Here is a 144179-nt window from a genome sequence, read left to right as displayed (position 1 = left end):
TATAGACAATTCTTTTCAAAGTTTTATGGATCCCATACCCACCGACGAGCAATAAGGCCGAGCCGAATAAGCGTGCCAATGCCAACTTGTCTGCTCATTGACTTGATCAACATGTACTGGCTTTTCAAGAAATTGAAATTGACCGTTGTATGCTACAAACGTGCCTCAGCAACATCGACAACGTAATCACGGTCGTCATCGTCTTCCCATTGTCATCAACAGAACTGCCCAAGCATTTTAGTGAACATCATACATTGTGGACGCCTACATACGATGATACATGTGGGGGCCGTAGGTGCTACGCTCGTCTCCATCCCCGTGTTAATAACTGTCTCAAGGAGGAGTATGGACACACCAACAATTTGTGCCCTAAGAAGAAATTGAAGTACATTATAAGCTGAAGACTATTAAAATAATACAATACAAACCTTAAATAAATTTGTTTGAGTTATGTCACTCTTTAAAGAAAAGACATGACATGACAGGACTTTATTTATTTTCTTTTAGAAACAACCCCACCTTATAGAGCAAATGAATATAATAGTTCTGTTGCGTTCAAGTCCAACTTTCGCAGATTGATCACTTGTTGATTGATATGAAAAAAGACTTCAGCACAAAATCAACATTGTTATCCTGGCGCTGGGGTATAGCAATGGCCTTTACTTCTGTCACTTGCCAACCATTTGTCGCAAGTAGTTTTATGGACATCGATTTCTCCATGTAAAATAAAGCCCACTTTCTTGGAATGTGACATTAGAGCAGTAACTTCAGCGGAATTCTAGGCACAAAATATTTAAATAAAAATTTAGAAAGTATTAATTTAAAACCCCACTTACCTTTGCTGACGTGACGTGTATATGAGAATCATGTTTTTTACATAAATATCATTTCAGCTATTGCCTTTCATTATTGCTTACCAGATTTATTTGTTTTGTTATAATTAATGAAACAATAGAGTATGTCTGTTTTAATAAGTAAAAAACGGATTTTCGTGAATTTTTTACTTAAAAGAACGTAGTACCACCCTTAAATGGAATGTCCTACTGAAGGAAATCAGAAAGTATTTTTCCTACAAAATCTATTATCTAAAAAAAGTAATCACGAAAAAATGTCGCCAAAAACAAACATAGTACCAGCCATAAGGAATTATGTGAAAGGCTACATGAAATCGTGTGTCGAATGCTGTTTTAGCCAAGAACAGAGGAAGAAGGAATGCTAGCTTTATGGGTTGGATATCCTACGGGTGCCGCTTGAAGTGATTCATATGGATCAAAAATCGCCGTGGATATGAGCATATGCTGGTGACTGTCGATGCAATGATTCTTTACTCTGCGACTACTCCCTTTCGATCAACGAAGACGAAGCCAGTGCTGTACGCGCTTAACCAGCTGACACTAAACGTTGGTTTGTCAAGACGAACAGCGACTGATCGAGGAACAGTTTCTACATCGTCGTTGTTTGCCGATTATTGTAAAGCGAACGATATTCAACACATCAAGGTTGTAGTACGGACACCCTGAGCCAACCCATTCGGTTGGCCGAACGGGGGAACCAAGCTATTTTGTCTTTCCTGAGAACTTCAACGAGAATTCCAGGGACTGGGACAACGAACTCTGACGTGTCTAATAGAAGATCAATACGTCGGTCAATGCTACGATTAAGTATTCACCTATTGATCTTATTTTTGATTTTTAACAACTAGACGTCAGTGCTAACAAACTTTTGTCTGCAGTTGCTGATAACACTAATGAGAAGGAGATGACGAATCCAAGTGAACGCCAAGAGGATGTCATGAATAACATCCTAAGCTGCCATGACGATTCACTGAATAAGATTAAGCCAAGCGATTAGCCGACATACATTTTTTGTTTCATTTTAGGCATTACTTGGCATTGTGAATGTCAACTTGTTCTCTTTTTACATTATTCTTTGTTTTCGTTTTTTCCTATTTAATGACATTTTCAATCAGGGACCTAGCCACTTTATGTGCAAGTGACCTAATCTTCTAAAAGATCGATTTAATGGAAAAAGTTGCATATTTATTCCAAAATCCATTTGTAATATTAAATTTTTCATACTTATCACTCGAGGCGTAAAACTTTTATAGTTGCTATTTTTGAAATTACATGTGACAAGTCTGATCGTCTAATTGCAGCTTTAGAAGCGAGAGAGGTGTGGAATGCCAGATTTGACGCGAAATTTAAACTAGCTTTCCAGTACAAAAGCGATCTAGCTTTGATTGAGAGTGCAATGCCGAGCACTGGGTAATCTAGGAAACTTGATGCAAAGTACAGAGTCCCAGCAGTTCACTGTGAGCAGCAGTAGCAGGATGAAGCCTTGGTGTGCCTTGTTTCCAGAAGCTGACGTATACTAAGAAGAAGGTCATCAGGAGGACATTCCGAAGAGCCCTTGTAACTCGAGAATGAGTTATCGTCAGGTTTGCCGAGTTGTCATCCTTTTTCTTGGATGACGGCTACCCTTATGAATTAAAAATGACACCAACTCCGGACAGTTGTCAAATATGATGGCACTTTCAAAGACTCCTTTAACACTTTCAAAGACAGCAACTGCTTCTTTCCGTGACCGACCCATAATATCGATGTCGGTGAGAAGCATATGTTCTCTTGTGAGTAGTGTACCATGTCTATTAACAACGGCATCTCGCATAATCTTCTCCAGCAGCATATTGAAGAGATCACACGATAGGCTGTCTCCCTTTCTGAAATCTCGTTTGGTATTAGATGGTTCGGAATGATTATTTCCTATTATTAAGTCTCTGTTAAACCCCGGTTACACTGCCCTTTAAATCCGTATTTAATGGCTCGATCATCTGTTTTTATAAAATCATCTGACGAGAGCCTCAAATCCGGATTTAATGAGCAGTGTAAACGGGGTTTTATACTTTATTGTACGTGTATTATCTGATACAAATGAAACTAACATATGAAAATCACTTTTCAAAATAGCACTTGTAATTTTTTAGTTTAGAACGTGCTATTTTCCTTTTGACAAAAACATAAAGAAATCAATTGTTTTTGTTGTCCGACGAATGAAAGCATCCCCAAATTAAATTGTTTTCACAAATTTATGATTTAACCACCTTTCTCACAACTTTAACAATTTTTGTGAATAAAAAATAAGATTTGCTCACGTTTTTAGGTTTTCTCATATGAAAATAACATACAGGTGTGATAGCAAAAGTAATGAGTCGAATGTGAATCGACAATTTTGACAAACAATTCAAATTACACGTGGATACAAAAAGTGGCCTGTCATAAGACATACATATACCGTGTAATAACGGCTTTACTGGGGAACGTGTATCAGCAAGTGTCATCCTGCAGAGTCTTATTAATTTCGAGAATACCAAACTCAGACATGGCTTGAAATACCTTGAACGTATAGGCCTGTCGAAAGCGGCTTTGTAGTCAACAAAGAGATGGTAGGTGTTGATTTGTCCCTCTCGGGTCTTTTCCAGGATTTGGCGCGGTGTGAATATTTGATCTAGGGTGGATTTACCAGGTCTAAAGTCGCATTGATAGGGCCCAATAATCTCATTGATTTTAAGGAAGGTACTTTATCAATTTTTCATAAGTGAAAATGAAAGTTTTTCGCGGGTTTTCTTTGAAACACTACAAAAATCTCAATGATAACATAATACTTTTTTAAAATGTTTTTCAAAAGTAATGAGGGAATGTCCTACTGAATGAAATCAGCTGGGACCGAATTACCGCATACGTGATCGAGTACGCTTTTGTATCGAATGAGATTTCGTCACATATCTAATGGATGTATTACCGCACTCGAAAGCTGTCGTATCGAACTTTTTCAAATGGCTACCGATTATTTTTTGCATCAGAGTTAATTTAAACATATGTAGTCTGCAAGACAAATTTACCCAGGTAGTGTACAACAAACATCTGAGTACAATTTTTTCTCGCTGAGTACACTATATGTCAACGAGTTTTTATAACGTTTAGTTGTTTGTGTGCTTTATAGTTAAGAACCACAGCACACCCAAGCAAAGAAAAACGGCGCCAACTAGTAACATACTCAAAATCAGAGTTGCAGTAATCACTGATTTTGACAGTAAGTGCACTCGATTTTTCGTTGTTGGCCAACTGATCCTACCTGTTAAATTTGTCTTGATAGTTTGTAACAAAACAACACTAAAGAAAATTAACGCCGGGTATATGTTAATTTTCATTTATGTATTTGTAAAAATATGAATTTATTGAAATTTTTGGACACAAATGTGAATTTACAAATAAAAAATGCATGTTTACATAGCTATTGTTGTGCTTGTCTGATTCTGAAAAGGACAATAACTTTGTGCGTGTTCGCAGAGAAATAATAGATAAAAGCGATCCAATGTCATTGCCGAAAAAAAGCGTACAAAAAATAATCTAAATAAAACATATTATTAATACCAAATGCTTGTTATTTAGATTTACCGGGTAGCTGACAAACGGCCACATTTTTTTGATGTGAAAATATTTTTTATTGATTCAAAGTACGAAAGTATGTGGAAATATTTTTGATTCCTTTCACTTTTGCGCGATATGACCACATGTTCCATTATCTTTTGTTCTGAGTCGTCAAAGAGCATGAATGTGTTATGCCAGTATCTTGGCCTATTCCTATACAATGTATTCCTTCAGCGCATCCATAGGGCATATATTTTGTAGTCCATACCTTGCTCTCAAAAGTGGCCAAAATAAAAAAGTCCGTGGAATTAGCATTTGGCAAATTGGACAGCCACTCTGTGGACCCAATGAATTTTTGACATTCTTGGTTTACACGTGCTAATGCACGGTGCCGAGTCTTGTTGTGACGGTGCCGAATCTTGTTGGTACGACCATGGTCTGCGACCGAAATATTTACTTATCCACGGCTCCAAAACAGCGACCAACATTATTTAACGATAATAAATTGCACTACTTTGATTGATTTCGGCTATAATTCAAAGGGCTCATGTCTACCGCGGTACGACCAAAGCTACAATTGGCCGTTTCTTACATTTCTCCCAGATTTGGTATGATTTGTCCTTTAGATGTTGCCTTCCTTTGGCTACAATTTGGAATTTTTTTGCCAAATTCGGGTGGCCATGAATTGAGTCATTTCAACCTTTTGTAGCCCATTTATTTTGCATAATTTATTTGTAAATACGAAAAAGTGTATTTATTTATTTCATAGTATAATTACACGCAAAAATTTACATTTTAACTTTTATTATTTTTTATTATTATTTAATTATTTATATCAAGTAACAATTCTAGTCAATTGATCCAGAGCTCACGAGTACATTTCGATTTGCTCTCGTTAACGAATGCCATAATCTCGAATGCCGATTGTGCTTTTTACAGCTTATTCTCGATTATGCTCTCGTTAACGAATGCCATTAAAAAAAATTTGCTAAAAGCGAATACAGTACAAACCATGACATAATTACCAAGTAGTGTACCGTAAACAGCTACAATTTACAATTTTTTCTCCTAAGTACACTATCTGCCAACGAGTTTTGGTTGTGTGTGTGTATTATGGTTAAGAACCATAACACATAAAAAACGAAAAATGGCGCAAACTAGTAACATACCCAAAATCAGAGTTGCACTAAAGCTGAGTAACATCGGCAAAACGCTGGAGAAAAATTGGTAAAAAAAATAATACTTTGTTTAAAGAGGGGAAAATTGCAAAAAGAAATGTTAGTGGCAACGCTTGACATCATGATTGCCATCATTTTTGTTCTTTTGGTTTCAATGGTTGGTTTTTAGATAAAAAACATCTTTTGACAAAACATAAATGTCAAATTCCGCGGAACAATTAAAGATTTCCGCGACTATTCCGAAAGCTGAATAGAATACCAACCCTAATCACTGATTTTGACAGATATTGCACTCAATTTTTTTTTTGTTGGGCAAATGCCACTGCCTTTAAATGAATATATCTTGGCTTCTCGTGACAGGTATTAGCACCACACAGATCGGACCACAAAGCGCCAGCCTTTGTGGTGTTCACAGCTATTCCATGCCGGGATAGCCGTGTGTAAACGGCAATCGATAGACACGAATTATAGAAAAAATCATATGATTTTGAGCCCTGACTGATGTTTATGTGTGCATGTGACGTATACACCCTTATTTTTCACCAAACTATTACAATGACCACGCCATATGATGTGCCATGTAAAGATCCCATTAGTGCAAAATTGACATGAATAGTTATCGATATCATTGGATTACAGGTAGTAATCAGCGGTTAATTGTGATTTGTATTTTATTGTACTGAAATAAAACACAGCAAATATAACTTGGTGTAAATTGTACCGATTTAAGTATCTAAATCTTTATCAAAAGTTACAAAATAAAGAGTAAATTTTTTTTACAGAAAATTCGACCCCAAATTTTGCTCCGAATCCCCATGTAGTCCCTATTTTCGAAAATAAATTCACGATAATGGCAACACTGTTGCATGTCATAAATAAAAGTTGGTCACTGGTGGACGGAGTTGTTGTGGTTTTGTGTAGTGAGATTTTCAGTGTTTTGATAGTTGTAAATTTTGTTTTAAACGATACTGTGGCGGTTTCTAATTGAAAATTAATAAACATTGGTTTATATTTTTTGTGGTATGTTTTTGCAAAGAAAATATAATTCGAAAAATTTAGTTACCGAAACATTTTGGTTGACGAATCTTCAATATAAAACAAGGTGTGGTTTTTATAAGACGGGCTTAAGAGCAGGTGATGGGTCAGAAACGAAGTTGTTGGAAAAGCCTTTCACAGAAATAAAAATATTTATTTTCATAATGACTATTGATTACTACTAATTTAATTGAAATCATTCAAATCTATGCGATACTTGTTGTGACTATGAACCACACCTAAAGCAAGCAATTAAAAAATAATACAATGGGATTTTAATTAAATGTAAATATGTTCGAAACCATCTGAGCTTCGTGCTTGTGTGGTAGTGAATATGAAAGATACGTAATTAGAATTCTCTTTTAAAAGTATAGATAGAGATAGTTGAAGAGTATTTGAATGAATAAACGTAAGCATGTTTCATATTCCATTACATATCTCCCATTTTAATCATTATAAACTATTCGATTTTATATTATATTAAGTACTTCACGGTATATCACATACCAACTAAACTGATGGCACTAGAAAATAAATTAAACAAATGTAAAAAAAAATTAGATAATTTAATTGCATAAAAAATATCGTGCCAAGTGTAAAACACGAATGAAATACGGGATTCGTGAGCGAAACCCAATCACGATATCGGGAGTCAATCCCATGGCAGCCGATTGCACGTACCGGATTGACCCGACGAAGTCCTTCATAGGCAGCGGCTGCCGCCTCAGTGTACAACACGCTGCTACAACAACAACAACATGATATCGTGCGTGGTCGTGGTTAAATAGAGGCTCCGTTATCTTAAATCAGTGATGGGCACACAATCGCTATTGAAAAGACCAAATTGTGTTTGTGTGAGTATCACCAGACATCGACTAAATGAATAGCTTCGAAAATGAGTCAGCCGAACGAAGCAACACGAAGTTGTCTACACTGTACGTGTGCCCTCGCGCATAAGCCTAAGCCAATGATCGGATTGTTGTGTGCTCTAAATATGTACATGTCAGGAATTCCGTGCTATTCACAACATTCTTAATTTTAATTTAGTCTGTAAATCTAAAGTACTACACAAAATGCTCGTTTTTATACCCTCCACCATAGGATGGGGGTATACAAATTTCTTTTTGTAACTCCTCGAAATATTCGTCTAAGACCCCATAAAGTGTATATATTCTTGATCGTCATGACATTTTAAGTAGATCTAGCCATGTCCGTTCGTCTGTCTGTCGAAAGCACGCCAACTTTCGAAGGAGTAAAGCTAGCTGCTTGAAATTTTGCACAAATACTTCTTATTAGTGTAGGTCGGTTGGGTTTGTAAATGGGTCATATTGTTTCATGTTTTGATATAGCTGCCTTGTATCTTGACTTCTTGAGCCACAAAAAGGCGCAATTCTAATCCGATATGGTTGAAATTTTGCATGTGGTGTTTTGTTATGGTTTCCAACAACTGTGATAAGTATGGTTGAAATCGGTTCCAAACCTGATAAAGCTGTCATATAAACCGACCTGGGATCTTGACTTCTTGAGCCTCTTAAGTGCTCAATTATTATCTGATTTGACTGCACGGCGTATGTCGTTATGAGTTCCACCAACTGTGCTAAGTATTGTTCAAATCGGTCCATAACCTGATATAGCCGCCATATAAACATCTTTGTTGTATTTGATTTGTTCAATGTACAAATGAACAAGTCTGATTAGAATCAAGCTACATAAAATGCCTTTCACTTCAATAAATTAACACAGATTTAGAAAACAAAAAAAAACTATAATTTTCAACTTTTTTGCCTTTTAGGGCAAAGATCATAAAATTTCACTTTTTTTTCATTCATTCATTTTTATTAACCAAACATCGCTCAACCGGGCTTTACATTGATAGACTGAAAATTTTTAATGTTTTTATAATACAAAAATCAATATTAAAATCTAATATAATACTATCACGAAAATAAATAACTAACAAATTTATTGAATGTAAAAAAAATTTTTAAAAACAAAAATAGTAACATAGTATAACGCACAATCATCCGTTCAAACACCAAGAAAAAGCAGCAAATGTGAGATATCATCGGTGATGAAAACGAATTCAATTGAGTTGCCCAAAAGATCATCCAAGTAATTGTTTCGCAAAGTATTCGTCGTCTCGTACGGTCAACGACGACCGTAAACAAACTGTAGTATGCTATGAAAACACTTTTGAAGCCTAAGCAGATCAGTCCTATTGGATCCGGAATATAACTCAGTACCATACACTATATGAGGCATCAGCAACAAATGAGCCAGCATATATTTTCACATAACATTCAAATTGTAGAGCTTTTTAACTATAAAGTTTAGTTTGGAGCAGATATATGCAATCACAAAGCCCAACGAGGTGACAACATTGTCTTGAACAATAATATTTCGATATTGATGACGAGCTATTGAATACCACGCATTTTATTTTACCAATGTTAATTGCTAAGTTATTTGACCGTGTCCATTGACAAACTCGCCCAATATCTTAATCAAGGTTCGAGATGCAACTTTCTAACGTACCAGAGTCAGCTGTACCTAACAACTGAAAATCATCGGCATATATTGCTAAGTCTGCATGTTGTACACAAGAACGAACATCATTAACATAGAGCATAAACAAAACAGGTCCCAAGACAGAAACTTGGGGTACACCAGTAGAAATAGAATTATCTTTAGAAACACGATCATGGCAGACTACATACTGCGAGCGATTTGACAAAAATGACATAAGAAGTCTACAAGAGGTATGTGACAAATTGAAATTGTTAAAGAGTTTTAAAAAAAGAATGTCATGGTCAATAGAATCGAAAGCTTTGCTGAGGTCAAGTGCGGCAAGAATACAGGGATTGCCTTTATCAACAGCACGTCTGATCTCATCAGTAAGTTTGACCATAAGAGATGTGGTACTGTGGTGTTTTCTAAAACCCTATTGACAAGGGTCAATCAATGAAAAAAGATTAAGATGATCCATAAGTTGGTCCCTTATTATTATTTCAAATGTCTTCGATAATGCTGGTAGAATGGAGATTGGACGATAATCAGAACAACTTTGACCGGTTGTCTTTTTTCCATAGGGGAGTAACTCTAGCTAATTTCCATGCAACAGGAAAGACTTTCGTCATTAGGATAGTATTAAAAAATGTAGTATATGCTGTAGAATAAAAGGTAAGATTACCTTAATAAATCGAATAGGTATATCATCGGTTCCCAAAGCATTCGACTTAATTCAAAATATTACGCATTGTAATTCGTCCGGAAATATATTTCTAAAGTTAAGGGTGTTGTTACGGCTTTCAGAGTAAGTATTTTTAATTTGGCTAAAATCAGGTACGTAGTTAGAAGTAGAAGAAGTAAAATAATTATTCAACAAACTAGGATCTATATCACAGTTGCTATCACATATAACTGAAAAAAGACTACCGGTAGAACGTATTTTAGACCACAATTCACCCGAATCCAGCAAAAATACGTCATACGAGCGTTTAACCCTTCTTATAGTATTACGAGCCATAGCCTTGTATCTCTTATACCGCAAATCATTACTGGCAGAGGGTTCTTCAATAGAAGCGCGGTATGCCAAATGCCTGTTAAGGATAGCTAGCCGCAAATCATTATTATTGTACCATTCTGCCATATCTATTTTTTTCGTTTTCTCAGGAACATGCCTGTTAAACCAAAGATAGAGTTTTTCATTTAAAACTGGAAGATGTAAGTTCGTATCATTAGTACAGTAAATTGACGAAAAGTCAGTAAGCAACAATATCGTTTACCAAACTTTCTATATTGACAGAGCCGTAATCACGAAAAGATTTGAAAAAAGTATTAATGCTGGTAGGCAGCCGATATAGCAAAATCATGAATGCATGTTTAGAATTAAGTGCAGGAAAGTTGAACTGGCTGCTCTGAATCACGGAGTCGGTGCAACTAACAAGAGTGTAATCAATAAGAGATAGAGGGTTTCGAACTAAGTCGTAGTGCGTAGGAATGTTGTTGTGGAGAACGGATATTCTCACCGATGCAATTAGCCGCCATCCATAGATTATTAATGAGGCTAAAATAACGTTTAACATATTAAAAAAATCATATCAAAAATAGCTGACTAAAAATTAATTTCAGTAAATTAAGACCAAAATCTAGATAATACTTGTCGAATTATTGGACTCTTGTTCAATAACCTCCCTCCCTACCTTATCTACATAATTATATGAAAAGAGTTTTGTAACAATCACGCAACAAAATACAAGTTTAAAAAAGTTTACCTGGTATACTACCCACCCAACCAAAACTTAAAAGTTAATTAATAATTTGTTTACATGACAGCATGAGGAGTGCCAAATCTCGGTGTAGAGGAAATAGCAATAGTTTGCGCAATGTTTCTACGGCTCAACCGTCGCCTTGTTAAATTTTCATCTCCACTTTCTCCAGCCAGAGAGGAAATTTGCTTTAAATTGCAAAACGACTTAGAGCCGTTTTTATGAGTAATATTAGCAGCAGGGATAGATACAATAAGACGAAAGCTTTTAATTTTTTCTTCTGTAGGTCCCGACAGATATTTTTGGCCTTAATTACAGCTGGGGGAAGATGTTCATTCAAATACAACCGGGACTCGATATCAGTTGGGAGTATTTGATTCAAATTTAATTTTTTTAGCAAAATATTTCTTCATCACTTCATCCCTTTTGATGGCAGAACAGAATTTGATTAGCAGTGTTTTCTTGTTCTTCCCCAGCCAAAAATAACTACTCAGGTCTTCAATTCTCAAGTTGACGCCAACCGCTTTTGAAATGTTTTGAGCCATGGCGATTGGTTCATCATTAGGAGGAAGACAATATACAAGAATATCATTACCGCACTGTTGATGTCTTATTTTATAGTTTTCCCGTTCAATGGCATCCAGACGAGCATTCACAGTTTTTTGATGTTCCATGGTAGATGCTTTTTCCTTGTCAAGAGAATCTTCAATGGAGGCGAGACTAGCATCAATTTCGTTCTTAATTGATGACATGCTGGCATCGATTTGCACTTTGATGTTTTGCGTTTCAATCAAATTGTCTAATTTTTTAGTTAACTTATCAAGAGCTTTCCAAATTTGCTCTTCATCAGGAACGAAGCTGAAAGCGGTGCAATGTTAGCATCTCCATTTAATAGTTTTATTTTTGGCCAAAAGATTAAAAGCCGCTGTAGTTACCTGCGAACATTTATCTTTATGAAACTAATTGTGTTGCATATGTAACATAAAACACCGCCGGTTGATTTTGTAACATTTTCATTGCACGATGGGCAAACAGTTGTTGTTGCAGGTGCCATGTTTACAAATTGCACGAACGAAAGCGTATAAACAGAAAAGGAAAACACACCAAACAGCAAAACCTCGCAGGAGCCAAATTATAAATCAAATATTACAGTTGATACGTGCGAAAGTATAAAAACTCGATTATTTACGTAAAGCAGATACCAATTTGGTCCGAATCAATTATAATTGTGTTTAAGAAAACTTATAGTTATATTAAAATGAGACGCGTTTCGTCTTTGGTTAGAAGACTTTTCAACCATATTAGGTGTAATGGCTTCAAGGGCTGTGGCTTCGTATGTTATATTTGAGTATTATTTATTGCGAAAACGCCTCTATGATACAAATACCACATTAACCACGCTCGACAACTCTGTCTATTGGCTGTACTTTTCCCAATGCATGTGTTTTCGTGTAATAACAGAATTTTTCCTGCGACAATTACACGACTTCCATGCTACACGTGATTCTGTGCGTCTGTTGGAAATTGTATTGATGGTTTCGAACCCTAGACAACGGCACCGGCTCTCGCTGTTGCTCCGTGTAATGACAGAAACGAGAGAGTACGAACATTCAAGTTTGATTACTAATGAAGTGATTCGAACTGAATGTGCGGTTCGAGCAAATACAAAAGCAATCACTCTCCATTCATCAACCAAAACAAGAGCATCAACATAAATCGAGTGTTCTTGAAAATTTTGATAATCGCTTCATTATCAAACAGGTTGTAAATTTTCGTTTGTGCCAACTAATTAAACAAAAATTTGTCTTTTCATTGTTGTTGTAGCCACATTTTCATGTGGAGGTGGCGATCCTGATCAAGCTCCTGTGTGAGCAAGCTCGTTCGGGTCCAAAGGACCGATCGTCGCGGGAACAACGTGGCCATTGGTTATTTAAAGGCGCCAATAACCCGCCTTGTCATATCGAGCATAATAGGACCTCAGTTTTTGTGCAAGAGCCGGTGCCACCCGGCCTCTCACTGAGACTCTCCGTTCGATACCGCTGATTATTCACGACTGCCGTTGCAGCTACTACATATGGAGCATTCCACTATCCGCAACCTGTGGACGCCCGGTAGCTCGCAGCTAAACTTATCGTGACAGCAATGAACACCACACAAATTGGACCTTAATGTTCCAGTCTGAGTGGTGCTTACAGCTTTCCCGTGTCGTATCTTTTCATTGAGAGAGGTATGTATTAACTTGAAAAAAAATATTTTTGTGAACTGTGCTTATGTTAGAGGTAAAAATAGATGTAAAAGTAGATTATACCAAAACTGCAAAAAAGAAAAAAACAAATTATGAATTCCATAGACAGAAAATTAATATGTTGTCTTGTGATTATTTTGCGGTATGAATCATCGGCGACCAGCTGCAACTTTACAAGATATTGCATTTTTTTGGGAATAATGTCGGTGCTTAGACGAGAAGTTTATATAATATGGTGCAAGCCAAATTGAGCGGGGGCACTATAATATTGTTTGTATTATACGCCAAATTTTCTTTAATTTGAGTACCATCATTGGACCGTACTTCTTCAAAGATGATGCGAATCGTAACGTTATCTGTGAATGGTGAGCGCTATCTTGAGACGATATTCAATTTCTTTTTTCCCAAAATGCAAGAGGTTGTCTTGCATGACATGTGGTTTCAACGAGATGGTGCCACATACCACGCAGCACGCGTAATAATGGACTTATTGAGAGGGGAACATTTTATTTCACGTTCGGGACCGGTCAATTGGCCGCTTAGATCGTGCGATTTAACGCCTTTAGACTATTTTTTGTAGGGCTATGTTAAAGCTCATGTCCATACTGACAAGCCCGCTTCAATTGACGTATTGGAAGACAACATTAAAGCATTTATTCGTGACATACCGGCCGAAATATTGGAAGTCTTATCCCAAAATCGGACTAACCGGATGGACCATTTGAGGCACAGTTACGGCCAACATTTGCATGAAATAATCTTCAAACATTAAATTATATGGACCGCACTATCGATTCAAATTAAGATTTCATGTATTTTTCTGAATTTTGTGTGTGTGTGTGTGCGTTTTTTTTTTTTTTTTTTTGAAAAAAACAATTCCGAAAACGAAAGTGCCCCGTGATTCATCTGATTACTGACCTATAGCTATTCTTCCGGTTTTGTCCAAGGTAATGGAACACTTGATGAAGAATGATATCCTCGAATCTAGGAAGGTTAGGATATCTGATAATCAGTATGCCTTTCGACAGGGATATAATACGACTTCGTTGCTTTTAGAGATGATGGATTCTATTAGAGAGACACTTAATGGGAATGGCTTGTGTACGCCTATATCTCTTGACATATCGAAAGTGTCTGCTAGGCTATTTAAGTGGAAGAACTCTATTTGGCTTTTAATGGCACCTACTCATCATTGCTTTCGCTACATGCGGGCGTGGCTCAGGGCTCGGCTCTTGGGCCATTATTGTTCATTCATTTTATATATTGATGACCTCCGCCGTTGTATCGATTTCAGGTCGTGTGAACAACTCCTTTATGCTGATAATGTTTTTCTACTATTTTCCTCCAACCGCAGTTCGATTTTGTTGTTAGAAAATATCATAAACAGCACATTGAACGTTGGAAACATGATAATACTTTGACGGTTAACACATCCAAGTCTGAGACAATCATGTTTGGGTTCCGGGTCAGCACAGCCTAAATCTGAATATAAATATCGCCATTGCAAACAGTAGCATAACCTTTGTTGATAGGACGAAATGCTTAGGTCTTCTTAATAATTCCAAATTTACATTAAGATCACATATTGACGCGGTTTCTTGTAGAGTATGGAGTTCATTAAGAAGGATTTATTCAGCTGGAATTTTTATACCTCTTTCCGTTAGGCGTACTATAGCACATAGTGTTCTAATGTCGCAGGTTTTGTAATTTTGTATTTTCAGCTACAATTGAGGAAAATGTTACCACAATTAGCCGAATAGTGAAGAATATAGTGCGTTTTGTTAATAACGCTCGTCGTCGTGATCATGTTTCGGAGTATGTGAGGGACTTCCTTGGATGCTCTTTTCCCGACTCTGTATAGATAAGTTTATTGCGTGTCTTCTATAAAACTATCAAGACTGGCACACCTACTACCCTAGTTAGAAGATTTGTTTTCAGTAGATCGACGCGGAAACCATAAATATTGATTCCAAGAATCCGAAATATGATCTACACGAGATCGTTTCTTGTAAGGATTGCTAGGTGTTGAAATATTTTGCCTTTAGCATTGCGTATATTTTCGCTCATATTGAAAATGTATGTGCATTATGGTTGGGGAACCAAGAAAACATTTTTTTTTTTGCTAGATATGTTTGAATTTACATTCATCTTTATAATTATTGATGATGATATTTAAATTAAGATAAATTGATATTTTTATGCGTATATTAGTTACAAAATAGTATAGTATCTTGGCCGTGATGCTTTTGTACTATTGGTTAAATAAATAACCAAAAAATTGCATATAGCTCTTCTAAAAATCACCCTTTATTTTCCCCGTAAACTGCACTTCAACCTTTTTCCCAATATGCATATTCGAATATATAATAATAGGAGTGTGCTTATTTAAAAAACAAAATGTAATTTTTTACATAAATTAATTTTTTATCAAAAATATTTGCGTAAGATTAATTATTTATCTATTTTCCAATTTGTTAAACAATAATTTTTCAACGACTTTGGCACATCTTTGATGCAGGGAGTGTCAACAAGTTCGTTGCATCTCTTTGCAGGGTCATCCTGCGATAATTTAAAACGGATTTTGTGCCAGGCATTACGCACTGAATTCTATTATTTCCATTATTTCTGTGTTGTGATAACAACTTTCCGTCTTCATCCAACAATTTGATGCTTCTAGAGTGGTCTGGTGGACAGATAAATAGGTCAATTGTGTCGTGTTGTTGTTGTTGAAGCCACATTTTTATGTGGGTGTGTCGATCCGCGTCAAGCTACTGCAGGCGAGCAAGCTCCTTCCGGTCCAAAGCAACGATCGCCGCGGCAACATGTTGTCCATTGGTTAAAAGGCGTCATTAACTCGCCTTGTCAGGCATTCAGTATTTGTGCAAAAGCCGGTGCCGCCCGACCTCTCACTGAGACTCCGCTCGATACCGCTGATTGTCCACGACTGCCGTTGCAGCTACTCCATATAGAGCATTACACTGTGGGCGCACCTGGTAGCTCGCAGCTAAGCTTCTCACGATAGCAATGAACACCACAAAAATCGGAGCTCAATGTTCCGGCCTGTGTGGTGCTCACAGCTATCCCGTGCCGGGAATTGGACACGTTCTACTTGTTGGCGTTTTCCCTTGCCAAAAGGATTTAAGGTGGTTGAATCTACCGGGTCGTTCTTGGGCAGAATACATTAGTTTTTAGTATAGAGGTCTGCTTCTCCTTCATCGTCATAAATGCTGTGGTGGTCAGCATTAGACGCCGCTTTATATTAAATCCTACTTTTATGGAGTTAGAACTTGAAGATCTAATCGACATTTCAGGGCGGCGGCCGCTTTTCTTGGTGGTGGGGGCGGCTGCTACTCCTGAGGAGTAAATGCTGCCAAATGTGGCGCCACGTATTTTCGAAAAATTCCCCACGAATATTCCATTAAGTAAGAGGTAAAAAACTTCTTGCATATCATTGAGTGCCACCCGATTCTATTTTAAGCTAAATGATAAGGGACCACCCTTTAGTATCCGACTTCGGACGGAGTGCCACTTAGCCACAACCCTTTTACACATATTTTGAAATCTATGTATATTCATATACCAATTCTAGAATGCTCGTATTTTGTCAATAAAACTGAAAAACTTATGCAAATCTTCTATGGTGGGTACATGACATATTTATACCGGGAGAACCTAACAAAATTTCTACTTGATTTTAATGAAAAAGTGAAAAATAATTTCCGTAAGTAAGAGCTGGTACCATTTTTTTTTTTATAAAATAATTAAATTCAAAATTTTTTATCCTAGCTTCTATCCTATTTATCGTCTCATTCACCCTTTTATTTCAATTCAGAATAGCTACTTTTTTCCTTGGGAGATATTTTCCTTTTTCGAAGTTTGTTTAGAATAAAGGCAAAGGGAGTAGGGAATAAACTCCCAGGGAATTGTTATTCAGAATAGGACTGTGTGAGTTTTTTCCCCTGTACCTTATACCTAATTCTAAACAAACTTCGAAAACGTGTATAATTCCCAGGGAAAAAGTTTTTTTTTTTTTTTCTAAAATCTTAAAACGCAGAACCAGTCGTCAGACTAGCAATTGAGGAAGAAACTCATAAATCAGATAAATGTGGTTTTTCCGATTCAGGCAGTGACATTGTCAATGAAATAGACATCGCCGTCGAATCGATAGATGAGGACAGCTAAATCGGGCGAAAGTCCAGGATGCTAAAAGGGATAGAACAGTCATTCCAGGCACTATTACGGAAGCTGGGAAGAGAATCAGATCTCCGGAAGATCATAACATTGCTAAGACGCTGAAGAAGAAAAAGAGCTCCCCGCTTTCGCGTACTCTGGCAAGATCCACCCCTCTCGGATACTCCAGACAGTGTCCTGCCGAGGGATACAAAGTCGGAACAGGAACAAAGGACTTCCTAAGTATAAAAAAATCGTATACTACTTCATAAAATAATAAACGAAAGAAGTCCAGAATATCTCTACCAAAAGCTACAGTTTGGAAGAACAAACCGAAGAATATTAATAGTCCAGCCTCGATATCGCCTATTAATATCAGAATGACAATTTTTTGTAAATGCAATTCTTTTGTGGAAGTCTCTGCCCCCAACAATACAATTCCTAGGTAATGCAAACAACTTTAAACATTCCTTAACTAAATATTTCCAAAGAATAATAAATCAAATCAATCAAAAGCCTTGAGGACTTTCAAACCATTTAAGTCACCCGGACCTAATGGAATATTTCCGGCGTTACTACAGAAAGAGACAGACTATCTGACGCCTCATCTGGCCAATATTTTCACAGCGTGCCCAGGACTTGCATATACATAGAAAACCTGGCAGGAGGCAAGGGTGGTGTTTATACCCAAGCCCGGCAATATTAATATTCTTCTTGGTCAATGCCAACCGCCAATATATTCCGCCGAGGCAAAACGCAGCGTAAAGATGTCCCCTCTGTACTCGCAGCTCATCATTTGTATGGATGGACCCTCTACAGAGTTCCACACATATTCGAAAATCCGATCGTTAACCAGATACTCCACTTGGGACCGATGATCTGGTGGAATCTACCGGATGCACTGCCGATATTGATGACTGCATAAGTCAGGTCATCTCTGTTGTGCTTTCTTGCCACTCTGCGTAAGATGCGGCTCCTTGCCATTCTCAGCGGCCATCTTCCCCTTCCGTGTTTGCTGTGGCCTCAGTTTGGAAGTCACAGTCATCTAAGAGGACTCAGGGGCCGTGCGCGATTCCTTCGTTCCTGTTCCGACTTTGTTTACCTCCGCAGGACACTGTCTGGAGTCTCCATTGCGGGATGTCTGGCTTGATTTTCCCAGAATACTTGAAAGCGGGGAGCTCTTTTTCTTCTTCAGCTTTTTAGCAGTGTTATGCTCTTCTGGAGACCTGATTCTTTTTCCAGCTTTCGTAGAAGTGCTTGGAATGTCAGTTCCGCCCGATTGCGCTGCCGGTACATACTCCTCTGTCTCCTACGTCGTGCACCGGATCGCTTTCTTCTGCCGTCATCCCGATGCCCTCATGTCTCGATTCGGCTGCGATGACTGTTTCATTGACATCGTCGCTGTCTGAATCCGAGTCAAAAATACCACCTTTACTTAAAGGCTGGGGACGAACTGACGTCTGAAAGTCTGACGCTTTAAGCATTACTCTCGATTACAGGTGCCAAGGCACCCACACCTATAGGAGGGGAGGACAACACGCTACGGTCTGACGCCACCATCGGAGATGTTGAGTCTTTGGAGTCCATTTCTAGCCTTCTCCAAAAGGCTTTAAAATTTTTTCGTAATAGGTAGTACCTATTCCAAGATACGGATATATTTTTTTATCTTTGAGGAGCGAAAAAAAACACGTCCGCTCCACTCAACGGCTACAATAATATTGATTGTAGCAAAATCATTGAGAACAGAAGTGGCCCCAAGATAGAACCTTGAGGGACACCTCTGTTGAATGCTAAGAGCGCGGAGCTGGCACTACCAACAACAAATGATTGCATTCTATTTCGAAGATAGTTTGATATTAGCGTAGTAGCAGTGTTGGAAAAATTAAAAAGTGCTTTAGTTTGTGGCCAAGTATATCGTGGTCAACGCAATCAAAGGTTTTGGAATGGTATATTAGTACCAGAAAGGGGGTTCATTGTCAATTTATGATTTGCTCTAAATCCTTACTTTTTCCGATGACATTCCATTCCATTTCGAAGGATACTGGCTTGTGGTAAGTATATTGTTGAAAATATATATCAAGTAAACCAGGCAAAACCAACAGCATTAGAGTTTACAGACACGAAACTTTCCTGTGTTGTTACGCAAAAGAATTCAAAACTTGAAAATTATGGATAAAGTGGTTCTGAGAGTGGACAGCAAGGTCTAAGAGGGTACTGGATTAAATATTTGCGGATGTACTGACGAAAGATTGACTTAGGTTATCCGGGTTCACATCTGTACAACAACGTGTAGATTTGCGAATACCGAATTCTCGTATGGTATTCCACTTCTTTTTAGTATTAACAGCACTTTTAAACTTGGAAGGCGACATGACCCTGAAGCATTTCCGAGCGTTCGTGACTAAAAAATACTGACACACGGGTATGGATCAGCATAGAGCCGGCCAGGACGGCCTGTATTTTCTACAATAAAAACAATTCGTCCCAACAAATGTTTTTTTATTTCTTCAAATGTCTTCAATTTTGGTTTTAAATTTGAAGTTACAGTATGCCATTAAGATTTTATTTATTTGAAATGTATACGACAATTCAGTGGGCCGATACACCACTAAAATTCCACAATTTTTTATCAGCTGGGCTATTGACACTTCCTTTTTCTTTATTATACAATTGATTTGCTTTGACAAGTTTAAGTATGTTTACATTGACCACTCAATCCGGATTTATGGCCTTTTCGTTATTTTAGTGCTCAATCCTGTTTCTTTTGCAGGTTTTACCATACAAATATAAATCCCTTTTGTGCAGGATTTATTTTTAAATCCCAAATAAACCAGATATCATTGATGAATAATCGATAAAAGTACCAAAATATGCAACTGTTTTCAAGAATTGTGTAAGGATGTGTGTGATATGCACATTCATGTCACTTAAGTACCCAAAAACGCAGTGTAAACTGACAGGGTTTGTTTTTGGATTTAGTTAAATCTAGATAATAAAAATTTCAATGTAACATGCTATTAGTGGATCAGAATTGTACCCAATTTTTTGTTGTTGGGCATCTGACCCTGTATATGATTCTACAATGTTTATCGCCATACATTTATTTTATTTTGAATTTGTTTGAATTTTTGAACTAAAAAAAAATTAATGATAACAAAACCAAAATATTTCATAAGTTTTTCCTTCTTAAATATAAACATATATTTGAAACTTATTGATCATTGCTAACTTATTTCATTTCAGTTAAATAAATTATGGATTTGTGAATAGTCGTCCTAAATGTAAATACATAAACATTTCGTCTGCAAGAGAAAAAATACACAATGACTCAAACTACAAAACATTGTAGCATTGCAATTGCTATCATCTTAATTTTGTTTATCATATTATCGCGGGCCCAATTATCATCAGATCCACAAACTTATCAACCTCGTTATAATCCTCAGTACACAAATGCTCAACAGAGCTCCTCACTATCCGGAACGACACAATATGATAATCCTCTGTTGAATTCATTACAAGATCAAAATCAGATAGGTGGTAATTCCAACTCTCCCAATTCGCAAGGCAGCTTTAACAATTATTATGATTCAAATCTTAACAGACAATTGAATTCAAATACTATTTCTGGCTCGTCAAACTATGACCCATTCAATCGTAATACTGGCCACTCTTCCAGTGGAAACAATTATGTTGACTCATATAGTGATGAGCAGAACTTTTGCCCAGAACACTGGATATCCTTCCGGCAAACTTGCTATCGTTTTATACGTTCACCAAAACGAAATTGGATGGAAGCGAAAAAGATATGCAAAGCCTACAACTCCGAATTGATAAACGTCGACAACATCGATAAACATGCATTTGTCTTGAAGCAATTAATAATGCAGAACCAGCGCCAGAGCCGTTTTTGGACTTCTGCTCGACAAACCGGTCCGAACAGCTGGGTAAATGACGACAATTCACCATTCTTAATGATAGACGATGCCTTTTCTTTCGATGAAGACCAGGCTATTGAAAATGAAGACTTGCATGATAATCGATTCTTGGTCCAACGCAATTATAACAGCGAGTTCAATCACAATCCTAATCAATATTATAACACAATCGGTGGATCGTCAAATATAAATCAAAATAACTTAAGAGGATTTGGCGGTAAGAAGGAACATTTATTGCGCTTGGAAATAGTTTAACTCTATAAAATTTCCGATTATATTTCATAGGTTCGTCCCAATTCGGAGATAATGGATTTGTGCGTGATCGCCTTGTTTATGCTTACTCAAAATTGAAAGATCGGTGGATGTTTATGCCCGCTTTTGATATTGAATTGAATTTATTTATTTGTGAATCGAAAATACTGCACAGTCCTGAAAACATCAATTTAAAATCGGACGAAAAGCGACCATACACTTACGGCATAGATGTCGGTGACATTGAGAAAATTCCACGTGGACCGTATTTTGTGAAACAGCCCAACGATACAACATTTGATACGAGCAAAAGTCGATTAATTAATGATGTAACGTTAAGTTGTTTGGCTAGAGGTTATCCTACTCCAAGTTATAGTTGGTATCGTGAAGTATATGTAAATGATACATTGGAATATAAACGAATTGATCCGCTTAAAGATGACCGTTTTACGGTGTCGGGTGGTAACTTGATAATCTATGATCCGAAACAAGCGCTTGATCAAGGTGCTTACCATTGTGTTGCAGAAAACAAATTTGGTCGTGTAAGATCGGAAAGTGCTCATTTAAATTTTGGTTTTATAATGGAATTTAATTTGAAACGTTCAGCAGAAACTGGTGAAATGAATTGGGGAAAATCAATTTTCTGTGACCCCCCACAACATTATCCTGAAGTAAAATATTACTGGTCCAGAGATAAATTTCCAAACTTTGTGGATGAAGATCATAGAGTATTTGTCTCAAATGATGGAGCATTATACTTTTCATCAATTGAAATAGTTGACAGAGCTAATTATTCATGTACGGTTCAAACCCTAGTTTCAGATACCGGACGTAATGGACCATTTTTTCCCTTGCGCGTGAAGCCGAATAGCAACTATCAAGCTCTTATATTTGCTAATTCATTTCCAAAGGTAAGGTGTCTATTGAATACAAAAATTGCAAAGTTTTTAGTTTTTCTGTTATTAGGTTTTTCCTGAAGCTCCGATCGCTGGGGACGAAATACGTCTAGAATGTATGGCTTTTGGTTACCCTATACCTTCTTATAACTGGACAAGACGTGGACAACCTTTGCAACGAAATGCGTACACAACAAATTACAATCGTGTTCTAATCATTCAAAATGCAACAACAAACGATAATGGAGAATATGCGTGCACGATAACCAATCCAAGGAAGTCTTTGGAAAAATCCATTTTTATAAACATTCAAATGAAACCGCAATTTACCATTCCACTCAAGGACAAAGTAAAGGACTATAACAGCGATGTAACATTCATATGCGAATCTTTTGCAATACCTGATGTAAACTACACCTGGTATAAAAATGCGGAACTACTAGATCCAGAAAAGGTTGACAAAGACCGTTATATAATTCAGGATAATATCTTGACAATAAGATACGTTGATCCTGATCGCGACGATGGAATGTATCAGTGTGGAGCCGCAAACCAACTCAAAACTGCTTACTCATCCGCTCAATTACGAGTATTAACAATGAAACCGTCGTTCAAAAAAAAGCCACTGGAATCAGAGATATACGCTGTGTATAATGGCAATACAACTATAGAATGTGATCCAGAGGCTGCGCCACGCCCTAAGATACAATGGAAAAAAGATGGTCAAGTAATTGGTGCCGGTGGACATCGTCGTATACTTCCTAGTGGGACATTGATCATTTCTCCAACATCAAGAGATGATGAAGGCATTTATATTTGTGTAGCTTCCAACAAAGCTGGATCTGACGAATCAAGGGCACGTCTTATTGTGCTACGTAAGTTCTTAGCGAACATTGTTTTTCTTATATTGAATTCAACGGTACATCTAATCTTTGTTCCTTTTCAGAGGAGTTGCGATTTATTCAAACGCCACCACCACGCATTACAACACAGGTACATGACTTGATATACATTCAATGTGAAGCTGGTTATGATGAACTTCTAGACGTGGCTTATGTTTGGAAACACAACGGAGACATCTTGCGCAATAACCACGATGGTACCGAACGAATCGTAAGTATTTTTTGCCCTATTATCCACACACTTTTGACTTGTGCACATTTTATTTTGTAGACTATTGATTACAATCGACTGACTGTGCACAATGTAACAATGTTAGATGGAGGAGAATATGAATGTGTCGTAAAATCATCCGTCAATGAAATATCTGCCAAAACAAATGTTGTTATAGAAGGAGCTCCTGGTGCTCCTGGCGGAGTACAAGTCATTGATATTGGAAAGACAAAAGCACTTATTGAGTGGGTAGATGGGGCTAATAATGGTCGGCAAATTCGATATTATAACATTTTGGGTCGCACGAATTGGAATCGTACTTGGGTAAACGTTTCAACACATGTACAAGCACGCGAAGTTGATCGCTACACAGGGAGACAACAAGCTGAAGTTACAAATTTGACACCATGGTCTTCGTATGAATTTAGTGTAGCCGCCGTAAACGATTTAGGAATTGGAACACCCTCAGCGCCTTCACCAATATACAGCACACATGAAGATAAGCCTTATATAGCCCCACGAAACGTCGGAGGAGGTGGAGGTAAGATTGGCGATCTTACAATCAAGTGGGATCCCTTGCTGCATGAAGAACAACACAGCCATGGCATACATTACAAAGTTTTCTGGCGATTGAAAGGAAAATATGAATGGGCCTCCGAAATAATAAACAGACTTGATCACATTGGAATGGCGGTTGTAAATATACCTTTGAATAATTATTATACTGAATATGAAGTTAAAGTACAGGCTATTAATAATATTGGCAAAGGTCCGGAAAGTGAACCTGTTACAATATATTCGGCTGAGGATATGCCACAAGTTGCACCGCAGAAACCTGTAGCAATTGCTTTCAATTCGACAGCATTTAATGTTACATGGCAGCCAATTGATATGACCAGGGAGAATATAAGAGGAAAACTGATTGGTCACAGGATAAAATATTGGAAAACAACACACCAAGAAGAAGACTCCGTGTATTACTTATCACGTACAATAAGAAACTGGGCTTTAATTGTAGGATTACAACCCGATACCTATTACTTTGTTAAGGTGATGGCCTATAATGCTGCCGGAGAAGGCCCTGAAAGTGAGCGTTTCGAAGAACGCACTTACAGAAAGGCACCACAAAAACCTCCATCATCAGTACATGTGTACGGAATCAACCCTTCAACGGTTCGAGTTGTATGGCGCTACGTCTCTCCAGAACAAGACGAAGAGCCTATTGAAGGCTACAAGGTCCGCGTATGGGAAAGCGATCAGAACATGATCACTGCAAATGACACCATTGTACCAGTAGGCCAAAAGTTAGAATCATATATACGCAATCTAACGCCAGGAAAAAGCTATAACATGAGAGTGTTAGCTTACAGTAATGGTGGTGATGGACGTATGTCCAGTCCGACGCTGCGATTTCAAATGGGTAAGTGTGCCACATGTTTATTAACTATTATTAGTGTCTTCTTTTAGTATCTGCTGTTTTTTCTTTTGTACAATTGCGAGACTATGTTTTTATTACGGAACTCCCTAAATTTAACGAATGAGTCTTAAAGATGGAAAATAATTGCCATGGCATAATTGCCAATCCCATGACAGCCGGTTGTACGCACTGGATTGACTCGATGGAATCCTTTAACGACAAGGGCTGCCGCCTCAGCTTACGTGTTTGTCCTTTCTTCGTCATGGGAGAGGCGCATCCCGGAGTGCCTTTTCGGCGATCTTCTGGTCCGTGCCGGGTTTGAAAAGAACCGCGGACCCTGGTTCTGTTCGGTTTGCCAGAACCGCCTCCATCATCGGTCGGTGGCGGTGAGGTGTATCCGGTACATGGAGTATGTATATTTCCGATCTTGCTCTGGCCTTACATCACTACGGGAGTATAGTCACACTGAATATGGCGCAAGGTGCTGTGCGAACATAGACATCAGTGGGTCACAAGCGTATGCGTCGTCGCTTTCTGCGTCCCTGTCGTCGGACTACTAGCGCCTGGCGATATAAGTGGGCTACTATCTGGCCATAATCGTCTGTTTCTAGGGGACTTTAATGCGCATCACATTTCATGGCATTGTCCCCTATATAACGACCAGACTAAGAGTTGCGCTAGGTTGTTCAACCATAAATTTATTGTGCATCCCGAAAGTGAGAGGTCAGGCCCCGATGGAATCTCTAAACTGATACTGAAAATCTGGATTTACCTGGAGTTGAGTAACTTACTACTGTCTTCAACCTGTCTTTGACCACTCTTGTAGTTCCCGATGTCTGGAAAATGGACAGAGTGATCCCTCTATCTCCCTTTTCTCACCAGTAGCAAAGACTCCTCCCGAGGCTTGTAGGAGAATTTCCATTCGCCGAGCATCGACATGGATTCCGAAGATTGCATGCCATCACCGCACACATTTGCCATGGTTTCAATTAGCCCAGGCCATGTTATAGGACGGACCTCGTGGCACTGGACCTATCGAAAGCAATCGACATGGTCAGCCATGTCAAACTATTTGAAGACATGTCGGGAATTATCTGTGTGGTCGTCAGTTATTTGTGGAATTTAGGGATAAAAAGTCGAAGCCCCGTAGAGTAAAACTGGGAGTTCCCCAAGGCGGGGTGATATCTCCGGCACTGTGTAACCTCTACCTATCCTCCATTCCACCCCATACAGACGGCATAGAGATCGTATCATATGCGGACGACTTGGCATCAGGCCCCCCACCCATTGTTGATATCTGTGATAGGTTGAACGTCTACCTCAATGAACATGCCTCATATTTCGCTGCAAGAAATCTGAAGATATCTGCCACCAAATCTTCAGCCACATTGTTCACTTCAAATACACGTGAGGTGAATGCCGAGCTTACTGTGATGGTCGATGAAGAAATGATTCCGACCATCAAGTGTCCCAAAATACTTGGTGTCACATTTGATAGCTCTTACACATTCTCCTCACATGCCACATCAATTTGCGATAAAGTCAAAAGTAGAAAGAATGTCCTCAAGCCGCTTACCGGCAGCACTTGGGGTGCAGACAAAGAAACCTTGTTGACCACGTACAAAGCAATTGGCAGCGCCAGTTTTTTCTCGTCAGTTTTGTGACACGCAGTGGAATGGTATTCAGATCTGTCAGAATGCCGCCCTCCAGATGCGAAGGGCTGTCTCCTCAGTTCTTATGTGGATCACCTTCATCAGGAAACAAAGATCGTACGAGTGCGAAAACATAACTACATGCTGTCTAAGCTACACCTTTTGGGCTGTTGTCGCAGAGACCAAACAAATCATCATTTTGCGGATAGGTATCCACCGCCCAGAAGCCTTAAGGTAGATTAACATGATATAGAGTGTGAGGTTCGGCGCTCAAAGAGAGAACCTCTGTATCAAGTGTCGTATCAAGCGGGTCTAGACAACATTCATGCAGACACGGTAGCAGATGCGGTAAATAGCTACAGGGTGAATGTAGTCCTTGGAGAACGACCGCCTCCAGTTGCACCTGAAGAGGTTGACCTCCCACGGCAAACTAGAGTAGTAGTTTGTTGGAAAATTATGTAGAACGTCTTGTGCAAAGTTTTGAAAAGATCAAACCAAAATTATGGCTACTAGAGCCTAAAAATGTCATATCGGATGAAACACATAAATGGGATGATTAAAACTGAACCGATTTTGATAAAATTATGCACATATGTTAGTATATAAAAAGAACGTCTTGTGCAAAATGTTGTAAAGATCGAACTAAAATTATGGCTGCTAGAGCCTAAAAATGTCATACCGGATCAAACATATATTTGGGATCTACATGTAAAACTGAGCCGATTTTGATGAAATTATGCACACATGTTGGAATATTAAGTACAACGTTAACATATATACAGGCGCTATATCTAAATCTAAAACCGATTTTGATAAAATTATGCACATATGTAAGAACATTAAAAAGAAAGTTAAACTTTTGTAAAAATCGGAATATAATTATAGCTCTAGAGCATTAAAAGGCCGTATCGGATGAAATATTTATATGGGAGCTATATCTAAATCTGGACCGATTTTGTCAAATCAATAGCGTTTGTCCTTGAACCAAAAAAGTGACATGCAAAATTTTACGATAATCGGACAACAAATGCGACCTGTACCTTGATTACAAAAATATCAAAAAAAAAAAAAAACAGGAAAAAAATTTTTAAGTCGAGAGGCGCGGATTAGGATTTTATTTTTGATACATGGTTCCTTCGCAGAAACTTCTTAGAATTGTATGTAGTTTACGTTTTTGCTATACGATTTCTCACATTTTTTTCATCCATACAAATCAACCCGGCCTTATATCCATTCTTGGTCGTTGTTGTGGTTGCCACATTTTCATGTGGAGGTGGCGATGCTCATCAAGCTCCTGTGGGAGCAAGCTCGTTCCGGTCCAAAGAACCGATCGCCGCGGGAACAAGGTGGCCATTGGTTATTTAAAGGTGTCAATAACTATTGTAATACTTGCTACAATCAATTACAATATTTACTCAATCCAATGGCAGCCGGTTGTACGCAACGGATTGACCCGATGGAATCCTCATCGGGAACGGCTGCCACCTTAGTGTACGTGTTCGTCTTTTTTCGTCATGGGAGAGGCACATCCCGGAGAGCCTTCTCCGCACGCTTCTGGTCCGTGCCGGGATTGAAAAGAACCCCGGACCCTGGTTCTGTGCGGTTTGCCAGAACCGCCTTCATCATCGGTCGGTGTCGGTGAGGCGTAACCGGTGCATGGAGTGGGTACATTTCCGATCTTGCTCTGGCCTTACTTCACTACGGGAGTATAGTCATAGTCATTTACGCAACGGCAGCATCCAAGCCCTAATATTGCCAGGCCAGTGCCAGGAAGTGTATCGTTCTTGCAGTTAAACTGCAACGGACTTCGTGGCAAGATCGATGAGATCGTGGACTTTATGAGTCGAGAGAGCATATTGGTCGCAGCGATCCAGGAGACAAAGCTGACCAACACCTGCAGCTTGCACAGTTGTCACGGTTACAATGTGCTACATAAGGATCGCTCAAGGAATGGAGGGATTGGCCTTCGTAACACACCATTCCGTTCAGTATAGACCTATCTTGCCTGACCCCTGACCCCGCTAGTGACCCCTACATGGAATGCATGGGGATAGCAGTCAGGTCTGGTACTGCCGAGATAGAGCTATACAACGTGTATATACCGCCGGTTGGTAGCTGTGTCTCGATTAATGGCCAGGCTTACAACCCCGACATAAGTGGGTTGTTATCTGGCCATAATCATCTGGTTCTAGGGGACTTTAATACGCATCACACGTCATGGCATTCTCCCCTAGGTAACGACTAGCGTGGCATAGCTTTGGCAGAGTAGATTGAAAGCTCCACGTTTTGTACGGTGAGTGAGGATGCCCCCACTAGGATTACGAGGAGGTGCAGCAGCTCGACCTCATAACCTCTGAGCGCCGGACGTTTATCAATTATAAGAAGGCCGATTGGACTGGCTTCAGAGAGTATACCTATCGCCGCTTCAGTGAACTGCCACCACCCTCTGATGTGCTTGTGGCCGAGAGGAAATTCCGAGACATCATTAACGCAGCAGCCGTTCGCTTTATACCAGCCGGTCGAATACCCCAAGTGCGGCCCAATTCCCCGGCGCAAGCAGTGATACTCGCAGACGAGCGTGATGGGATTCGTGCTATGGAACCCGCTTACCCCAGAATCAGCGAGCTGAATCTGGAAATAAACAGGGTAGTCAACGAACATAAGCGGAATTTGTGGCTAGAACACTTGGAGCAATGTAACTTAGGCACCGGTGTGGGTAAACTGTGGGCTACTGTTAGGTCACTCTAGAACCCCGGTAGACGGGATGACAGGACCTCAGTCACTTTTGGCGAAATAACAGTGACTGATCGAAAGAGATGCGCCAGGTAGTTCAACCGTCAATTTATTGTGCATCCCGAGATAGACAGGGCAAGGAGGAGAGCCATTCGCCGTATTCGTGGTCTCCGAGCCGATGAACAGCCATCACAATTTAGCGTGAGCGAAGTTACGAATGTCATCCGTGGCGCCAAATCTTCTAAGGCGTTGGGTCCCGACGGAATCTCTACATTGAAGTTGAAGAATCTGGATTCACCTGGAGTTGAATAGCTTACCACTGTTCTCAACCTGTCATTGAACACTCTTATAGGTCCCGATGTCTGGAAAATGGGCAGAGTGATCCCGCTACTGAAGCCTGGAAAAGACCCGAGTTTGGTGGAGTCGTACAGACCGATCTCCCTTCTCTCACCAGTGGCAAAGACGCTTGAGGCATTACTCTTCCCGTGCCTCATAGGAGTATTTCCATTCGCCGAGCATTGACATGGATTCCGAAAATTGCATACCACAACAGGTGTTTGCATGCCATCACCGCACACATTTGCCGTGGCTTCAATTAGCCCAGGCCATGTGATAGGACGGTCCTCGTGGCATTGGACCCATCGAAGGCATTCGACACGGTCAGCCATGCCAAATTATTTGAGGACACGTCCCTCCAGCCAGGCCTGAAACGATGGGTCGCGAATTATCTATGTGGTCGCCAGCCATTTGTGGAATTTAGGGATAAGAAGTCGAAACACTGTAGAGAGAAACAGGGAGTTCCCCAAGATGGGGTGATATCTCCAGCACTGTTCAACCTCTAACTATCCTCCTCCGAACTGCGACGGGCTGTCGCCTCAGTTCTCATGTGGACCACCTCCATCAGGAGACAAAGATCCTACCAGTGCGAAGACATAACTTCATGCTGCCCAAGCAATACCTTTTGGGCTGTTATCGCAGAAACCATCCAAATCATCATTTTGTGGATATATATCCACCGCCCAAAACCCTTAAGGTAGATCTACACGATCTAGAGCGTGAGGTTCAGCGCTACAAGAGAGAACCTCTAGATCAAGCGGCATATCAAGCTGGTCTAAACAACATTTATGCAGACATGGTAGAAGATGCACATTTTCAATTTTTTTAGAATTTGGTAAGACATCTAAAAAAGGCTGGGGATACAATGGACGATTCTGATATCTTGGCCCAACTGCCACAAAAAAATTCAATAAGAAAAGAAGTTCAAAGGAAAATGTTTTAAGTGCTTTAAATTTGGACATTTGGCTGAAGACTGTCGCAGTTCAGATGCTTGTTCAGCAAAAACTAAACCTGTGTAATCGTGGTAAACACAAAGGTTAGAGAAAGCCCAAAAAATGGAGAATTAGTTTTCAAATTAGACTCAGGAGCGAGTGATCACATGGTCAAATAAATCGTATTTTACATCGATGAAGTTATTACCGAACTATGTGGAAATCAATGTTGCCAAAGACAGCTAATCATTGCGTACAAATCAAGTTGGGGATATAAGAGCTACTACTAATAAAGGTATTGAAGTTTGCATGAGGCAATTTGATGTCAGTGTCTAAGCTCGTAGAATCAAGATTAGCTGTGAAATTTAAAGGAAATGTAGCTTCAATTGTAAAGCGCGATGAATTACTTGCTACTGCCGTTCTTCAAGGTAATTTGTATGAGCTAAAACTAAAAAAAGAATTTTTCGGCTTTGACTACTATTAAAATTTAAACTGTATTGTGGCACAAACGTTTGGTACATATTGGAAATCTAGGGTCTAGAAAATCGGAAACAATTGGGTTTGGTTAATGGCAATGTCCAACCTAAAAATCAAAGTTTCTGTGATGTTTGTGCGGAAACGAAGCAAACACGGGATTCATTTAGCGGCAATAGACCGCGAGCAACAAGAATATTTCAAAGAATACATTCAGATGTGTGTGGACCGATCTCTCCTGGATGCAAGTACTTTGTATCATTCATAGGTGATTATACCCACTTATTGTCACTTACTGTATTAAAACGAAGTCTCAAGTTTTTGAAAAAATTCAGAGAGTATGAAGCAATGGTAACTGCAATGTTTAATGGATCGAAGATATTTAATCTTACTATTGACCAAGGAAGCGAGTATCTATCAAATGAACAAAAGCATTGGTGCTATTGGAAAGGTATTCAAGTGAAAACAACGTTCGCTTATACGCCTCAACAAAACAGAGTTTCTGAACGATTTAATAGGACAGTGTCCGACAAAGTACGATCAATGTTAACAGAATCAAGTGCCCGGAAGTTTCTGTGGAATGAGGAGGCTTTGTCTGCTGTGTATATAATAAATCGATGTCCAACAAATGCAACCACCAGTAGTAATGTCACAAAACAAAATCTCGATAAAAATAGAATTTTGGACTTCATGGCTTCCGTCTATCATTGTTTGTCTTTTCTGATATTAAACGTTCTTTAACCAATTCATACCCAGTTTTCCATCATCCAAGTTCTGCAATGCTGTTACAAGCGGATCATACTTCTCAGGAAGTGTCAGAAATATTTGGGCCAAGATATCAGAATTGTCCATTTTAACCCCAGCCATTTTTAGCTGCCTTACTAAATTCTCAAAAATTTGAAAATCTGATACAAAACTATCGCATTCATTCATACGCTTCTTGGCCAATTTCTTTCTCAAAAGTAACTGATTTACTACAGGTTTCTTCGCAAACGTATTTTGTAAACTGCTCCACATGTCCTTTGCAATTTCTTTTTCCCTTATATAAATAGGAATGCACAAAACTTACAATTCTTTCCTTTGCCTTTTTGTCCTTTTTCATAAATTTCCTTCTGGCAGATGCATCAATTGGTGGGTCGCCGGTTAGAACTTCCACTAAAGTCAATGAGTCTAGATGTATTTTCACCCGGAACTGCCAGTCGTCGAATCCCTTTTCTTTAAATTGAGGAATTCCGTGGAATACGCCCATAACCTAATGTAATTGAGACCACACGAATTTATTTGTAGAAAATTATTGGACTTGAGCAGTTGTGTTATTCAATATAAGGGTTTTTTATACCCTCCACCATAAGATGGGGGGTATACTAATTTCGTCATTCTGTTTATAACTACTCGAAATATTCGTCTGAGACCCCATAAAGTATATATATTCTTGATCGTCGTAACATTTTATGTCGATGTAGCCATGTCCGTCCGTCTGTCCGTCTGACTGTCGAAAGCACGCTAACTTCCGAAGGAGTAAAGCTAGCCGCTTGAAATTTTGCACAAATACTTCTTATTAGTGTAGGTCGGTTGGTATTGTAAATGGGCCATATCGGTCCATGTTTTGATATAGCTGCCATATAAACCGATCTTGGGTCTTGACTTCTTGAACCTCTAGAGTGCGCAATTCTTATCCGATCAGAATGAAATTTTGCACGACGTGTTTTGTTATGATATCCAACAACTGTGCCAAGTATGGTTCAAATCGGTCCATAACCTGATAGAGCTGCCATATAAACCGATCTTGGGTCTTGAATTCTTGAGCCTCTATAGTGCGCAATTCTTATCCGATTGAAATGAAATTTTGCACGACGTGTTTTGTTATTATATCCAACAACTGCGCCAAGTATGGTTCAAATCGGTCCATAACCTGATATAGCTGCCATATAATCCGATCTTGGGTCTTGACTTCTTGAGCCTCTAGAGGGCGCAATTCTTATCCGAATGGAATGGAATTTCGCACGACGTGTTTTGTTATGATACCCAACAACTGTGCCAAGTATGGTTTAAATCGGTCCATAACCTGATATAGCTGCCATATAAACCGATCGTGGGTCTTGACTTCTTGAGCCTCTAGAGGGCACAATTCTTATCCGATTTGAATGAATTTTTGCACCAAGTATTTCGTTATGATATCCAACACCTGTGCCAAGTATGGTTGAAATCGGTCCATAACCTGATATAGCTGCCATATAAACCGATCTTGGGTCTTGACTTCTTAAGCCTCTAGAGTGCGCAATTCTTATCCGATTGAAATGAAATTTTGCACGACGTGTTTTGTTATAATATCCAACAACTGTGTCAAATAAGGTTCAAATCGGTTCATAACCTGATATAGCTGCCATATAAACCGATCTGGGATCTTGACTTCTTGACCCCTAGAAGTCTCAATTATTATCCGATATGCCTGAAATTTTGTACGACGGATCCTCTCATGACCATCAACAAACGTGTTTATTATGGTCTGAATCGGTCTATAGCCCGATACAGATCCCATGTAAATCGTTCTCTCTATTTTATTTCGTGAGCCCCAATGGGCGCAATTCTTATACGAATTGGCTGAAATTTTACACAGGTCTCCAACATATAATTTAATTGTGGTCCGAACCGGACCATATCTTGATATCGTTTTAATAGCAGAGCAACTCTTTTCTTATATCTTTTTTTGCCTAAGAAGAGATGCCGGGAAAAGAACTCGACAAATGCGATCCATGGTGGAGGGTATATAAGATTCGGCCCGGCCGAACTTAGCACGCTTTTACTTTATTTTGCCTAAGAAGAGATGCCGGGAAAAGAACTCGACAAATGCGATCCATGGTGGAGGGTATATAAGATTCGGCCCGGCCGAACTTAGCACGCTTTTACTTGTTTTGAACTGACAAGTTGATCAAATAATAAAAACTATCTACAAAGAAAACGTTTGCTTCGAAGAGTAAATATTGTAATTGATTGTAGCATGTGTTACAAATATATGTGCAGCGATGGCGTGCAAAGCAGTCGCGGTACTATGCTATTAACGGAATTCATGATGATCATGACGTTCAAATTGCATTGATGAACAGGGGCACACTTCTCACATATTATGGAGTGATGTTTTATTCAAATTTAAGCTCAATGAGCTTAATGGCGTTCCGCAGTGCGACCCTCTTTGGGGAGAAATTTTTACATGGAATAGTACCACCGCTGAAAAATTTTTCTGGTGTTTTCACCAGGTTTTGAGCCCAGGCGTTGATGCTCAGTTCATAAGTTCGAGGGTGTTAATTGCTTCTAGGAAAACACTCTCCAGTAAAAATTTTAAACTTCTCAAAAACAAAATACTAACGCTCTCTCCTGTTGGCAAATAGTCTACGTACCTGAAAACATTTGGAGCCATCGGGAAATTGAGAAAATAGAAAAACATTCAATAAACATTAAAAGTCTTAAGCCTGAACAACTGTCAAAACACATAAAAAAATGGTGACAAAGAAAATGCGAACATATTCCGTAAGTGGCACTGAGTTTTATGTGCAAAATAGTAGCGACATTTCCTTGTCAGTACTTGGCGTTATTCACTAAACTTAATGAAGCCTTAAAATAAGTTTATTTGACAGTTCTGTAAAGGAAGTATGTCAAATAAACCTATTTGAAATCTACATTTTTGTGAATACCGGTGTAATTGTTAGATTGGTTTGGATTGTGATAAGGACAAACAAATAATGCAAAATTGAAAAGAAATCATCGTCAGCAGTGCCGAATATGACAAAGTTAGTAGTAATTTACGGGATCTTCATGAAGGCAGTTTCGGTAAATTGGTAAAGAAAACACTGAAAGTGACTTAAATTAGTAAACATTCAAATTATGCACCACCGGCTCTATACAAGGGTTGCCTTTTATATTTTGGGATTGGACAACCCTTGTGTTGCAATCAGCAAACTGACAGCTCTATCGTGAAGCTTAACTTAATTAAGGTTACACGTACTCAGAACGTTTTGACATGCGAGCGCTATTTGTGCTGTTTACAGTAACTCAAAAGATTCATCTCGCCCAAAAAATGGAATTAAATCGTGAACATCTTCGTGCGATTTTTACTATTTTCGACGTGGATTAACTCAACAACAGTGCATCGATGAACTTAATTAAATTTTTGGCGATGAAGGTGAATTCAACCGAGGTCGTAGTTCACTCAGTTGGGTCCCACAAAATCACTTAGGTCCCACACAATTTGTCAATCGATCAAAGAAAAGGCTCGTGTCGATTGGTCGAAAGAAATGCTCCAAAAATACGAAATAACTGCATTTTCGAGCACTCAAAACTTGGCACCGAATGGCTTCTTTTTATTCCCGTGCTTAAAAAATAAAATAAAAAAGGTCAACGTTTTTCGGCACGTAAAGAAGCGGATAAAGCGTTCAGAATGCATGTTTTGGAGATACCTCAATCAAGAGTGGCAAAAGTGCTTCTACATTTGGTTCAAACGCATGCAAAATGTATAGATATTAATGGGTAATATTTTGAAAAACAATAAAGCGATTTTCGATGGTTAATATTTGTTTTTTGTGTTTTCTAATCCCGAAATATAAAAGGCAACCCTCTTATAGTAAAAATATTGCTGATCATCTTAAAAATCAAAGACAAATTAGCGATGTCCGTATGCCAGTCTTCTGCAATCACTCGACAATCTTAAATTATGAAGCTATCGAGCTGAAACTTGGTTTAGATTAGTTTTTGGCCGTAGGCAGTTTATGTTCGAAGTTGGGCTCTATGTGTTAGATATATATCTACATTTATATAGTCTCATATAGAGCGATCTCCCGATGTACAGTCATAAAAGAAACATATTTCAACCAATGTTGCTGAAATTTAAAATCATGACTATACGTTTTGAAATCGGATCATAGTTGCCATAGAGACCGATCTTCCGAATGAGCTCCTTAAAATAATAAAATTATTAACCCGAGTTCGCTGAAATTTGGATATAACTGCCTTCTGAGTACAGAATTTGACCGCCATTTATTTTTGTAAAGTTCAAATAAATACGTCTTTAGTTTTTTAGTTTCAAAGAAATAAGGTGTCATCTCATATTAGTTTCTAACGTCATTGAATTGATGATTTGAATGCTCGTTTTAAAAGCAGGCGTAACGAAAATTCCGATAGTGGATTTTCGCTATTCGACAACCGGATTTATACCGGAATAAATGTGAATATTTCCAAACACATTCTGCAAAATACTGCAGTGTGGCTTGCAGTATTTTGCAGACTAAAGAACTAAAATGAAAAACACAAAAATACAGACAAATATTTGTGTTTCATGGCAAAATTATTAATTATGTATTTTCTGATAAATACATATTTTTAATAACATGGTAAGATAGTAATTTTTAAAGTTTATACACGAAATTTTAATGCACAATAATTCTCCACAATACTAGATCTTTTTTTTAATTTTTAATAAAAATTGTTATTTAAATCATTCGATAATACTCAATGTAATACAAACAAATTCATTTCAACAATCTTTATTTATTGTATAATTCCATATTTTTAGGCAAAACGACACGAAACCACGCCAGCCGACGTTACAATTTCAACATAAATACTTTACTTATCGTCACTGTTTTAACATTCTTATCTGCCTCATTATATAACTACTGCTGACAATGTCACTATTCTGTCACGAAAACGCACATTCCAACTGGCAGCATCAAGTTAAAAAAGAAACATTCCGTCCAAAACTTAAAGTATTTAAAAATAAGCCTACTCCGTCTACTCGAATAATTCCGTATGGAAATTTTTTTATATATGCAATAATTTTCATAAAATAGCATACATACAACACTCTTAAAGTGCCCTTATTAAGTAAATAAGTAATTGACATATTTTATAGGCATACCATATACATATGTATGATAAAAAAAACAAACAGTATCGATTTTTATAAATTATAGTTTTGTTAAGGAGTCGAATTTTAAAGCATTTGAAAATTATAATTAGAACATATTTTGTGAGTTATTATTCTTAACAATTTTTCTCAAGTTTTTGTCTATTTTACAAAATTTTAATAAATTTGTTTTGACCTTAAACTATGAGCGCTTTTCTTAACAACAGTTTCCAGGGGCGCAGCTATGTCCGAATCAATGTTAAAAATAAAGTAAGAAATATTACTTTTCCATTCAAGTTCGTCTACGAAATTTTTAAATTTTTGAGCCCGCCAACTAATTTGCCATCGTAGGATAAAAATCTGAGCTACACCTGCAGCCTGCACAGTTATCATGGATACAATGGATCGCACACGCAGGTAAGTTAGGGGGTTTGCTTTCGTAATACACCTCTCTTGTTGTGTAGACCCATCACTTTTGCAATAGAGGTAAGTCCGTCGAACTTAGAATGTAGGTGGTACAGTAAACCTAGATTTACGTCATGATTGGTTTCGAAAAATTGCGACGTAATTCAAAATTCAAATAACTCATATGTTAAAAACAAGTTTTTCATAGCTTTCGTGGTTTCAGACTTCTCTTATATATAAAAATCAATTTGTGTTTGTTTGTCAGTTTGTTTGTTTGTATGTTTGTGTGTTCCTTATAGACTCATAAACGGCTGAACCGATTTTCTTGAAATTTTCACAGATGGTGCATAATGATCCCGTGGTGAAAATAGGGTACTACATTTTTTGATATCTTCGGATGGGGTACCTAGGGGGGCCGCCCCACCCTTAAACCTACCAAACATATATTAAGACCAATCACGACAATATGGGACTTAAATGAAAGGTATTTAGGATAAGAAAACGTATCTGATATCCATTTGTCGGAACAAGTGCTAGGGGGACCACCCCAACCCCCAAAACACCCCTAAATCGGACATATTTAACGACCATGGCAATATGGGACTCAAATTAAAGGTATTTGCAAGTAGAATACGAATCTGATATCCAAATGTGGGACCACGTTTCTGGGGGTCCACGCCTTATCCAAAACACCCGCCAAACAGGACTTACTTACTGACCACGGGAATATGGGGCTAAAATAAAAGGCATTTGAGTGTAAAATTAGAATCTGATATCCAAACATGAGACCAAGTGTTTAGGGGGCCGCCTCTCCCCAAAAACCTTCCCCAAAGGGGACACTTTTACGACCATAGCCACATGGGGAACAAATGAAAGGTATTTGGGAAAATTGTCTATGGGGCCATCCCACCCCCACAACACCACCCAACACCTAAAACACCCCTAAATCGGACATATACCGATCATGGCAATATGGGACTCAAATGAAAGGTATTTGGGAGTAGAATACGAATCTGATATCCAAATGTGGGACCACGTTTCTGGGGGTCCACCCCTTCCCCAAAACACACCCCAAACAGGACTTATTTACTGACCATGGGAATATGGGGCTTAATTAAAAGGTATTTGAGTGTAGAATTAGAATCTGATATCCAAATATGGGACCAAGTCTTTGGGTGGCCGCCTCTCCCCAAAAATATCCCCCCAGGGGACAAAATTACGACCATAGCCATATGGGGCTCAAATGAAAGGTCTTTGGGAGTAAAGCACGAATCTGATATCAATATTTGGGAAAAGTGTCTATGGGGCCACCCCACCCCCACAACATCACCCAAATAGTAAGTATTTGCTGACTTTTGCAATATGAGGCTCAAATAAGAGGGTTTTTGGAGTGGAACACGAATCCGATGTATATTTTCAAGGCCAACTCACAGAGTGGGCGTCCATCACACAAAACACCCTCCAAGCCGGTCATGTTTGCCGACTATGGAAATATGGGGCTCAAATTAAAGGTATTTGGGAGTAGACCACGTATCTGATATCAACATTAGGGACCAACTGTCTAGGGGACGTCCCACCACCATAACAACCCCCAAATAAGACGTATTTGCTCACCAAGACAATTTGGGTCGTATAGAGAGTGGAACTAAATATTGTAGCTTTTAGGGCCAAACCCCAAACCGGACATATTTGCTGACTTTTGCAATAAGGAGTTTAAATGAGATTTGAAAACGAATTTTATATCCAAGTTTGAGGCCAATGGCAATATGAGGTTCAAATAAATGATATATAGATATATGAGAATAGAGTGCGTTGCTGATATATTTTCCGGGCTTAGTGTTTGGGCGACCACCCCAATCCCAAAAAAACCCTAAATCGGGCATATTTACCGACCATGACAATGTGGAGTTTAAATGAAAGGTTTTGGGGGTAGAGCAAGAATTGATACCTATTTTCGGAACCAATTTTCTGGGGGTCTACCCCTTTCCCAAAATACCCCACAAACAGCAATTTTTCAGTGACATTCGCCATATGGGGCTCAAATAAAGGTATTTGGGAGTAGAATACGAATTTGATATCCAAATGTGGGACCATGTATTTAAGGCATCACCCCTTTTCCAAAACACCCCCAAAGGGAAAAAATTTTTCGGCCATGCCAATATGTGACTTAAATGAAAGGTAAATATTTGAGATTAGAAAACGAATTTGATAACCTATTTTGGGGCCATGTGTTTGGGGGACGCATCATCCTGTAAACTCCTCTTAAGCCAATGGCAATATGGGGTTTAAATATGGTATTTGAAATGGTATTTGAGAGAAGAGCACGATGCTTATATTTTTTCAGGACCATGTATCTGGGAGCACATTTTACATCCAAATTTAAATTCTTAGATCATATGGGATTCAGATAAAGGCACTTATGTTGTTAAACTGTTAGTTAAGCGATATACTATTTTCGTAGCATGGTATTTCACTAAAAAATCTTTAATTGTCGAAAATAAATATTCCAAGGAAACTTTTGTTCCATATAAAGTAAAAGAAGGCGCAGCGGAGCGGGCCCGGTTCAGCTAGTATACATATAAAGAAGCTCTTTGGAGTGAAATATCCATCCACATTAGCTCTTATTATCTGAATGTTATGAAGTCAATAAAATCAATATTTTAATATCAAAAGCATTCTACTTCACCACGGTCAAGGCGGCGAAAATGTTCCAACTTTGATTTCCACACTTGTTGAAAAGATTTATCGCAAAAGAAATTAAAAAACAGCCACCTCGCCCAAAATTGAGAGCACATCCAACGGTTTTTGATTTAAAACTACTGAGACAACATACTCGTAAATCGAATGACGATGTAGTGAAGTTTTTGGGAACAATTTTTTTTATGACGTCTATCGAAACAACGATAACCGAGGCGACGTAAATCGAGGTATTACTATAGCAGACTTGGTTTTCATTTCGCTCCTCAAAGAAAAATATGTTATCTCGGAATAGGTACTGCCTAATACCCAAAAAATCTTGACACTTATAGTCGTAAAGCTACAAGCGCACAACCAATCGTCAGATTAACGAATGAGGAAGCGGGTTGCGCAGTTCGTCCCTAGCCTTTAAGTAAAGGTGGTGTTTCAGGTTTTGACAGCGACAACGTCAATGAAACAGTCATCGCAGCCGAATGGAGAGATGAGGACAGTGGGATGAAGGCAGTAGTGAGTGACGGCTAAGCTAACAAGACGATTAATGTGTTTTACATTTGAATTTTCATCATTAGAACACTGTTGCTTATATATGGAATATCAAATAGAACATCTTTTTAAAAGCAGCACACAAAAATAAAAAAAATTTACTCAGCTGTTCGCATGACCTCACATTAATGTACATCTTGAGTAAACACGTAACAATGCAAATAAAACACTAATTTTAAATAACCCACACAACAACTTAACATTCACAGAACTACATAAATCTTAAGTTAATGCCTTTTCAATATTCATTATATATTTTAAATCAATATAAATTTGATTTTTTTTGTCAATATGTTGTTTTCTCTTCACCTTTGCACTTAACTCACGTCTGAAACCAAATAATTACATCTTCTCTCTTTTGATGTTATTTTTAATTTTTTTTATTAAATAGTAACGTTAGAATGAAATAATAACATGCATACCTCTTAAGAGTTGATGTATACCAAGACATATTAAATATGTCTTGATGTATACATATTTAGTACCAAACATTACTTTAATTTTTTAAATGCCCTATGGCAATGACCACTGTTGGTTGGTGGGAAGTCAAAACAGACTGGACTAATAAGGTTTGATGTGAACTCTCATCACATTTCGTTGAGTAGTTCCAACATTAATAAGCGGGGCCAAGCCCTGTCAGAGTTTTTGAATACTAACGACCTAATAACACTTAATATTGGTAATATTGGTATGGAGCACTCCTTCGCTGGCCACTGGATCGTTCTTTCGGTGGTTTGGCAAGGTTTTCACATTTGAATTTTATAACCTCCACCATCGGATGGGGGTATACTAACTTCGTCATTCTGTTTGTAAATCCACGAAATATTCGTCTAAAACCACATAAAGTATATATATTCTTGATCGTCATAACATTTTAAGTCGATCTAGGCATTTCCGTCCGTCCGTCACCAAGCAACTTTCGAATGAATAAATCTGGCCGCTTGAAATTTTGCACAAATACTTCTTATTAGTGTAGGTCGGTTAAGATTGTAAATGGGGCATATCGGCTTATATTTTGATATAGCTGCCATATAAAGCGACCTGGGGTGTTGACTTCTTGAGCCTCTAGAAGGCGGAATACCTATCCGATTTGGTTGAAATTTTGTATGACGATTTTTGATATGACAACTGTGCTAAGTATAGGTCAAATCTGTCCATAACCTGATATAGCTGCCCTATAAACCGATCTTGTGCCAATAGTGGGCGTAATTCTTATCCGATTTAGCTACAATTGTTTATGACATATTTTGTTTCAACTTCCAACAACTGTGCCAAGTATGGTTCAAATCGTTCCATAACATGATATAGCTGCCATATAAACCGAACTGGGATTGTGAATTCTTCAGCCTCTAGAGGACGCAATTAATATCCGATTTGCCCGAAATTTTGTATAACGGCTCCTGAATCGGTCTACAGCCTGATACAGCTCTCATATAAACAGCCCCCTAAAGGGCGCAATTCTTATTCAAATTGGCTGAAATTTTACACAATGACCTCTACTATGGTCTCCAATATTTGATTCAATAATGGTCCGAATCGGATCATAATTTGATATAGCTCCAATAGCATAGCAATTCTTTTCTTTTATCCTTTGTTTGCCTAAAAAGAGATACCGAGACAAAAACTTGACAAATGCGATCCATAGTGGAGGGTATATAATATTCGGCCCGGCCTAACTTAGCTAGCGTTTACTTGTTTTGGGTTTCTTTGGTCAAAATGTTGCAATTTACAGATAAAATTTAATATGGCACCAATAATTTATCAGCTGGTTGCGTGGATGTGTACACACAAATGTGAGTGTATGTTGCTGTAATTTCAACCAAAACCCACCCTTTCAAAACTAATAAATAATGAAACAAAAACTATTTAAACAGAAATGCAGCTTTTATTTGCAAAAATAATTAGATTTTGTAGTTTTTTCATTGGTATAAGTTAAATAAGCACAACTTTCCAAAAACCCCTGCCAGCAAATTCCACTTGTATCAAAATAATGTTGTTGAAATTGCATTTGTTAAAGTTCCACACACAGTATGATATAAATAAAAATAACATATGCCAATCACTTTTCAAATAGCACTGTTATTTTTAGATTAGAGCGGTGCTCTATTACTTTTAACAAAAACATAAAGAAATCTACTGTTTTTGTTGTAAGTTGAATGAAAGCAACCCAAATTAAATTGTTTTCACAACTTCCAAAAATTTTTAGCCATAAAAAATTGGCTTCTGCTCACATTTTTAGGCTATATCATAGGTTAGATTAGGTTTAAGTGGCAGTCTGCCACTAGACTCACTTAGACGTTTTCGTGCATTGTGAAGAAGCAAGTCTGGTCCTGAAAACTTAACTTTTATGTTGCTACAGATTCCAGTATCCCTGAAATGGGTAGGGTAGTTTCCAGCCTCGCAAGCTCGTTCGCTTTACAATTCCCTAGGATATCTCTGTGACCCGGCACCCAGAATAGGTGAATTTTGAACTGTTCAGTCATCTCGATGAGAGATCTGCGACAGTCGAGGGCGGTTTTTGTGTTCAGAAATACGTTCTCAAGGGATTTATTGGCTGCATGACTGTCTGAGAAGATATTGATGCCAATCGTCGAAATGACATTATAGCTTTGCCATTCCACCACTTCGTTAATTGCAAGGATCTCCGCTTGATACACACTGCAGTGATCGGGTAACCTTTTCGATATGACCATTCTACAATAGATCCTGGTCGTTTAGTTTGGAACCATCCGTATACAAGTCTATGTAACTTCTGTTACTAGGGATATCGTGGAATGGGTTCTATCAGGAATAGTGGTACGGTACTTTTTATCAAAAAGCGGCTCAGGTAGGGTGTAATCCACACTACCTAAGCCAGAGAAACCAGTCCATCAGACACAGCTTGTAATTCAACCGGTGATATATCATCAGGGACTGGCGACTTAAAGCAGTCGAAACTTCTTATCGCCCAAAGGATTTTCGGCTTAGACACAATTTCCTAATAGCCTCCGACGAATGCATACTAGTGACAACTTCTTCTGGCACCACGTTGCCCGTTGGAGAATTTCCCCAGAAATGTGTATCAACGAGTAGTTCTTGTGTTTCCTCACTAGACATTGTCCATATAATCTCTGACTTCTGAATATACCATAGAATCTTCCTTAGCCTAGAGGCCTCAGATGTAGCCTGCAGAATTCTACCCAGGATTTGTTTTGAGTCTTTCTCAGCTCGCCCTTATATTTTTATAGCTCAGCCTTTTAGATGTCCCTATCGTGTTGTGCTCTTGTGGCTTTTGCTCTGTTGAAGACTTTTCTGCAGTCCTTCCTAAGACCAACCAGCTCTGGGGTCCTCCATGGCGTTCGCTGTTTGCCCCTTGGCTTGGCACTGGGACATGCTGACACAAGCGAGTCATTCAGGGCCTTCGTGATCCGCTTGACCACTATGTCTATATCCTCTGTAGTTTTCACTTCCTTTTCTGGTCTAGAAGGGAGAGACGTGCAGAATTTGCCGAGGGGCCACTACTGCAGTATTTTTTCCAAGGCTGGATCTAATATAGCGATGATCAGAGAAGTTGTGGTCATCGAACACTTCCCAATCGTATATTCTTCCACGGGGCCATAGTCAGGATTCAGAACTTCCACCACTGTTGTGTTAGCCTCGTCTTCTGATTCCACCAGGAGTTCATCCTTACAAGATTCGTTAGAACTTGTCATGATGAGCTTCCAAACACATCCAGGACAGTTGAGAAAGCTGTGGAACCAATCTTTCTCAGGACACTGGACACTTGTGGTGTGGTTGATTTCTCCTTAGATGCTTCACTAACTGCTGCTGTCGAAGTGCTTTTTGAGTTCCGTACGCTCACCTTGAGCCCAGTCCAACTTTCTGACCCACCCATACAGGGCTTGTCGGGTCCCGTTTCGATGCCATCCCCTCCTATCTCGATTGTGGCAGGGGAATTTTCAGTCTCCTGCAATCCGCCAGACTCAGGCAAGTGTTCATCAACAACTGCTGAGTCGTTTTCTGATTCCCCAACCCCACCGCTTCTATAGACCTTCAGTTTCAACTTGTTAAATCCGTAGGATACAATCTCTTCAGACTGGATGAGGTCTGATATATTTTCCGGGCTTAGTGTTTGGGCGACCACCCCAATCCCAAAAAAACCCTAAATCGGGCATATTTACCGACCATGACAATGTGGAGTTTAAATGAAAGGTTTTGGGGGTAGAGCAAGAATTGATACCTATTTTCGGAACCAATTTTCTGGGGGTCTACCCCTTTCCCAAAATACCCCACAAACAGCAATTTTTCAGTGACATTCGCCATATGGGGCTCAAATAAAGGTATTTGGGAGTAGAATACGAATTTGATATCCAAATGTGGGACCATGTATTTAAGGCATCACCCCTTTTCCAAAACACCCCCAAAGGGAAAAAATTTTTCGGCCATGCCAATATGTGACTTAAATGAAAGGTAAATATTTGAGATTAGAAAACGAATTTGATAACCTATTTTGGGGCCATGTGTTTGGGGGACGCATCATCCTGTAAACTCCTCTTAAGCCAATGGCAATATGGGGTTTAAATATGGTATTTGAAATGGTATTTGAGAGAAGAGCACGATGCTTATATTTTTTCAGGACCATGTATCTGGGAGCACATTTTACATCCAAATTTAAATTCTTAGATCATATGGGATTCAGATAAAGGCACTTATGTTGTTAAACTGTTAGTTAAGCGATATACTATTTTCGTAGCATGGTATTTCACTAAAAAATCTTTAATTGTCGAAAATAAATATTCCAAGGAAACTTTTGTTCCATATAAAGTAAAAGAAGGCGCAGCGGAGCGGGCCCGGTTCAGCTAGTATACATATAAAGAAGCTCTTTGGAGTGAAATATCCATCCACATTAGCTCTTATTATCTGAATGTTATGAAGTCAATAAAATCAATATTTTAATATCAAAAGCATTCTACTTCACCACGGTCAAGGCGGCGAAAATGTTCCAACTTTGATTTCCACACTTGTTGAAAAGATTTATCGCAAAAGAAATTAAAAAACAGCCACCTCGCCCAAAATTGAGAGCACATCCAACGGTTTTTGATTTAAAACTACTGAGACAACATACTCGTAAATCGAATGACGATGTAGTGAAGTTTTTGGGAACAATTTTTTTTATGACGTCTATCGAAACAACGATAACCGAGGCGACGTAAATCGAGGTATTACTATAGCAGACTTGGTTTTCATTTCGCTCCTCAAAGAAAAATATGTTATCTCGGAATAGGTACTGCCTAATACCCAAAAAATCTTGACACTTATAGTCGTAAAGCTACAAGCGCACAACCAATCGTCAGATTAACGAATGAGGAAGCGGGTTGCGCAGTTCGTCCCTAGCCTTTAAGTAAAGGTGGTGTTTCAGGTTTTGACAGCGACAACGTCAATGAAACAGTCATCGCAGCCGAATGGAGAGATGAGGACAGTGGGATGAAGGCAGTAGTGAGTGACGGCTAAGCTAACAAGACGATTAATGTGTTTTACATTTGAATTTTCATCATTAGAACACTGTTGCTTATATATGGAATATCAAATAGAACATCTTTTTAAAAGCAGCACACAAAAATAAAAAAAATTTACTCAGCTGTTCGCATGACCTCACATTAATGTACATCTTGAGTAAACACGTAACAATGCAAATAAAACACTAATTTTAAATAACCCACACAACAACTTAACATTCACAGAACTACATAAATCTTAAGTTAATGCCTTTTCAATATTCATTATATATTTTAAATCAATATAAATTTGATTTTTTTTGTCAATATGTTGTTTTCTCTTCACCTTTGCACTTAACTCACGTCTGAAACCAAATAATTACATCTTCTCTCTTTTGATGTTATTTTTAATTTTTTTTATTAAATAGTAACGTTAGAATGAAATAATAACATGCATACCTCTTAAGAGTTGATGTATACCAAGACATATTAAATATGTCTTGATGTATACATATTTAGTACCAAACATTACTTTAATTTTTTAAATGCCCTATGGCAATGACCACTGTTGGTTGGTGGGAAGTCAAAACAGACTGGACTAATAAGGTTTGATGTGAACTCTCATCACATTTCGTTGAGTAGTTCCAACATTAATAAGCGGGGCCAAGCCCTGTCAGAGTTTTTGAATACTAACGACCTAATAACACTTAATATTGGTAATATTGGTATGGAGCACTCCTTCGCTGGCCACTGGATCGTTCTTTCGGTGGTTTGGCAAGGTTTTCACATTTGAATTTTATAACCTCCACCATCGGATGGGGGTATACTAACTTCGTCATTCTGTTTGTAAATCCACGAAATATTCGTCTAAAACCACATAAAGTATATATATTCTTGATCGTCATAACATTTTAAGTCGATCTAGGCATTTCCGTCCGTCCGTCACCAAGCAACTTTCGAATGAATAAATCTGGCCGCTTGAAATTTTGCACAAATACTTCTTATTAGTGTAGGTCGGTTAAGATTGTAAATGGGGCATATCGGCTTATATTTTGATATAGCTGCCATATAAAGCGACCTGGGGTGTTGACTTCTTGAGCCTCTAGAAGGCGGAATACCTATCCGATTTGGTTGAAATTTTGTATGACGATTTTTGATATGACAACTGTGCTAAGTATAGGTCAAATCTGTCCATAACCTGATATAGCTGCCCTATAAACCGATCTTGTGCCAATAGTGGGCGTAATTCTTATCCGATTTAGCTACAATTGTTTATGACATATTTTGTTTCAACTTCCAACAACTGTGCCAAGTATGGTTCAAATCGTTCCATAACATGATATAGCTGCCATATAAACCGAACTGGGATTGTGAATTCTTCAGCCTCTAGAGGACGCAATTAATATCCGATTTGCCCGAAATTTTGTATAACGGCTCCTGAATCGGTCTACAGCCTGATACAGCTCTCATATAAACAGCCCCCTAAAGGGCGCAATTCTTATTCAAATTGGCTGAAATTTTACACAATGACCTCTACTATGGTCTCCAATATTTGATTCAATAATGGTCCGAATCGGATCATAATTTGATATAGCTCCAATAGCATAGCAATTCTTTTCTTTTATCCTTTGTTTGCCTAAAAAGAGATACCGAGACAAAAACTTGACAAATGCGATCCATAGTGGAGGGTATATAATATTCGGCCCGGCCTAACTTAGCTAGCGTTTACTTGTTTTGGGTTTCTTTGGTCAAAATGTTGCAATTTACAGATAAAATTTAATATGGCACCAATAATTTATCAGCTGGTTGCGTGGATGTGTACACACAAATGTGAGTGTATGTTGCTGTAATTTCAACCAAAACCCACCCTTTCAAAACTAATAAATAATGAAACAAAAACTATTTAAACAGAAATGCAGCTTTTATTTGCAAAAATAATTAGATTTTGTAGTTTTTTCATTGGTATAAGTTAAATAAGCACAACTTTCCAAAAACCCCTGCCAGCAAATTCCACTTGTATCAAAATAATGTTGTTGAAATTGCATTTGTTAAAGTTCCACACACAGTATGATATAAATAAAAATAACATATGCCAATCACTTTTCAAATAGCACTGTTATTTTTAGATTAGAGCGGTGCTCTATTACTTTTAACAAAAACATAAAGAAATCTACTGTTTTTGTTGTAAGTTGAATGAAAGCAACCCAAATTAAATTGTTTTCACAACTTCCAAAAATTTTTAGCCATAAAAAATTGGCTTCTGCTCACATTTTTAGGCTATATCATAGGTTAGATTAGGTTTAAGTGGCAGTCTGCCACTAGACTCACTTAGACGTTTTCGTGCATTGTGAAGAAGCAAGTCTGGTCCTGAAAACTTAACTTTTATGTTGCTACAGATTCCAGTATCCCTGAAATGGGTAGGGTAGTTTCCAGCCTCGCAAGCTCGTTCGCTTTACAATTCCCTAGGATATCTCTGTGACCCGGCACCCAGAATAGGTGAATTTTGAACTGTTCAGTCATCTCGATGAGAGATCTGCGACAGTCGAGGGCGGTTTTTGTGTTCAGAAATACGTTCTCAAGGGATTTATTGGCTGCATGACTGTCTGAGAAGATATTGATGCCAATCGTCGAAATGACATTATAGCTTTGCCATTCCACCACTTCGTTAATTGCAAGGATCTCCGCTTGATACACACTGCAGTGATCGGGTAACCTTTTCGATATGACCATTCTACAATAGATCCTGGTCGTTTAGTTTGGAACCATCCGTATACAAGTCTATGTAACTTCTGTTACTAGGGATATCGTGGAATGGGTTCTATCAGGAATAGTGGTACGGTACTTTTTATCAAAAAGCGGCTCAGGTAGGGTGTAATCCACACTACCTAAGCCAGAGAAACCAGTCCATCAGACACAGCTTGTAATTCAACCGGTGATATATCATCAGGGACTGGCGACTTAAAGCAGTCGAAACTTCTTATCGCCCAAAGGATTTTCGGCTTAGACACAATTTCCTAATAGCCTCCGACGAATGCATACTAGTGACAACTTCTTCTGGCACCACGTTGCCCGTTGGAGAATTTCCCCAGAAATGTGTATCAACGAGTAGTTCTTGTGTTTCCTCACTAGACATTGTCCATATAATCTCTGACTTCTGAATATACCATAGAATCTTCCTTAGCCTAGAGGCCTCAGATGTAGCCTGCAGAATTCTACCCAGGATTTGTTTTGAGTCTTTCTCAGCTCGCCCTTATATTTTTATAGCTCAGCCTTTTAGATGTCCCTATCGTGTTGTGCTCTTGTGGCTTTTGCTCTGTTGAAGACTTTTCTGCAGTCCTTCCTAAGACCAACCAGCTCTGGGGTCCTCCATGGCGTTCGCTGTTTGCCCCTTGGCTTGGCACTGGGACATGCTGACACAAGCGAGTCATTCAGGGCCTTCGTGATCCGCTTGACCACTATGTCTATATCCTCTGTAGTTTTCACTTCCTTTTCTGGTCTAGAAGGGAGAGACGTGCAGAATTTGCCGAGGGGCCACTACTGCAGTATTTTTTCCAAGGCTGGATCTAATATAGCGATGATCAGAGAAGTTGTGGTCATCGAACACTTCCCAATCGTATATTCTTCCACGGGGCCATAGTCAGGATTCAGAACTTCCACCACTGTTGTGTTAGCCTCGTCTTCTGATTCCATCAGGAGTTCATCCTTACAAGATTCGTTAGAACTTGTCATGATGAGCTTCCAAACACATCCAGGACAGTTGAGAAAGCTGTGGAACCAATCTTTCTCAGGACACTGGACACTTGTGGTGTGGTTGATTTCTCCTTAGATGCTTCACTAACTGCTGCTGTCGAAGTGCTTTTTGAGTTCCGTACGCTCACCTTGAGCCCAGTCCAACTTTCTGACCCACCCATACAGGGCTTGTCGGGTCCCGTTTCGATGCCATCCCCTCCTATCTCGATTGTGGCAGGGGAATTTTCAGTCTCCTGCAATCCGCCAGACTCAGGCAAGTGTTCATCAACAACTGCTGAGTCGTTTTCTGATTCCCCAACCCCACCGCTTCTATAGACCTTCAGTTTCAACTTGTTAAATCCGTAGGATACAATCTCTTCAGACTGGATGAGGTCTGCGAGACAGTCGGAGTTTAGTATGAATACTGCTATACCCGGTCACCATCAGCCAATCTTCTAGTCAGTGGTTGAAAGATTGGGATTACATTTCCTTAGCCTTACAAGTATCGCTTCAGGATCTGAGAGAATCCTTGGTATCCTAGCATGCGCCGTTGATCAAGAAGGAATATCTTCCTTCTTGACTAAATCTAGTGCTGCATCTGGCCAGATCTCACCAATCTTTTTAGCGCACAACGATACATTTCAATTGAGCGTTGATCGCCGAAAGCAATTACTGCCATTACCAAACTGACCCTAGCAACATTAGCAAAGGTTCTTGGACCCATCTTATTGTTGTTCCCCCTAGTTCTTTTAGGGATGCCCTCCAGGTGACCGCAGCCTTGGCTGACTGCGGTGCAGTTGCCGAATCTAGACTTGTAGTCAGCCTTGGCTAACTGCGGTGCAGTTTCCGAATCTAGACTTGTAGTCTTTGGGGTGCCCTGTGCAACGAATTCCCGTGCCCAATTTAGGGAGTCTCTCTCTCTATTAGTGAGAATCTTAGGATCATTCGCACCAAGCCTCTCAATAAACCTGAGAGCGATGCGTCTTCTATTATTCCAACCTCTTAAAGAGCGTGTTGGTTTGCCGGGGAAGGCCGGTTGCCTAGGCAAATTATAGGCATGCGAAGAAAGAATAGGCATGCGAAATGGGTATGTGGGGTCCATTCTAAGATCTAGATCTAGAAACAGACGAAGATTATCAACCACCTAATGGATACCTCTATCGCAGCTATCCTTGAGTGACTTTAATTCTTCTTCCAAAAATAACGAGTTACAGGAAAATTCTTGCGGAGTGAAATAACAAAACATCCGCTTGACTCAACGGTTTAAACAAGTTGTTTACTATCTGCTCATAATTTTCACTTTTTGTGTTTCAAAAAAAAATTTTGCACACTAAAACAAAACCATTCCATGCCTTTTTTTCTTCAAGTTTCATATGTTGTATGAATTTGTCTTATTTTACCAATTTCCGTATTTGGGGACCAATAAAGATACCTGTTGATTTAAACTTAAATTGCTTTTTATAAATTTCTTATATAATATATATTTTACATCCTTATAATTTTCCACTCGTAGTTCGTGGAAAACCCTGCTGAAGGTATTTGAATATTGCAAATGCAAATTTTGCCCATGAACATTCCACTAAGGAACAGGGGCAAACTTCTCACAAATCAATGAGTGCAGTCCGATTCAAGTTTAAGCTCAGTGATAAGGGGCCTCCTTTTTATAGCCGAGTTCGAACGGCGAGCCGCAGTGCGACACCTCTTTGGAGAGAAGTTTTACATGGCATAGTACCTCACAAATGTCGCCAGCATTAGGAGGGGAAAACCAACGGTGAATTTTTTTTCCGATGGTCTCGGCAGAATTCGAACCCAGGCGTTCAGCGTCATAGGCGGACATGCTAACCTCTGCGCTACGGTGGCCTCCCTTTGAATATTACTCCATTTTTATCACGAATTGCTTTATTAAGCCCAATTTTATGTGCAACGGAGGTAAAATGATGTCTTTTGAATTGACTAACGGGATATTTTTGCCATTTTTTTACCAATTACAGTTGTTGAACGCATTTTCCAGTCTCATTGTCCCATTCACTAAAATAGCAAGAATACTTTGTGTTGCCACCTTGCAAGCCATTCAAAACTTTTAGTACTTTCAAATCTGCCACATTGAACCACTTATGTGTATTGCATCCTATTGCATTTAGTATTAGAGTCATACTGTCATATGATTTTTAGATTTTTGTATCGTAAGCCAATGGCACCGAAGGAAGTGATTCATCATTATGCAAAAGCACTGCCTTCGGCCCTGGAAATAGAAGATATAAATATATAAATAAAATAATCGCCAATCTTCTGGAACATGCCTATATCCAAGTTGTTCAAACAATGCGTTCACATCGTTGCAGTAGGCCAAATTACTATTTACAGTGCATTCGTTGAAAAGTGATCCAAACAAACTAGTTTCCTCGTTCCTGCGAAGTTTACATTTTTACATTTTCTTGCCTTTTGTCTTTTTTACAATTCTAAATCCTGAACGAGATCGTGATATTCCTCTTGGGATATAATGCTTCAGAAGCGGCATATTCTGATTCGGAAATTATAACATTGCTTGGAGATGGTTCAAAGACTGTTAAATCTGGTGATACTCGGTTAATGACTTTTGGAACTTTCGTTTTCCTTTCAAGATACAGTCTTTATTATACCATAAACATTTGCATATTTACTATGTAGCCTTATTTTGAATTGGTAATATCTTGTTTCAGTTAAACAGAAAAAAAATTAATTTTTCTAGAAACGGCAATTCACAAGAACCGCGTGAACATTTTTTCCAGGATCTTACCGTTGAATAAAAAGACGAACAGCAAACCGATGGTATATCATTTTCCATATACTAAGAGACGATTAAAGTATTCTTCATAATATGCTTTTTTACCGGCACAAATGTTTATTGTCCTTTATCCACATACAATCCACATATACAACTAAAGCTGTTTCTTTTACTACACATTTTTATGTACTTTGATAATATTTTTCGATCTTTGGTAAATTTTAATAATAAGACTTTCTATCACTTAATTTTTTACATCAAAATCACTGTGATATTTATTGTTCACTTACAGAAATTATAATGTATCAGTTTCGCAACCCGAGTTTGGTTCCGTTATATCGTTTATCTGTTTAACTCATACCATCATTTAAAACAAACAGATAAAAGGCTTAAAATAACAGTGCTGTTACACTGAAAGGTTGGTATCTTGTTAGCCTCTACGTATTTAACCCATTCACATTTACCTATTTGACCCATAAAACCCAAGCCATAAAAAATTGTCTAATTCTTTTATATGGATCATCCTGTTTTTTTTACTAAGTGAAACACTTTTTTGAACCATTCCTTTTACTGTACTCAAGCATTTCCAATGGTCATTAATGGGTTAGTTCGAATTTTTAGGCCAAAGCATGTTTGTTGTTGGTGGGTGTTCAAAAAATGTGTATGCTTTCCCATGGATAAGTCATTTATTCTAAGAAATTTCTAAATAAAGAAAAAGTTAAAACACAAAAAATGCATAAGTCATCTATTATTTAACCGATTTTATTGTTACTACCCATATTGAAAAGCTTATTTAATTTCCTTTTGACAGTACTAAATATATGTATTGTTTTGTGTTTTAGTGCGTTTTTAATATTTCAACCACTGTAATTTAGCGATTCTTTGGCCGAATTAAATATAAAATATAACTTATTTAAAAGATATTGCCGTGAACGTCAAATGAAGGTAAGATTCATAGAAATCCGTTGTGAATCAAAAAAGTTATGCCCTTTTTAAAACGAAAATCTACGAAAACGCGTTTTCTCTACATTTAGCGTCCTAAAATCACCTAACGAAGTGATACAGAAAAATTAAAGGTATTTTCGTTTTCCATGGGCTCCAACAAAAAAGAATTGGTATACTAGAAGCCCTGCATATTTTTGATTTTAAGTTTTGTATCACAGTGTAATAAGGAAGATTCTGGTAGCGACGAGGATTTGAATTTTTTCGACTCCAGTGATACAGAGATGTCAGAAATGGAAAGTATTCTAAAACTTATAGATGATTTGCAGAGTGAAGTCATTTCTCTTCGACAAGAACGGCAGAGTTCAAGCGATGTGCAACGAGCTGGAATGCATCTGGTACATATACCAAAGTTTAATAAGCATAATCCAGAGTTGTGGTTGGCCCAAATAGAAAGCTTATTCGCTTTGTATGACGTCACACAAAGAGCCCACAAGTTTATTATTGTTTGTCATATCGAGGATGACATACTCTTGTCTATGGAAGACCTTATAACGGATCCTCCGGCTGTGAATAGGTATACTGTTTTAAAAAAGCGTATTATTTCGAGATTTGCTGTATCTCCAAGAATCCAAGTTACGGTGTTTGCTTTAAGGCCGAGAAACAGCTGGTTTGAAACCATCAGAGATTTAGCACCTGGCAGTGGTAATGAGGCCATTATTCGCACGTTATTTTTGGGTCAAAAGCTAGACTCGATTCGACCGCTATTGACAGTAAGGGATGAAGAAGATTTAGATAAACTTTCAAAATTGACAGACAAGATGTTGGAGATTCAAGTGAGAATCTCAGTATTGCAAACATAATTGCACTCGATACAACATTACAACGGGTGGCGTGGTGTCTGTGGTACCACCATCTTTACTTACAGCAACGCTTAAGCAATCCACCATGAAGCTTCTTGCAGCCAATGGACACTAAATTCAAATCTATGGTCATTGTGTTTTCAAATTAGATCTAGGTCTTCGACGTGAATTCAAGTGGTTGTTTATTATTGCAGACATCAATATTGGGAGCCGCCTTTTTAATTGATTACAATTCGATGATTGATCTAAAAAGACGATGTCTATTTGATAATAGGACGAAATTAAGCAGCCGTGGTGAAATTCAGATGCCTGGTATTTTTAGCATTTCAATTCTTTCTATATAAACAGGACACTTTAAAAAGTTGATTGATCATTGACATAGCTAATACGACATTGACTCGAAAGCCAGCTATGAGCCCATTGTCGTCTCCAACATCGAGACAACTGGTCAGGCCGTTGTATGTCGCCAACGCCGAAATTCTGGTGAGAAACTTGCAGCAGCAAAGACAGAAATTGAATTTTTATTAGATAATGGAATATGTCGTCCATCAAGAAGCCCATAGGCCAGCCCAATTCACATGGTGTCGAAGAAAACTGGTGTTTGGAGCGCATGTGTTGATCACCGGAAGCTGAATTCCCAGACAGCGCCTGACCGATATCCCATAGCCAACTACACTTGATCTCGTTAGAGCGTATTACCAAATCCCAGTGGCAAATGAGGACATTCAGATTACTGCGGTTTGTACACCTTCTGGTCTGGTTGAATTTCGCAAACCAAATGGCATATATACCATTTGGTTTGCGAAATGCCACCCAGATATTTCCAAGATTTATGGATTTGGTTTTAAGGGATCTTGACTATGTTTATTGCTACATAGACGATATTATTGTCATGTCATCATCAATTGAGAAGCATGAGACTCATTTGCGGGAGGTATTTCAACGTTTACATCATGGACTAACAATAAATGTAAGAAAATGTTGTTTTGGGCAATCTGAAGTTCAGTTTCTTGGATATATCATTAACGGCGATGGCTCGAAACCTCCGACCGACCGAGTAACCGCAATCGAAAACTATGGTAAGCCCGAAACTATTTGTTAACTTCGTAGATTTCTTGGTGAAATACATTTTTATCGTCGATGCGTACTTCATTCGATTACACTTCAGTTTATTGTGACATCTCGACTGGAAATGTTCGTATGTACGTTCCTGAGTCTTTACGTCAGCAAACTTTCAACTCCATTCACAATCTTTCCCACCCCGGTGGACGTGCTAGTCTTCAACAGATTCGTGAAAGGTACATTTGGCCTGGAATGAAGAAGAAAGTTTTGAATTGGTATCGCCTCTGTTGATCATATCCGCCTAGACATTGTTGTGATGCCACTGGTTCAAGGTTACAGATATTGCCTCACGATGACGGATCGTTTTCGGGTTGGCCAGAAGCCGTGACTTTGAAAGACATTTCAGCACAAGCCATGGCAACAGTATTTTGGTCAAATCTGGATTATGCAAAGCACTTGTTAATTTAACTGGATCTAAACGAACGAGGACAACAGCCCATCATCCCCAAATAAACGAGATGATAGAAATATGCCACAGCTCTTAAAGCTGCATTTTTATGTCACAGTAAAACGTCTTCGGCTTTTAAAGACGATCTATAGGCTCCGCCAGCTGACCTTCTATATGGCGTACATGTCTTAAGGATTGTACTCATTTTTGTACAGATGGTGTTACAGAACCTTTTGAACCACCTTATACTGGATCATTCGAAATAGTTCAAAGAATTTCAGATCGAATATATACCATCATGAAAGGGGCAAGAATGTTAACATAACCTGAAACCAATAATTCTGAACAACCGGTGAAAGAACATCAAGAACCACAGACAAAACAAGATGCAATTTCGAGATCTGAGACTATTCCATCATCGTCTCACAACATGACATCGTCTTCACCATCAAGCACACAACCCTATCCATCTCGCTAAAGTTTCGTTCCAAGCACTTCCAGACTTGATCACTAGAGAGAGGGTGGATGTATGAACCCCGAACTTGCTGACTTTTGAGAGTAAACGAGATGGCAACACTTCTGCTGCCAAGCAAAGGCGAAAGCAACGACTAGTTGCTCGTGAGTTGTTCAGCCTTAAGCTGTAGACTTTTGTAAAAGTTAATCGAATTAATTTTATATTATCTAAAGAAAGATTTAAATAGTTGTTGAGTAAAACTTGAATCCTTTATTGGCAACAACAACTATACATTGTTAAGTAAATTAATTGTTTTTTAATTGGAAGTAAAACGTCTATAGTAAAAACGTAACAATATTTTTTTTAGAAGTATATTTATTTGTATTTATATACAAATACTTTCTTCTTAATGCATCCACAAATACTAAATATTTTTCCACCCCGAGTAAGTACATGTGAGCAAGATCACAAACACTTAATTACTATTAGAAGTTTGGCGGTCGCGTTTATTTACGTAAGAAACATTATTTTTGGGCATTGTGAAATACAAATTTTCCTAAATCAATATTTCAATATTTTTCGCTTTTTCACAGCGAAAATCGAATATAGTATCAACCTTTTGGGGAAATTTCCCCAAAGAAGGGATTTTTTCGTGATCGGGGAAATTTTTTCTCTTTTGGAGTACGAGGATTTTGATGGGGGAAAAAGTAAAAATTGGGGATTTTCTAGCGGAAATTTCTTCAGTATAGCTTTAAATGGAATATCTTCTTTTGGATAAGGTGTGATTTAATAGAAAGCATATTCATCTACACTGGTGTTTACTGCAGAAACGTACCTTCCCAATTTTAGTCTGTTACTGTGTTCGCTTTTCGCAACGAAAATCTATATTTTTTGTTGATTTCATTCAATAGGACATTTTCTTATTATGGTGTGTTATCAATAGTATTGTGTTATCAATGAGATTTTTGCAGTGTTTAAAAAAGTAATCGCAAAAATAAAATGTTTTTTCAACAGTGAAACACGAACATAGTACCAGCCCATGGTACAATTAAGGGGAAGTGTCATTAGCACAACAACAATAATCCACCTCCAACGGAACTACCTTGAGTGGCAAATTCTAAATTGAAATGTCAAAGTGGTTTTAGAAATAAATGTTGTTTTACAACTTATATTCTTTAAATGTGTTTTATATTTGTATTTTCATCATTATTATACTCTTTTGTTGCTTATATGTATATAAACAACACACGAATACAACAACAACAAGTGAGAAGCACTACATTGATGAACCTGTAAGCTTAGAGTACGAGAGTTAGAACTGTCAAAAGTAAAACAAGTAAAAAGGCATTAAGTTCGGCCGAACCAAACTTTGGATACCCACCACCTCGGGTATATATGTAAACCCCCTTCCGTCACAATCCGGTGAATATTGGATAACTTGTGCACCCAAAATCGGCACGGATATTGAGTGGTCTAATAAATAGTGATTGTTAAATTTTTTAGAACAAAATATTGGTCTTTTTGGCAGCTATATCCAAATATAAACAGGTCTGAACCATAAAGGACACGGATATCGAAAAGCCTAACATTAGTCACTGCGTCAAATTTCAACGAAATCGGATAATAAATGTGCTTTTTATAGGGTCAAGACTTTAAATCGAGAGTTTTTTCTATATGGCACTCTCAACCATATCTGGACCGATGTGGGTCAAATTAAACAAGTATATAACAATCATCTGCACTACTATATACGTAGTTATATCCTAATAGGGGCTGGTCGTTATCATATTTTATTCAGGTCCAGAAAACATTTTCAGACAATTAATGTTTTTTATGGGATTAAGACCCTAAATCGGATAAAAAATAAAGCTTTTATGGGCTTCAGACCCTTTATCGACAGATCGGTCTATACGACAGCTGTATCGTAATATAGTCTGATCTGAACCATATCAAGGTCGGATATCGAAAGGCTTAAACAAATTCACTGTTTCAAATTTCAGCGAAATCGGGTAATAAATAAAGTTTTATGGGCTTCAGACCCTTTATCGGGAGATAGGTCTATATGGCAGCTATATCTTAATATAGCCAGATCTGAACCATATTTGGGTCGAATGTTGGGAAGCCTAAAACTATTCACTGTTTCAAATTTCAGTGAAATTGGTTTAAACATAAAGCTTTTATGGGCTTCAGACCCTTTATCGGAAGATCGGTCTATATGACAGCTATATCCAAATATATTTAGGTCAGACGTCGGGAGGCATAAGAAAATTCACTGGCAGCTATATCTAAATATAGCCCGATCTGAACCATATTTTTATCGGATGTTGGAAGGCCTAAAACTACTCACTTTTCAAATTTCATCGAAATCGTACAAAAAATTAAGCTTTTATGGGCTTTAGACCCTTTATCGGGAGATCGGTGTATATGGCAGCTATATCCAAATTTAGTCCGATCTAAACCACATTTAGGTCGGATGTCGGCAGTCTTAAAATTACTCACTGTTTCAAATTTCAACGAAGTCGGATAAAAAATAAAACATATATGGGCATTAGACCCTTTATCGGGAGTTCGGTCTAAATATCAGCTATATCCAAATATGGTCCGATTTACACCGTTCAAGAACTTAACCAGCATGCATCAAAAAGGCGTATATGTGCCAAATTTCAGCTCAATATCTCAATTTTTGAATGGTGTAGAGTGATTACAACAGAGAGACGGATAGACGGACAGACACACGGACATCGTTAAATCCCGTTAGAATTTTACGACGATCCGAAATATATATACTTTGTAGGGTCGGAAATTGATATTTCGTTGTGTTGCAAACGGAATGACTAAATGAATATACCCCCTATCCCACGGTGGTGGGGGATAAAAAAACAATTACGAGTTACTTTTTGACCATTCTAAAGCGATCCGCCCAGAATATAATATACGCGCCCCAAAGAATGCTATAGATTTTAATACATTGAATATATGGTTGCCCAAAAAGTAATTGCGGATTTTTTTAAAGAAAGTAAATGCATTTTTAATAATACTTAGAATGAACTTTAATCAAATATATAATTGCCATTTTGTTCGATAACATTTTGCCATCTTCCTGGCAAATTTAGTATTCCACGCTCATAGAACTTCTGGCCTTTATCTGCAAAAAACTGAACCAAGTGCGATTTTATAGCCTCACCATTGCCGAAAGTTTTACCATTTAAGGAGTTCTGCAAAGATCGAAATAAATGGTAGTCTGATGGTGCAAGGTCAGGGATATATGGTGGATACATCAAAAGTTCCCAGCCAAGCTCACTCAGTTTTTGGCGAGTGACCAAAGATGTGTGCGGTCTAGCGTTGTCCTGGTGGAATATGACACCTTTACGATTGACCAATTCTGGTCGCTTCTCCTTGATGGCTGTATTCAATTTGTCCAATTGTTGACAGTAAACATCCGAATTATTCGTTTGGTTCCTTGGAAGCAGCTCAAAATATACCACACCCTTCCAATCCCACCAAACAGGCAGCATAACCTTCTTTTGGTGGATATCAGCCTTTGAAGTGGTTTGAGCTGGTTCACCATGCTTGGACCATGATCGTTTTCGACTAACGTTGTTGTAAACAATCTATTTTTCATCTTCAGTTATGATTCGTTTTAAAAACGGATCGAATTCATTGCGTTTAAGGTGCATATCACAAGCGTTGATTCGGTTTGTTAAATGAATTTCTTTCAATACATGTGGTACCCAAATATCAAGCTTTTTCACCAGTCCAAGACTTTTTATGTGATAATGAACGGTTGATTTTGGTATATTTAACTTCTCTCCTATCTCACGCTCAGTTACATGATGATCCAATTCGATTAATGTTTTGATTTGGTCATCATCAACTTCATTTGGCCAACCTGAACGTGGCTCATCTTCAAGTTAAAAATCTCCAGAACGGAATTTGCGAAACCAATTTTGACACTGTCTTCCTTTTAAGGCTTTATCACCATACACATCTAGTAACTTTTTAGCAACCTGCTCCGCGTTTTTTTCCTTTACGGAAATAATAAAGTAAAATATGACGAAAATGCTCCTTTGTGGGTTCCATATTAAAATTGACGCCAAACAAACAAATGTAAACAAAATTTCGCGCACTTTTTTTCTAGAGCAAGCTAAAAGTAACAGCTGATAACTTACAGAAGAAAGAATGCAATTACAGAGTCACAAGCCGTTGAAAAAATTTGTCAAAGCCGACTATATGAAAAATCCGCAATTACTTTTTGGGCAACCATAGCATATATTATAAACCATACTCCCAATGAGTCACCCTGCATACATCGTATTTTCTGGTATTTAAAATATTTTGTTTGTCACTCAGGAAAATCTCTTATTTGTTAATGGCATTGTGGTAGTCAATGAATCTAGAGCACCCCAACGTGACAAGGAGGGTTTTATACAACGTGTTTACGGGAATCAGTCTAAAAGTCCTAGACTGTCGGAATCATCTTTCCGTTTAGTTCAAATGTTAGTTCGATCAGAGACTTTCAGAGCTAAGGACCAACTTGAATCATGTTCATAAACGGGCCACAAATCTTGAGAAATTCGCGGATGAGTTTCCACTGGCAAAAGCTGAAATAGAGGATCTTCGAATTCAACTTTTAATGCAAGAAAATGAAAGAAAGTGCCGCTTTATCAACATATCGAAACCCCAAATAAAATCAATTCATCGGCTGCATAACCGTAACAACACGAAAAAATTTAATTCGCCAGATGGTGTTATAATCACTAAATTTTCGTTCCTGGCCACAAGAAGCAAAATAATAACAAACTGTTTAACTCAATTGAATTCGGCACTAATTCGCAATTTTATATCAACGACAACCTGTTATTATTCGTCTAAAAAGAGTGGACATGTAATTTCTGCTTACACTTTTTATGGAGTCGTCTATGTCAAAACGAATAATAGCAATGAGTCAATGTGTATTTTTCATCCAAAGATCATTGATGAACTAGCATTTGAACATGCATTTAGTCTTTTTATAAATTATAAACCCACTTATTCACATATTAATATTGCGAATATTCATACATAATTTTTCTAAATACTTAAAAATAGTTTGTCCAGTTCTGACAGGAACTTTCTTTCACAACCGCGTGCTGCAATATTTATTTTTTTGTTTGTTTTTGAGTGACACAAATTAGTAGCGATCACAGATATCCCAAAGACGTAATGAGAATTTAGTCCGAATTATAGCCCAGCTAAGAAATGGCCTTAAGGTTTGTCATATAAATTCTCAAAGTATTGTGAATAAACTCGATGTATTTAGATATATATTCGAGAACTCAGATATAGACATAATATGCTTTTAAGAGACTTGGCTACACTCAGCTACATCCGATAGCCTTATAGAACTGTCCGGATATACAATATTCAAATCTGACCGTGGACGTAGTGGAGGGGGATTTCCGATCTATACGAAAGTAGGGCTGAAAGCCACATTTCAATGCAAACCTAATCCCGAAGATCAGTTTGAACACATTTTCGTTGAAGTTTTCTCTAATTTATTTAATGAATACCTACGCACCAAGATTAAATTTTATAGTTATAGTGAAGGCTTATAAGAACAGTTATGTGTCCTTATTAAGAAATAATAAAACAATTTTTAAAGGAATAAACATTTTCAAATATCATTATAGAAAATAATTAAAATAAAATTTAGAATTTTGTGAAATAGTTAAAACAATCTTTAAAATATGTTAGAAAATCGGCCGGGCCGAATCTAATATACCCTCCACCATGATCGCATCTGTCGAGTTCTTTGCGCTGTATCTGTTTTTAGGCAAACAAAGTATAATGAATAAGGACGGAGGAGCAGCTACTCAATTTATAGTCCGATTCGGGGCTCAAGAAGCCAAAACGGGAGATCGGATTATATGGGAGCTGTATTAAGCTTTAAATCGATTCGAAGGCCATGGGAGGAGCCGTTGTACAAAATTTGTGCCAAATCGGATGAGAATTGCGCTCTCTAGAGGCTCAAGAAGTTAAGACCCAAGATCGGTTTATATGGCAGCTATATCAGGTTATGAATCGATTAGGACCATACTTTGCACAGTTGTAGGATATCATAACAAAATACGCCGTTCAAAATTTCATTCCAATAGGATAAGAATTGCGCACTCTAGAGGCTCAAGAAGTCAAGACCCAAGATCGGTTTATATGGCAGCTATATCAAAACATGGACCGATATGGCCCATTTACAATACCAACCGACCTACACTAATAAGAAGTATTTGTGCAAAATTTCAGGCGGCTAGCTTTACTCCTTCGGAAGTTAGCGTGCTTTCGACAGACAGACGGACGGACGGACAGACGGACGGACATGGCTAGATCGACATAAAATGTCGCGACGATCAAGAATATATATACTTTATGGGGTCTCAGACGAATATTTCGAGTAGTTACAAACAGAATGACGAAATTAGTATACCCCCCATCTTATGGTGGTGGATATAAAAAGTTCGCACCCATAGATCCTATGGTGGAGGGTATAAAAAAATACAATTTTAAAACAGCTAATTTCGAAGAAAAATGGAAAGTTTTTTTTTTAATGACGCGTTGCTGATGTTTTGGATATTGTGAGGAAGAGTGTTCCAAAGACGTATGGTACTCGTATAAAACTGCCATTCAGATACTAAGCTCTTTTTTCTAAAAGGGAGAAGTTTCCTACACCTTCTAGATCGGACAAATATTAATTTGTCATAGAGGTATTTAGGAGTTTGCTTAAAAATGATTTTATGTAAGAATAGTAGTGATCTTGTTCTAAGTAGATTATCAAAGCTACAGCCATAAAAGGAAGCATAATAGACATAATAATAGACATACCTAATAATGCTATTGAATACTACATTTAATTTTCGTTGACTTAGTGATTCGCAGTTTGAACAAGTAAAAGCGTGCTAAGTTCGGCCGGGCCGAATCTTATATACCCTCCACCATGGTCGCATTTGTCAAGTTCTTTTCCCGACATCTCTTCTTAGGCAAAAAAAGGATATAAGAAAAGATTTACTCTGTTGTTAGAGCGGTTAGCACCACAATTAAATTATATGTTGGAGACCTGTGTAAAATGTCAGCCAATTCGAATAAGAATTGCGCCCTTTGGGGGCTCAAGAAGTAAAATAGAGAGATCGATTTATATGGGAGCTTTATCGGGCTATAGACCGATTCAGACCATAATAAACACGTTTGTTAATGGTCATGAGAGGATCCATCGTACAAAATTTCAAGCAAATCGGATAATAATTGCGACCTCTAGGGGTCAAGAAGTCAAGATCCCAGATCGGTTTATATGGCAGATATATCAGGTTATGAACCGATTTGAACCTTCTTTGACACAGTTGTTGAAAGAAAGAATAAAATACTTCATGAAAATTTTCAACCAAATCGTATAGGAATTGCGCCCTCGGTGCGGTTAGCACCACAATTAAATTATATGTTGGAGACCTGTGTAAAATGTCAGCCAATTCGAATAAGAATTGCGCCCTTTGGGGGCTCAAGAAGTAAAATAGAGAGATCGATTTATATGGGAGCTGTATCGGGCTATAGACCAATTCAGATCATAATAAACACGTATGTTGATGGTCATGAGAGGATCCGTAGTACAAAATTTCAGGCAAATCGGATAATAATTGCGACCTCTAGAGGCTCAAGAAGTCAAGATTCCAGATCGGTTTATATGGCAGATATATCAGGTTATGAACCGATTTGAACCTTCTTTGACACAGTTGTTGAAAGTAAGAATAAAATACTTCATGAACATTTTCAACCAAATCGGATAGGAATTGCGCCCTCTAAAAGCTCAAGAAGCGATCTGTTTATATGACAGCTATATCAGGTTATGAACCGATTTGAACCACACTTGGCACAGTTGTTGGATATCATAACAAAACACTTCGTGCAGAAATGCATTCAAAGCGGATAAGAATTGCGCACTCTAGAGGCTCAAGAAGTCAAGACCAAAGATTGGTTTATATGGCAGCTATATCGAAACATGGACCGATATGGCCCATTTACAACACCAATCGACCTAATAAGAAGTATTTGTGCAAAATTTCAAGCGGCTAGCTTTACTCCTTCGGAAGTTAGCTTGCTTTCGACAGACAGACGGACGGACGGACATGGCTAGATCGACATAAAATGTCGCGACGATTAAGAATATATACTTTATGGGGTCTCAGACGAATATTTCGAGTAGTTACAAACAGAATGACGAAATTAGTATACCCCCCATCTTATGGTGGTGGATATAAAAAGTTCGCACCCATAGATCCGCCTAGGAATTAGATATGTCTTTGCTATCAGAATTCGTATTTCGATTGGTGTATAAGAGTGTGTTATTCACAGTGCACGCGGAGTTGCATATGTCTGCCCGGCAATAGCATTTATATGATTTGACCAAGTTAAAGAACTGTTAAAAATCACACTTAAATTCTTAGCACTAGACACAATATAAATTTTCAGTTGATTTATAGTGATATCCAGGTCTCGGAAACTAGATCCTTTATTTTTGTGAATAACAATCACTTTCGATTTCTGGGGGTTCAGAAATAAACCATTTGCTGTAGCCCACTTATAAACATGGAACAGGTCCTCGTTGAGTTTTGCAACGCATTCACTAATATTAACAGAGCCGCTAAGGAATAACTGAAGTTCATCAGCATACATAAGGATTTTCGCAACGGACCAATTATTGAGCCTTGTGGAACTCCCTAACGCAATAGAATTGGCTCTGATATTGAATCACCTACATACATACACTGAGTGTTGCCGATTACTAAAATATGATTGAACCAATTTGATAGAAGTATCGCTAAAATTGAAAAATCTTCTGAGCTTCATATATAAGTTATGATGATCAATCTAGTCGAAAGCCTTTGAATATCTAGTAGGATGAGAAAAGTAATATTGCCATCATCAATTTCGCTTCTAATAATAATTCAACTAATGCACTAACGGAGGCCACCGTAGCGCAGAATTAGCATGTCCCTCTAATTATTCGATTTAGGGATTGGGATTATCTTTGATCTTTTCCAAATAGTCTAATATGCACTGGCTATTAGAATTGAATTAAAGAGTAAAATAAGGTAAAAGGTAAGGAACTAATATTCTAATGAATCTTGAGTCAATGTTATCAAGACCAATAGCATTTGACTTGACTGATCTAAGACAATGTAAAACTTCGTTGTGCAAAACACATCTAAACTCAAAACTGCAATCAACATTTGTGCATTCCGAAATTCGAATAAAATGCTAATTCTTTGTATCTGTCGACCTAATAAAACAATTCAATTAAATTAGGTCTATAGCGCTATTGATGCTATATGTAAATGAAATTAATTGATGAAATTAACTCATTTCAACAACAAATCAACACTCGAAGTCCAGAGAGATTCGAGAACACAAACTCTTAAAGGGTGGTTCTTTTAGGTGAACCAATTTCTGAAGTCCGTTTTTTTTCACTTATTGAAACAGAGACGCCGCATTGGAAACTTTAGTGATTTTGACAATTAAAACCGATTTTTTCGTAAAAATGCACCTGACAGCATTGATAAATATCAAATAAACATACGTTTCATTAATTATTATAAAATAAATGAATCTGCTGACCAATAATGAAAGGAAATAGCTGAAATTGTTTGTATTTAAAAAACATGATTCTCATATAAGATCTGATGGTTTTCATATTAAGATGCCTGTTGCTCTAGTTCAATATTCTCAGCAAAGCTTTGCTATTGCCACAAAAACCGTAGCTGACGTCGAGCAAATGACCCAGAAATCCGAAGTCTGGAGAGATTATGGTACACAGCAAAGGTAAGTGGGGTTTTAAATTAATATTTTTTTAAATTTTTTTATTGTAACATTTTATGCATTGGAGTCCGCTGAAGTTGCTGCTCTATTGCTACAGGGCAAGAAAATGGGTTTTATTGTGTATGGAGAAATCGGTGCCGATAACACTACTGGCGACAAAAGTTTAACAAAAACCTCGCTCAGAGAGAATACCAAGTGATTGAAACAAAGGGCACTACCACGCCCCACGACAAAAATATTGGTTTTCCTCTGAAGTCTTCTTTCATATCAACGACAGGTGATTAATTTACGAAAATTGGACTTTAATGCACTAAAACTATTATATTCATTTGCTCTAAAAGTGAGTTTGTATGTAAAGAAACATAAATAATGCTCATGCACTTCAAGAGTGACATAACTAAAAAAAATTGTGTTATCTGTGTTAACATTGATACAACTGCGTTTGTAGAATCGGAAGTATAACAATAAAATACTTTAGTAAAACGATTGTTTGGTCGAACCGCCCTTTGCTTGTTTCCACTCCCATCTTCTGCGGGGCGAACGATCTTTAACTCGATTTAATATGTAGCTAAATGCGACATGAAATAAAGTTATTTGTAAATAAAAATGATTAATTACAGCACATATGTACTTTATCAACCAAAAATTATTAAAAATCGGCCAAAATTATAAACCGAAGTGTGTCGCCATCTTGTATTCTACACAACTATTTTTCGGTGGCGACATATATGTCTTGGCTGCAACCGAAAAGAGGTGCATACCCAGCTTTAAAAGGAGATAATGATCTCTTTACCATAGAAGAGTTCTTCGAAATATTCACTTCGGAATTGAATGACCTACAGCAAACTTGGAAAAAAATCCAGCAGATCCAAGTGGTAGTGTCAATGAAATTTCAAATTACGCTCATCTAAGACAATTTGAATATCATTTGGAGAGAGAAGGGGTACACGTTGCTTCAATTAATGAAACTTACTCAAACGTGAGTCAGAAAGTATATTTACAAAATTACTTTGTATACAGAAACGATAGAGAAGGATCCCGAGGGGGAGGTGTTGCTCTTATAATAAGAAAAAATATCCAACATAGACTCTTGCAAATTGCATGAACATTCCACTAAGAAACAGAGGCAAACTTCTCACATATCAATGAGTGCAGTCCGATTCAAGTTTAAGCTCAATGATAAGGGCCTCCTTTTTAGACTCTTAAATGTTATAAATACTCAAATTATCGAAAATTTTTCAGTAGCAGTTATTTTAAATAATCGAAAAGCCAATATTCGCCAAAATATGGAAGAGATTTCAAAATTACATTCTGAAGCTAACTTCATGGGATAAAGATTTTTATATTTTGGGCGATTTCGATGCCAACACATTGCCAGCTGTATAATTCAAATAATACAGCTGGCAACGCATTATTAAATTAGTAGCAGAATAACGACTTTTTTATTCACCATACCACTAATCCTACATATTCTACAACGTAATCATCTGTGATTGGTATTTTGTTAAGTAATTCTGCACTCGATATGTCCCTAAAAGTTTTAGAACACGATGTGCCTTCCGACCATCGCCCGTTGATTGCTTTTTAAATCGCACTTCCTCCAAAACAATAGACTTAACACACGTTGACTTCAGAAGAACAAACTGGAATGTTTACCGAAACTTTATTGAAAGTCGAATTCTAGGTATACCCTCCAAGATTCCATCGACAAAGACAACTTTATTGAAATCACTCTAGACGCACATAAAATCTCTACCCCAAAGATTAGTTCAATTAACAATTATGTTCTTTTGTTCTATAAAAACAAGGCGGCACTTGGGTCGCAAAATCAAGAGAACAACAAAATTTTCCGTGAGGAAATTACAAAAGTAAAGCAAGAAACTCCTTAATATTATAATAGATAATAAAATTTCTTTTTGAAAGAAACAAAAAATAGTATTTTTTTGTCCAATTTGCAACCGGGAGACAATGGCTTTTGGAAACTAAGCAGAAGTGTAAGAGGTAAAACTAATAAAAAGATTCCATATTTACAACTGGATGACAATAAAATTATGGCAGATGACGAGAAAGCAGAATTGTTGGCAAATACGTTTTAAAAGCCCATAATCTAACGTGTAGCAACAAACACTCGGTTGATAAAACAGTAAATAGCAAAGTAAAATGCAAATTTTGCCCATGAACATTCCACTAAGGAACAGGGGCAAACTTCTCACATATCAATGAGTGCAGTCCGATTCAAGTTTTTAAGCTCAATGATAAGGGGCCTCCTTTTTTTATAGTCGAGTCCGAGCGGCGAGCCGCAATGCGACACCTCTTTGGAGAGAAGTTTTACATGGCAAAGTACCTCACAAATGTCGCCAGCATTAGGAGGGGAAAACCACCGGTGAAATTTTTTTCTGATGGTCTCGCCAGGATTCGAACCCATGCGTTCAGCGTCATAGGCGAACATGCTAACCTCTGTGCTACGGTGGCCTCCAATAGCAAAGTAAATCGACTTAAAGGCTAAAGAAACAACCCTAACGAAGCTTTACTTACCTCAATTACGGAGTTAATGTTAATTACAAAACACATAAAAACGTCGCATAAAAAAGCTGCCAACAAAAGCCTTGGAATATTTAGTTATTCTATTTAACAGTTGTTTTTACCTCAGCTGTTTTTCAAAACACGCTGCGGAAATTATTGCAATATTTAAGCCAAATAAATCAAAATTTGACCCAAACAGCTACAGGCCAATAAGTTTCCTCAGCAATATTGGTAAAGTGTTTGAAAAAATTATACACTGGAGACGAAATAATTTTTAGAAAATAATTTAATTTCTTATTAACAGTTTGGCTTTAAAAAGGGACATTGCTGCATACATCAAGTCACCCGCGTCAAAAACACTATTTTGCGAAATAAGAGAAATATGCGATATACTGGTCTAATATTATTAGATGTAGAAAAAGCCTTTGACACAATCTGGCACGATGGGCTAATCTACAAGATGTTGCAATGCAATGTACCAAAATATCTTTGTAAATTGATACAGAGTTTCCTAATAGAAAATATTTAATAAACGGATCCCATGCCTCGCCAAAATTAACAACTGCAGGTCTGCCTCAAGGATCGGTTCTGTCTCCATTATTATATTACTTTTATATGTCCGATTTCTCACATGATCGGCATGTTGACTCGGCATTTTATGCTAATGATACCGTCCTGATTACTTCAAGTAAGCATACCTCGGCCCTGCTTGCGAAAATGGAGAAAAGCTTAGCTATTTACAACAAATATTTTTATAAATGGAAAATTAAAATTAACCCGACTAAAACCCAAGCGATAATTTTCCCATTTAATAAGTCACCTTAAAGAAAGTCAAACCGAAACCTTATATATGGCAACGAAGAAATACCAATAGTTAACAATGTCAAATATCTTGGTGTTTTTCTGGATAAAAAATAAAACTTTGGTAAACATATAGATGAAACAGCTAAGAAAAGCTCACGAACTGTGGCCGTTAATAAACTTTCGTTCTTCACTCAAAAAACTCCTTTTAAAATCAGTATTGAGACCAACTTTTATATTTGCATGCCCTGTATGGTACAAGGCTGCTAACACACACATTAAAAAACTTCAAATTATTTAAAATGTCTTAAAATTATTAACAACCTGTGATGGCAATATTCTTCCAACCGTCTTCACTTCAGAAGGAAATACAAGACTTCATAAAAAGGCTTAGCCAAAATTATTTAAATGTTAACGCACGATCCGCTTATCCGCTAATAAGGGATTGTACAGAACTTACATTATAATAAATATAAATAAATAATCACTAAATTGAAAACTTATGTAGAAATCGCTTACATATCTGTTCTTCAAACTTGTTACGTCTCATTCATCCAAAAAATCGTAGATTTGTATCAAGGCTGCATTGGTACCCAGAAAAAATAAAATTCGGTTTCAATCACGAAATTAATTGATTGAATTAGGTTAGGTTAAACCGTTCCATACCACTCCCCTAGGTTGGTTCATGTCTGGTATTGTGTCCTCTAAGTGCTTGTATCTGTGAGACGCGAAAGCCGGGCAATGACTGAGGAAATGCTCCAACGTCTCATCATCTTCCCACATGCTCTACACATGCTATCACTTGTAGCACTGAGCTCTTAGTCATATGTGTCTCGTTATGATACCATAGCTATACTGTCCTCCTTCTTACTTTCTTTCAGTAAAAGACTCGTCTTCTCATGATCTGGATCCACCCATAGGATTTTTGCCGTCCTACCAACCGTTTCGCTGTTCCACAATGTTGCATGCGCATTTGTCGCCCACTCCCTTAACTCGGACTGCGTCGACCCGAAAGGCTTCGGGTTAATCAAGTTTATTGACGGCAGTCCTCTGGCTTTCATCCTCAGAGAAGGCGTTAATCTCCTTCTTACACTGCAAGACAGTTCGTGACCTTACCGTCGTGGTTGTTATTGCCCTTACAGCCATTTTACCGTCCGTAAAGATGCTCACCTGGACGTCTTCGCGTTAACACCAAACCACCACGCATTCCGTGATCGCCTGGATCTCTGCAGGACTGTATTATAGTCAGGCAGTCTAAAACCTCCAGGCCCACTCTGATCTCTAGCTTTGATCCATCCGTGTAACACGATCTTCCAGTTGGTAATACTAGGGCTCCGTCAGTCCAAGACTGTGCGGCTGGCAGCAGTGCCTCGCACTCGAGCTCAAGTATCGTCTCAGGTATTCGATCTGATACCTCATCCCTTCCTTCCAGGTTTTCTATCGTCGCCTCGATTATACCGCGAAGGTATGAGCTGCTCCCAATGCCTTAAGTCTCATAGCCGCAGTGGCTGCCTCACATTTAATCTGCATGTCAATGGTTCGGATATCTAGAATAGTCTCCAGTGCCCTAGTGGGCGTTGTCCTCATCGCTCCGCCTATGTCAAGACAACATGTTCTCTGAACCTGTTATATGTTCTTAATGTATAATTTTCTCCATAGCAGTCCATCAAACTACTGAAGCGCAAGTAAGTATTGGTCTAATCACGCTCCTGTAGAGCCAGTGGACTATCGTAGGATTCAAGCCCCATTTCATGCCTACTGCCCGTTTGCATAGTGCCCATATCTACGTACGTTCCTGACACTTCCAATTCAGTTTCCTGTCCAAGATCTCAACTAAGTATTTGACCTTGTCAGCTATCGAAATCTTTTATTGAGAAAACGTTGTGGGTGAAATTGGCCCACCTTCGTCTTCCTCGTGAACAGGCATATTTCAGTCTTTTCTGGGTTAACATTGATACCTCTGGGTCTAGCCCAGTCATATGGCATATGCAAGACCCTTTCGGCCCTTCTGCATAGCTCGTTCGGATCCTTACCCCTAAGAAGTATTATAACATCGTCTACATAGCAGTTCAAATCAGTCAGTATCCGTAATAGGTTAGTTAGGATTGGTTGGGTTGGGTCTGCCATCAGACTCACTTAGACCTTTTCGTCCATTGTGATACCACAGGAACAGAAGGAGGAAGATGCCTTCTAGTTCCTACAGTTGAACCATCCAGATCACTTTAAAAAGCCCAATAACTTGCGAATGTTCACATCCGCTAAATCAGACAGGTTCTCAAAAATGAGAACCTAAAGTGGAACTCCTTCTGACTGCTAATGCGGGACACACACACAGAAGGTGTTCTATAGTCTCTTTTTCTTCGATGTCATCACAGCTTCTGCAAAAGTCGTTGCTGATAGCCTTCAGTGTGTTAGCATGTTTACCGACTAGACAGTGACGGACACAATGACTGAGACGTCTGTTCTAGCCAATGACAGTAAAGCGATAGACATCTTCAAGTCTAGATTAGGCGACATAGTTTTGGAATGCTCACAGCCCCTCTCTTTGTGACCATCTATCATTCGTTGTCCTTCGGAACTGGTCCTGAAAACTTAGCATACATTTCGCTAGAGGCATACCTACAGATTCCAGTATCCCTGGAATGTGTAGGGTAGTTCCTAGTCTCACAAGCTTTTCCGTTTTACAATTTCCTGGCCATTTTTGTGGCCCGGCACCCAGAGCAGGTGAATTTTGAACTGTTCAACCATCTCGTTTATAGGGCAAGGGTTGCCTTTCATGCCCTTTTCAAAATGTTGGATTTTAAGTTCAATTTCCTGTCCAGCAAAACACTCAGGTATTTTTCACTTTTTGTAAATGGAACATTTTTTCCTCCCAAGCAGGCAACATGTATCTCCTGCTGAAAAGAACTACTACTGTCTTGCACGAATTTATACCCAGACCACTTTCGGTAGCCCACTTCGCTATTGAATGTAGAGCTTCCTGAAATATTTCTCTTAGAGTGCTGGGAAACTTTCTCCTAACCGCAATTGCCACGTCATCAGCATACGCGACCACTTAGAGGAGACAGTACGCCTCCTTGAGGAGTTCTTCTGCAGGCCCATCTTTTTAGATAGGCGATCTCCAGGAATCTTTGCCCTAAGATTTGTTTCTATCAACCTCTTAAGAGTCTTCAGCATAAAGGATGGCAGACTAATAGGACGAAAATCTTTCGCTTTCGTGTGGGAGGGATTTCCTGCTTTCGGAATGAAAATGACCTTCGTGTCCCTCCATCCCACAGGTATATATGATATTCTGATACAAGCAGAGTATATCTCCCTTAGCCAGGTAACCAGTTTATCAGACACAGCTTGTAATTCAACCGGTTATACACCATCAGAGCCTGGCGAGTTAAAGGAGTCGAAACTCGTCATCCAAAGGATTTTCGGCTCAGACGTTGGAGAATTTCCCGGGAAATGTGTATGAATGAGTAGTTCTAGTGTTTCCTCACTAGATATTGTCCATATATTCTCTTCCTTAGCCTATAGGCCTCAGATGTATCCTCCACGGAGCTGCAGAATTCTACTCAGGATTTGTTCTGAGCTTTTCTCAGCTCGCACTTATATTTTCATAGGTCAGCCTTATAGATGTCCCAATCGTGTTGTCCTCTTGTAGCTTTTGTTCTGTTGAAGAGTTTTCTGTAGTCCTCCCTTTGACCATCCAGCTCTGGGGTCCACCATGGCGGTCGCTGTTTGCCCCTTGGCTTGGCACTAGGACATGCTGACACAAGCGAGACATTCAGGACTTTCGTGATCCGCTTGACCAGTATGTCTATATCCTCCGGAGTTTCCACTTCCTTTTCTGGTCCGTAATAGGTTATTTATGGTGGTCACCCAAAGGAGTGGCAATAAAATGTTCCCTGTTGAGTGCCCTGTGCCACTTTCTCCCTAATATTTATGCCATGGGACCCGCAATTTTTCATCGGTTCCTTAGCATATGGTTTATCCAGTCTCTAATGACCCGGTCCACCCTGTACTGGTCTAAGGATTGGATCAATGTGTCGGTCTTCACATTGATAAACGTTCTTCAAACTTGTTATTTCTCGTTCATTCAAAAATCGTTGTCGTTTTGTATCAAGGCTGCATTGGTACACCGAAATAATAAAAATCGGTTTCAATCACCAAATTAGTTGATCGAATTAATTTTTTAATTGAAACTGCTTTAATCACGATTGATCCAATTAAAAAAATTATTGAAATTTTTAATTATTTTTTTAATTAAAAAGGATTGAAATTGAATTAATTTGGTCAATTTAAAAATGAATTGAAAACATTAGTGCAAATGTTGTATTCAAATTTTTGAGAAAAGCGTGTTATATGGGACGCACCCTTAATTTCGATGCAACTTGCTACATACAGTCAGTCATAAAAATAGAATTCTTTCTATTTTGTTAAGTCACATGTATGTATAATTAAATTTCAGATATTACTCTTATTTGCGCCCTAATATATACGAAAAAGAAAAAAATTGGAGAAAAAAGCTAGAAAATTTAATCAAAAAAGTTTAAATTTAATCCAAATATGTCAAGGTGTAGAAATTTCTTTGAAATTAAAAAAATTAACTTCTATTATTTTTGTTAGTGACCGCTTTCGTCTTCCTCGTAAACAGGCATATATCAGTCTTCTTTGGGTTAATATAAGGTCCCCTGGGTCTAGCCCAGTCATATGCCATATGCAAGACCCTTTCGGGGCGCTTCTGCATAGTTCGTTCGGATCCTTACCCCTAAAAAGTATTATAACATCGTCTGCATAGCAGTGCAAATCAGTCAGTAACCGTAATATGTTAGTTAGGATTGGTTGGGTTAAGTGGCAGTCTGCCATCAGACTCACTTAGACCTTTTCGTCCATTGTGATACCACAGGAAAAGAAGAAGGAAGATGCCTTCTAGTTCCTAACGTTGAACCATCCAGATCACTTTAAAAAGCCCAATAAATGTTGATACACCACAGCTTGTAAGGACCCCCATTAGTAGTAAGAGCGCTAGCTCCACATGTAGGAGTGGTTCCCTGAACACATCAATTTACCTCATATTGGTGAATACAACCTACTTTATCTTTCGGGTTTTAACGTCAAGGCCATTCGCCAATCTTGGCAGCACACTATATGGACTCTGAACGTCCACACACCAAGATTAAATCGTCATCCTCGTAGCCAACAAACTTCACAATATTTCTATTTGAGCCCTTTGCTAGGCTTATTATCCTGCCCATCGAAATAGTATGAACACAATTCAGAAGGAATCCTCATGTGCACCACCATGCATTTGACATTTGTGATGTGTGGTCCCTGGTTATAATCGAGACACACGACTGTGGAGTAGAAACAATTTCAATTGAGATTGAGCTAGAACTATCCTGGTCTGCAAATGATAGCTATTTTCTCGCTACTATAACCTAGTGAAAATTATTTAAAACCGCAATCTTGGTAATTTTGTGGGTAAAGCCTCCGAAACTAATGGGAATTTTGAACATTTTATAGCTTGTTTTTTCTTGCTTGACACTCACATATTAATAAACTTCTTTCTTCTTGCTCTGACTGGTTGGGGAGAAGTTTTTACTTGGCATAGCACCTGACAAATGTTCCCAGCATTAGGAGGGGATAACCACAGCTGAAAAAAATTTGATGATGGTCACACCAGGATTCGAACCCAGGCGTTCAGCGTCATAGGCGGACATGCTAACCTCTGCGCTAAAAAAAGTAATAATTTTGTCATACAGCCGAGATCAGGAAGACAAGGACGCTCCACTCTGGTCACAGTGTCCCAAATTCCAGGCGTTCAGCGTCATAGGCGGACATGCTAACCTCTGCGCTAAAAAAAGTAATAATTTTGTCATACAGCCGAGATCAGGAAGATCTTATATGTTATCGTCCAGACAAGGACGCTCCATTTTGGTCACAGTGTCCCAAATTCCACAAATTTTGGTTGATAAATTTACGTTACATGTGTACGACTGTAGCAGTAAAAAATTAAATCCCCATACTGTTCAAAATATTGTGTATAGGGCCGTTTGTACACCACGTCAAAAACTTGTGTTTTCAAAAGCAACACAACAATTTCTTTTGAGCTTGCTACACAACACTTCGGGTCGTCGACAACCTTTTTAGACAATGCTGGGTTCTGCGATGGGTCAACATAGAGCATTTCTGAGTCGGACGGTCCACTAAAATGTGAGGAAAACTAATGAGGCTTTGAAATAACAAGTATTATTTCACAATTAAACCATGGCATTACCTCCATATGGTTATGGGGTGCCCTGGCTTTGGTGAACCACATTTTATAGGGGAAAAATGATAACAATACTTTTTTTAATCTAATCTGACTTATTAAGTAACAATTTGGAACCAAGTGTAGAAAATACGAGGCATAATTCAAGCAAATTTCATTTTCAAAAATATGGATAATAGGGTTCGAGAATCATAATAAAGTGATTTTTAAGAGCTTTTTACACTCGTAAAAGCTTCTGACATGAATCAATAGACCGAATTGGACAATTAAGGGTGGTACTACGTTCTTTTAAGTGAAAAAATTTCGGAAATCCGTTTTTTCATTTATTAAAACAGAGATGCCGTACTGAAAACTTTTTCGTAAAAACGCCCCTGGCAGCATCGGTAACAGTCCAATATACATATGTTTCATTAATGATTACAGAATAAATAAATCTGCTGAGCAATAATGAAAGGAAATAGCTGAAATGGTATGTACTTAAAAAACATGATTCTCATATAAGATCTGATGGTTTTCATATTAAGATGCCCGTTCCTCTAGTTCAAAATTCGTAGAGGAGCTTTGCCATTGCCACAAAAGTCATAGCTGAAGTTGAGCAAATGACCCAGAAACCCAAAGCCTGGAGAGAGTGTCGTCCACATTAGAAAAGGTAAACCCCACTTACCTTTTCTAAATTATTATTTTCCAAAATTTTTATTAATATTAATATTTTGTGCAAAGGAGTCCACTGAAGTTGCTGCTCTTCTGTCACAGGCCAAGAAAATGGGCTTTATTGTACATAGAGAAATCGGTGCCGACAAAACTACTCGCTACAAATGGTTAAAATCCTCGCTCTGAGAAAAAATAGTAAGTGACTGAAGTAAAGGGTACTGCCACGCCCCAGCGCCAGGATAACAATGATGATTTTGCTCTGATGTCTTCTTTCATATTAACGACAAGTGATCAATCTGTGTATGTTGGACTTAAACGCAACAAAACTATTATATTCATTTGCTCTAATAAGGTGAGTTTGTTTCTACAGAAACATAAATAACGCTCATATCTTTGAAGAGCGTCATAACTCAAAACAATTAATTTTGCAGAAAACGCATTTTAAGGTTTCATAATTGTAAGGCTTTTAAAGCATTAACTCAAAAAAAATGTATTTGATTATTTTGAGTACATGAGCGAAGGAATTGTTTTGTTAATTTAACCAAACATTTTTTTTATCATTTTTTATTTCTTGTATTATAATAGTTTTTAACTTATAATGTACTTCAACTTCTTCTTAGGGCGCAAATTGTTGGTGTGTCCATACTTCTGCTTGCGGCAGTTATTAGCAATTGCCCAACAATAAAATATTGGATAGATAGTGCATCCAATATTTTCAGTGATTAGTGCAACTCTAAGTTTGTGTGTGCTATGGTTCTTAACCACACACACAACCAAAACTCTTTGACAGATAGTGCACTTCGCGAGAAAAAATTGTACTCAGCTGTTTACGGCACACTGCTACACTAAGTTTGGCTGATTGTTGGGATGAGCAGCACGCAATTTTTCAAACTTGGCACTCGGGGTCCCAAGCGGCTGATAGTTAGTATTGCGGGCCATCGGCTATGGCAGCAGAGCCTTCAAGGTCGAACCACCCTTTGCTCTTAGCTTGTTTCCACTCGCATCGTCTGCAGGGCGAACGATCATCATATCCAACTCCCATTTTGCAACCACCATAAAAATACCAAACATTTAAAATTTAACCAAACATATTTTTATCATATTTTACTGCTTTTTTATAATATTCTATACACTCTAACATCTTCCATATGTTTACGGTCACCAATGCTAATAACGAATTGAATTACAATAAGTCCTCAGCGATTGCGTTTTTTTTTGCGTGAGTTTCGTAGCGACTGTGGTTGTGCATTCCTTGGGCGGCACAAAATGCCTAATTTCCAATAGTGGGAAAAACAAGTTATGGTGAAATGAAAACATTTCGGCAATTTTTTTTTTTCACTTTTTTATATGGATTTTCACTTTAAGGCCGGTACTACGTTCTTTTTTGTGAAAAAATTTCCGAAAATCGTTCTTTCGGTTTTTTGACAAGGTTACCACATTTGATTTTTTTTTTGGTTTCTTTGGCAAAATGTTGCCATATACATATAAAAATTAATATGGCATCAAACAATTTATCAGCTGCTTCGTAATTAATAAATAATGATTTTATTTCGTACAGATTGATTGAGTTGCTTGTTGTGAAAGAAATATTTATGTTTCGTTCGAGTATATTTATTTATATATAAAAATACTCTTTTATTTATGCCTCCACAAATACTTTATCTTTTTCCACCCAGAGTAAATACATGTGAGTAACATCACTAACTCCAACAAACACTCAGTTACAATTAGAAGTTTGGCGATCGCATTTATTCTGCGTAAGAAATTGACTTGTTGCAAAGCGACTGTGGTTATGCTTTCAATGGGCGTCCCGAAATGCAAGTTATGACGAAACGAACACATTTCGGCAAATTTTTCCGTTTGTTTTTTTATATGGAGTTTCAACGCGAAAACCGAATATAGCACCGGTACTATATTCGTTTTCCAATGTGTTGAAAACACATTTTTCACGGTTACTTTTTTTAAAATCTACATTAATCTCAATGAAAATAATACTTTTATGAAGATTTTTTCATAAGTAAAGGCCGGTACTATATTCGGTTTTTGCGTTGAAACTCCATATAAAAAAAAAAACAAACGGAAAAATTTGCCGAATAAAGTAAGAATTTAAGACTTTGTGAAGAATTCTATCCCTCATGGCGATTTGAGTTTTTTTTTGTAGAGTTGCAAAAGAAAAAAAAGATAACAATTTCTTTTAACTAAGATTTAGAAAACAACAACCGTTAGAGCAAACGATTTTTTTTCGTCAAATCTAACTAAACGTTTTCGTTACAGAATTGCGGCACAGTAATTTTTTATAATATAATATAAATTAAAAGAATTATTTTTTGTTTATAAATTATTAATTTGTTTTTCTATTACAAATGTGTTGGTGTTTTGTAGGCTTCACTCTGGCTTAAATTAGCAAAAATCTATAGTTCTTGATGAAAACATTGTCAATGTCAAATGCAGCTCGCGTTGTGTGTGTGCACAAAAAACATCGCCACCGCGTACTCCTGGAAAATAATTTATACTGAAGCAAAATAAAAGAAAACCTTAACATTACCAGGAGCGTCTATATCCATTAAACTACGCAGAAGATGACTTATTGCAATGTAATTCAAGTAGACGGGCACTTTGGTGTTTACGAAATGTTGAATTGGGAGCAACTAAAAAAAAGGCAGCAAATGGCTATTTTAAATGATCTTTTTCACATTAAGAAAAAAAATTGTTTACGCATTGAGTGCCATGTCCTACGTTTCCGTACGACATCTAACACGTCAACACTGACATCGACTTTTCATCCAAACAACTTTCAAAACGCATTATAAAAAAATGGTAACGAAGAAAATGCGAACACAATTTTCCCAACCCCAACACAAATTTCTCTTCTATAAATTGCAAAGTTAATTAATTGCTCACGAAATGGGCGACAATCAACACTGCTTCAACGCTGTTATATTTGTTGTGTGTTGCTGTTTGACTTTTATTTGTATATTGGTGAAGAATAGAATCTGTCGGATTTCGCAATAATTTAATAGGCATTTTCGCTGCGAATGAAGTCAGTACTAAGCTTTACCGAATATTTTTGCAAAAGCATGCATGATGAATTTTTGAGGTTTTATTAAGTGAAGAATGTATTAAATTTTTTTTTTAAATTTATATAATATTACAGGAGGCCACCGTACCACGTTCGCCTTTGACGCTGAAAGTTTTTTCCTAGCGTTTTACGATTCAGCTTTTTTTTTGCAGTTGCGTAACAAAAAACAAAAGAACGTCGAATTGCTTTATTATTGGCATCTACCCTTATAGTTATAACGATTTTACCGGGGTTAACTGATTGAGGTGGTAATGACCTTTTGGATCTAATCTAATGACCTTTTGGATCTAACATCTGCTCCACGTTGACGGAATTTGCATATGTTGATGTTTTTCTTTGTAGCTTCCTTATAAACAATGTGGTTTTACTATTGACAGGCCAAGTAACAATTCAATTGCCAATTTCCCATTTTCATCTTCTTTGGCCATCAATTCTCCCTTTTTAAGCGCAGAATTCATCACTTCTATTGGCAATTATTTCTTGTTTGCGCGAAGAGTGCCGACAGGGTGGGTTTTACTATTTAGCATTTAGTGGGAGAGTTCGTAGCTGGTATAAAATTTGACAATGTAAGATGTACGACCTTATCCTTCCCTTACCCCAGTAGCTCATTCTTCAGAATATATTTTCAATGACCAGGTAAATCCCTCAGTAGAGCAAAGTTTAAACAGTTTTATTCCATACACTCAGAAAAATGGTGCGCATAAAATAATGTAAAATACTTATATTAAATAAGTTAGTTAATTTAATTTGGTTAAATTTTGATTAAAACAACGAAAAATTGGAATATTTTTAGTAAGTTTTACTCATCTGTATTTAGTCGCAAATAGTTCATAAACTTGGTTTTGGAAAGTCATTTTACTTAATCAGGTTTCTTCTTAACAAATCAAATATTACTATAGCAAACAACATTTTTATTTACCCAATATAAACATGTTGTTATGTTGAGTTCAAAGCTTGCTACAAACCTATATTCTTCAAATTGAATAAATATTCGTTTAAAATAGTTTAGGAATTTCCCAAATTTGTGTATTCTTGAATAAATTCAATTGAAATACAAGTTGTAACTTCAAATTTGGTTAAATCCATTAAATTCTAAGTAATTCCAAACCTATCATTAATGAAGGTTCTACTTAAACACGTTCTTTGTCAGTCATGCAATCATCAATCGATTAAAAACGTAGAATATCATAATACAAGAGGGTTTGATTTGTGACTTCACTTTATATAAGACAATAGATCCATGTTAGAAACCCTAAATAAAATGCTCTTAGAAATCTTTGAATGTTTATTACTGATATAAATTCTTATATATATAAATCCTTATTTAAAAAGCCAAACCCGCCTTTTACATTTTCCTTTTATGCTGTTATTGGAAACTGCCTGTGTTCGAAATAACAACAAATATACCAAAGTCATGCGCAACGTCATAAAACGTTTAGAGCAATGCAGCTCATGCAAACGCGTCAGGAACTCACGCAGGTAACATCTGAAACCATACAAACCATTCCCGTGAGTGATGTACGCATTCGCCAAGAATAGTAGTGAACGGTAACAAAAAAAAAAAAATAAATAAATAAAAAATATGAAACAAAATTAAAAATATGAAACAAAAATCGAGTTACGATATCCATCTCTTCTTTTTGTTCAAATAATGTTTTTCTCTTTTGTCTCAGAACACAATTACAGGAAGAAATTCAATATGCGGCAATGGTATAGTGGGAATATGTTCTCGTCGCTACTGTTCAGAATAGCCCAAACATGCAACATTAGCAGGTTAGCATTAGACATTAAAAAACTAAAAATTATTCTGGTCTTTATTTAACTTTGTTTGCAGAAACTAAAAATTGAAATTTGAAATACAATTTCTTCAGCGATGGATTATTTAAACGCAAATGATTTCGCAAAAGGATTTATACTACTAATTACACACTGACGTACACCTTTCATGGTAAATACTAGATTGAAAATTATATATCTATACTGAACACTTTCATTTATTTTTCAACAGACTATCAAATATTGTAGATATGGCGTAACAAAACTTCTGGGAAAATATGGTGCTTAACCCTACGCAACTTATGTGCAATTGTGATTTTTTTCCGAAGCCATTGAAAACTAAAAGTACTAACATTTTTATAGTAAATATATACGAAATATTTTCGTACTAGCAAAGTATAAATTCGGATTATAGCAATAAAATAAAACAAAGGACTAACAGTCTTATTCACAAACATTTAAAAGAGCTCTATAAACCGAAAATAGGATAAAATGTTGTTTTTTGTATTCACAAACACATAATAGCCTATTTTACCCTTAATAAACCAATTTTAAATTTGAAAAAGTTATTATTGGTTTTACCCTTGTTTAACACCATTTTAAAATGACATTTCTCAATTGCACGAGCATAAACTACTTTAAATAAATGTGAAACGTTTGATTAAATTTGTGAATAGCGAAAAATCTTATAAAAATGGATGCACTTAATGTAATCGGTGAAATAAGTAAGTATAGAACAAATTAAAGCGCGTTAAGTTCGGCCGGGCCGAATCTTATAGACCTTCCACCATGGATTGCAATTGACAAGTTTTGTCAATGACACCTCAAATGCTGAGACCGATTTGTATATGCGCTATGTAACGTTATTGACCATGTTACATGTTATCAAAAGATCATCTCTAGAGGCTCAAATAATCTAACCGGGAAAACGGTTTATGGAAGCTTTTTTCGGAGGATGTACCGTACTTCCCATAGTAGTTAAAAGTCATAACAAAGCACTATGGGAAAAATTTCAGCCAAATCGGATAATAAATGCGCCTTCTAAGGCCCAAAAAGGCAAACTAGGAGATTGTTTTATATGGCAGCTTACTTAAACTTATAAGAATATTTAGCAAAATTTTGAGCGGCTAGCGAAAGGAATGAAAATCGGTGTATTTTTATACCCACCACCATAGGATTCATTCATTTAGTCATTCCGTTTGCAACACATCGAAATATCCATTTCCGACCTTACAAAGTATATATATTCTTGATCGTCATAAAAATCTAAGACGATCTAGCCATGTCCGTCCGTCTGTCTGTTGAGAACACGATACAGTCTTTAAAAATTGAGATATTGAGCTGAAATTTTGCACAGACTCGTATTTCTTCTATACGCAGGTTAAGTTCTTGAATGGGCAAAATCTGACGATATTTGGATATAGCTGCCATATAGACCGATTTAGGGTCTTCAGGCCATAAAGACCGCAGTTTTTGTACGATGTCGATGAAATTTGAAGCAATGAGTTGTACTTAGAGCCACGACATCCAACGTTCGGCACGGCCGAACTTAATGCGTTTTTACTTGTTTCTCATTCTTTTGAAATTTATAGGGAGATTGGAGCAGACTTTTAAAAGGAGACGTCCACGAGATTACAAAGAAAGATTTGATCCATTTTCTATTCCGGACCATCACTTTAAAGCCAAATATCGGTTTAAGAAATCAACGGCAAAAAAATTATTGGTCTAATAAAAAATGATATTGAATTAAGCAAAAGAGGGCACGGGACTCCGGCCGAACTACAAGTTATGGTTGCTTTGCGTTGTTGGGGTCGCAGAGAGGTTTGTTTATTGTTGTTAAATGATTAAATTTAATCCTTTTATTGGCAAAATCCTGTTTCTAGGTTCAAGATGATGCGGGAGATTTGCACGGATTAGCCCAACCAACGGTTTCAAGAATATGCAATAGAGTTGCTCGCGCTTTGGCTCGTCATGGTATGGAATACATAAACATGCCGACATCTCTCGAAGAGCAAGCCGTAATAATGAGAGATTTTAAGGCCATTAGAAACTTTCCGGGCGTTATTGGAGCAATTGATGGAACTCATGTTAAAATAAAGAAAACTGGTGGAGTTCTTGCCCAATATTATATAAACCGGAAAGGATTCTATTCACTGAATGTACAGGTGTGAGGTGATTTACTAATCGAAGGAGCATAATAGTATTTCATTTTTAGGTTGTGTGTGATGCCCAATTGAAAATTCGCGACATAGTTGCTAGGTGGAGAGGAAGTACTCATGATTGTCGGATACTTAATGAATCTTCTATTAAGGAACGATTTGAAAAAAAAAAGAATTCAGGGGTCGTTTACTTGGAGATTCAGGATATCAGTTGACGCATTATCTATTTACTCCTCTCCCCCGCACTAACAACGAAAAGGAAGAACGCTACAATGTTGCTCATATTGCAACAAGGAATACAGTAGAGAGGTGTTTTGGGGTGTGGAAGCAGCGATTTCGTTGTTTGTTATCGTTGCAGGGTGGAGAGGAAGTACTCATGATTGTCGGATACTTAATGAATCTTCTATTAAGGAACGATTTGAAAAAAAAAAGAATTCAGGGGTCGTTTACTTGGAGATTCAGGATATCAGTTGACGCATTATCTATTTACTCCTCTCCCCCGCACTAACAACGAAAAGGAAGAACGCTACAATGTTGCTCATATTGCAACAAGGAATACAGTAGAGAGGTGTTTTGGGGTGTGGAAGCAGCGATTTCGTTGTTTGTTATCGTTGCACTTGCTGTGCTTCACAACATTGTATATTTTTATTAATAATTTGACATTGTCAAATAGCCGGAATTGCCAGATAAAACTTCAAAAAATTCTAAAAATGTTTCATAGTTATTTGACTGTTATTATGTGTTTGTGAATACACAATTTTAAAATCAGTTTATTAAGCAAAAAGTGTATAATAGTTAAAATAGATTTTAAGCCCATAATAAGAACTGTTTGTGAATAAGGCTGTAATATGATAATAAATAGTACATCTTTAAGATTTACTGCAGGTATTAGTTAAAACCGAACGAAATAGAAGAAGAAGTTTATACAGATGTATTAACACACAATAAAAAATTTTATTCCATCATTTGTATTAAGTTCAGTTCAAATAATCTTTCTTTGATGTAATTATATTTTAGAAATGCATTAACTAAAAACGTACAAAATTGTCTTTAGCGCTGTATGAAATTCAACTTTATTCGAAAGTAGTTTATTTCATCTCAATCATTGGGTCACTTTTTTTTTTAGTGTACGGATGAGCCTTATTGGGAATATATTGTCAGAAAGCAAGTCTGCCTCTCCAAGGAACCAGAGTTTCAACAATAACCTGGTACTTACAATGGTTTTCCAAGTCGATCACCTGGAACACTCTCTCACTGAGACTCACCGCTCGATACCGATGATTGTCCGCGACTGCCGTTGCAACTACTCCATATGGAGTATTCCACAGATATCCCGTGACCATTTTAAGTCGTAAACAAAAGCGAACAACACCGCCAAGTCTTTTAACACATCCTTTTTTCTTAACGATCGTTGCGACATTGTAGGCATTTGATTCTTGTTTTTATTTAAACAAAAAAGAAAACAGAAATCAAACAAAAATTAAAAACATGAAAAAAGCGTCGGACGTTTTTGTACGACAGCGACTTTTATAAATGCATACTCTTCGTGTAGTCGTACAGAATGTACGAAACAAAATAGTCTATATAAAATAAAAAGTAAGGATCACATTGGACTAGGGATATCTCAAAATTAGTTTTTTATCACTTATACACTCATTCAAACACAAAAAATATGTGTGGCTGGGGAAAGTTTTCGTCAAAACCGCTTGACACTCAATGTGTTAAACAGTGCTTTATATAATTAAAGGTTTATTCATGATATTTCATAACTTTTAGCCTTTTTTGCGTTGTTTTAATTATTTGTTAACACTTCTTCCCGCCGGACGCCCAAAAACACTATTATCGACATCAATTGACAAAAGTTGCCGTACGTAATGGAAATTTTTATTTTTGGTGTTTTGTCAGACCTCATACCACCTGAACGTTAGTCGCTAACATAAGCGACCCACAAATTTCAAAAATGTATCAAAATTTGCACAGCGATTCCAAACCGCATCAAAATTGGACTAAAATTAGTAAGGCGAAGGTTCAATGCCTCTGGAGATATTTATGGGTCGATTATGGATAGCAACCAACATTCAGTTGAGTGGCTGTCTTACAACACAACCAAATTAAAAATTTGTATTATGCATGGCAACTTTTGTTATTTGATTCCGGTAATAGTGTTTTGGCGATCCCGCAGCAGAAAATGTGTAAACAAATAATTAAACCACCACCTAAAAATTGGGAAATACCATGAATATACACTTTATTATTAATTTACTGTCTTTTTATTTATTAACGTGTAAAATATCATTTTATGTCGCCGTTTGCTTCTCTTCTCAATGGATTTCTTTAGCTGTTCCAAAACCAACATCTTTTCAAAACTTAAGAGCTTTATATCCAAGTTATTGGGTTGCCTAAAAAGTAATTGCGGATTTTTCATATAGTCGGCGTTGACAAATGACTCTGCAATGACTCTGTAATTGCATTCTTTCTTCTGTCAGTTATCAGCTGTTACTTTTAGCTTGCTTTAGAAAAAAAGCGTAAAAAAGTATATTTGATTAAAGTTCATTCTAAGTTTTATTAAAAATGCATTTACTTTCTTTTAAAAAATCCGCAATTACTTTTTGGGCAACCCAATAATTTTCAATATATCTGCTGCCGTCTGTATAATGGGAATACGTAGACAACTCCTGGCGATGGCCGACAGCCTGTAATTCGTTTTTTATACCCTCCACCATACGATGGGGGTATACTAATTTCGTCATTCTGTTTGTAACTACTCGAAATATTCGTCTGAGACCCCATAAAGTATATATATTCTTGATCGTCGTGACATTTTTTGTCGATCTAGCCATGTCCGTCCGTCCGTCTGTCTGTCGAAAGCACGCTAACTTCCGAAGGAGTAAAGCTAGCCGCTTGAAATTTTGCACAAATACTTCTTATTAGTGTAGGTCGGTTGGTATTGTAAATGGCCATATCGGTCCATGGTTTGATATAGCTGCCATATAAACCGATGCACGACGTGTTTTGTTATGATATCCAACAACTGTGCCAAGTATGGTTCAAATCGGTCCATAACATGATATAGCTGCCATATAAACCGATCTTGGGTCTTGACTTCTTGAGCCTCTAGAGGGCGCAATTCTTATCCGATTTGAATGAATTTTTGCACGAAGTATTTTGTTATGATATCCAACATCTGCGCCAAGTATGGTTCAAATCGGTTCATAACCTGATATAGCTGTCATATATAAACAGATCTGGGGACTTGACTTCTTGAGCTTCTGAGGGCGCAATTCCTATCTAATTTGGCTGAAATTTTGCATGACGTTTTTTCTTTTTCTTTCAACAACTGTGTCAAATAATGTTTAAATCGGTTCATAACCTGATATAGCTGCCATATAAACCGATCTGGGATCTTGACTTCTTGAGCCTCTAGAGGTCGCAATTATTATCCGATTTGCCTGAACTAGGCGATGTATTTTTTGCGCTCGCACCACCCTGGCTGCATTGGGGTTGCCTCCATTTTTTTAACATCAATAATTATTGATTTGTGGGGATTTTAACCATGGTGAAGCCTACAAACGCCAACACATTTGTAATTAACAAACAAATGAACAATTTCAACACAAAAAAAAAATAATTTCCTTTTAATTTCACTGTTTATTTACTGATAAAAACAGCAAAGCAACTACAAAAAAGTGGTTGCCAAAAAATCCTTTTTTTAGCAACTGACATTGGCAACTTCAGCTGAAAGTTGCCATCCGTAATGCAAATTTGCCAACTGACAACGCAATTGAACTAATGTTCCCATCCATAATCGACCCATTTATTTCCCGAGACTAGCAGATGAGTTGAGAAACAAAATTATCTCGTTTGCCTTGCAACATTTGGGTTGTTGACAATTGGTCTATAACTAGTAAACTATCCGCAGCCATTTTGGACACGCAAAATTAAATAAGTGGAATAAGATCCAGACCGAACTCCGCTCTAAGAACATGACAGCTTGTCTTCTTAGTTCTCAGGTGGAACCCCTCCATCAAAGGGCAAAGATGTTTTCGTGCAATAACACAACGTATTTCTGATACAACTGCGTTTCGGCCAAAGTGTCAGTAGTAGACACATATCCTTTGTTTATCTGCCAAGCCAATTTTTTTCTATTTACAAGCAGATCAAGATTTTGTTAAAGGTGAAGGCTGCATACTTACCCTGTAGGTAAAGCTTAATAGCGCTACGTCATTCTAAATTAAGCTTTAGTTCTGAAATACCATATCTACCTCTCTCAATATTCACCAAATACAAAACTCTTCATCATTTAATATAATTAAATATTTTACTTGAGACTATAATATAAAATGATTATTGGGAAAAATTAAACGGAGTAGGGGAGAGGGCTGAGTACAGCTAAAAACCTTCCAAAATGCTGCGCTATGACCACATGTCGAAACCTGTTGTTGTCTTTTCCTTAAATCCCCGCACCACAATTTCTGATTCCCACCATTCAGAATTACTTTCTTCCAGTATTAATAACGAATTATCCTTGAGATCGGTGCCACGCAAATCATTTTCACCTAAATTAAGCTTTACTAAATCTTCAAAAACGTTTAGTTCTTTGCAGCATTTTAGACGCGTGTAATCAATATCATTATTTCTTTTATGGTGTATGTGTATATGGACTTCTTTACAGCTTGGTGGTGGAGCTAGAAAGTCTTTGGGAAAAATTTTACATCTTGGCGAAGGAGATGAGTTAGGAAGCAGTACTGCAGGGTAATCCATTAACTCAAATTCCAGATACATGTTGGTAGTACTAAGATTGTGTGAGAAAATTGAATATAGATCTTCATGTGTAAGAAGAGACCTGTAATGAGAAATTAAACTAGTTTATAAAAGACGATGCAAGGAAACTTTTTTTTCAACGCTTAGCATGATATACAATACATAATCCTACTTGAATGCATTTTTTAATCATTTTCCTTAGTCCCGTATTGAACGTCGGTAAGGTTAGGTTTAAGTGGCAGTCTGCCATCAGACTCACTTAGACGTTTTCCTCCATTGTGATGCCTCCGGTAGATGCCATCTAGTTCTTACCGTCGAACCATCCATACCGCTTTAAAAGCCCAACAATTTACGAATGTTCACATCCGCTAAATCAGAGAAATGAGAACCTAAAGTGAAACTTCTCTGACTGCCTGTGCGGGACGCACACATAGCAGATGTTCTATAGTTTATTCTTCCTCGACGACCTCACATGCTTGCAACCTTCAGTCTGTCAGCATTTTTTGCTATCAGACAGTGACCTTACACTTTTTGTGACAGTACACTTTTTTTTAATTATTAAACAGTATCAGCAAAGGATAGGAAAGTTGATCGACACACTGTGCCAAAATGCTAGCCAGGACACCATCCGGACCAAATAGAAATGTAGATTTTATTGACCTTAAGTTTTGTTATATAGTGTCTTCAACTATCAATGGAACATCTATTTTAATAAAATGTCTTATTATATAAGGATATTCATAGTCGTTTGTGTAAAGTTTATCAGAATAGGTAGTCGGAAAAAATTCGGCGAAATGTTTGCAATATCTAAATTTGTGTTAATTGAAACTGAACCATATTCAAGGGGGGCTTAGAATTAACAAATTTTAGAAAGACTTAGGAATGGCTTTTAAGTCGGTTTGTCATTTCCGATGAGCCAGCTTGTTCTCCATATTGTACTTTGATCTTGCTAATAAGATCAACCTAATCTATACAGTTCATTCTTTGTATTTTTCAGTTTCGATAAATTTCTTGTTCAAGTTGGTCCAGAATTATTACCTACAATATTTCGAGGTACTGATTTAACACAGCAGTCCTGTAGAATAGAATAAAATGTTGATGTACTCTCATCAACATATCAGATCCTAAAACGTTATCCCAATTAGTGGTGGAAAGCAGGGATCTGAGCTTAGTAAAATTAGTTTTAGGGAAGCAATATTCTTTTCTTGGGCAGGGACATTTATGAGGAATTTTATCTGCGAAAGAAATAGTAATGTTTAGGGTAGGATGAAAGCGATCCACTGCATAAGTGGCCGGATTGGAAAATGATAAAGAAATGTCGGATGTATGGTTGACAAATATTAAATCGAGTAATTTACCAATTGAATAATATTAATTATTGATCTGAAAGAGCCCGAAGTGGAATAAAGAAATAAGAAAATCGTTAGAAATACTACAAGTAGCAACTGGTACTAAACTGTTAGAATTCCACGGGAGGATCCAAGAAATTTACGGTATAATAAAATCGCTTAAGGTAATCAAAACGTCAGTTGAAGAGGATTTTTGAAAAGCAGATGTAATAGCTTTAACGTGTTCTGAGTAAGTCTCAATGTCGGACGAAAGTGGAATGTATGAACAAGATACCAATAATAGTACATTCTTCAAAATGATTCTAACAATCACAATTTCAATACCAGACATGCATAGAATTGTTATATGCTCGGAGGGTAATTTGGCGGAAACTGCAATCAACACCCCGCCGCTAGTTTTCTTAATGTTGCTGTCCCGATCACATCTGTAAATTCTATATTTTGAACTTAAGATCTCAATATCGTAAACCTTATTATAAAGCCATGTTTAAGAAAAAACTACAATGTTTAAATCCCAACAAAGCTGTCTGAGACGAGTCGATAATTTGGTATTTAAGCCTCTTACGTTTGGAATACTATGGAGATGTTGTTATCGAAACAAGTTCCCAGTTTTTTTGGAACATTATTCAAGGCATGTGGCAAAAATAACAATATCATTATAGGGAATATCGTTATATGTATATCTATTCTTAAATAAGTGCTTTAGGCGCCCAAAAATTGGATTTGTCAGTGTCAAAAATTTTATCAGGAACAATCATCTTAAATGATACTCCGTCCCGGTATTTAAATTTAAAGACATACAATTTAACTTGTTTTTATTTTCGATTTTACATATAATATCTATTACTACTAGATGTTGTATTGATCGAAGCTGGAATTGCTAACGTTGCATTTGATGATGATTGAGCAATAATCGACGTGTTGTTTATTGCATTGTTAGAATTTGTATCGATATTAGAAGAAGATTAGTTTATAACTACAGAATTAGAAGGTTTTTTACGGTTTCAACCGAGTTAAAAGGCGACTTCAATAATTCTGCCAAACAGAACGCATTTTCAAAGGCATTTTTGTTTCTAGCGAATTCTTTCGTCAAAGAAATGAGATCTTTGTTGATCAACTAGAATTCTGTGGGGGTATTTTTAAAAAAGCGTAGGTTAGGTTAGATTTGGTTTAAACGACAGTCTGCCATCAGACTCACTTTGCGTCCATTATGATACCACAGGAACAGAAGAAGGAAGATGCCTTCTAGTACCTTCCGTTGAACCATCCAGATCCCTTTTAAAAGCCCAATAACTGGCGAATGCTCACATCCGCTAAATCAGATAAGTTCTCAAAGAAATGAGAACCTAAAGTAGAATTCGTTCTGACTGCTACTGCGGGACACATACACAGATGGTGTTCTATAGACTCTTCTTTTATGATGTCCTCACAGCTTTTGCAAGAGTCGTTGCTGGCAAACTTCAGTCAGCATGTTTTCCGATTAGACAGTGACCTGTCATGACGGACACAATGACAGAGACGTCTGTTCTAGCCAATGATAGCAAAGCGTTAGAACTCTTCAAGTCCAGATTAGGCCACATAGTTTTGGAACGCTCACAGCCCCCTCTTTGTGACCATTTGTCATTCGGGCCTGGCCATGAAAACTTAGCTTACATGTCACTAGAGGCAGAGATTCCAGTATCCCTGGAATGTGTTGGGTAGTTCCTAGTCTCGCAAGCTCGTCCGCTTTACAATTCCCTGGGATATCTCACCAGAGAAGGTGAATTTTGAACTGCTCAGCCATCTCGTTGAGAGATCTGCGACAGTCGAGGGCGTTTTTTTTTGTTCAGAAATATGTTCTCCAGAGATTTAATGGCTGCGTGGCTGTCTGAGAAGATATTTATGCCAATTGTCGTTATGATATTATATCGTAGCCATTCCACACACTGCAGAGGTCGGGTAACCCTTTCGATATGACCAGTTCTAGATCTTCAGAGTACACCCCAAAGCCCACCTGGTCGTTTAGTTTGGAGCCATCCGTATAGAAGTTTTTGTAACTTCTGTTACCAGGGATATCGTAGTTCCAATCGGCTCTATCAGGAATAGTGGTACATTACTTTTTATTAAAAAGCGGCTCAGGTAGGGGGTGATCAACACTGCCTGGAACATCGGATATTGTATCAAGGATAACAGTGTCCGTAGCCGCCACATGACCAAAGAGAAAGCTCCCCTAACATCACGGCAATTGTCGCTGCAATTTGTCTAGCCACAATGTCCAGAGGCATAAGATGTAAAATTAAATTCCGTGCATCAGATGGCGTCGCAGTGCGGCTAGTATGCGCAAACAAGCCATCCTTTGGATCCGGTTAAGTATTGCATGACACGCGGTCTAAACCACCAACTTTAAGTTCAATTTCCTGTCTAACAAAACACCCAAGTATTTTGCGCTTTCTGTAAATCGAACATTCTCTCCTCCCAAGAAGACAGGTTCCACTGTAGGCAACATGTATCTCCTGCTGAAAAGAACTACTTCTGTCTTGCACGGATCTATACCTAGACCACTTTCGGTAGCCCACTTCACTGTTGCACGTAGAGCTTCCTGAAGTATAACTTTTAGAGTGCTCGGAAACTTCCCCTAACCGCAATTGCCACATCATCAGCATACGGGATCACTTTTACGCCTTTTTCTTCCAGAGACAATAATATATAGTTAATGGCGATATTCCAAAGTAGTACACCTCCATGAGGTGTTCCTCTGCTGACCCATCTTTTTAGATCCACAGATCTCAAGCCTGCCGTAATGCATCTTTTAGAAAGTAAGTTATTATTAAACTTTTTTACGGTAAAGTTGATGCTTAGAATATCCAACTCCTTCATTATTGACGTCTGTTTTACATTTTTGGAAACACCATCAAGCTTAAGAAATGCTACCATTGTATATTCCTTGGCAGCGAGAGAACCCTCTATTTTACTAACTAGGTCGCGATCTCCAAGGATCTTTGCCCTAAAATATGTTTCTAATCTCAAGAGCTTTCAGCATAAAGGATGACAGACTAATAGGAGAAAAATCTTTTGCTTTCGCGTTGTAAGGTTTTTCTGCTTTCGGAATGAAAATGACCTTTGCGTCCCTCCATCCCACAGGTATATATGACATGCTGATACAAGCAGAGTATATCTTACTAAGTCAATCAACCAGACTATCAGACACAGCTTGTAATTCAATCAGTGATACATTATCAGGGCATTGCGATTTTCGGCTCAGACACAATTTCCCTAATAACCTCCAACGAATGCATTCTAGTGACAACCTCTTCTGGCGCCACGTTGTCCGTTGGAGAATTTCCTAGGAAATGTATATCAACGGGTAGTTCTAGTGTTTCCTCACTATACATTGTCCATACATTCTGACTTCAGAATACAACCCACCGTAAAAGATCTTGAGGACAGAATCTTCCTTAGCCTAGAGGTCTCAGATGTATCCTCCACGGAGCTGCAGAATTCTACCCAGGAATTTTTCTGAGCCTTTCTCAGCTCGTCCTTATATTTTCTTAGTTCAGCCTTATAGATGTCCCAATCGTGTGGTGCACTTATGTCTTTTACTCTGTTTAAGATTTTTCTGCAGTCCTTCCTTAGACCAACTAGCTCTGGGGTCCACAATGGCGGTCGCTGTTTGCCCCTTGGCTTGGTACTAGGACATGTTGGCACAAGCGAGTCATTCAGGGCCTTCGTGATCCGCTTGATGATTATTTTTATATCCTACGCATTTGCCACTTCCTTTTCTTGTCTAGAAGGGATAGACGTGCAGAGTTGGCCTCGTCTTGTTGAGTTTCCGCACGCATCCAGGGGTAGGTGGGAAAGCAGTGGAAACACTCTTCCTCAGGACACTGGACACTTGCGATGTGGACGATTCCTCCTTAGATGCGTCACTAGCTGCTGCTGTCGAAATACTTTCTGAGTTCCGTCCTTCTCCGCTGGCGCACACCTTGAGACCAGTCCAACCGGATGACCCACCCACACAGGGTTTGTCGGGTCCCGTTTCGAAGCCAGACCTTAGCGATGTGGTCGATAGTTCCTCAAGCAAGAGTTCAGCAACAACTGCTGAATCGTCTCATTTCCCAACCCCACCGCTTCTATACCCCTTCAGTTTCAACTTGTTAAATCCGTAGGATACAACTCCTTCAGACTTGTTGAGGTCTGCGAGACAGTCGGAGTTTAGTACGAATACTGCATGTATCCGGGCACCATCGGTCTCATCACATCTTCCAGTCGGTGGTTGAAAGAATAGGATTACATTCCATTAGTTTAGGAAGTATGGATTCAGGATCTGAGGGAATCCTTGGTATCCAGCAGCCATTGATCGAGAAGAATTATCTTCCTTCTTGACTAAATCTAATGCTGCACCTGGCCAGATCTCTCCAATCTTTTTTAAGCGCACAATGATACATTTTAAGTGAGCGTTGATCCCCGAAGGCAATTAGTCTGTATCGGCCCCTATACCAGCCTGCATCCTCACAAACTGGACGAGACCCAGGAAATTTCGCAAGACATTGGAGTACTGATGACAGTCCATTGACTATCCCACTCCAGTTATTCCTAGATATCCAGTCCTGTTCTTCTCCCTTGTCGACAACTGTCCCTAGCGACATTAGCAAAGAGTCTTGAACCCATCTTACTATTGTTCGCACTAGTTCTTTTAGGCATGGGATGCCTACAGGTGACCGCAGCCCTTGGCAGACTGCGGTGCTGTTTCCAAATCTAGACGTGTAGTCTTTGGCGTAGCCTGTGCAACGAATTCCCGAGCCCAATTTAGGGAGTCTCTCTCGCTATTAGTGAGAGTCTTAGGATCATTCGCATCAAGCCTCTCAATAAACCTGAGAGCGATGCGTTTTCTATTATTCCAACCTGTTGGTTTGCCGGGAAAGGCCGATAGCCAAGGCAAATTATAGGCATGCGAAGAAAGGCTAGGTTCAGCATTGTCCTTAAGACTAGAACCAGGTTTCTTCGTCAAAAGCCCCTGCTGACCAGTTGTCTGTCAGCTAGTGGAGCCTGGAGCAACCATCAATCGAGGAATCAGTAGCAGACAATATGCTACGGCCTAATAACACCACCGCAGCTTATAGGTCTTTGGAGTCCATTCTAAGCCTACTCCCGGGCTCTAGATCTGCCGTTCCACTGGAAACAGACACAGATCATCAACCGCCTAATGGATACCACTCTACGATAGTGGGATAGTAGCTATCCCTGAGTGACTTAAATTTTTCTTCCAAAAATAATGACCTATTAAAAGTTACAGGAAAATTCTTGCGGAGCAAAATAACAAAACGTCCGCTCTACTCAACGGCTCAACGGTTTTTTTACATTTCAACAATTGATTGGCCTTTTAAACGATTTCAATTTTTAATGTCTCAAAACATTTTTGTTGTGCACTTTTAGGCTCAAATGTTGATGCTAGCTATTGATGATTAAAACACCGTTTACACTAGAGCCCAAATCCACTTGATTTGAGAACGTCTTCAAAACCTGCTTACCTTACGAAGCAAGTGATCTGCATTTTTATTGTGTTCAGCATATATATTGTGGTCAGCATATATATTATGGTCAGCATGTATACTATGGTCAGCAATTAAATTGGTGAATCGATTTTTTTTAAATTTTGCTACACCAAACCTCAACACCATATTGCATTATAGGTCTGACGACTGCAGTATATTCCCCGTACATAAAACGCGGTTTAAACCCCAACTTTTGCCAAGGGATCTTTTGTAGGTGAATTGGGCAGAAGTTCCCCTTCCAAAATGTTTGGTTTGAAGTTATATTCCTGTCCAACAACAAAAACCAGATATTTTGCATCTTCAGTAAATGGATTATTTTCTCCTCCAAAGAAGACAAGTGGCACTGCACAAACAACAACTTCTGCCTTACGTGGATTTATTGTACGACTAGACCACTTTATGTAGCCACTTCGCTGTCGCTTCAGGAAGAGTGCTGGGAAACTTCCCCTAACCGCAATAGCCACGCCATCAACATACGCGACCATTTGAACACCTTTTTCTACCAGAGACAATACTATATTGTCAATTTCATATTCTAAAGTAGAGGAGACAGTACACTTGAGGTGTTGCTCTCTGCTGGCCATTCTTTTCCTTTAATAAGTAAGTTATTAATAAACTTTCTTATGGCAATGTCGATGTCTAGAAACTTGAACTCCTTCATGATTGACGTCGGTTTTACATTATTGAAACCACCTTGAACGTCCAGAAATGGTACTATTGTATTGAGGGAACCCTCTATGTAGGCGGCTAGGTCGTGAAGGGCTGTTTCAGTGGACTTGCCCTTACTATATCCATGTAGTTGCCGAGACTGGCGAACTCCAGGGATCTTTTGTTGAATTGTTTTGTTAAAATACAACCCTGCGTATGATTCTTTCTCTTTTACTTTTTTCGTTTTCAACCTCTTTTTTTTAGTATTGATCTCTTTTGTTTTATGGTATTTGTACTTAGTGTATCTTTATTCATTTTGTAATTAACGCTTGAACAACAGATTATGGGCCCAGAGAGCTCTTAAAGCGAATTTAAAGAAAATTACCGTTTAATTTACGCTTTATAAAAAATAAAAGATCTGAATTGTTTAAATTTAGCGTATGCCATTAATCAATGCCAAGATAGCCAGGATGAGTGCCTCAATGTACCAAATAGACAAATTAGACAATGACAACTACGATACATGGCGTGTCCAGATGCAGGGCATTCTGACATTTGCAATATTGTCAATGGAGTACACAAGAAGCTAACGGAAGCAGCTGAAGCTACAAAATGGGTGCAATTGGATGGAAAAGCATTTGCCTCATTTATGCTGTTGATGAAAAATTCACAAATAAATTATGTGAAAAATTGCACTGCCGCTAACGAAGCCTGAAACCGGAGAGCATTTATAAACCTAGCAGCCCGATTCGCAGAGTTTGTACTGCTCGTATTGTATTGTATTGCTCAATTTGCGAATTTATGAAAATCCAATGACACAAATTGGCAGAAGTTGACATTCAGCTTAGTGACGAGCTTCTGGTTATAATTTTAGTTTCAAGTATGCCAAAAGAATACGAGAATTTGTGATTGCAATGGAGACCAGAGACTCTTTGTGCTGAAAGTAAAATTGCTGGAGGACGGCAACGCAGAAATCAACGTCATGATAAAGAGCCCGGCGCTTCACCGAGACAAGCCTTCGTCACACGCACAAAAAAATGTTAAACGAGTAAGCATGACAACAACAGCAACAGCGGTAACAAAAAGGGAAAATGCTTCAACTGTGTGGCTTCGACAAAAATGCTTGGTGCGTCGACAGCGGCGCAACTGTGCACATGTTGGCGTGTGGTGAATATATTGACGCGCAGGGCAAAGGAGAAGTAAAACTGAAGGCAAAAAACTTTGAAATTACTCTTCGTGACATTTTGTATGTTCCTGAAATGGTCGGAAATTTTATATCCGTTAGCAAAGCGACAGAGAATGGCTGTTCTGTTCATTTTGATGCGGAATGTGCGAAAATTAAAGATGTAGCAGGCCAGCGTATTTTGTTAGCAAAGAGAGGTTTGAATTTGTTCATATTTTCAGAAGACATTCATAAGAACTTTTGTATGGCAAGTTACAAGGCAGTCCAGTGGCACAATAGGTACGGTCATCTCAACTTTAGAAGCTTAACGGACTTGGTGAATAAGAATGCTTTTGTTGTTCTTGATTTGGGCAAGATTCCCAAAGAAATAAATTGTATTGCATGTAATCAGCCAAAGATAACAGCTGAGCCCTTTCCTAAAAGCAACACCAGATCGGAAGGCTTACTTAATTTAGTTCATACAGATGTGTGTGGGCCGACGAACAAATCGTCTTTTGGTGGCTCGCATTTATTTGTAATGATTTTCGAGAATGATTTTCGTTTATTTCATTAAAACAAGTCTTTTGCCAAGAACCAGATTGGAACAAAAATCAAATCCGTACGAAGTGATAATGTAGGGGAGTGTGTCGGCATGACATTCAATAAACTCTTGCTAGAGTATGAAACTCACCATTAACCCACAGTAACCCATACGCGGAAGCGGCGAACACTTACGTGTATATACGCAACAGATCTCTTATTAAGGCGCTTGGGGAGAAGACTCCATATGAGGTATGGTGTGGAAAGAAACCGTCTGTCGGACATTTAGTCGTGATCTAGAAAGAAGCAAACGAAAAAATTTTCTCCAATAGGTAAGGAATATATATTTGTGGGATATTCCTTACTGGTCAAGGCGAACCGATTATATGATTTGGGGGAGAGAAATATAGTTGAGAAGAAACACATAATTTTTGGTGAAAAAAGGATTGGGTAGCGACGAAATACGTTCTGTCGACGAGCTTGTGATGTCCGAATCTGTTAACGCATAATATAATCCCTACCTAGAAATATCTACCCTTGTGACCAAGAAAATGTTGCATACTAAAAGCAAGATTTGTCACAAAGCGATGTGGTCAACAATTCGGTATAAATTATAGCGATACCTTTTCACCAGTAGTGAAGTCAGGCAGCGGAGAAGGAATTGCATATGCATCATACAGCATATCCAAACAGTGATCTGAGCGATAAAGTTTATATGAAGCAATCCGATGGATTCGTTGAAGAACAACATCCAAATAAAGTACTGCGATTGAGAAAAGCGGTATATGGACTCCAGTAATCCGGACGAGCATGGAACTCAACATTATGTAGATGCTGCAATACGAGAGATTGGATTCAAACGTTCCAAAAATGAGCCATGTTTGTTTACCCGCAACCAACACGGAAACTACAACTTAATTGCCTTCTACGTGGATGGCATGTATGCCCAAAAAGTAATTGCGGATTTTTCATATAGTCGGTGTTGACAAATTTTTCACAGCTTGTGACTCTGTAATTGCATTCTTTCTTCTGTCAGTTATCAACTGTTACTTTTAGCTTGCTTTAGAAAAAAAAGTGTAAAAAAGTATATTTGATTAAAGTTCATTCTAAGTTTTATTAAAAATGCATTTACTTTCTTTTAAAAAATCCGCAATTACTTTTTGGACAACCCAATAGATTGCTTGTTCCGATTTAGCCGAAGTAGGTATGATCAAAAAGTAGATCGCATCGAGATTAAATTTGGTGGATTATGGCAATGCCAAACAATTTCTGGGCAAAGAAATAGAGAGAGAAGGAAATGCAGGTGTGTTACGAGTTGGTAATCGAGTGTACGAGAGTTTTTTGTGCTATTTGCGTTGTTTGCAGTAACTTATAAGATTCAACTCGTTAAAAAAATGGAATTAAATCGTGAAAATTTTCGTGTGATTTTTTTTACAATTTTCGACGTAGATTAACTCAGTGCATCGATAAACTTAATTAAATTTTTGGCGATGAAGCTCCACCATGGACCAGTTTTTGCCGATGGTATGGTGAATTCAACCGAGGTCGTAGTTCACTCCAAGACAAACTTCGTGGAGATCGTCCAAAATCCGTTGTTGTTTCAAAAACCATTGATTCTGTACGCAAACTGATATTGCAAGATCATCATGTGACCTATCGTGAGATTGAGACAACCTTAGGCATTAGTGAGACTGTTAAGCAAAGACGTCTATATTCAATGAATAAGTATAACAGAATGAATATATTTATTTTCAGTATTGGTTGACATAAAATACAAATAGACATAGGTTACTATGATAATAAATTTACGTTAAATGTATTAAGACTAAAGTAGTAAGCATTGAGTATATGTAATGTGTATGCATTACATGTACTCTTACAATGAGTAGTAGTAGTAGTAGTAGTAATTCTTCCTTTATTTTAAATAACAGTATACATGTTCTTCAATTACAATTTTTCGGATTAAAGTATCGAGTTATTCAAATGAAAGAATTAATACGGCTATGACAATATTGTCGTCTGCCGAGGCAAAAATTATAAAAAAAATTGAATTTTAACATATTGTTTTTGAGTTTGTTAGAAAAGTACACACAAAATTATTGGTATTCATTCATGATATATGATCTGTATTTCATTGCTGTTCTCAGATATCTTATTAGATTCTCCCAGTCAGCACTTTAGTATGTCAATAATTTGGTATAGTGGTAGATAGTCTATTCCGAAGACTTGCCGTCTTATTTCGGCTAATATTGGACACTTTCCCAGAAAATGTTGAATTGTTTCCCTTTCTTGGAGGTTGCAGAGTGTACATAGAGTTTGTTCTTCACTCGCTGAATAGTTATTGGCGTTCAGAAAGAGCATATCAGCTCTGGCTTTCATTATCCATCGCATGTTCTTTTGATCGTATTTCTCATTCAAGTATAGAGATCCCCTATTATAGTCTAGATTTTTGTACATCCTTGTATTGCTTTGCATTGCACTTTCTATTTTCTTCTGTTTATTTACCCAGCTTAGTGTTTCCAGTAGTCTGGAGCATGTATAATACCACATAAAATTGCTAGTACTAACCTCTAGATTTGCTTCTCCATGATGAGATAGAAGATCATTAACAGATTTTGCCCAGAATATTTTCTTTTCCAGGACTATTTTACTCAAGAAGTTTGGTAGTCTATCTATGTTATATTCAAACAGCGATCGATAGATGTATTGCAGGTGCAGTTGTAGCGTATATTTGTGTCCGTCATCAACATTCGTTTCGAGATCAATTACATAGTTAGGTGCATTTTCCGGTTGTTTTAGGATACGTTTCAGAAAGAATCGTTGGAATTTGTCTACTTCTTCGAAGTGCGCAAATCCCCAAACTTGTGCTGCATATGCTTCGATAGATCTGCAAACTGCAAGATAGATTTTCCATTTCATCTGTAAACTAATTTTGTCTTGTTTTAGAAAATGCTTCCATGTGGAATTGACTGCATTTTTCGCTTGGGATATTCTATTTATTACATGGCTTTTGAAAGTTAGTTTTGGCGTAAAAATTGCTCCCAAATAAGCATACTCAGCAACAATGTCCAATTCCTGGCCTTTGTAGTACCACTTTTCTTGGGTTGACAATCTTCCCCCGTTCCTAAAGACCATAATTTTCGATTTGCTCGTATTGACTTCCATGTTCCACATGTTACAATATTCCTCCAGTTTATGGATCATACTTTGTAAAATTTGTATCTCTTCAGCCATGATGACAATGTCATCCGCATACATAAGGATTCGGATATTTCTCTCCTGTATGACAATGCCGCCTTCCAGGTATTCGTGGAGGTCATTAATATATAGAGCGAATAGCAATGGCGAAAGAAGACATCCTTGCTTAACGCCTGATGTGGTATCGAAGTATGTAGAGAGTTCATGACCATTTCAAACTGCTGATTTCGTACTTTCGTACAAGCTTTCTATCATTCTGACAAACTTAAATGAGATACCCATTGAAAATAGCTTGTATATAAGAGATTTCCGAGATACATTATCAAAAGCGGCTCTAAAATCTACAAAAAAATGCATATAGCTTTTTCTTTTCGGCCAGCTTAATAGCTGCAATAGACGCGAGGTTATAAATATTGTCTGCTGTTGAGTATTGTCTTCTAAACCCAGCTTGGTATTCCACCATTATTCCGTTTTCTTCAACCCAGTGTGCTAGTCTTTGGTTTAAGATTCCCATAAATATTTTTGCTGCAGTATTCATAAAGGATATTGCTCTATAATTGGCTGGATCGTTGGAATCTCCTTTTTTATGGATTGGAAAGATGATAGTCTTAACCATTAATTCTTCTACACTGCCCGCTCTGTATGCATTCGAATATACTCTAGAAAGAGCTAATAAAAATTCATCCGTAGCATGGATGTAAAATTCGTAGGGTACTCTGTCCTCTCCTGGTGCTTTATTGAGCTTAACTTTGGATAGCATGAATTCGATTTCCTCTAGCGTTATAACTCCATCTAGTAGACTATCCTGAATCATACTTGGAGCATATTGGATATCTAGTGAAATTTGTTTGGGATTTAATAAGTTCATAAAATAATCCTTAAATGTGTTAGCGGTTATTGCGTTGCCCACTTTAAATTCCTGTCTATTTATTTCCTTTGCCAATTTCCACCATTCCTTCCCGTTATTGATATTATTTATCCTTTGATGTAGTTGTTCAAAATAACTTAGTTTTGCAGCTTGGCATACTTCCCCATAAGCTTTTTTATGCCGCATATATGTTACCCGGTGCTGTTCATTTTGACTTTTTCTAAATTTATTTAAAGACATAAAAACTTTTTTTCGCGCCCAGTAACATTTTGTATCGAACCATTTATTATGTGGGCTAAATTGTGGAGTATTTACACACTCTGTAGATGAAATAATAATATCAGTAAGTTGTTTTATTTCAGTGTATTGGTTTTGATGAGCTAGATTCTTGCTGAGTTCTCTTTGATATTTATCCTTATTCGACTCTTTCCATGAGATTTTCGGCAATAGGCTGAGTTTATTATTTATGGATCTATTATTCTCTAATTTTAATTCCAAAATTATGGGTAAGTGGTCTGACCAAATTTGTTCATCTACTTGGAAAGATTGAACTAGATGTAAAAGCTCTTGGGATATCGCACAAATGTCATTTACTGAGGACCCAACTGTACTAATGAATGTGCAATGCCCTTCTTTATCGCCTTCTGTCTGCCCATTTAATATCGTGAGGTTGAAATCGTTACAGAAATCCAGATATTTTCTTCCCTTTCCATTCACTTCTTTATCCATAGATTTTCGTTCTTTATAACCGGCTGCAAAAACTTCCTCGTGTATTGGTGAGATAACTTGTTGTAGCTCGCCTATCCTCACATTTACGTCGCCCAAAAGTATTAGATTATCAATTTCGAAATCGTACATACTCCTTTTTAGTACGGAGAATTCATTTTCCCAATCAGCACTCCTGATATATAATGGTACAATCGTCATTTTCTGATACCCGCACGATACGATAATACTCAGCACCGAGTTCCTTGTTTGGAAATCATACCGGATATTCCTTTGGTTAACATTTTTAATATAGCCAACATAACTCCACCCGATGCTCTTCCAAAATTATTAATTTTCTTTGCAAATATCCAAGATATTTCGAAACCAGGCAGGTATTTGTGAAATCTGGGAGCTTTATCTTCAAGAGTATGTGTTACAATGATTACCATATACAACATCTCCCTTTTACTTTTTATCAAGTTTTATTCAAAATATTATAGTTATGCATTTAACCATTCCGGTTTCTTAACTATTCTTCCTCTTCTTGTTACATAAGATTCATTATTTTCATTGCTATAATTATTTTCCAGTGCATCCCTATTAATATCACTATCTACAGAGTTTTTACACATATCATTCGCTTCTAATCTATCATTACAAACATTTCTTTACTCTTTCGATTGTTCCGAAGAAACCTTTGCTATGTGCTCCTGACTTCTCCTATACATGGAACCATTATCATCCAAAACTACAAAAGACCTTGGCTCTTTGCATGCTTCTATGCGAAGAAGGTTACCAACAGCTGGATGGTATTTTCTTCAATATGACCTTGTCACCTTCACTAACTAGGTTCAAGACCTTTGACTTTCGATTAAAATATTGCGAAGTATTCTTCAAATTCGTCTCTAACTTTGTCCTATATACAATTTTGCCGACTACCTTTGGCTCATGATTTCCTGAAATTGAGGGAATTTTAGTGCGTAATGAACTGGAAATTAACACTTCAGAAGGACAAGGCAAATTACTCTTTGGTGTGGTCCTGTAGTGCAATAAAGCAATATAGGCGTCAGAAATGCTTTAAGAGGATTTCATCAATATTTTATTTGTAGTCTGAACTGAGCGTTCAGCTAAGCCATTTGACTTTGGAAAATAATGGACTGCATTTATATGCTCAATTCCCCAATCACGACAAAATTCTTTAAATTCCTTAGAACTAAAAGGAGGACCATTGTCAGACATAAAGATATTAAGAATACCATGTTGACCAAAGATCGACTTTAATTTAGTTATCTCTTTCTTACTATTGTATCCGTAATTAAGTCGACCACAAGAATATACACATTATTCGTGTATTCCAAATGATAGAAGCCCACCTTGTACCAGGGAACTTCTCCAATCTTGTGAGGCATTAGCTCCGGTCTAGTTTTTGAACTCTTATATTTCAAACACACCTCGCAGTTCGATGCCCTCAGGAACTCTGTGCAGTACTTTTCTGCGCATACTCTTCGGTATCACAATTTGATTTTTTCCTAACAAAACGTCGTTAAGAATTGTTAGTTCATCCCTTATTTTAAAATAAGGCATAACATCTTGGTCCACTTTCTTTTCACTACTAGGCCATCCTAACTTAACATATTCAAATAATTTCAAACCTGTTTCGTCACTTCATGTCGATGAATGGACTCTTTAGAGCAGAATAAATGAAACTATAGTGAAATGATAATTCCTCATCAAGTTCCGTCATTGTTGCATCTCTTAATGGAGCTTGATAGAGTGTATATTATTTTCAATTCCTTTCCAGTTTATATATAACTACGAGATTGTAGCATTGCAAACCTAACCTAAAACGCTGAAGTCTCGGTGGAATTTTAAAAAGTGGTTTATCAAATAAAGGCACTAAAGGCTTATGGTCTGTTTCTACAATAACCTCACTCCCATAAATGTACAGATGAAACTTTGTACAACCGAATAAAAAAGCAAACAACTCCTTTTCAATCTGTGGATAATTCTTTAGCAGTCAGTTAAAGAAACTGGTTCGTATGCTATAGGCCTCCTGTCCTGCAAAATCGTAGCACCGTAGCACACATCCTCTGAAGCATTTACCGACAACACCAATTTCCTATTGGGATTAAAATATGTAAGAACAGGCGCTCTAGTTAGCTCATCATTATACTTTTCCATGACGAGGTGACCAATGTCATAAAACATCACTCCGCAAAAGCTCTCTTAGATGCTTGTTCTTTAATGAGAGATTTTCTATAAACGGGCCTAAATAATTAACCATACCCAAAAACCTCTGCATATCTTTAACATTTTCTGGTCTTCTCATATTAGCAATAGCTCGAATCTTCTCCTCGTCGACCCGGATACCTGAAACTTGCATTTTGATTCATTGAACTTAAGTCAAACTCTTCTAGCTCTTTCCCTTTAGAACCATTTCCAAAATCCTTAAATGTTTCTCTATATTTGATAAATAAACTGAAAAATCGTCAATATTTATAATTAAAAAACATAAAGCATAAAAAATTTCCGGGACGCATTAATACCGAAAGGCAATCCTAAGAAACGATAACGTCTAAAGGGTGTATTAAACGTACATAGTGTGCAGGACTGTTCATCGAAGGGCACCATCCAGAAAACACTTTTAGCATCTAGTGCTGGAAAAAAAATCGACCCACTCAATTTTGCCTTACAATCTTCAATGTTGATAAATGGGTGGTGAGGTCTCATTATTGCGTTATTTAAATGCCTCGGATCCAAGCAAAGTCTTATACTACCATTAGGTTTACTGGCAAGGACTATATAACTCACTCCGATGGCTCACTTATTGGGGCTATAACACCCATTTTCAGCATACGATCTAATTCCTCTTGCAAACTTTTATATATTTTGAATGAAATTCTACGAGATGGTTCCACCACCGGCTCAATAACATCCCTTAATTTCAAACTGCATTCACTTTACAAAAGACCAAGGCCTTCAAAAACATCTGAGAATTTTCCAATTAATTTATTCCCAATGGAAATATTATGTGCCTGTCTAATCAAATCCATACCAATAGTAGTCTCTACACCAATAATACATTTGCAAAAAATATTTACTTCATAGAATTTGGAATCAAATACCTGCTCTTTGTAATTAAGCTTAACATCAACTACCCAAAGAATTGATATTCTTTCTCCAAGATGTAAAGATTCTCGTTGCACTTCTCTTCAGCTAATCTTGAATTTTCAGCATATCAGCTGTAGCTGCAGACATTATGTTCGCCAGTACACCAGTATCTATCTGACATAGTATCTTCTTATTGTTAACTATTACCTCAACGTTCCATTCGGTATGTGGCTTGCCCTTTTGGTTCAAAACTCCAACAAATAAATCATTATGTCGATTATTATTTTCAGCGAAGACGCGTCTTAAGGACAAGGCCGAACCTATTCTTTCTTCGCATGCCTATAATTTGCCTAGGCCGTCGGCCTTCCCCGGCAAATCAACACACTCTTTAAGGGGTTGGAAAAATAGAAGACGCATCGCTCTCAGGTTAATGAGAGGCTTGGTGCGAATGATTCTAAGACTTGGGCTCAGGGAATCGCTGCACAGGCTACACCAAAGACTACACGTCTAGATTTGGAAACTGCACCGCAGTCAGCTAAATGGCTGCGGTCACCTGGAAGGCATCCCATGCCTAAAAGAAGTAGGACGAACAATAGTAAGATGGGACCCAGAACCTTTGCTAATGTCGCTAGGGACAGTTTGGTGATGGCAGTTGCCGACAAGGGAGAAGAACATGGCTGCATAACTAGGAATAATTGGAGTGGAATAATCAATGGACTCCGATGCCCTCGCGGAATTTCCTGAGTCTCCTCCAGTTTGTGACGATGCAGGCTGATATCGGGGCCGATACAGACTAATTGCCTTCGGGGATATATCGTTAGGCCGCTTCGGCGGCATAAAAGGTCCTCCTGATGGCAGGGGGATTTGACGTGGTTCTTATCCAGGAACCATGAGTGTGGGGAGGAACGGTTCATGGGATTTAAACTACTCAAGGGTACGGGGAATGGGAGACACAGAGCCTGTATTCTTGCAAAGAATAGTCTGAGTATTTTTCAATTAATTTATTCCCAACGGAAATATTATGTGCCTGTCTAATCAAATCCATACCAATAGTAGTCTCTACACCAATAATACATTTGCAAGAAATATTTACTTCATAGAATTTGGAATCAAATACCTGCTCTTTGTAATTAAGCTTAACATCAACTACCCCAAGAATTGATATTCTTTCTCCAAGATGTAAAGATTCTCGTTGGACTTCTCTTCAGCTAATCTTGAATTTTCAGCATATCAGCTGTAGCTGCAGACATTATGTTCGCCAGTACACCAGTATCTATCTGACATAGTATCTTCTTATTGTTACCTCAACGTTCCATTCGGTACGGTAGAAATTTTTATTCTTTCTAAGCACTGAAGATTTAGTAGTAGCCAGTTTTGAAATACACAAGTCTCATTACTGGCAGGCTTGCCTATATATGGCACATAATTCAGAGATGCCGCCCTAAAACCTTAAGTTGCTGGTTGAAGTCGCTTCAGTACGCTCGAGAGTATCTTGTATGCGATGGGAAGGAGACTTATTCCTCTGTAGTTGGCACATTCCGTCTTTTCTCCTTTTTTGGGTACGGGACATAGTACGCTGAGGTTCCAATCACCGGGTATGCGTTCTTCTAGCCAGATTGCGCAGACAAGCTGATGCATACGCCTTTTCAGCATGTCGCCTTCGCTCTTAAATAGATCAGCGGGTAACCCGTCGGCCCCTGCTGCCTTGTTGTTCTTTAGTCGGGTCACTGCCACATGGACCTTATTCTGACTAGGAGATAAACTTTCTATACCATTATCAGGGATTTGTTCTGCGGTATTCTCTTCGCAGCCATCGTCGAACACCAGCAGTTGGGTAATATGTTCTTTCCATATACTTAGCATGCTATCTGTGTCAATTACCAGATTTCCTTCTTTGTCTCTGCAGGAGGATGTGCCTACACCAAAGCCATCGCTTTGATTTTAATTCATTTGTAGAATTTCCAGACTTCATTCTGACTCCTATAGATATCAATTTGCTCACACTCACGTCTTTCCATTTCCTTTTTCTTTCTGCGGAAAAGACGCTTCTCCTCTATCCTTTTCTCCCGACACCTTTCCTTCATCTGGCGCGTTGCTACTGATTGCAAGGTCGTTTTTTTTAGCATCTCGACACTCTTGGTCGTACCATGGGTTTCTTGGAGGAGGCTGACGGTACCCAAGTACGGATTTCGCGGCTTTTTTCATGGAGTGGGCAATGGTTTGCCACTGCGCCATTATATCATCGGAACCAGGAGTGATTCATCAAGCAGTTGGGTCAGTCGAGTGGAGTATGCCGCTGCCATTTATTGTGTTTGCAGCTTTTCAATGTCCAGCTTCCGTGCAGTGTCAGATCGTACTTTCCTCGTCCTGCTTCCGTGCAGTGTCAGATCGTACTTTTCTCGCCATGTTCAAACGGGTGCGAACCTTTCCTGCAACAAGGTAATGCTCCGAATCTATATTCGCTCCACAGATCGAACGTATGTCTCACGCGCTGGATGAATGCCTTCCATCTATCACAACGTGGTCAATTCGTTTCCTCGTGTTTTTAACATCATGGGCGGGGCAGCGGTCGTATGAGCGTTCTCTCTATGAGCGCCTAGAGAGAGATTTGTGCCCATCGGGGCATGGACACAAATAAGGCTGATGTTGAAGAATTTGGCTTTTATGCGGATTGTGGCTAGCCTCTCATCCACCGGAGTAAAGCTTGAGACAAGGTTTTTCAGTCTCCGACTAACCACAAATTCAAATTCAGTTTTTACTATTCTTTTGTTTCTCATAGTGATTCTTATAGTTTCCGGGGGAGGGTTATTGGCCCAGCGCCCCACCGCATGGGTTTTGCGGGCTCGCACATGTATCCTGGATCTAGACATTCGACTAACGTACAGGAAGCCAACGATCAGGCCATCACTTTCTTCCAAGAAGTCCATTTACTCAAGATTTGGAAGACCAGGATAGGCAAAAATCCTAATATTGGGACAGGAGACTCAATACAGCCTAACGAATAGGGACCCACCCATGAAACTATTACTGACTTTTTGAAGTTTCGGAAGTCGAGGATAGGCAAAGATCCTAATATTAGAACGTCAGGCATTGCAGTGACAGGAAATTCAAAGCAGCCTAAAGAACAAGTAGCAGACTATAAGACAATGCTGTAGGACCAATAATTGAGGTCATTCAGATAAACCGGCACCGGAGGTGGAAACATAGAACGTAACACACTGCTACAACAATAACCCTCGACAAGGTCAAATTTTTTTTTTTTAATTTTTAATGTAAGTCAGGACGCACTTATAAGATGAGGTCATGCGAACAGCTCCGTACAATTTTTCATTTTTGTTTTGATCTTGCAATAACTGTACAAAAACTGGAAGAACCAATGGTTGCTTGCTGGTTGTGCTATACCACCTATGACGCTAATTGTGTCGAATTAACCGCTAGAACTGCAGACAACTTACGCGAGGACAATGGCTTTCACTTGTGGTGTAAAAATGCTTCAATTAACGCATTGGAAGACAACATTGAAGCTTTTGTTCGTGAGATACCGGCCGAAATGTTGAAAAGAGTATGACAAAATTGGATTAAGCGGATGGACCATTTAAGGTGCAGTCATGGTTAACATAAGCATGAAATAATATTCAAACTTTTAACTATGGACTTACTCTAGGTCTTAAAAGATTTACAAAAATGCGTCCTGTTTGGAAAAAATGTTGGATTTGACTGATAACTCGTTATGGAAACGTTGAAAACCTTCTAAAACCGTTACTCTTTTCAATCAATTTTGAGAAGTCTAGGACATGCAATAAAACAATTTCACATTCAAATTCTTCTGCTAATATAGGAAATATTTACATCTTTGAGAATAATGTCTTTGAAGCCATTAATGAAAATAGCTTAAAAAGTGATGCTGAAGGTCTTTGTGAGTATTTTTTAAAAAAAATCCTCTTCTAGGATAACATGTATATTTCGCATATCTCTGGAACAAGGTATTTTAATAGACAAGTGGAAGGTGGTATCAATAACACCAGTTTTCAAGGATGGTAGAAAAGGTGATGTCATATGTTACAGACCAATTTCAAAACTCTCAAGCGTTTCTAATGTGTTTGAACACGTAATTTATAATAAAAATTTTTTTTTATTTTCAAAGCTCCCCATACCAGCATGGGTTTTTCTTGGGAAGATCCACTACATCTTATTTAACTGATTACTGTATTTTGGAACTCGAGCAAGGTAGACAAATTGATGTTATTTACACAGACAGGCTTTTGATAAGGTGTCATTCAGTATCCATTCTAAGTTTCTATAATGGATCCATTCATATCTAACCAACAGAGTAAGCAATGTCAAAGTTGAAGGGTATGTGTCAAGGCCCCATTTTCAGACCTCTGCAGTTCCGCAGGGTAGCATCCTGGGGCCACTTCTCTTTAACTAGTTTATCACCTCTTCCTGTTTTTCCCACTCAAGTTTCCTTTTATACGCGGATGATTTAAAATTCTATGCTAAAGTGGAATCTCTACAAGATATAAGTAATTTGCAGAATGATTTGGACAACTTAGTCATGTGGTGCGATGCCATCAAACTTTTGTACCTTTCAAAATACTTTCACGTTTCTCATTACAGATCGCTTAATCGATTCGTGATTTAGGCATAATATTTGATACGTCGTTATAATTTGTTCAACACATAGAGCACTTTATTCCCGAGGCCTACAAGGTTCTTGCTTTTATAAAGAGGAATTGTGCAGAGTTTTCTAATCTTAATACCGTTAAATTGTTGTCCCCAACCGTTCACACTAATTGAGATGTTTTGGAAATTGAATTTTTCACACTCCAACATAAATGTTATGATGCACTATTGTTAAAAATTTTTGAGCAAACGACTCGTTTTCCCTTTATAATGCTGTGAAAACGATTCGTTCTTCCTTTACAATTTATAAAGACAAACGACTCGTTTGTCACAAAAACATGTAATTAAAAGCATGTGAGCCAAAATATATGCCTTAATAAACACAGCCCTGAATAATGTAAAAAAATAAAAATCTAACTTTTCCCAAAAAAAATTTATAAAATCAACAAAATTTTACAAATAAACATCAGTACATCATTACATTTATCTTGTGAATTGTGAAAAAAAGGCAATTTCCGAAACATCTCAACTAGTGTGAACGGTTGAAATATTTGTCAAAAGGACGTAAGCAAAACGAGTCAATTTAGACATGTCATTAGTCTGTAGAGATATTAATTCCATTGACTAAATAATAAATAAATAATGCATCACAATCATCCGATCCATCTACTTCAACTGTTTCAAACCCGCCTACAACTAATCGTTTCCTTGCTCCAGCTTCCATCAACACAATCCCTTCCGGTATTAACAGATACTATACTCCTCCAACTACAGGTTATTGCACCCAAAAATACAGTGTTTGCGGCTGAAACAACCGTTGAAGATGTCTCTTTCTATATAAAATCTAAAATAAATGCGAAAGTCGATTGAAATGTCTTTAAAATTCAATACCGGGACGGACGAAGCAAAGCATTATCTAGAATTATTGTTCCTGAGGAAATTTTTGACGCTGTAGTAATTCCAAATTTTTGGCCACCTAAAGCACTTATCAAGGAATACATCTATAACGATATTCTCCGCAATAATATTGCTTTTTCGCCACATGCCTTGAATAATGTTCCAAAAAACTAGAAACTTCTTTCGATATCAATATTTCTATAGAATTTTTGTCTATTTCTCTTTCGGGAAGAGCTCAATGATTGGAGATGCAAATGGAAAAGGAAAGCCAAAGATAGCAACACACACCAACCACTATGGGACGCGTTTCGTCTTTGGTTAGAAGACTTTTCAACCATATTAGGTGTGATGGCTTCAAAGGCCGTGCGTTGGTATGCTGTATTTGAATCGTATTAATAGCGAAAACTGTAAAATTTGATGATATCGCCCTAACAGGCAAAAAACTTCCAATCCAATCTATCACACCATTCCAATCCTAAATTTCTACAAATTTGCTTATTCAAAGCGTCGCTTTAGTGGTTTACCTAACATTCTCAAATATGTTTCAGTGTCAGCGGACACGGATTTAGATATCTTAAATATTTTCCCCGATTTTTTTACTGCAACTTATTCTCGTAAACATTACGCATGAATATCCTTACATAATAAGAAATTCTATTAATATAGATGTTCCTTTGTTAGATCAAGACACTATAGAGCCGGTGTCCAGGCTAGTATTTTGAAACAGTGTGCCGCTCAACTTTCCTATCCTTTATTGATACTGTTTAATAATTCATTAAAATCTGGATATCTAGCGCAGATATGGGAAGTCTTTTATTATGCCATTGTTGAAATCTGGCAGTCGTAATGATGCCTGTAATTACAGGGGTATCTCCATACGTAGTGCTTTTCCCTAGTTAATGGAGAAGATATTGACAGAATCTATTTCTCATCAGGCTTCCTCATTGCTCTCTTCATGTCAGCACGGATTCAGGAAATCATGGTCTACCATAACAACTCTGTTGGATTTTACATGTCTTTTCAACGGTGCTTTCAGGGCAATAGACTGATACCATATACACGGATTTTAGTAAAGCGTTTGGTAAGGTTAATCATACACTTCTGATGATGGGATTAGATTTATATGGTTTCAAAATGCAAAATAATGCGTTTTTCAAGACAAAATCCTTTTTGTCAGAAATTATATCCTCGGTTCCAATGAGCTTCTAAGTAGAATTTTTTTCAATGTCCCGATCAGACCTACCAAAAATTTTGAATTATTACTTATAACATATTATACAACAAATTTTGCAAACAATGATCTCTTTCTTCGTATATGCTATCAATTAAACAAGTTCTATAATATCATAAATCTATCTTAGAATCGAGACACCTTAAAAAGAAATATTGTATTGCATTAAAACAGTTCGATTTTATATTATGTTATATATATTTTTTTATCTTTGTATCTTTGAAAGCAAAATGGAAAATGTTCCTTTCGGTTTGCCGCTGCATTCATAGTTATGGAGCCGAAGTCTGGGGAAACTCATACTTTGAGGATGTGGACAAACTTTATCGTTATTTTATCAAACGTGTATTGAGACTACCGGAATGTACACCGAATTATATAGTAGCTTTGGAAACCGGATACGAACCCGGATACATACACACGTATTCTTTACATTTATCATATTTATCAAAGTTGCTGTTTAAGCTTGAAGATTACAGACTTCCACACATCCTTGCATTAAAACTATCCGAAAAAAACCTAGCCTGGTTTAAAGATTATAGAGTCCAACTTTCATCCTATAACATTGATAATAGAAACATTATGCTTGACCAGACATGTTGGCATGGTGTAAGTCAAGAACTCCTTTACAAAATTACAGAAAATGCCTATAACTCACATATCCAAAAAGTTCAAGAAAGCGAGCGGCGTGGATACAAATACCTTGATTTTAATATAGGGGTTTACTACTGCAATGAAAAATTTACCTTGGAACTAATTTCACTTATAATGAAAGCAAGAGGTGATCTTTTCCCACTAAATGGAAATAAATATGGGCCGGATGTCGACCAACGATGCTCATTGTGTAATTCAGGGGAAGTTGAGTCTTTAGATCACTTTATATGAAGATGCCCAGTACTAAACGGGATACGAATAAAATATTTCAACCAATCATCATTGGAACGAAATGACTTAATATATATACTGAACGGGTGTGAAGATTTTTGCTGGCTTACTTTATGCAATTATTTGAAGAAAGCGATTGCTTACAGAAAAACTTTAATAGAGGAATTTAATTATTAATCAAAACTATTATACTCATTCTTCCAGCAGACGGTTTATACATAAACCACGCTGTGACATTCTTTATTAATATAGTATTATTATACTGCAGATTGAAATAATTTTTGTAACGTTATATGAAATAAAGAACATTGAATTGAATTGAAAATATTTTTTTTATGTCATACAATAAAATGTTTATATGTACATAGTAGTCTGTAAGGATATTTGTTATCTATATATATAATAAAAAAACAAACTCTAAATGTCAAATGCTTGTTAACACAGCTGTAATTTTTTCTAAAATCCTAAAACGATGTTTTATTTGATCCGATATTCCACACATACGCGACAAATATTGTTATAATGATGAAAATACAATCCAATCAAGGTAGATTTTTGTTGTTGTGTTAATGAGTGTACTGCTACATTAATACTATGTTCAGACCAAAGCTGTTGTAATCAAACGACTTGATTTCCCTTTATAATGCTCTTAAAACGACTCGTTTTTCCTTTACAATGTATAAGGCCAAAACGACTCGTTTGCCACAAAAACGAATCGTTCAAGGCATGTGAGCCGAAACAAATGTCAGATGTCAAAAAATCAAAACTGAATTTAATAAAAAAAATTTATAAAATCAACAAAATTTTACAGATAGAGCGAGTAAAAAAATTTAACAATTTATACTGGATTGTGAAAGTGCAATTTCAAAACATCTCAACTAGTGTGAACGGTTGAGTTGTTTTTCAAAACGACAAAAGCAAAATGAGTCAATGTAGACATGGAATAACTCGTTTTGCTTATGTCGTTTTGAAAAACATCTCAACCGTTCACACTAGTTGAGATGTTTTGGAAATTGCATTTTTTCACACTCCAACATAAATGTTATGATGCACTATTAATAAGATTTATTGTCTCTTGCTTTATCTGTAACTTTTTGTTTATTTTATATATTTTTTTGTTTTTTAAATTCAGTTTTACAAATATGTTGATGGTAATTTGGATGATAACTGTACAGGGTGACAATATATTTTAACGATTGCGACGAGTTTCTTTTTCAAAATATGGGTTGTAAACTTATTGGATTCATTGTTGCAGTGTTCAAACAGATCTGGATGTTGTTTTATTGTTATTTCGTGTTGCTCAGCTGACGAGTCTAGACCGTTGCTGCATAGTTAATTACCGACCTGCCAATTGCTTAGTATGTAGTCAAAAAGTTTTCTTTGACAGCACCTTATTCATCTCCGCTGACGATGGAGTGAACGGTGTGGCTGAAGATTTAATGGCAAATGTCTGCAAATTTCTGGCAGCGAAATATTCGGCAAGGTAGTGGTTTAACCTCGGGCATGTGTCACCAAAGAGGGGCCGGAACCCTCGATCGTACAATTGGAGGGTGTGGAATAGAGGAGACAGTTAAACAGTGTTGGAGATATCCCCCCGCCTTGGGGAACTCTATGTTTTATTTTACGGGGCTCTCTTGCCATAAGGCTTATTGCATGTCATGGCCTGATTTAGACCACGTTTAAAAATGTGAGGCGATAGCGTGCAAAGCAATCGCCGTACTATACAATGCACGGAATCCGTGCTGGTACTCAGCAAATGAAAATTCTCCAACAAGGCTCAAGAGGAGCAGTCCCTCATGCGTCTTGACAAGTGGCGAGTTAAGAGATCACTTTGCCCGTTTTCCAGACATCCGAAATTCAAGTGTATTCTAAGAACTAAGGTCCACACTTTCTAACAAACTGGGCTTATTTACTGACCATGGTAATATGGGGCTCAAATAAATGGTATTTGAGAGTAGAGCATAAAGTTGTAGGCGGCTTAATGTTTCAATTGTCCACAACTCTATACCTACTCATTTTAGTGCTGTACATAATTCTACTTCTTTACTCGACTTTGTTCTTGTAAGTGATCGTAGTTGTGTCTGTGTTTTTAACCAGGTTGTTTGTCCCAGTATATCGGATCATGCGTTTATTTTCGTGTCCCTTAACGTTTCAGTCCTTAATGTTTTGCAGTTATTTGAATATGTTGATTATAATGCTATGAGTTGTGATGATTTGGAGGAAATTGTTTCGTCTACTGATTTTTCCGCTTTGTATTCCACTAGTGACGTTGATTTTCAATGTAGTAGTTTTAGTAGCTGTCTTGGGTCTATCCATAATGCGTTTCCTATAAAAAAGGGTGATAAGGATTAGGAGTGAGGATTGGTTTAGCAATCCCCTCATTTCATATCATCTATCGCTTCGAGATTTGACTTTTAAATCTTTCTTGGAGAATAGATCCAATGTTAAGCGGCGAATTTTTTGTAGAACCAGGAATAAAGCCAAATCTTTTATATAAAAATCTATTTGTGTTTGTTTGTCAGTTTGTTTGTTTGTATGATTGTGTGCTCCTTATAGACTCAGAAACGGCTAAACCGATTTTCTTGAAATTTTCACAGATGGTGCATAATGATCCCGTGGTGAAAATAGGGTACTCCATTTTTTGGACCCTCCCCCATACCCTTATTTTCAGAAACGCCAGATCTCGGAGATGGGTGGTGCGATTTAAGCGAAATTTTGTGTGCTCTCATATAGTACCCTAAAAATAAAAATTTGGTCCAAATTTCGGATGGGGTACCTAGGGGGGCCGCCCCACCCTAAAACCTACCAAACATATATTTAGAACAATCACGACAATATGGGACTCAAATGAAAGGTATTTAGGATAAGAAACCGTATCTGATATCCAATTGTCGGACCAAGTGCTAGGGGGACCACCCCAACCCCCAAAACACCCCATAAATCGCACATATTGACCGACCATGTCAATATGGGACTCAAATAAAAGGTATTTGCGAGTAGAATACAAATCTGATATCCAAATGTGGGACCACGTTTCTGGGGGTCCACCCCTTCCCCAAAACACCCCCCAAACAGGACTTATTTACTGACCATGGGAATATGGGGCTTAAATAAAAGGTATTTGAGTGTAGAATTAGAATCTGATATCCAAATATCAGATATCCAAAAAAGTGTTTGGATGGCCGCCTCTCCCCAAAAACCTCCCCCAAAGGGGACACACTTACGACCATAGCCACATGGGGAACAAATGAAAGGTATTTGGGAGTAAAGCACAAATCTGATATCAATATTCGGGAAAATTGTCTATGGGGCCATCCCACCCCCAAAACACCCCTAAATCGGACATATACCGATCATGGCAATATGTGACTCAAATGAAAGGTATTTGCGAGTAGAATACGAATCTGATATCCAAATGTTGGACCACGTTTCTGGGGGTCCACCCCTTCCCCAAAACACCCCCCAAACAGGACTTATTTACTGACCATGGGAATATGGGGCTTAATTAAAAGGTATTTGAGTGTAGAATTAGAATCTGATATCCAAATATGTGGCTCAAATGAAACGTATTTGAGATTAGAAAACGAATTTGATAATCTATTTTGGGGCCATGTGTTTGGGGGACGCCTCATCCTGTAAACTCCTCTTAAGCCAATGGCAATGTGGGGTTTAAATAAATGATATTTGAGAGAAGAGCACGATGCTGATATTTTTTCAGGGCCATGTATCTGGGAGTACACCGTACATCCAAACTTAAATTCGTAGACCAATAAATACCATATGGGATTCAGAAAAAGGCACTTATATTGTTAAACTGTTAGTCAAGCGATATACTATTATCGTAGCATGGTATATCACTAAAAAATCTTTAATTGTCGAAAACATATATTTCAAGGAAAATTTTGTTCCGTATAAAGTTAAAGAAGGCGCAGCGGAGCGGGCCCGGGTCAGCTAGTCTGTTATAAGAAAAGTTAAAAGAAGCGAATGTACTGCAGTTTGAGGGCAATAAAAGCACAAAGCAGTTATGGGCGTTGTTAAAATCCAATGGACTTGCCAGTTGCAAGTCGTATGATTGCGATTTCAATGTGGAGGATTTGAATACGACCTTTAATAGAAACCAATTGGACTCCCAAAGTATTTCTCTCGGGGAGTATGACTATAGTGGTTTTGCTTTTCAACGTGTGGAGTTGTGGGAGTTGGATAAGGCATTTTCTGTCATTAAGTCCAATGCAGCAGGTATAGATGGTTTCTCATTAAAATTTCTTAAGAAAGTCTATCCTCTTGTATCTTGTCATCTGTTACATCTTGTAAATTCCATTTTATTAACTTCTTCTTTTCCGTCCGATTGGAAATGAACCAAAATAGTGCCCGTTGGGAAAAAACAGTCTTATCACGCTCTGAAGGAGTTCCGTCCGATTACTAGTTTACCTATTTGTTCAAAGATTGTCGAGCATGTTATTAAATGTCAAATGTCTGGCTATTTGGAAAGTTATTGTTTTATTTGTGATGCCCGGTGTGGATTTATGTGAGGTAGGAGTACAGCCTCATTGTTATTGGGTTTGACAGATTCTATTCCGTCAAACATGGGTGGGGATCACGATTTTGCGTGCTATTGTCGTTAGATTTGGAAAAGGCATTTGACAGAGTGGATTATGGCCTTCTTCTTAGTAAATTAAAGTCCGTTTATAATATTTTTCAGACGAAAATTAATTTTGCGATGGAGTCGTTACGTGAGTGGATGGCAAAGAATAGTTTCAGTGTTAATGCTTCTAAAACTACAGCCCTTTTTTATCTTCGGGCTGTCACAATAATGTTAGTGTTAGATATAATAATGAAGATATAGAATTTATGCAAAGCATTGATTGTTTTGGTGTTCAGCTGGATGACAGGCTTCGGTTCCGTGGTGTCTAAGGTTAACTTTTCTTTAAGAAGCCTGTATACCACGAGTTTATATTTACCGCTCTTTGTGAGGGAGCGTTTGGCGCATGCATTAGTTTTGCCGGCCATTTTATATTGTCTGGAGGTGTACTCCAGTGCGTCGCAATGGGGCATGCATCGTATTCAGGCCGCTTTTAACAATATGATTCGTTTTGTTTACGGTGTAGGTCGTCGTGTTCATATAACGCCCTATGTGTGTCGTTTTCTCGGTTGTGATTTCCCGTCGTATGTTAATTATCGTTTGCTTTTTTTTCTTTTTAAGTTATTGAAATGTCGGCCTCCTATTTTACTTGTTAATGAATTTAATTTTTTGTCATTCTACCAGAACTAATCAGTTGGTTCTTCCGAGGGTTGATAATTTTTTGAGTAGTACTTTTTTTGTAAGAGTTGCACGTTTGTACAACTCGTTGCCTACGGATATAAAAGATTTCAGTTTTTCAACAAGATCTTTATCAAACCGTCTTCGTCTACACTTTCAGCGCTTCTAATTTGTGTGTCAAATTGTTTTTTATCGTGCGTATTATTGGTAATTTATTTATTTTTTGATTTTAGTATTACTTATTTTTTAATTCTTTTTATTGTTAAGTGATCTTTTTAATTATTTTTTTTCAAGCTGTCTTGTTTATAATTCTTGATAATTTGCTTTAAAGCCAAGAGTATTATTGCGATTTGTATATTTTGGTTTAAGTATTACTTTTTTTATTATGCTTTAATCATATTTTTTAAATTTATTACGTTGATCTTTTTTGAGTAGGATTTTTTTTAATCAGTTACTGCTTATAATTTTTAGTAATTTGTTTTTTATTTGTTATTTAGTTTTATCTAGATTCAGTAAGTGTTAAATAGGTTAAACATTTTTCCATTTTCTAAGTTTTTAAGTTTTTTATTTTTAATTGACTAGTTTTTTAACTTATGTTAGAAAAAGAACGTCTTATGCATAGTGTGATAATTTATAAGCCTGATGGCTTCGCATTGCATGAAATGAAATAAATAAAAAAAATATCTATATTCAGGGACAAGTATCTGGGTGCCCTCCCCAAACCAAATATATTTTCCGACCATGGCGATATGGTGTTTAAATGAAAGGTGTTGGAGAGTAGGGCACGAATTCGATGTCAACAAAATAACCTCAAACAGAACTTATATACAGTCCATGTCAATAAAGGGCTCAAATAAAGTATTAGTGAGAAAGAAGGCGTAGCGGAGCGGGACTGGTTCAGCTCGTATATGAATAAAAAGTATTATAAATATTAAATTATGTTACTGCAGTTTCAATGAAAATTGCTTTATGTTATCAACTTACTTACAGAAGAGTACCATTTAATTTCGATAAAGGTATCCTATGATTCTCCGAGTAGTGATTTCTTAATATGTCATCAGTGGGAATATGAATAGTATAGCACTCCTTTGGTGTAAAAACAGTACCACCAAATAAAAAACGTAAAGTTTTTACCAGTTTCCACTTAAAAGCCTCGTCTATTACCTAAAAATTACAACAACAAAAATAATTTTGTTACATAATTTACTGCTTTTGTGAATATTAACTAATAATTGCAGAAAGCTCTCTTGCAACATTCCATTAAATTTATTTCAAAACATGTAATTTAAAGCCATTGGCCCCATTAAGCAATACATATCTTATATATAAAAATCAATTTGTGTTTGTTTGTCGGTTTGTTTGTTTGTGTGTTCCTTATAGACTCAAAAACGGCTGAACCGAATTTCTTGAAATTTTCACAGATGGTGCATAATGATCCCATGGTTAAAATATGGTACTACATTTTTTCATATCTGAAGGGGGGGCGAACGCCCTCCTTGTATTTTATTACCCTAAAACCCCAAAACAACCCCAAAGAGGACAAATTTACCAATCATTGGAATATGTGGCTAAAACGAAAGGTATTTGGAAGTAGAACACAAATCTGATCTGATCTGATATCAACATTCAGTGAAAAGTGTCTATAGGGCAACTTCTCCCCAAAGAGGACAAATTTACCGACCATAGAAATATGCGACTCAAATAAAAGGTATTTTAATATGGGGCTCAAACAAATTATATTTGAAAGTAGAACACGATGCTAATATTTTTTTAGGGCCAGGTGTTTGGGGGACCACCTCACACCCCAAAACACCGCTAAATCGTACATATTTACCGACAATGGCAATATGGGGCCAAAATAAAAGATATTGGGGAGTAGAGCACGAAATTGAGACCAACTTTCAGGACCAAGTTTTTTAGGGCCAACCACTTCCCCAAAAGACCCCCAAACAGGACTTATTTAGTGATGATGGCAATATGGGGCTCAAATAAAAGAATTTGGGAATAGAATATGAATCTGACATCTAAGTGTGGGACCAAGTGTTTGGAGGACACCTCATCCCATAAATCAATGGCAGTATGCAGTTTAAATAAGTGGTATTTGAGAGTAGACCACGATGCTGAAACCTTTTTAGAGCTAAGTACATGGGGACAATCCCACGCCTAAATCGGACATATACAGGGTGGCTGATGAAAGCCGCTACCAAAAAAAAATGTAATAACTTTTTTTCTATTTAATAATAATAATTTAATAATTAATTTAATTAATTAATTAATTAATTTAATTAATAATAATTTAATAATTAATTTAATAATTTAATTTAACATGAATAAAAGAAAAATGTATTCCATACACCGAAAAAAAAATGTAGCAATATTCATCATTGTAGCAATATTCATCAGCCACCCTGTAGGAAGCACAAAAGAGATGAGCTGACTTATGCAGCCATCAATATCGGCTGTGCATCCGGTAGGATTCCACCAGATCATCGGTCCCAAGTGGAGGATCTGGTTAACGATCGGATTTCCGAACATGTGTGGAACTCTGTAGAGGGTCCACCCATACAAATGATGAGCTGAGAGTATAGAGAGGATATCTTTACGCTGCGCTTTGCGTCGACGGAATGTATTGATACCGTCAAACAACACGTCAGAGGTATACACTCTTCCTGGGAGGGCGCAAAGCTCGAGAAAGAGTGAGAAAGTTGGATATCCCCCAGCTCACAAAGGCTGCGGTCTTCATCAAGGGACAGGACAGTAAATTTGCGACGAAACGCATGTTGAGATTCTTCGGCAAACAAAACCAAGGTTTGGACGCAGAGAAGTGGGAGGTCTTCCACAGGGGGAGAAGGAGGAAGGAACTCTCTTTGTAGTTAGCATTGATCAAGTCTCCGTGACAAGTTTGGCTAAGACTTAAGGCATGGCGCACTACGGGAGCAAAGCTGTCTTTTTAAGATTGGGAAGACTAGGATAGGCAGTAATCCTCATATTGAGACATTCGACCGTGTAGTGGCAGGTGACTCAACACCGCCCAACAAACAAGGGGCCGACAATGAGATATTCACGGCATCTCTCAATATTGGAAAGACTAGGATAAGCAAAGATTCTAATACTAACACATCAGGCAGTGCAGTGGCGAGAGACCCAACACAGCCTAACGAACAGGAACCCGATGACGGTCCCATCACAGACTTAAAGATTCGGAATACTGGGGTAGGTAAAGATCGTAATATTGAAACATTAGGCAGCGCAACGACAAGAGACTCAATGCAACCCAACGAACAGGGAGCCGATGATGGTACCATCACCTACTCCCAAGAAGCCCATTTACTTAAGATTTGGAAGGCTAAGATAGGCAAAGATTCTAATATTGAAACATCAGGCAGTGCAGGGAATAGAAACCCAATACAGCTTAACGAACAGGGAACCGACGATGGAACCATTACTGACTTTATAAAGGATCGGAAGACTAGACTTGGCAAAGAACCTAAAACGATGACATCAGGCAGTACAGTGACAGGAGAGTCAATGCAGCCTAAAGAACAGGGAGCAGACGATATGATCATCACCTACTCCCAAGATGCCCATTTACTGGGGGACCAATGATTGAGGTAATCCAGGTAAACCTCCACCGGAGCGAGACTGCTACACACGCCTTATTGCCTTAATTCAGGAGCCATGGACGACCCGGAAGAAAGTTTCTAGACTGAACTATATCGCCCTGCGTTATTTGTCATAAAAATTTCAATTATATTTTTTCCTCAGAGTTGTCAACGTCATATGCAACAGTGGTGAGACAGGGAGACGGTGGAGCATACCTGGAATAACTTTATCTGCCTTTCGACTCTCCGACACCGCCACACACGTCGGAGCTGCAACGGCTGGGGAGGAAAGCAAAACAGACAGGACACGATGTACTAATAGGGTGCGATGCAAACTCTCACCACTTGGTACTACCCCACATTTCGTGGGGTAGTACCAACACTAATAAGCGGGGCCAAGCTCTGGCAAAGTTCTTGAATACTAACGACCCAATAACACTTAATATTAGTAAGACCGCTACCTTTGTTAATAGGATTAGGGAGGAGTTATTAGATGTGACGATATGTTCGGAAAATCTAATCGAAGAGGTTCAGGATTGGAGTGTCTTCATGGAACACTCTTTCTCTGACCATCGCTACATTAGGTTTAGAATAGCATGGCCAGCGCCGAATCCGATAAGCTTCCGGAATAAGTTGAAAACTAACTGGACAAAATTCGGAAAGCTACTCAGAAGAAGACTTGGGCAAGATAATTTAGATTGTCGAAGCATAGAAGACATTGACGAAAATGTCAACAGGATTACGACTGCACTGGTGGGGTCCTTCGAAGATAGTTGTCCTCTTCGGAAAGGAAATCAGCCCAAGAAAACCCTGAATGACCGGGGAGATTCGCAATATTGAGAAAGAGAACGTTCTAAAAAAGCTGAAGTTTATTGGGATGTGTATTACACACGGCTCAAGGAATAAAATAAAATAACTAGAGCGATAAAACGTGCCTGCTGGAAGCTTTTCTGCGAACAGGTCGATAGCGTTAATGACGCCGCCAAGTTAAAAAAGTTTCTCTCAAAAACCCATGTCCAAACTGAAACTTTAGTAGAGGACATGGGAGTGAGGGCAGAGACAACGGAGGGCATGTTGAGGCTTTCGATGAAAACCCATTTTCCACAGGATACGAAGGGACTCATCGAGACAACGGAATCTTGAATAATGACGTTGATCGAAGGTTTATAATTACAGAATTTATGGTGAAGGAATCCTTGAGGAGCTTCAAACCATTTAAGTCACCCGGACCTGATGGAATATTTTCGGATTTACTACAGAAAGAGGCAGACTATCTGGCGCCTCGTCTGGCCAAAATCTTCAGAGCGTGCCTAGGACTTGCATATACGCCTAAAGCCTGGCAGGAGGCAAGGGTGGTATTTATACCCAAGCCCGGCAAGCCAAATTATGCGACGCCAAAAGCCTACAGACCCATAATTCCTTACCTCCTTTGTACTCAAAACCATGGAACGTTTTGTGGGCACCATGATAAAGAGTAGGACATTCAGCGAACTGCTCAAATACAAACAGCATGCCTATGTCAAGGGAAGGTCGTTAGATACTGCCCTGCACGTTTCGAATCCTGGCGAGACCATCAGAAAAAATTTTCAGCGGTGTTTTCTCCTCCTAATGCTGGCAACATTTGTGAGGTACTGTGCCATGTAAACCTTCTCTCCAAAGAGGTGTCGCACTGCGGCACGCCGTTCGGAATCGGCTATAAGAAGGAGAACCCGTTATCATTGAGCTTAAATTTGAATCGGACTGCACGGGCAAACTTGGTATGTGAGAAGTTTGCCCCTGTTTCTTTGTGGAATGTTCATGGATTGCAATTATATGATCAAAGTCTCTTAGCGCAATTATCTTTCGTTAGATGAGTCTCAGATGGTTTCAAAAATTCCGGTTTTTGTGTTGCCTTTAAAATTTCTAATTGGTTATAATTATTAATTAAGCCTTGGGTATTTGTAGATATTGCACTTATTATCTTTGGATGTTTAGCGCTCAAGCCGATTCTCCTTTTTTGGCATTTAATCTATTGATAAAAACCTCACAATCTTTACTACTTTTAAGCTGATTTTCATCAAGTCCTATATTTAATTTTTGTTCGTCTGCATATGGTTTATACACTTCATAATTCTTTCTTTATAGATCTCCTTCGATTTATGTTCGCCATGATGTCCGTGAAGATAAATTTGAATATAACTTAGCCAAGACACAAACCTGATGGAGCTATGTTAAGTGATAAACAGAGCACTGTTAACTAATTTTCAATCGCATTTTAAATAAAAAAAAATCATTTTTTAGCATTTTCTCACCAAATATTTTCTAAAACCACTTGCTAAAGAATTTATCTACAACTATAAAATGCTTAATAACAGCTAAACCCTCAAACCTCAATGCCAACAATATTTTTTGAAGACCTATATGACCCATTTTTAAAACGGCAATGCAGTGCACTCGTCATAGATAGGTGATACAAACTAATACCAGAATTAGCCCCTACCAAGAGCTATTAGAATCAGAAGTTCTTATATTCAAATTGTATTTCAGATCGGAGATATTTCGCCCCAAAAGTTATATTTGAATTTAACATAATGGCCCACTGTGCTGGACTGGTCATAGATAAGTGATACAAACTAGTACCAGAATTAGCCCCTACCAAGAGCTATCAGAATCAGAAGTCCTCATATTCAAATTGTATTTCAGATCGGAGATATTTCGCCCCAAAAGTTATACTTGAATTTAACATAGTGACCCACTGTGCTGGACTGGTCATAGATAGGTGATACAAACTAAAACCAGAATTAGCCCCTACCAAGAGCTTTTAGAATCAGAAGTCCCCATATTCAAATTGTATTTCAGATCGGAGATATTTCGCCCCAAAAGTTATATTTGAATTTAACATAATGGCCCACTGTGCTGGACTGGTCATAGATAGGTGATACAAACTAATACCAGAATTAGCCCCTACCAAGAGCTTTTAGAATCAGAAGTCCCCATATTCAAATTGTATTTCAGATCGGAGATATGTCGCCCCAAAAGTTATATTTGAATTTAACATAATGGCCCACTGTGCTGGACTGGTCATACATAGGTGATACAAACTAATACCAGAATTAGCCCCTACCAGGAGCTATTAGAATCAGAAGTTCCCATATTCAAATTGTATTTCAGATCGGAGATATTTCGCCCCAAAAGTTATATTTGAATTTAACATAATAGCCCACTGTGCTGGACTGGTCATAGATAGGTGATACAAACTAATACCAGAATTAACCCCTACCAAGAGCTATTAGAACCAAAAGTCCCCATATTCAAATTGTATTTCAGATCGGAGATATTTCGCCCCAAAGTTATATTTGAATTTAACATAATGGCCCACCGTGCTGGACTGGTCATAGATAGGTGATACAAACTAAAGGGTGATTTTTTTGAGGTTAGGATTTTCATGCATTAGTATTTGACAGATCACGTGGGATTTCAGACATGGTGTCAAAGAGAAAGATGCTCAGTATGCTTTGACATTTCATCATGAATAGACTTACTAACGAGCAACGCTTGCAAATCATTGAATTTTATTACCAAAATCAGTGTTCGGTTCGAAATGTGTTCAAATTTTGACAAATTTTGTTCAGCGATGAGGCTCATTTCTGGTTGAATGGCTACGTAAATAAGCAAAATTGCCGCATTTGGAGTGAAGAGCAACCAGAAGCCGTTCAAGAACTGCCCATGCATCCCGAAAAATGCACTGTTTGGTGTGGTTTGTACGCTGGTGGAATCATTGGACCGTATTTTTTCAAAGATGCTGTTGGACGCAACGTTACGGTGAATGAACACATTTCGAACCGAACACTGATTTTGGTAATAAAATTCAATGATTTGCAAGCGTTGCTCGTTAGTAAGTCTATTCATGATGAAATGTCAAAGCAAACTGAGCATCTTTCTCTTTGACACCATGTCTGAAATCCCACGTGATCTGTCAAATACTAATGCATGAAAATCCTAACCTCAAAAAAATCACCCTTTAATACCAGAATTAGCCCTAGCTATTAGAACCAAAAATCCCCATATTCAAATTGTATTTCAGATCGGAGATATTTCGCCCCAAAAGTTATATTTGAATTTAACATAATGGCCCACTGTGCTGGACTGGTCATAGATAGGTGATACAAACTAATACCAGAATTAACCCCTACCAAGAGCTATTAGAACCAAAAGTCCCCATATTCAAATTGTATTTCAGATCGGAGATATTTCGCCCCAAAAGTTATATTTGAATTTAACATAATGGCCCACCGTGCTGGACTGGTCATAGATAGGTGATACAAACTAATACCAGAATTAGCCCCTACCAAGAGCTATTAGAACCAAAAATCCCCATATTCAAATTGCATTTCAGATCGGAGATATTTCGCCCCAAAAGTTATATTTGAATTCAACATAGTGACCCACTGTGCTGGACTGGTCATAGATAGGTAATACAAACTAATACCAGAATTAGCCCCTACCAAGAGCTTTTAGAAGCAGAAGTCCCCATATTCAAATTGTATTACAGATAGGAGATATTTCGCCCCAAAAGTTATATTTGAATTTAACATAATGGCCCACTGTGCTGGACTGGTCATAGATAGGTGATACAAACTAATACTAGAACTAGCCCCTACCAAGAGCTTTTAGAATCAGAAGTCCCCATATTCAAATTGTATTTCAGATCGGAGATATTTCGCCCCAAAAGATATATTTGAATTTAACATAATGGCCCACTGTGCTGGACTGGTCATAGATAGGTGATACAAACTAATACCAGAATTAGCCCCTACCAAGAGCTTTTAGAATCAGAAGTCCCCATATTCAAATTGTATTTCAGATCGGAGATATTTCGCCCCAAAAGTTATATTTGAATTTAACATAATGGCCCACTGTGCTGAACTGAATTGCTATTTTATCACTTAAAAGATTTTGTATATTTTTTTGTAAATTTAGCACACAAACATCTTCAATTTTGTAATTACACAAATTTTTTTATGTAAAGTCTGGTACTACGTTTTTTTTACGGAAAAATTTCCGAAAATCATTCTTTCGGTGGTTTGACAAGGTTGATTTTTTTGGGTTTCTTAGGCCAATATGTTGCCATTTACATACAAAAAAATTATATGTATGGCATCATATGTTTTTGTAATTTCAACCAAAACCCACCCCTTCGTAATTAAAATATAATGAAACACAAAACAATTTAAAAAGGGACAAATGCAGAATTTATTTGTGAAAAAAATTAGTTTTTGCAGTATTTTCACTGTTATAAGTTTAATGAGCACAACTTTCCAAAAGCCTTTGTCAGCATCTTCGAATTTTATCCAAATATTGTTGTTGTAATTGCAATATACTCAGTTACAATTAGAAGTTTGACGATCGCGTTTATTTTGCGTAAGAAAATGACTTGTCGCACAGCGACTGTGGTTGTGCTCTCAATGGACGTCCCGAAATGTAAATTTTCCCTAGATGAAAAAACAAGTTATGACGAAACAAACACATTTCGGCAAATTTTTCCGTTTTTTTTTTATGGAGTTTCAACGCGAAAACCGAATATAGTACCGGCCTTAAGGGGTTACCATTTTTTTAGGAAAATTCACTGAAAATTGTTGGCAACGTTACGAATTTTTTGTAAAAATGTGGCAACATTTTCAGAGAGAAGAAAATATATAGAGCGACGCTGCCAAAGTAGAATAGAATCTATTTCAGCGTTATGACGCTAGACTCTGACGTTTTTTTGCTTTTCCATATTAAATGCATGAAAAATAACTCGACGCTGACACTTGACTCTCTGATTTTGTTAAGAGTTAAGACTCTCATCATGGATTTCTCTCATTCCATCGTCAATATTGTGCATTTATTGGAAGCAAACATCGCACATATAGCGCAAATTTCTGTTTGTTCCCAGACAATCCGCTGTATATGCATCTACTATGTCAGAACTTTTGTTTTCGCAATGAAACACTTTTGCACACATGCCACTGCATCTAATGCCTGTCTCTCCTCTTATTGGTTTTCTGCATTTATTGATTCAACCATTTCTGATCGATAATTATTTTTAATTTGGGAAGTATTTATGTTAGTTTTCATCAAAAACTTATAATGTACATATGTATATGTTTATCTTTTGGTTAATCAAAAGTCGCTATCTTTTAATTGATGTTTTGTATTTTTAATTAAATTTTTTCACTGATCTCGATACTTTATGACTCTTTCTCAATGGTCGTATATCATATGTATCTAATATCATAGGCACTCAAAATTTAAGCAAGAGCCGTTGTCGCCCGGACTCTAACTGAGACTATCCACTCGATACCGCTGATTGTCCCAACTGCAGTTGCAGCTACTCCGTGCTCAAAGCATCCCATTATCCGCAAGCTGTGGACGCGTCCGGTAGCTCTCAGCTGAGCTTCTCGTGATAACTACATATGACCACCACACAAATCGGAGCCCAAAGTTCCAGCCTTTGTGGTGCATGTGTCGGGGTATACATCTTGCACGTCTGCATCAATCCTTGCTCTGTAGGAATTGAGATGGCTGCATCTGCTGGAACGTAATTGAGCCAGAACTACTCTGGTTTGCCGGGGGAGGTAAATTTCTTCAGGTGCAACTGGAGGCGGTCGTTCTACAAGGACTTCATTCACCCGGTAGCTATTTACCGCATCTACTACCCTGTCTGCATGAATGTTGTCTAGACCCGTATGATATGCCGCTTAATCTGCAGGTTCTCTCTTGTAGCGCTGAACCTCACGCTCTAGTTCATGTGGATCTACATTAAGGCTTCTGGGCGGTGGATACCTATCCACAAGATGATAACTTGGATGGCCTCTGCGATAATACCCCAAAAGGTATTGCTTAGACAGCATGTAGTTATGTCTTCGCACTGGTAGGATCTTTGTCTCCTGGTGGAGGTGGTCCACATGAGAACTGAGAAGACAGCCCGTCGCAATTCGAAGGGCGGCATTCTGACAGATCTGAATATCATTCCACTGCGTGTCACACAGCTGACGAGACCACACTGCCGCTGCATAACATACCACAGACTGGCCAATTGCTTTGTACGTGGTCAACAAGATTTCTTTGTCTGCACCCCAAGTGCTGCCAGCAAATAACTTGAGGGCCTTGTTTCTACTTTTGACTTTATCGCAAATTGCTGTGGCATGTGGGGAGAATGTGTAAGAGCTAAATGTGACGCCAAGTATTTTGGGACTCTTGAATCACTCGGAATCATTTCTCAATCGACCATCACAGTCAGCCCGGCATTCACCTAACGCGTATTTGTAGGGAACAATGTGGCTGGAGATTTGGTGGTAGATATCTTTAGATTTCTTGCAGCGAAATATGAGATTGAGGTAGACGTTCAACCTATCATCAACAATGCCATGATCGTACAATCGTCCGCATATGACACGATCTCTATGCCGTCTGGAGGGGGTGGAATGGAGGATATGTAGAGGTTAAACAGTACCGGAAATATCACCCCGCCTTGGGGAACTCCGTTTCACTCTACGGTGCTTCGGCTTCTTATCCCTAAATTCCGCAAATGACTGGCGACCACACAGATAATTTGCGACCCATCGTTTCAGGCCTGGCTGGAGGGACGTATTGGCGAATGCCTTTGATAGGTCCAGTGCCACGAGGATCGTCCTATCACATGGCCTTGGCTGATTGAAGCCACGGCAAATATGTGCGGTGATGGCATGCAAAGCAGATGTTGTGCTATGCAGTCCATCTTGATGCTCACCGAATGGAAATTCTCCTACGAGGCTCGGGAGGAGAAACGCCTAAAGCGTCTTTGCTACTGGTGAAAGAAGGGAGATCGGTCTGTACGACTCTCCCAAACTCGGGTCCTTTCCAGGCTTCAGTAGCGGGATCACTCTGCCCATTTTTCAGACATCGGGAACTATAAATGTACTCAACTCCAGGTGAATCCAGATTCTTCAACATCAATGTAGAGATTCCGTCGGAGCCCAACGCGTTAGATGATTTGGCGCCACGGATGACATTCGTAACTTCGTCCACGGTAAATTGTGATAGCTGTTCATCGGCTCGGAGACCACGAATACGGCGAATGGCTCTCCTCCTAACGCTCTCTCTCGGGATGCACAATAAATTGAGGTGTGAGCGTGCCACTCGCTTCATGTCTATCGCGTGCACTTATTTTTAATATGGCTTGCAGCTGTGATTGTGTACAAGGTACAGGTCGCAAATCTTCATCCCATCGTCTACAAATTTATTACAGATATCTTTTTTGGCCTAGAGAAAATCTATTGAAATTGGAAGAAATTGGTTTAGATTTTGATATAGCTCCCATATATATGTTCGTCCGATTTGGACTAATATTGCAATAATAACGTCATTTGTAAACTGATTTGTGTGAAATCTAATAGAAATCGGTTCAGGTTTAGATTAAGCTTCCCTATATATGTATCTCCTTATTTTCACTTTTAGAGCCTTTGTAAGCGCATTATTAATTAAATTTTTTAATTATATTTGGCAATGCTGTTCTAAAATGAAAACGTTAAATGTTTATAGTACCAAATGTAGAGAAGTTATTGGTTGTATTCCATGGACAGGGACATGGACAGATTGAGAAATAAAGTCAAGTAGCACAGTATAATAAGTTAAAATCATATAATCGATATCTTTAGATCTGAAAATTTCATTCCAATGAACAGATGAGAGTAGTGAGTTAAGTTTGATGTTATCAGTTTTAGCAAAACAGTACACTTTTTTAATTGCTACATCTCTTTCAACTTTAAGAGTGGGATAGGATACAAGTTATTTGAATGTCGGATGATGTCTATCCTCAGGACATTTATCATGTTTCAATTTTTTTAACAACTTTTATACCTTGTTCTTGTTTTTTGCCATTTAATGTTTTATATTTTAAGAAATAATCGTCAAATGTTTACTCAAATTAAACAGCTGAAACAAAACACTCGTTTTCGAAAATTCCCTAGTTTTCTTGCGTTAACCGTTAAGCCTTTTCAAATCAACTAACACTGAAAATCCGAGTTTGTTTATTCTTTCAAATGTAACCAGTTTTTGCTTCTCCTGTAAAGATTCTGTTTAATGATTTATGTTTTTTTGGATGGCCGCTTGGGAGGAATAATGCCTCAAGCGTCTTTGCTACTGGTGAGTGAAGGGAGATCGGTCTGTACGACTTCCCCAAACTAGGGTCCTTTCCAGGCTTCAGTAGCGGGATCTCTCTGCCCATTTTCCAGACATCGAGAACTATAAGAGTGTCCAAAGACAGGTTGAGGACAGTATTAAAGTTCGCAACTCCAGGTAAATCCAGATTCTTCAGCATCAGTGTAAAGATTCCGTCGGGTCCAATGCCTTGGATGATTTGGCGCCACGGATGACATTCGTAACTTCGCCCACGGTAAATTGTGATGGCTGTCTATTGGCTCGGAGACCACGGATACGGCGAATGGCCCTTCTCCTTGTCCTGTCACTATCGGAATGCACAATAAATTGACGGTTGAAAAAACCTGGCACATCTCTTCGAATCAGTCACGATTACGTCTCCCAAAGTGATTGAGTTCCTGCCATCCCGTCTACCGGGGTTCGGAAGTGACTTAACAGTAGACCACCGCTTGCCTAAACTGGTGCCTAAGTTACATTGCTCCAAGTGTTCCAGCCACAAATTCCGCTTAGTTGTTGTTGTTGTAGCAGTGTGTAGTACACTGAGGCGGCAGCCCCTGCCGATGAAGAAACTCCTCGGTCAATCTGGTACGTACAATCGGCTGCCATGGGATTGGCCAAATAGTAGAACACTTACGTCGGGCTTGTAAGCACGGCCATTAATTGGGACACAGCCACCAACCAGCGGTATATACACTTTGAATGCCTCTATCTCGGCAGTGAAATGTACCACTCCATGCAACGGTTACACATCACCGCCATCGACCGATGATGGAGGCGGTTCTGTCAAACCAAACAGAACCAGGGTGCTTAGCTTTTGGTCGACACTATGATTCTAAAGTAGAGTTATAAGCCGAAAATTTAGAAAAAAAATGTTCAGAAGGGGAAACTTCTCCCACTTGTTTGGTTACTTTTCGTTGCCGATAAACTTTCAAAAGGCTTTACAATTTTTACTGTTATTTTGAAAAAAGTTGAATTCGTTTCCACAGCGTTAATGAAAGCACCTTCAATGTCAAAAAATGCTACCATTGTTTATTCCTTGGCACCGAGATATCCTCTATGAATCCGATTAGCTTGTGAGGGGCTGTTTCAGTGGTCTTGCCCTACAAAATGTTTGCTGTTGTCGGATTAGGCGATCTCCAGAAATCTTTGCCTAAGGTATATTTCTGTCAACCTTTCAGTTTTGCTTTAAATCTGTTTATAACCAGTGCTCCGTCTTGCGTAGCAGTTTGATAGCGTCAAGCTATTCGCAAATGACACCTGCATCAGAAACAACATCTAAGAATGCTTTTTATGTTCTCGACAGGATTCGAACTCACACGTTTTATGTTATAGACGTATTTTTGGACCTACGCACAAGGGTAGCTGCAAATGCAAATTCTGCCCATGAACATTCCATTAAGGAACAGGGCCAACTTCTCACATATCAATGAGTGCTGTCCGATTCAAGTTTTTAGCTCAATGATAAGGGGCGTCTATAGCAGAGTTCGAGCGGCGTGCCGCAATACGGTCCTATGGACCAGAACGAGCTTACTTATCTTTAGGAGTTTAACGAGGATCGCTTTCTCCACATGCAATGTGGCTAGGAGCCAGTCTACCATACATAACTTGCAACTCAACCGGGGATACATTATGTTAATTAGTTTGCCAAAAGTTACTTCACCGTTATTAATTTGTGTATGGTTTATGGTTTGTAAATATAATTAAGGCTTCTTCAAATAGCATCAAACAATTATATATTAAAAAAAAAATATTTTTTTAAACAAACCCGTCTCATTGCACAAATAGAATCCTTGGTGTTTTTAGCATTACTCCTCTGACGCTGCACTTGAAAATTAGGATCGGCGCACTCAGCTTGTTTGAAATCATTCTCCTTCCATTTATTTACATAGTATCTGTACGTTTGATAAACAAATGGTATTTGATTTCGCTGATATAGCAGCGACTCCAAAATTGCGTTCACAACTTCAACCATTGATCCAGCCGTCAAGACGTCCACTCCAATGTTTAAATTTAACTGCACATTAACCGACGGCATTTATACGCAAACAAATATTTAACGGAAGTACGGGAATAATTCAACTATTTCACTGATTCCTTATTTAAGTTCATGACCGCCAACGCTGAGCTAGGGATTCCAAAGTCGACTAATCGATTAGTCGACTTTGTGTAAAAAAGGCGAAGTCGACTTTCAAAGACTAAAAAGTCGAATAATCGATTTTAAAGTCGAATAGACGAACAAAACTACAAAGATACATGTTTGGCTTTGTTCATGGCAAAACATTTAAAGGTTGTCTCAGTTGTACAACAACCACAAATCATCATGGCGAAACAATTAAAGGTGGTCTCATTTGTATAACAACCACAATTATATGGTGCAATCCGTCCCCTTGTCATCGAGCTGATCGACGTTTTGGCGTAATCCACCATCTGGCCATCAACTAAGTAAAATTTTTAATTTCATTTTTTTTTTCAATAATGGTTAGTGCCATGACATAAGTACCAGGTAGTGTACCGTAAGCAGCTGAGTACAACTTTTTATAGCGAGTTTTAGTTGTGTGTGTGCATTCTAGTTAAGAACCATAACACACACACACAGCTATAAAAAGTAATCGCCTAAAAATATTGCAAAAAACGAATATAGTACCAACCTTAACCTATGACAATATTTTACAACGAATGGTTATCTGACCAATATAGAACTATTATTGTCTTAATCTATTGCATTACTTTTATAGAGAATACTACTTGCAAAAAAATGAGAAAGTGTTATGTTGAATTAAAAAAAAAAACATTATTGAGAGTGCGTTATATGCTCGCTGCTAACGGTGTCGCGACAGACATGGGCTGTCAATAAATATAAATAACAAAGCAAAATAACAAAACACTTAAAACTAGATAATAAGGAATGTTCATTGACATCAATTGCTACTGACATGCAACGAGAACATGAATGTTAATACATGTGTGGATATGTAAATAAGGTACAATTGGTTTCAGTATACTACAATTTAAAAGGCGGTCTCACGCGAACAGCTGTTAACAGCCGGCCAGGTTTGACGGTATTAAGATGACAGATTTTTTTTGCTTTCTCTTTTTTATTATCTTCTTTCTCGCATATTCTCTGCTCATGAACGGATACGTATACACACACGCACACAAATTTCATTGTGTGTGTTGGCAAACGTCGATCAGCTTGATGACAACATGGCGGATTGCACCATATGATTTGTAGTTGTTGTACAAATGAGACCACCTTAATTGTTTCGCCATGAGGAAAGGAATACGCACTAATGTATATGTATCACAGATGTTGTTGTATGTAAATGAATACCAAACAAATGTTCAGTCAAAACAAAAAAACTAGAATGTGAGTCATTTGATGAAGAAAAGTGTGGATACAAAGTGACGCAAAATTTGCAGTTTTATATAGAAAGTATTTGAAAATTTCTTATTAGTACTCTTATAATGTTTGCTTATGCCCTTCCTTGGGGCTTTGAGCTCGAAAACTTCCAACTTCTTGGTCACAGTTTGGGACATGGTGAACCAAATTGGAAAGCCGTAAAGAAGAACCGATCGAATCGCCACATTGTACAACAGCAGCTTCGTTTGTTGTGGTAGGTATTTATTATTAAAAAGATATGAAAACGCTTTTTCGCTTTTTGCAGATCAAGTCTCGCATGTTTGTTAAATATCAAAAGTTTGTCAAAATTGATGCCCAAGTATTTAATGCTTGCTTTGAATGGGATTTCAATACCATCAAGTGAGACTTGCAGACATTTGCTTTCAGCATATAATATTGCCTGTGAGTTTAAAGCAGTGTGGCGAAAATCGTATAGAAACATGTTGAAAAGGAAAGGCGCCATCACATTTCCTTGAGGAACGCCGCTCCTAACAGTGCCCGATAAAGATAAAACATTCTTTCATTCTCATTCTTAATGGAGAGTGATCCGAGAAGGATAGCAACGATGAAATCTCGACATTTCCAACACAATTGTCTACAAGGCGCGAGCTTACTAGGAAACGGTCACGGAAAGATGGACCATAAGAATATGACGGTGAAGTATCACAAAACCGAACGACATTCAATAAATTCTCATTCAGCCAACGATGGAAGACTTTCCCGTTCGCGTTATCCATAGTATCAACCCAAGATTGGCTTCTCAAATACAAATCACCGCCAAGAATATAACCATCAAGGTTAGGTTAGGTTTAAGTGACTCTTGTAATTAAAAATTCACGGGATTGACAAATTTATTTTAGTAAAAATTAATTTGAAGATTTATTAAACGAACAGAATTCAAAGGTGGGTTATTTAAAACTGACAAGAAAAAAAAAAATATTTCTATACACCAATGCAAGGAAAACAAAACGTACTTGATTAAAATAATATATGTATAGGAAAAGCATACTTGATTAGAATAATAACTAAACAAGTAAATATCGATTGGAGTATTTCTACAACACCCCCTCTCAATCGATTATTCCAGCTTCAACTCGTAGCTTCTGAAATTTATTGGTATCCAAGGATTTGGTAAATAAATCCGCCAACTGTTTTTCTGATCTTATGTGTTCGACCACTATGTTTCCATTCATAATGTTGTCTCTAACAAAGTGGTGCTTGATGTCAATATGCTTTGCCCTTAAGATGTTGCCAGTGAATTTCATTTGGGTTTTCTTGAAATCGACCTAAATATCCAACATGGTAACAAATGTCAGGTCTAGAGCATACCATAATATACATTAAACTCCCTAAAAGTTGCCGATAGGGTAGATTCGGGTTTGTTGGAGATTCACCTTTTTGCAATTGCAAGCCTTTCTCAATGGGAGACTTTACAGGATTACATTCTGTCATCCCAAACTTATTCAGGATTTTGGAAATGCTTGCTTCTTGCGATATGCTTAATTCTCCATTACATAAATCCATATTCATACCTAGAAAATGTTTTAAAGGACCGCAATCTGACATTTCAAAATGTTTTGATAGTTGAGTTTTTAAGTCCATTATTCGATTGATATTATTTCCAACCACCAATACATCGTCAACATATAGTATAAGAATAAGAACACTGGCTTTATCGGTATCCATTTTAAAATACAGGCAATAATCGTGCCTGGATCTTGAAAATCCTAGTGATTGAAGAAACACGTTAAATTTCTCATTCCAGCATTTAGGAGCTTGCTTCAGGCCATACAAAGATTTTGCCAATTTGCACACCAGACCAGGGTCTGCTTTGACGCCGTGGGGAATTTCTATGTATATATCCTCCTTTAAATCTCCATGTAAAAAAGCTGTTTTTACATCTAGTTGGTGAAAGTGATAACCGTGACGAACACCAATGGCTAATGCAATTCTCACAGTTGTTAGCTTAGCAACGGGGGCATAGGTTTCCCAGTAGTCAATGCCATGTTTCTGGAGAAAGCCTTTCGCAACTAATCTTGCCTTATATTTTGTAAGATTCCCATTACAGTCTTCCTTAAGTTTAAAGACCCATTTTGTCTTCAAGATTTTTGCACCTACTGGAGGCTTAACCAAATCCCAGACATGATTTTTCTTCATAGAATTCAATTCGTCATTAACAGCCTGCATCCAGCTATCGGTATCATCTCTATTGAAGATTTCGTTGAAACTTTCGGGTATATTATTTTGAACCACATTCGCCTCATGTCCAGTTATATAGTCCATAAATTTCATTGGAAATTGTTTAATTCTTAGGCTGCGTCTTTTTCCTATATCCGGGTCGTTTTCTTCAGCTGAATTTTGGCTATCATCTTCATCAGACGTTACTTCATTCTGTTCATTCATTTGTGCAATTGGTTCTTCAGATTCCGCTTTGTTGTTTGCACTATTCTCTTCAGCAGACACAGCATCATTACCGTCTTCCCTCTCTTGCTCGTGGATGCTCCAAATTATTTTGGGTTCACTTGATTCATTAACGAGACCTTTGTACGGGAAACAATTTTCGTCGAATTTAACATCTCGAGCCAGTATTACCTTTCTTGCTTGCATATCCCACAGCCTGTATCCATTTGGAGCGTAGCCAATAAAAATTGTTTTCTTGCTTTTCGAATCCAATTTCTTTTGGCATTTATCTGGTATCCAAGCATATGCTTTTGTACCAAAGATTCTTAATTTATCATAATTTGGCTTATTCCCAAACCACTTTTCTGTCGGTGTTACCATTTCATTTAAAGCCCTTGTTGGTATTCTGTTTATAACATACACGGCGGCAAGAGCTGCTTCGTTCCAAAGAAATTTAGGAACTCCACTGTCCAATATCATGGCTCTTATCTTTTCTGTGACGGTTCTATTGAACCTCTCAGATACTCCATTCTGCTGCGGTGTGTATGCAATGGTGGGTTCAACTTGTATTCCTTTTGATTTGTACCATTCTAGCTGTGCTTTAGACAAATATTCGGTACCTTGGTCTATTGTAAGATTTGATATCTTCACATTAGTGAACATTGTCGTCGCCATGGCCTCATATTCTTTGAATTTCTGAAAGACTTCTGATTTTTTCTTTATGCAGAAAATCATAGCAAAATGGCTGTAGTCATCTATGAATGAAACAAAATATTTGGAACCATCCCAGGCCACAGGAGTTATTGGCCCACATACGTCAGAATGTATCCTTTCAAGTAATCTTGTTGATCTAGACCTAGTTCCATCAAAAGGTTCACGACACTGTTTTGCCTCAGTACATATATCACAGAACCCCAAAACGTTTGGCTTTATGTTTTCCTTTATCAAATTTTGTTGTAATACGTTTTTCATACCTGATGTTCCGATATGTCCAAGCCTTTTATGCCAAATTTCGAAATTGTTTTGATGACAAATGAAAGCACCATTTTCTTTGTGGGTTAAGGTTAATTCATAAAGATTGTCACGCAAGTATGCCGATGCTATTTCTTCGCCATCTTTAAGAATCATAGCCTTATTCTTAACAAAATTTACCTTAAGTCCGGCCTTAGTCAACTTCCTCACCGACAGCAAATTATCTCTCAATGTTGGGGCATAAAGAACATCTTTCATTGTTATATCTATGCCCTTGTTACTCACACCTTGCACAACACCAACATTCTTAGCTACAATTGACTCATTGTCCTTGGCAACATTAATTTCAACTGGATTATCCAGGCTAGACATTGTGCTAAAAATATCTTTATATTTTGCTAGATGGTCACTCGCACCAGAATCCAATTTAAAGACAATTTCAGCTTTCTCTGCTCTGGTTCTATTCCTGTACGCCATAAACGCGACTGCTTTCGTATTTGTCTTTGCAGATCGTGCTTCTCTTTGCCAACAGTCTTTAGATTTAATCGGGGGTTTAAATCGGGGTTTGGCTTTTCGAAAAGCATTCTTCTTACTTGAAAACGCAGCTTTTTCTTCCACATTAGCTTGATCACGATCCAAGAACTTTGCTTCTTCAGAAATGAGTCTCTCTTTCACGATGTTAAATGTCAATTGCCCATTTTCCATATTTTGCATAGCTGTAACCAGGGGGTCATATTTATCGGGCAACGTCAAGAACAGTTGTGCTAAAACGTCACTTTCTTCCACACAAGCTCCGGACAATTTCAGCTTTCGTATTAAATTTTCAAATGCCATTACATGACTTACAATTGAGTCTCCATCATTCATTTTCATCTTGGCCAATTGTTTTCTGATTAGAATTTGATTCGTTACAGACTTCTTCGCGAAAACAGATTGAAGGCTTTGCCACATAGCCTTTGCTGTTTCTTTGTCACGCACAAAACTAATGCAATCCGCATGTAGGAAACTCACTATTCTGTCCATTGCCTTTTTGTCCTTTTTCTTGAACTCAACTTTTTTAGTTGCATCATCTGGAGGGTCGCCGGTGAGAACTTCCAACAGATCCAGAGAGTCCAAATGAATTTTCACTCTAAATTGCCAATCATCAAATCCCTGGCCGTTAAACTGGGGAATTCCATGAACTTCCTTGATTTCGCCCATAACCTCTTGTAATTAAAAATTCACGGGATTGACAAATTTATTTTAGTAAAAATTAATTTGAAGATTTATTAAACGAACAGAATTCAAAGGTGGGTTATTTAAGACTGACAAAAAAAAAAAAAAAAAAATATTTCTATACACCAATGCAAGGAAAACAAAACGTACTTGATTAAAATAATATATGTATAGGAAAAGCATACTTGATTAGAATAATAACTAAACAAGTAAATATCGATTGGAGTATTTCTACAACAGTGACAGACTGCCATTAGACTCACTTAGACGTTTTCGTCCATTGTAATACCACAGGAACAGAAGAAGGAAGATGCCTTCTAGTTCCTACCGTTGATCCATCCAGATCGCTTTAAAAAGCCCAATAATTTGAGAGTGTTCATATCCGCTAAATCAGAGAGGTTCTCAAAGAAATAAGAACCTAAAGTGGAACTCCTTCTAACTGCTAGTGCGGGACACACACACAGAAGGTATTCTATATTCTCTTCTTCTTCGATGTCCCCACAGCTTCTGCAAAAGTCGTTGCTGGCAACCTTCAGTCTGTCAGCATGTTTTCCGATTAGATAGTGACCTGTCATGACGGACACAATGACTGAGACGTCGGTTCCAGCCAATGACAGCAAAGCAGTAGACCTCTTCAAGTCTAGATTATGTCACATAGTTTTGGAATGCTCACAGCCCCCTCTTTGTGACCATTATCATACGTTGTCCTTTGGGCCAGGTCCTGAAAACGTAGCTTACATGTCGCTAGAGGCATGACCCGGCACCCAGACCAGGTGAATTTTAAACTGTTCAGCCATCTCGTTGAGAGATCTGCGACAGTCGAGGGCGGTTTTTGTGTTCAGAAATTCGTTCTCCAGGGATTTAATGCCTGCCTGGTTGTCTGAGAAGATATTTATGCCAATCTTAGCCATTCCATCACTTCCTTGATTGCAAGGATCTCTGCTTGATACACACTGCAGTGGTTGGGTAACCTTTTCGATATGACCAGTTCTAGATCTTTAGAGTACACTCCAAAGCCTATGTAACTTCTATTACCAAGTATATCGCATTTCCAATTGGTTCTATCAGGAATAGTGGTACAGTAATTTTGTAATCCACGCTGCCTGGAACATCGGATATTGTATCAAGGATAACAAAGTGTCCTTAGCCGCCACATGACCAATGAGAAAGATCCCTTAATCTCACTGTAGTCGTCGCTGCAATTTGGGTAGCCACAATGTCCAAAGTCATAAGATGTAGCATTAAATTCAGGGCATCAGATGTTGTCGTCCTCAGTACGGCTGTGGTGAACAAACAAGCCATCCTTTGGATCCGGTTAAGTATTGAGTAGGTGGTGAGTAGGTTTTTCAAGGGCCGTCCACCAGACAACAACACCATATAGCATTATAGGCCTGACAACTACAGTATATACCCAATGCATGACACGCGGTCTAAATCCCAAACTTTTGCCAATGGCTCTCTTGCAGGTGTATAGGGCAAGAGTGGTCTTCCTTGCCCTTTTCAAAATGTTGGATTTGAAGTTCAATTTCCTGTCCAGCAAAACACTCAAGTATTTTGCGCTTTCTGTAAATGGAACATTCTCTCCACCCAAGGAGACAGGTTCCACTGTAGGCAACTTGTATCTCCTGTTGAAAAGAACTACTTCTGTCTTGCACGGATTTATATCCAGACAACTTTCGGTAGCCCACTTTGCTGTTGCACGCAGAGCTTCCTGAACTATATCTATGCTGGGAAATTGTGTAACAATTAAAGTTGTTACACAATTGAAGTAGCTTATTTAAATCGGATTCCATTCTTTGTGGTGTGTAATTGCATGGGATATAAAAAGATCCAACCAAATATCTTCTTAGTGTATTGTCGTAAAAACTTTCAATCTGGGCCAGTACAAATACCAACATCGTTTAGTATTACTCTTTGAAATTTTAATGTATTCTTGATAATTAAAAAAAAACTCATCTATAAAAGAGGGGTTGGCATTCTGTCCATGATTTACAGTGGGTTTCAGCATACTGGTGAAAGATTTCCCAGCTGAAGTATAGAAAAAGTTGACAGCTTTCCTGACATTGTTTACGGCAATAGATTTCTCCTCATCTGATTTCGCTGACTTTCTCTGTTTTGCAGCAACATATTTCTTGTAGATTGGACACCCTTTCCAATTCGATTGATGTCCAGAATCCCCGCAGTTCTTATAGAAAGGATCAAAGGAATCTTCTCGTGTCCTTTGACACTGTCCTGGTTCGTGTTCTTGTGCACATTTTACACAACTATATGCCGAGTTGCAGTTACCGGATACGTGCTCCCATCTCTGACATCTGTGATACTGAATGTCGCCTTTTTTCCTTTTGGGCTTTTCCCAAGAAATTATCTGGTTCTCAATCCCACGGCCATGGGACACATCACCAATCTTCTTCCTCGGACGCAACGTCACAAGACATCTTCTTCTTGACAGAAGAAGATGTCTTAAATTTAGCCCCTTCGGCAACAGTTTCTGGCACAATTCTATCCAACTCAGACTTTATACAAGTGATATCACAATCTGTGTAAAGGCGTCGTATCACTAACGACACTTGTTTCAACTCTTTTGGGGTGAAAGAGGAAGAGTGAATGCTCTTGTCCTTCAACAGAGCCATCATTGATATATGTACTGCAGGGTCAGCAAAGTACAACTTGCGTTTATTCCTGTTTACGTTCTTGAGTTTAAAAGAAAAATCTGGAATTATAGTCTTTAACTTGTCAACCAGTGTCTTCCTCTTTACTTTGGAACTTGGCCTGCTTGAGTATCATCATTCTGAATATTAATATCAGCCAACACGCTGAGAATACCATATGAATTTGGATTCTGTTGCCTATGATTAGTTAATCTCTCGGACAAGTCGGAGATGTCAATATTAAGTGGTGAAAGGGCACTTTCAATACGTTGCCTCTTTCGATCATTTGCTTTGGGTTGAGCAATTGGTGTATGTTTTGGTGTGTTTAGGCACGATTGTATTGATTCCAGAGGAAGACGCAACTTCTTCCTCCAGGCATCTTTATTGCAAGGGCTGCAACTGGATGCCCGAAATTTGATGATTCCAATAAAAAAAGAAACTATGTAAAAGAAAAAAATCAGCAATAAAATATACGTCTGGTTCAGATCAATGTTGCCACTTTTTCTCTTGCCACCAAGCTGATCGACGTTTTGCCAACACACGCAAAGAAATGTGTGTGCGGGTGTGTATACGTGTGTGTTCATGATGCGAGAAAGAAGGTAACAACAAAAAGAATGCAAACAAAAATCTGACATCTTAATACCGTCAAATCTGGCCGGCTGATAACAGCTGCTTGCGCGAGACCACATTTTTAAATCCGCCTTGGGTTTCTTATGTTCCTGCCAGGATTCAAGGAATGAGATTAAGCCAAGCGATCAGCCGACATTACTTTTTTTTTAATTTGACAGTACTTGGCATTGAGGATGTCAACTTGTTCTCTTTTTACATTCATTCTTTGTTTACATTTTCTAATATTTAATGACATTTTCAATAGGTAGATTTGACACCTTAATGATGCTCATGGAGTCTGTCCACTTTATGTTTTTGCAAGTAACCTAACCTTCTTTTAGTGAATCCTGCATTACCACGTGAAGCAGTGTGAAATAGTTGTGATTTCAAATATATAAATTAAATAATTAAAAACGTGGAAAATAAACAAAATATTGAAAAGAGTTCTAAAACTAAACAAACAATTTAATATAAGAGTGTATTTGAATGCAACTCTGAAATTGCAATATTTCGTCAGTTGACAAGTGACTTAACCTTCTAAAATGAACACTGATCAAAATCATTTGATTTTTTCGATGAATGGCGTCTATCGGTTACCGTTAACAAATAAATGTGTATCATTGACAGGTATTGAAAAACTCGTTTTGTGAAGTTAAAAATTCAGAAGTAAAGTATGAAATATAAAAAAAAGAAAATCGATGTACCGTTTTTGGCAAAAGCTGTAATTAACACGATGAGTACGATCAAACCCAATCAAAGAGACAATTTCGAGTATTTTTCTAACGCAAAGTCAAAATCGAATTCACACTGTACCACAAAATCACGTAGTCTGAACCCAATTAACGTTGAAGCGTCAAGTTGTCACGCTGCTGGCCCATGACGATAACGTTAGCGTGTTTTTCCTTAAAGTTTTTGCCCGACCAACGGTAAAACACACTATGACACACACTATTGGGATATGATTACGAACATTTTTGAACATTGACAATCAGCCGTTTACAAAAATTAAGTTTAAATTCCTTAAGAAGTCTTGTTTTTTGTATTTTTAAGTAACCGTTGAGTATAGCGAACGTGTTTTCATTTCGCTCCTCAAAGAAAAACATCTGTATCTCGGAATAGGTACTACCAATTACGAAACATTTTAAAGCCTGTGGTGGTGGCATCGGACCGTAATATGTTGTCCGCCCCTCCTATAGGTGTAGGTGCCATGACATCTGTAGTCGAAAGTAATGCTTCAAACGCACAACCATTCGTTAGACCAACAAATGAAGAAGAGCCGTTAAGTAAAGGCGGTGTTTCCGATTCACACACAGACATCGACAATGTCAGTAAAACAGTCATCGCAGCCGAATCGAGAGATGAGAACAGCGGGATGACAGCTGTAGTGAGCGAGGTGCGAAGCTCGCAAGAAGACCGAGAAAGCAAACCGGAGCGCAAACAAGGAGACTGAGAATTATGCACCAGCAGCGCAATAAGGCGAAAGTTTCACGATGTTGGAAGGGAAGAAACTGATACTTCAAGCTCTACTACAGAAGCTAAAAAGAGAATCAGATCTCCCAAAGAGCATAATATCTCCCAGCAAAGCAATCGGGCGGAAGTGCAGGATGCTGGAAGGGATGGAACTTATGATAATAATCATACTTTAGTATTTTTTGATACTTTTTAAACATTGAAAGTACCATGGTACCCCCGGCGAGTCATTTGGTACTTTTTCGAGAATAAATTTTTTTCATTATTTATGTACTCACATACATTTGTATATTGAGGACTCAAAAAATTTTTAATTCTCTAATTGGCATTAGCATAACTTATCGGCATTAATAAAAACCATTTCGTATTTCTAAAGTATTTCCGTTATATTAGTACTGTGGTCGAAATAATGTTCTATGGGACCATAACTAAGCGCAGTATGCACCTCTGGCGAAATTTTCGTTATCATAAGAAATGCATTGACATATGCTAAACGAAATTTTCGTT

General features: G+C 37.9%; 2 protein-coding genes and 2 long non-coding RNA genes across 7 annotated transcripts; 2 read left to right on the top strand and 2 right to left on the bottom strand.

The window, feature by feature from the left end:
- The first annotated feature begins 6479 nt into the window (after window positions 1-6479).
- On the top strand, window positions 6480-37164 carry LOC106091373 (contactin). 2 transcript variants are annotated; one of them, XM_059362385.1, is made up of 8 exons: window positions 6480-6625; window positions 12733-13135; window positions 20567-21478; window positions 21547-22424; window positions 22480-23284; window positions 23356-23522; window positions 23583-24942; window positions 36630-37164. In XM_059362385.1, the coding sequence occupies exons 3-8, from the start codon at window positions 20647-20649 to the stop codon at window positions 36737-36739; spliced, it is 4152 nt and encodes a 1383-aa protein (XP_059218368.1). In that variant the 5' UTR covers window positions 6480-6625; window positions 12733-13135; window positions 20567-20646; the 3' UTR covers window positions 36740-37164. The 2 variants fall into 2 exon arrangements, with proteins under 2 accessions (XP_059218368.1, XP_013113329.2); XM_013257875.2 differs by lacking the exon at window positions 12733-13135.
- Window positions 37165-76339: 39175 nt separating this feature from the next.
- LOC106091375 (uncharacterized) lies at window positions 76340-81938 on the top strand. 3 transcript variants are annotated; one of them, XR_001221991.2, is made up of 6 exons: window positions 76340-76415; window positions 76487-76769; window positions 80909-80975; window positions 81170-81269; window positions 81331-81444; window positions 81505-81938. It is a non-coding gene; the product is annotated as an uncharacterized LOC106091375 (long non-coding RNA). The 3 variants fall into 3 exon arrangements; XR_001221990.2 differs by having other exon boundaries at window positions 80909-81044; XR_001221989.2 differs by lacking the exon at window positions 80909-80975.
- On the bottom strand, window positions 79482-80368 carry LOC106091377 (uncharacterized). Its single transcript, XR_001221992.2, has 2 exons — window positions 80093-80368; window positions 79482-80012 (listed from the first exon to the last, which is right to left on the bottom strand). It is a non-coding gene; the product is annotated as an uncharacterized LOC106091377 (long non-coding RNA).
- A 5792-nt stretch (window positions 81939-87730) lies between the features above and the next one.
- On the bottom strand, window positions 87731-133129 carry LOC106091374 (uncharacterized). The gene is made up of 3 exons (XM_013257877.2): window positions 132724-133129; window positions 119186-119361; window positions 87731-88274 (listed from the first exon to the last, which is right to left on the bottom strand). The coding sequence occupies exons 1-3, from the start codon at window positions 132991-132993 to the stop codon at window positions 87845-87847; spliced, it is 876 nt and encodes a 291-aa protein (XP_013113331.2). The 5' UTR covers window positions 132994-133129; the 3' UTR covers window positions 87731-87844.
- Between the last annotated feature and the right edge of the window lie 11050 nt (window positions 133130-144179).

The sequence above is a fragment of the Stomoxys calcitrans genome, chromosome 2, assembly GCF_963082655.1.
Source record: "Stomoxys calcitrans chromosome 2, idStoCalc2.1, whole genome shotgun sequence".
Taxonomy (NCBI): domain Eukaryota; kingdom Metazoa; phylum Arthropoda; class Insecta; order Diptera; family Muscidae; genus Stomoxys; species Stomoxys calcitrans.
Note: the sequence above shows the minus strand (reverse complement) of the source record. Positions and strands in the feature narration are given on the sequence as shown.

Bases quoted from the DNA above. Each gene is read 5' to 3' on its own strand.
- LOC106091373 (XM_013257875.2), top strand. From the start codon at position 20,647: ATGACTCAAACTACAAAACATTGTAGCATTGCAATTGCTATCATCTTA. The intron at 22,425-22,479 runs GTAAGGTGTCTA...TTCTGTTATTAG, and splicing joins TTGCTAATTCATTTCCAAAG to GTTTTTCCTGAAGCTCCGAT. The intron at 24,943-36,629 runs GTAAGTGTGCCA...CCATATTTTTAG, and splicing joins GACGCTGCGATTTCAAATGG to GCAAAACGACACGAAACCAC.
- LOC106091374 (XM_013257877.2), bottom strand. From the start codon at position 132,993: ATGCCGTCGGTTAATGTGCAGTTAAATTTAAACATTGGAGTGGACGTC. The intron at 119,362-132,723 runs GTTTGTTTAAAA...TGTAATTTTTAG, and splicing joins CTATTTGTGCAATGAGACGG to GTAATAGACGAGGCTTTTAA. The intron at 88,275-119,185 runs GTAAGTAAGTTG...TTCTCATTACAG, and splicing joins AAATTAAATGGTACTCTTCT to GTCTCTTCTTACACATGAAG.